Source organism: Miscanthus floridulus, chromosome 19 (assembly GCF_019320115.1).
Source record: "Miscanthus floridulus cultivar M001 chromosome 19, ASM1932011v1, whole genome shotgun sequence".
Lineage (NCBI taxonomy): Eukaryota > Viridiplantae > Streptophyta > Magnoliopsida > Poales > Poaceae > Miscanthus > Miscanthus floridulus.
Window position 1 is genome coordinate 501,579 of NC_089598.1, and position 144,179 is coordinate 645,757.

Sequence of the window (144,179 nt, forward strand, 5' to 3'; positions counted from 1 at the left end):
ATTACAATGAGAGTTTTCTCTCTAGTCTCATGCCAGGACTCTTTTAGAATCATAATCGTGTTCATGGCACATTATGATTTAGAAATACATCAGATGGATGTAAGGACAACATTCCTAAACAAGGATTTATATGAAAACGTTTACATGGCATAACCCAAAAGGTTTTTGTCATGGAAGAAAAGAACATATGGGATGCCACCTATAAAAATCCATTTATATAGTAGTATTTGAAGTTGATGAAACAATGATAAGAAAGTTTGGGTTTTAAAGAAAATAAGAAGAGGTCGAGTCGTAGCCCTAGCCGCCGCATCGTACGACGCCAATGAGGAGGAGGTTGAGTAGAACGCGTCCATCTCTCTTCTGACTCCGACGGGTGTGACGTCCCTGGTAGACGCGACGTGAAACATATCGGGGGGAATCGGTCCGCCTCACTGTGGTGGCTTTTGATCTGCGCCCTGCGGTTCCCGGTGGGTGCGAGCACGGAGGGTCCATGCAGTTCCCGACGGAGAACGCGTAGACTCCCGATGGGGCTCGTGCTGGTTCTAGAAGTAGCACGTGCGGAGGCTCGGAGGAGCAGCGAGGTGGGTCTCGGACTTAGTGGAGCTCGTGCTTGGTCTCGGCGGAGCACGCGTAGGTCCCGATGGACGTCGCGCGGAGGCTCCGGCGGAGCACGCACGGGTCTCGGTGGAAGCTCGCGGCGGTGATGAGCACCGGTGGAGCCGCAGCGCGGAAGAGGCGGTGGAGTCGCGCGGGAGACGAGCGTCGATGGGGGTGAATGAATGAACGCGCATGTCTACTAGCCAATCCCTCTGGCGTTTCTAGCAAGCCAGCTCGGAACCCTTCTTTTGGCTTTCTAGAGCCTGGCTTAGCAGTTACATAGGCAACCAAACACCGGGAAGCCTAGCCAGCCCTCGAGCGCGACCCATAGTATTCTGCCATTGTGATGTAGGATCCATCAACATCAGGCAATCCAATCCCCCGAATGCCAAATCCACAGTCCACAACAGCTCCAGCCGCCATGCCATCCCCATCGCCGCTCTGCGTGCTGTCTAGGCGCACCGTCACGTCATCGCCCCGCCCACGCTGCCGAGTCCCGCTCACCACCTGGGACGTCTTCATGCTCTCCGCCAACTACATACAGAAGGGCCTCCTCTACGCCCGACCGCCATTCCCCACCAACCGTCTCCTCGACCACCTCGAGGCCACGCTCGCCTAGGCGCTCATCGCCTACTACCCCATCGTTGGCCGCTTCGCCATGGACCAGCACCACGACGTCGACGGGAACGTCGTCGGCTGCTCCATCTCCATCGACTACGATGGCCAGGGAGCCGACATCATCCACGCCATCGCCGATGGCGTCTCCATCGCCGACGTCATCCCTCCCGACGCCGACGTCATGTGCCTCATGCGTTCTTTCTTCCTCCTCGACGGCGTCGTCAACCATGATGGACACCACCTACCCCTCTTCGTCGTCTAGGTCACCGACCTCACCGACGGTGTCTTCCACGCCTTCATCTACAACCACGTGCTCTTCGATGGCACTACCTTCTAGGACTTCCTCAACGCCTAGGCGGGCACCACATGCGGCAGCCTCTCTGTCTCCCCTCCACCCTTGTTGGAGTGCTAGTCGCCCGATGGGCTGACGCCACCGCCGTCGGTCGTGCTCCCGTACCTAGACCTCACGGGGCTCATCAAGAGGTTGTCCCCACGCCGCTGCACTAGTAGATGCTGCACTTCTTGGCGGAGTCCCCGAAGAAGCTCATGTTATATTTATAGGATCATTAAGAGCATAGATCTAGACGGCAGAATGGTTCTATTCGGGATAAAAGATGTAGTGCATCTTAGTATATATAGAACTATAGAGAGACAGAGAGGGAAGGGTGAGAGGTGAGACGTCATCCGGGCATTGGAGGGTTTGGCGGTGGAGCTAGAGCCGTCCATGGTGATGTCGGTGATGTTGTGAGGGCGGTGAAGTCCAGGCATAGCTGGTGGCGATGCAGAGGCGATGGTGAAGTCAGTGGCGGCTTTCCCGTCGCTGGCAGCACGTTCTCTTTAGATCGAGTTAGGGTTTCTCTATAGGTGGGTTACGGACAGCTCAGGTCAACCTTGTACTTTGTGCCCCAGCCCCCACCTTCCTTTTATCGTGATTGTGCGACGAGGGGCCACCAACCATGGAGCGGTTGGCCGTCCCCCGATCAGGGCATGGATCCAAGCGCCCAAATAGGCTATTGGGCCAATTGGTGGAGATCAAACTAACATTCTCCTACTTGATCTCACCTTATGACTTAAACTTAACTTACTTTATCTTATTCCCATTCCATCACAGATTAGTGCATAGAGCGTGCCTCATCGTCACGGTTAGTTGCCATTAGACTTAACAGCTATAATGCACCTTTTTGTTTTGAAACAAATACTCAACTTAGGCCCTTAGTATCTAGAAATCATAGGCTTTCACATAAACCCTATGTTGAACTAGTGTGTTCTCTGAACGCACTAGGTGGTTAGCCTTTGGTAAGCGGATCCAGCAAGTACTTACTCGGTACTTATGTGCTCAATGCTTTCAAAATGATTCTGGATTTTCTCCTTTACAACATATACCTTAGTAGTCAATGTGTTTGGCAGCACACTTGACTTGTTGTCCTTAGGAGTTAACTTACTTTAAATAGGTTATTACTAGTTGTCTACCATTATTAAATCCGGGTACAAATTCTCTTAACCTCCTTTTGCCTGTTCTTTAAGCCTCATGTCAAGCTATACCATGGTATGCATCACTGATAACACCACAACTGTTTCTTTAGAGCTTTTCTACAATAATACTCTAACTGGCAGTGTTAGCAACTAGCTGTGGATTTCACTACACATCTCGCTAGGACTTAACTTTTGTACCCTCAACTATTTGAGAGTACTTATTCTTTCTTACTCAGCATGAGGCCTATGATACTTTGCAAAATTGCAAGACATTCTCAACTCAATTCCAGTGATCTATATCTAAACTGAACTTCTGCCAAAATATCTCAGATACATAAACTACGTCAGGGTAAGTTCTTACTTGTACTTGTACACTCATCAAGCTTCCAACAGCTGAAGTATATGGAACCATGTTCATTTGATCGATCTCATATTAGTTCCTGGAACACTTAGAGTTCTCAAATCTATTACCCTCGACTATAGGAGCAGGCGTAGGTTTACTCGCATGCATACTTTACTTCTTTAGAATCTTTTCTAAGTATGCCTTTGCGATAGTCCTAATACCCCATTTTTCTTCTATCTCAGGTGAATTTCGATTCCTAGAACCAATGACGCTTCACCAAGATCATTCACATTGAAACTTAGGGACAAAACTTCTTCTCCAATGACATATTAACATCACTACTAGTGAGTAGAATGTCATCTATTCATAGGATGTGAAAAATGAATTTTCCTTTCTTGAACTTCATATGAACGCTATTGTCCTTCTCATTTTCTTTAAAACCCAAACTTTCTTATTCATTGTTTCATCAACTTCAAATACTACTGTATAGAGACTTAGTTTTGACCCATAAATGGATTTCTATAGGCGGCATGCCTATATGTTCTTTTCTTCCATGACAAAAACCTTTTGGGTTATGCCATGTAAATGTTTTCATATAAATCCCCATTTAGGAATGTTGTCCTTACATCCATCTGATGTATTTCTAAATCATAATATGCCATGAACACCATTATGATTCTAAAAGAGTCCTAGCATGAGACTAGAGAGAAAACTTCTCATTGTAATCTTTTCATTCTCTTTGCATAAAGCATATTGCTATAAGTCGTGCTTTATATCTTTCTACATTCCCTTTGGAGTAACAATTTATCTTGTAGACCCTATTAACAACCTACTGTTTTGGCTCCATTAGGAATTACTTCTAAGCTCTCAAACATCGTTGGTACTCATCGAATACATTTCAACTTCATATCTTTCTACATTCCCTTTGGAGTCACATCGAATACATTTTAGCTTCCATAGCTTCTTGCTATTTAAACGAGTAAACGCTTCTCATGGCTTCTTCAAATGAGGTGGGATCATCCTCCTATCTGAATTTCTTTACTAACATAAACTTCATAGTCATCAGAAAACTGGTTTACTAATTCTTTGAGACCTTCTAGGGCCTCAGCTACTGGCACTTTCATATGGGGCTGTTGTTGCCCTTCATTGCCAAGAGGCAATTGGTTCTACAGGCTCATGTATCACAAGATCCTTGTTTATATTATTCATCTTCTACGAAGAGCCAACAACAGGTGTTGTATAAGTCATACAACATCAATAGGTATTAAGAAATTCATTGTTTGAAATCACTGAAGTGGACATGTAGTCCCGCTTCTCTTCAAGTCTTAGGTCTCTACAAACCTCTACATACCATGTTCCTCCAGATCTTTCCATCTTTTCTAAAGATAATGTATCTTCAAATATCTTATTTTGGGTTTAATCCGTTAAACTCTCATATGGCGCTTTAAGCATCACCTTAACATCTTTGAGACTGACTACGTTATTTTCCTGTCGGAACTTTAAAAGTTCCTAGGAATTTAGCTATTTCTCTGCTTAGGGGTATCATTGTTGTAACCGTTGTACTCCTTCGAATGGTCACATTCATCTTAATTAATCTTTATCTCACTCTTAATGAAGAGTATCTTTCTTAGATTGATCTTCATATTCTCCCCCTCAAAATAGGGCATGAACTTTACTGCCATAATTTCGATAACTATTCAGAAAGCCTATAAACGAGGAGACACTTATAACTTACTTCATTCACATGATTGTGTCATGTAAATAAAGTTATTTCTTGATCGATTTAGGAGTACACTTTCCTTAATTCACTTTAAAAACTCAACAAGGTCTTTCATTAGTAGTACTTTTGCAATCACGCTTGCATCTTTTCTTATCCTTTGGTTAGTATTGACCATGACGATGCATTTCTATTATGCCATGGTCAATACTAGGATAGCCTAAGAGCTATCCAAACTTCTCTCGCTATGCGGGATACAAAACATGTGAATCATCACAAAACTTGTCCCAACATGTAGGATTGACTAGCATAAGTACTATGTCAAAACTTCTTTCCATACGGGATACATCTATACGAAAACTTAGTCATAACGACTAAAACATTCACTTATGCTTCATTTTCCGAATTAAATCTTTCCGTTGATTTTAATTTAATCAGAAAATTAGTAAACTAACAAAAAATTAGTCCTGAACTGGCTTGACTCAAGCCTTTTCATTCACATACCCCAGCATTGCAGCCCATTGGCATGCAGCCGAGTGATCTAGTCTGTTAAAAATAAAACATACAATATGCTTCTGCATCAATTCTACATCACCGTTGGGCAGAAAATAGAATTAATGCATAAAACTCAAAAATTAAATGAAATGCATATAACTACTCTTCAAAATTAAATTCTTCACATTGGTTCGAATTTAATTAGGAAGATTATCAACTTCATTGCAATGGAAACATGTTAATAAAATACATTATATTAGTTTCAGGAGCATTTCTTGGTCCTTATCTACTCTCTAAAAAATTGACCATGTTGGTGTGAAATCTATCAGAGATTTAAACCTCAAACTTAAAATTTATTATAATATTGTCATCATCAACGTTGATCAGAAAATAACAATACCATAATCTTACATAAACAAAAATGGACTACTCTAATTAGATTTTCCTGTTTGTTCCAATTTAATTAGAGGATCAACATAATTATAATTTTCTAAATATAACCCCTCTTTAAATTAAATTCTTCCGTTGGTTCGAATTTAATTGGAAGATAATAAACATTAAACTTTGCAGTGGAAATATGAGAAATTCTTTATCTACTTTTTAGAAGCATTTTACTTTACTCATCTACTCTCTGAAAAAATTATCCAGATGGTTCAAATTTTGACTAGAGATTTAAAACTTGACAAAATTCATCAAATTTTGCTTCTGAAAATTGTCAAAACTGCTTCTGAAAATAAATAAAAACTTAAAACATTAGCAACTGTTTATTTGGCCCGGCCTATGGAAAAACAGCACGCGGCCCAGCATCATAGCGCCTGGGCCAACTGCCGGTCCAGCGAGCAACCTGGGCCTAGGCCAGGAATTCGGCCCATCACGCACGCCCCGCACCACTCCGCCTGGGCCAGCTGCCGGTCCAGCGAGCGTTGGCCGTTGATCTCGAATCCGACGGCGGGGCGTTGATCACGGCGGAACAAAACCCCGCGGCGCCGACGTCTCCCGAAACCCTAATCGCATTTCTTCCTCTCCCTTCTCTCTCTCTCACGTCGTGTCCTCTCTCTTGCACCGCACAGGCGTCAGCAACGGCGGCCATGGTGGCCGTCAATGTCGGTGAGGAAGGCAGCCACCGGAGCAAGTCCGGCTCCCTTCCTCCTCTTCCTTTCTCTTCCCTTTCCCCTTCTCTTCCTCAGCGCCGCAGTCAAAAACGACCATGATGCGATGGCAGCCCATGGCAGCTAGAGAAAAGGAAGGTGGCGGCGTCGTTGTGGGGGCCCTCACCGGTGCCCGCGCTCGCCCGAGGCTGAGCGCGTCGCCGTCGAGCGGCCTTGTGGCTGCGCCCTGGATTCTGAGCCCGCACGTCGGTGGCTCGGCTACCCGTGCGGCGTCGGGTTTTCTTCCTGCGCAGCAGCGGTGCGATGGTGGTGGAGAAGCCCTGGTAGGTCCTCCCCTTTTCGTCCTTGGTTTTCTAGGGTTAGGGTTTCGTATGCGGGGATTCTTAGGGTTCATCTTAATCACCTCCTTCTAAAAGCTTCTTGCTTTCTACCCTAAAGACTAGATCTATACTTAAACATTTCTCTGGTACCATTGTTATATTTATAGGATCATTAAGAGCATAGATTTAGCCAAGAGAATGGTTCTATTCGGGATAAAAGATGTAGTGCATCTTAGTACATATAGAACTATAGAGAGACAGAGAGGGAAGGATGAGAGGTGAACTGTCACCGGGCATCGGAGGGTTTGGGGGTGGGGCTGGAGCCGTCCATGGCGATGTCGGTGATGCTGTGAGGACGGTGAAGTCCGACGCAGCGGTGGTGATGTAGAGGCGACGGTGAAGTCGGTGGCGGCTTCCCGTCGCTGGCAGCACGTTCTCTTTAGATCGGGTTAGGGTTTCTCTGTAGGTGGGTTATGGCGGCTCAGGTCAACCTCGTACTTTGTGCCTCGGCCCCCACCTCCCTTTTTATCATGCTATGAGACAAGGGCCCATCAACCATGAAGCGGTTAGGACGCCCCGATCAGGGCGAGGATCTAAGGGCCCAATTGACCGTTGGGCAAGGATCGGGCGTGGTGGGAGCTCCCGGCGGCTGGTGATGCAACCGGCGCGACCGTCGAAACCTGTTCGGCTGGTATTAAAGCCAGCTAAAAAGCCGATTGAAACTGTTTTTTTTTAGAGAAAAATACCTGTAGATTAACCGATAAGGCCGGCCTGATGAGTTTAAGCGAACTTGCCCAAGGCGCTGTCCCTCCTGGTGTGGCGCTGCTTCACCCGCGCGCGGCGCATGGCGCCGGACCAGTCCACCGTATGCCGCGCCGCCATGAACAACCGCACGCGCCTTCGCCCGCAGCTGCCGGCCGAGTACTTCGGCAACACCATCTACGCCATCTCCACGGAGGCGGTGACCGCGGGGGATGTGCTGGCGCGCGGCCACGGATGGGCGACGGCGGCCGTGGGGCGCGCGGTGGCGGCGCACACGGACGCCGACATCCGGGCGCGCGTGGCAGGCGTGGATGACCAAGCCCGTCGTGTACACGCTCAGGTACTTCGACCCCAACGGCGTCATGATGGGCAGCTCGCCGCGGTTCGACATGTACGGCTGCGACTTCGGCTGGGAGCCGCCGCTGGCGCCGCGCAGCGGCAGGGCCAACAAGTTCGACGGGAAGGCGTCGCTGTACCCGGGCCGGGAGGGCGGCGGCAGCATCGACGCCGAGGTGGTGCTGACGCCGGAGCACATGGCGCTGCTGGAGCAGGACGACGAGTTCTGGGCGGCCGTTTCGCCGGACAAACCTTGTCCGCCGGCGGTGGCGGTGGTGGTGGTGGCGGCGGTGGGGAAGAATTGACTGCCCATGGCCGATCAATGTCAGGCAGACAGCAAAAGGAGTCGATTTGCCTTTAAGAATCACTTGTTCTGTTCTTTCCAGTTTTTGCGTTTGGTTAAGGATTAATCCTCTGGCAAACGAATCGAAATAAATGAGAGGGTATTCTTTCCAGAGATGTGTTGTTTTCTTCTTTTGATGAGGAAATGAATGAAATGGATGTTCATGCGCACAGCAGAAAGATTTGCATCGCGCGGCAAGCTTGATGGTGCCTTCTGAAGATTTTTGCATTCAGAGGGTCCTTTTCCTTCTTCTGATCTGAAGATGCTGCCCCTGGTGTTTGAAACTGAATGCAACCAACCAGATGTGTATGTAGTGTAGGTAAACCATGCAAAACCTGAATTGCATTGCATTGCGGTCAGAGATTAAGAATGCTAGCTTATCATCGGCGTCGTACAACCGTGGAATATCAATGGATGAGCCTGCCAAAGTCAATCAGTCCAGTGCTACTGCTACTGCTATCACTACCAACAGTGGGAGGGAGGAGGCAGGAGAGGAGATACCACTACCAACAACGGGACATGGGAGGGAGGAGACAGGAGAGGAGGTGGACAGACACTGACAGTGACGGGTGATCTTCTGCTGAGTGCCTCATTGACAGGTATAGGATCATGGCTTGGAGCCACACACTCACTCAGACACACTGACTAGGCACACCTGCTTGAGATCAAAGGAGACCGAGCTAGATGGCCAAAATATGGAATGCCGCCTGTCCATTACCTCATCAATTCTGAAAGTAGCCCAACAATGCACATGCTGGCCTTCAGACTAATTGTTTTAGCAGAGAGGATTGCCGGTATAAGATTTACACACTCAAAATAATTGTTTTTACTTAGCAAGTAACCTTTTTAAGCTCATAAAAATGAAGATGTGTTTGGCAAAAACTCATCAGAAGTACTGTTTTTAATTTTAGCTTAAAGGGATGAAAAATAGTACAGATTCAATGAAAACTGAGATTTTCACAACGCTATGAATGTCAAGATCAATGCCTGGGGCTAAGAACTTTTATTCCAAAAAAAATATAGTGGCTCTCAAATTCTCTGAAGAGCAGGTGGGTTGGGTCGACAGTCGACACCACTGAAAGATCAATATCCGTCTCTATTTAACATTACTACACGCAACAATAGCACAAGCAGTGAACTCTAAACCTTAAATTTGTCCTTTGGTTTGGGTATAATTAATTGGATGAAATGAGTTGGTCACCAAAGGCGCAATTGGTGCATCTCAAAGTCCAACCTAGGATCCTTTGGATGTTCCCAGCAAACACAAATTATTTTCAGTACAATTTGATGGATAGGGTTGTACTGAGAAAAAATGTAACAGCCAAAACTTAAACTCCCTCTTTAGACTTAAGCTTTTCCTATGATTTCTGATTGCAAACTCCAACTGCTCACACTTATTTATTTGGAAATTCACTGACCGCACTAGACTCAACTATGTTGAGACTGAGAACCAATACTCATATTTCGATTGGAGCAACTGCTGGCCAAGAACTGTAATTAACTTCGGACTTACATCTCTCTTTTCCTTTTCGACAAAAAGAGAGCACGCAAGCAGCTTTCTGAATTTTGGTCAGATTTCTTCGATGTTGTAAATTACAATTATGCAAAGAACATGTACATCAATTCTTTGCTTGACCAAGATCCCAATTTCACCACTGCACATTAACATACCAGAAGGTAAAATAAGCACAAAAGTTCTAAACTGTACAGTTTGGCTAAATTTCTTCTTCAGTTCAGTTCACCTTTTTACAGCAAGCAAACAAAAGCAAGCACACCTATGAGCAGCAGCGGTTCCTCCCCACATCTTTATCTCTGAAGTGTGAGGGGGTGCGACAAGCAAGCTCCCAGCTCCAGTTCGAAGCTCACTCGCTCGCTTCAGCTTCAACCACTTCCGCTTCCGGGGGCGACATCTGTTGCGACTAAAACCAATAGACGTGCCATGCTACACCAGACCACAAAATTCAGAGCTAACCATCAACCTTCCTCGCTTTTTATACAATTTGGGGGTGGATACTCTCTAGACAGTTAGATTTATATATATGGCCATTCCAATCCTGTTTGCTCTCATCGCTGACGTCACAAACTCCCAGCCATATCGGTGGAGCTCTCTCCTGTCTTCTCATTCTGGTTCTTGTCTTCTTCATTGTCAAGGCAATCATCTTCCAGAGGCATGTGGATGCATATGCCATTGATTGGAAATGCTTCCTGGATTTCATTCATTACGACAATGACATTACTAACACACTAACACTATCTCTTTATTTTTTTTTCATAAAGAACCAGGAGGGGTCCGCAGATTGTTTACCTGATTCGCAGTCTCCTGACCATTGGGATTAAAAAGAATGGGGCGACACCTCTTATCCTCATTCATCAAACTTGAATTTTGAAAATGTGATATCAGTGCAGACCGTCCTTGAATTCTAGCATAAGCCAGCGAGGCTACTTTCTCGCTGTTGAACTTCTCCCATTTCTTACCATTAAAAGCCTGCAGTTTATAGGTGTACGTTCGTAAATACATCTTTCAAGCTGTTCAGAGTAAGTATACTACTCCTATGCTGATTAACTCAGCTGGACAGGGAACAAGTTCTTAACTCTGCAAGTGACTATTGCAAACAGAGGACAAAGGCCAAGAAAGAGAAGTACCAGGTAAAAGGATATAATGTGCACCGGTGATATCATGTTAATGAATGCATATCCAACATTGCATTTGTTCTGCATAAGCACAATAATACAGCATAAGTAAATTAAATAGGTGTGGACTATAAAATACAGGCCCAAAAAATAAAAGAGCAGAACAAATTGGTGTTAAGTCTAGTACCTTGAAATCAATTGGCAGGTAGAAGAAGTCATAAGTTCCTTTGTGAAGCTCATCAATTGCAGCCAGGAGCATCTTAGATGTATATCTGTTAGATTCAGGGAAAAGAAAACCGAATGAACACAACTGACAACTGGCTAGCAAAAGGTTCAAATGAAAACATAATGTGGAAATGCATACTTGTTCGGGATGTTCTTAATCATCAATGTTGTCCGAGTATCATCACCTCTGCGAATCTTCTCCAAATCAAGCTGATACTGCCTCTTGCTATCAGCTTGCAACACACTGCTGTCAACTCGGCGGTTACGGGCTCGGTCAATGGAGCTGTCAAGTCCGAATGTACCAGGCCCATGGTATGGAGGATTAGCGTAAAATGCCTGTCCCAATCTCGGTGACAATATAGGTCTGAAGTTAGTAGAGCTGTTATCTGTCAGACTTCCAATTAGAGACGAACCAGGATTCACAGAAGCACGACTAGCCATGCCCAGCATGAGGCCTCCCCCATTTCGGCCAGGACCAACACTACCCATGTTCCCAAACCTGACTTGCTTCATAAAAGATGTCTCTGGCGATTCAGGTAAGAAGCCAAAATGGCTCTCAAATGGAGCACCTGAAGGGGCAGAACCAACATGATGATGGTGCTGATCTGAAGAACCAAATAATGAAGCCTGACGGCTACTGTACAAGAATCCTTGGCCCTGAGTGCGACTGCTGGATGGCAATGCAAGTCCAATTGCTGGTGGACGCCAAATATGGGATTTTGAATGTTCTGAATATGGCTTTGGACTGCCCCAGAGAAACTGGGGCCCTGATAAAGTCCCAGGACTAGAACTCATGTGTTCACTGTTGTGATCTTGGTATGAGTGGGAGTGCTGAAATGCAGCTCCCAGGGATTGGTTACCATTTGAGAAGACTTGATCATATTTAGACCGATTGATATCCTTGCCGATAGGAGCAATCTTTGGAGCATTTGAAATCAGTGAAGGCATTCCGATAGGACTCATTCCATTTCCAGTTGGAGATCTCGTGAAAGCTTGCAGCATATTGTTATCTGTTGGACTACTATAGTGAGCCTGAGCCCATGCCCCTGCCACAAGGATTAGAAAAAAAGAAATTTTTATATATACAGGGGATTGACTCCAAAATACATGGGGACAGCATTATAAAAAAACTAGTTCCAACAGAAGTACCTGGAGGAGAGTTAGCAACAGGTGAACCAACATGAGGATGTCTGTAGCTTCTGGGCTCCTCTTGGTCCAAATCATAACCAAGCTGCTGCATCAAACTATATCAGAAGAAAACAAGAAGAATACATCAGGTCAGTAAACTACATTAGAAAATTTCAATTATTTAAGTAAAGTACTTCACATGTAGGAAAATTAAGTGAAACAGCATGCTCCCAAAACTCAATTTCAGACATGTAGATAGAGTCACTCACATTGTATCATTCATGCACTAATGAAACATGCATTAAAATGACTCGGGAAGAGGAGTAAAGAAACGGACATCTTAAGTTGCAACTGAATTATTCAAAATGAACCCAGCTGCCAGCCAGCACTGCACTATACATCTATCTTGCAAGCTTATCAGAAGTAGTAACTTTATAAGCCTCTAGAGTATCATCATGAGAATGTGGTATCCAGAACCACAGCAAAATGACAGCTCCAACAAAAAATATTATTCAGAAAATATTGGTGAGAAACTGTAACATGCAAACAAGCAAATAGTCTCGAAAACTAACTCAAAATCATACTTTCTGCGTGTTCCACCAGGACGACTTGGTTCCAACTTGATCCGCTTTCCAGCTATCTCACTTTTATTCAGTGACCGAAGAGCAGCCTCTGCTGCTCTTACATCATAGAACTCTATAAACTTATGATGTTTCTTGTTTGGTGTCTCTCTTATCTGCAGATAGAAACCAAAGCACCGTCAGCACGAATAGGGAAGGAGGATCAAAAGCAGAATGAAGGGAAACAATACTTTGCATGCTAACCTCCTTTACTTCCCCATATGCCCCAAAAATCTGGCGAACCTCTTCATTAGAAACTGATGGATCCAAGTTAAAAATAACAAGAGTTCCCTGGTTTAAATCTTTGTCAGATGGATTCTCCTGCAAAATCAACACAACAATCATTCGAAGAAGTGCTTTTATTGGTGTGTCTGAAAAATAAAAGCAAAACAACAAACGAACCTTTGGGATGGAAAAATGAATGTCCAGCTTTCTCCTCCTCAAAGGTTTGTTCTGCAATGCTCGCATTGCATTCCGTGCAGCTCTGATATCGAAATAAGATATCATTACAAAGCCCCTGTGCTTTGTTGCAGTGTACAGGGTCCGGATATCCCCATATTGCTGAAATAACAATAGACCAGAATGAGGTTCAACTTTTCAGTAGCAGAGACATTGAACTGTGAGAATGGCACGACCGTGAGCTTATATCATATAACATAATACATGAAGATGTTAAAATCATCAATGCTATGCATATATTTACAATCGCTGCAGTTAATACCTCAAACAAAGATTGCAGTTCAGAGTCCTCGACATTGCTATTGATGTTCCTTACAAACAAGGTCCTGGAAGGATGCTCTCCAAATGGATGCTCCCCAGCCACAGTTCCTACAGTGCTTGGGACACCAAAAGGGTTTATGCCATTGCCTCTAGCCCCGTCAACAATACTTGAATTTGCAAAACTAACTGTGATGCTCTCCACAGGGTCAATGTCCAGCTCCATGCCCCCTCCATTGCCAAAGACATCAAACTCCTCCAATTCCTCCGTGGTATTTGTCTGCCCAACGGGCTCAGCATCATCTGTGATCCCCGCGAAAAACTCATCTTCATCAGGCAACAAGTCATCTATCTGTCGAAGATCAAAATCAAACTTGTAGTCCTTCTCATCAGGATCATCAGCAAGCAATTTCATTTTGGCCGAAGTGTCATCCATTGATGGGGTACCATGAGCAGAATCAGAAAAGATCACTGAAAGAAATGGCAGGAGTTGTCATCAGGAACTCATCAAAATGGTAGATTTGAGAGGTTTCTGATGCATCGGATTTGAAGTCACAAAAATAAAGATGCATCGGATTTGAGATAAATTGACAGAAAAAAAAAAAAAAAACATGGAGCATGACTACAGAAGGAATTAATCGCCCTATATCATCTTCTCCCTCTCACGCATTTAATTTGCATAACTAGCATTCACTGGCATCCATTGGTCAATCACCATGAACAAAGATGCTCAATGGAAGTTGTCATGCAGAGCATGTAAGCATATGGCTAGAAACTTAGTATGGTTCAAGTGCATTATTATATTATGAAGATGGGAAGCAGAACACATACACTTTTCGTGAGAAAGAACCTGGCAGTGAGGTTGAGAAGAGGCTTGTATCGCCAAAACCAGCACGAGCATTGAGCAGCTGGTGGCAGAGGGCCCCTCCAAGGGTTGTTATTTGCGGCCATCTGTCGTGACTTTGAGGCGGCAGGCACCGCAAGACCTGATACAATCTTACAAAGTTAAAGCAATTGCATTGAGAAATACACACGAAGAAGACATCAAGCAGGAAGGTGGAATGTGTGATAGTCGCGGAATATGACCTGGTGGATTAAAATGATCTGACGATCGATCCATTACAGCATTCGCATTGGCAGGAAGATACCTGCAGGAGCAAACAAAAAGGGTTGAGCATATCTCATCGTCTGTCATATACTCATTTGGGTTGGGTCATGCGCAGAAGAGTGAAGTTTATGGCAAAAACCGATTTTTTTTAGGGGCAGGGTGGGCCACGGAGTTGATTGTGCAACTGGTGGGCACGGCAATCTGAGAACAATAAGGTGGGTAGTTGCAATCTGTTGATTAGAACGAAGTTTGATCTAAGGTGAAGGGGGGAAAAAGGCTTTTTTTATTATTATATTATTTTGTTTGGCACACGGGATAGTCAAACATGCAAGGTCTTGAAAGAAAGGAATTGGATAGACGCAAACGCAACAAAGTTTTACCCAGAAATAGCGATGAGGAAGACGGAAGCAATCCAATCTAATCCAATCGCATCTCCGTGCAAGGTCCGGTGGGGTGCGATGAATCTAGACGCGACGCGGGCAGGCAGGCGTACGGAAGTGAAAGGATGAATGGAGTAGTGGCAAGGGAGTGAAGGATTACGAGCGTGAGGGAGGGGGGGAGGATTGGGAGTAGAACCGAGGAGGACGAACAGTGGTACAGGTAGGTGGAGTAGTCACTGAAACTGGCAAGGAAGGATTTGCGTCTGTTGTCCCTTGGGGGTTGACGGAAAGAAGCGAAGTCCCCGAGGATTGGGAATCGGCAGCAATCTCTCTCGAGGCCATCATCGGTCACTGGGTCATCATCAGAAAGGAAAAAGAGAAGAGATGGAACCAAAGAGGGATGGAAGACAACTCACCAGAGAAGAGCAGGCGGAGGCGGAACCCTAACACTGGAAGTGGGAGAAATCGAAATCTTTCCCTCTTGTCGGCGGCGGCGATAGCGGCGGACTGGACTGCGAGAGGCGGCGGCGGCGGACGAGGGCGAGGAGAGGCGCGGCGGCGGGCCGAAATCAATCGCTCTTGCGGCCGATTGTGTCTCTCCTTTCCTTTCCTTCCCTCCACTAGTCGTAGTCCCCCACTAGCTTTGTGCTAACACAAGGACTCCGACTAGGGAGTTTTATAAAGAAGACGACGACCGACGAGACACAGCCAACACAAGCAAGGAAAGGGGCCGAAATTTCTCTCGCCTCTCGCCCTGCTGCCTGCTCTTCCTCTTCCTCTTCCTCTCCTCTCCCTCCACGGCACCTGCTACAAGCAATTGCAGCAGTCCAGTTTCTAATAATCTAGTTTATTTATGGTCTATGTTATTTATATATATATATATATGTACATGATAATAATATGATGATGAGTACACAAGTGAGAGAGACGACAGATCAGATGAGGCCAAGAAATAAGATATTTTAAAATAAATAAATAATATAGCAATATTATACATCGATCGACTGATTATCCCTGAGTGAAACCACCAAAAAGGGAAGAGAAAAAGAATGAAAGCAAAGAAAGAAATCCATCGGAGTCCAGTGGTAGACAGCGACATCCAGCAGATGATTGGTGTGAGCCTGGACCGGGAGCGGGAGGGGGCGCCCGCGTGTTCATCTCTTCTTCTCATTCTCACGTGCGCCTTCCACCTCCTCTGGTGTTCAATGAGCATGACACGTGGGTCCCGCGTCAGACGGAGCCTCACGTGTCAGTGGGGGTACGGGTGCCCGGCTCCGTCGGACGGACTTTGTGGACAAGTGGCGGGCCCATGCGCGCAGCCAAAGACAAGTGGGTCACACCTGTCAGTGACGTCATCTAATCTAATCTGTCCTCCTACTCCTGTCTGGATTGGAGTGGCGGCTGGCGTCCGCGCCTCGTTCCTCGACTCGGTGTCAGGGGAGTGCTGCCGCTGCCGGAGCGGTGGGGGATGCGAAGCCTACTACCAATGCATATGCATTTCAAATTAAATAAATTAATGGATTTGATAGAGATAACATCTCCAATAAATACCACTCCCTATGTTTTAAATTATAATAACTATATGTACTTACAAAAGCCAAAACAACTTATAATTTGGAACAGATCGAGTATCATGTAGGTATTGTTGTTGTTGTTTTTATTACAACTTCTCTAGAGAACAAATATGGCCCAGGGGCTCCTGATTCCGAATAAAAAACATTACGTGATTCTCAAAAAGAAGCATTATGTCCTCCTTTATAACGGTTTTTTTTTGTTTTCTCTGTTTTTCCTATACACTTTTTGTATGTTTTCGGTTAAATTTCTATATTTTAGATGGGCTTTATTTATATTTTCTACATAATACGAGATATCTTGCCAACGGTAAATATTGTACTCCCTCATTCCAAATTATAGAACATTTTGGTTTTGTACATACATACATTTTGCTATGCACTTAGATATACACTAGTGTCCACATACATAGTAAAAGCCAGAGCCAAGCCATTTTTGTGCTGTCACATGACTGCAATGATGTTTTGGTTTTCTTTTGCAAAGTAGTGTTTATAGGTGAAGATTTTTCGTGGTTTAGTGAAGTTTACATCAATGAGTTTTGAACCCATATCCGACACTGGTAAAAGCAATATATTAGAAAAAAATTAAAACATCTTATAATTTAGAATGGAGAGAGTGCAAGGATCTTTCTTACATTTTTGTTGGTATATATATGAACAAAAAGAGATTAATAGGAGCTGTCCAAGAGCTCACTAGAACAACTCCCTAACTCTTTTTTTTTTTGCAAAAGAAAAAAAGAAACAGTCCTCCAGCAGTTTTGTAGCTAAACTCCATAAAGATAAGCACTTGACAAATCTCCTCTTCAATTCACACGTATGCATATGTTTCGAGTTGCTATCCATCCATGCGCAAGCTCTGCCACGGTATTCGCGCACTTTTCGTCCTCTCTTGCCCAATGTTTCCTCCTACTCAGTTTTAAGTTTTAGGAAGCTAATTGTTCAAAACAAATAGAGAAGTACTAAAATAGAGCTCGTTGTTTATTTTGTTCATCTAGCATAATCATTAGTTTACCAAGTAATTTTTAAGGATGTAAGAAAAATGGACGATAGACCCATTTACTTTGAATTTTGGTGTTTGATGACCAACACAACCAAATTGGACTAATGAATTTGCAAGTGATTGTTTTGTAGTTCAATAGGGTGCAAGACGTGACTTGGACGAAGGCGACGTGATGATCCGATGATCAACACCTTAAGCAAGACCCTAGAAGCATAAGAGAGGATCCAAGATATCAAGCAAAATCCAAGCACGAAGATATGAACCAAGCCGGACGCAAGATCATGAAGAAACGAGCTTCACAGAGTGACTGGACGCCGGCCTTATAGTGACCGGACGCGTCTGATCAAGAGGCTCGGCAACAGCAGGCGTCAGCAGCAGCGACCGGATGCTGAGGACTGAAAGTGACCGGACGCACCGATGGCACTGTTCATCATCCCGGCAACACATTCAGCACTAACAGGACGCTGGCGGCAAAACGACCGGACGCAGGAACTGCAGCGTCCGATCGAGTACAGAGAGGTTCTAGAGCGGCGAAGTTGCGACCAGACGCGTCCGGTGGCATGTGACCGAACGCCATCAGCGTTCGATCAGTTGATCGCGCTGAAGATCAAGTGACCGTTGTGAGTGACCTAACATGTCAGTTCAGGACGACAGCAGCGTCCGGTCAGTAGCAGAAAAGCGGGTTTCGTCCTCAACGGCTACTTTCTCAATGAGACTTATAAATAGACCCCCAACCGGCCATTTGAGGATAGTGGAGCTGTCGGTGTTTCGAGTAAACATCAACGAGTAAATTTCTAATATTGTGCGTCTAGCCCAGATGGTGTGCTAAGAGGACACGAGGTTTATACTGGTTTGGGCAGAATGTCCCTACGTCCAATTCATTACTGTTGCTCGTGTTACTAGCACTGAAAGTTAGTAGTAGGGGTTACAAACAGTCGAGAGAGGGACAGGTCCCAAGTCTCTGGTGGAAAGAATGAATGGGTGCCGAGAGCTCGGTTGCTGCTCGGCTATGTGTTCAAGGTTCGATGTTAGTGGTTTTGATCTGATGCGATGCGATGCCTTTAGTGGGGTGCACTGCTTTCCCTTTTATAGGCCAAAAAAGCACGGGTTACAACAGGAGAAAAGAGGAGAACGAGAAGGAGAGAAAGTCCTTCAGGATTGTCGGGCCTTTCTTTTCCTTTGTGCAGGCCTCGCTGACACGGCAGGTGGTGACAGGGATAGCTCCACGCCAAGCACCTGTCCACCGATGATGCCATGCCCTAGAGTTGCCAGCGGGTCATAACGTCCCACTCCACCCCGACGGGTGACGCGGCGAACCAGCATGCTGATCAGCGGCCATACAAGGAGTAGGCAACATAGTGACCACACGCCCATCACTGTGGGCGATGTGAGTTCTCTGGAATGACATGTCATAGGGATGGGTCATGTTGAGATGTGACCGCTCCCTGCACGATGCCAGAAGTTTGACCTTGGGTTATACTTTGTGGCCCGTAGTGGTTGGCGGCGGCGTGAGCTTCCATTAGGAGCCATGCCTGAGGGATTAGGAGAGGCGGAGCCCGTCCTCAAACTTTGGGTGAGACAAAGCCTGCCCTTAGACGTTGGGCGAGACAAAGTCCGCCCTCGAGGGTCGGGCGAGGCAGAGCCAGCGGCCTCGGTGTCGGATGAGGTAGAGCCCATCCCCAGAGGTCGGGCGAGGTGGATCACATGACCTTGGGGTCGGGCAAGGCGAAGCTTGCCCTTAGAGGTCGGGCGAGGCGGAGCCCCCCTTAGAGGTTGGGCAAGATGGAGCCTGTGGCCTCGATGTCGGGCAAGGCGGAGCCCGTTCCCAGAGGTCGGGTGAGACGGATCGCATGACCTTAGGGTCAGTCGAGGCAAAGCCCGCCTTTAGTGGTTGGGCGAGGCGAAGCCCATGGCCTCATTGTCGGATGAGGTGGAGCCCGCCCCCCAGAGGTTAGGCGAGGTGGATCACATGACCTTGGGGTTAGGCGAGGCTGAGCCCACGGCTAGAGGTCAGTCAAGGTAGAACCCATGGCCTCGTTGTCGGTTGGAGCTGTAGTCGTACCTTTGACTGCCTGGATGGATTAACGTATAACGACCATTAGCCCCTCCTCTTTGGGTACCCTAGTATTGATCCCTAACAGTCGCCCCCGAGCTTTTGGAGGAGTAGAATACTCCTTTGGAGGCTTTTCTGAATGGGAGGACTCTGAGGGCTTTGGCCTTCTTCTATTGCCCATGACATAACCTAGGAACGGTGGTTCCCTTTTGTCGAGACCAGACCCTTCGCAGGTATGGCCATGAGATTTGGTGGTTTGGAAAATGCCTTTCCTGATTGGGGCCCTAATATCCCATTTATGGGGATCCGGCTAGGGCCAGCTGGTGGCTGACTCTAGATTCTCAATGGTAAATCCATATAGTTCTCGGGTCCGTTCGACCGGTCCCAAGAGCTCTCTGCCTTCCTTAGGAAAAAAACCATGGATCATACCCCGCTGAGACTTGAATATGTGCTAGGATGCCCATAGTGCTTGTGCGCTTGGGTGCTGGCGGGTAGCGGACCCACCACTTTCTACTTCCTTACCTTGAAGGTACCTAGAGCGGTTGTCGAAACCATCGATGGGCCAACCTTTGAGCTCCTAGGCCTAGACAGGTCGTAGAGGTGTTTTTAGATCTATATTCCTTGTACTTGTGATGAGTCATGACCCATTTGGAGAGGCAAAACATCTGGCGAGTTTTCCGAGGGAATTGATAGAGATTGCGTGCGCATATCCCACGGCATGACGTTGTGGCAGATCATGGCAGGCACAGAGATCTAGGTAGGCGGTTGGTTTCCTCGCACCCATCGCCCCTATAAAGCCAAAGGGTTCGCCCCCCATGTTTCATACCTTGCCTTCTTGCCTTCGCATCTGCAACCGCCACCGCCATTCCCCTAGGCTTCCTGCGCATGGAGGGCCTCGTCTGTCGTGGCCTTCTCCATGCGCAGACCTTGGCCGAGGAGTGGCTGCTGCCTGGTGAGGAGGATCTACCATCGTCACCCAATGGCTATGTGGTGTCATTCACACACTTCCATGAGCACGGGTTCGCTACCACCGCCCATAAATTTCTTCAGGGGCTGCTGCATTACTACAAGATTGAGTTATAACACCTTAATCCCAATAGGATCTAGCACATGGCAGTGTTTGTCGCCCTATGCGAGGGATTCCTAGGGATCAACCCCCACTTCGATCTCTAGAGGTATTTCTTTGCCATCACCCTCTAGAAGAAGAGGGAGAAAAGCGATAGGTAGGAGCTGCACATGTCGATGGGGTGCACCAGCATCTAGCTCTAAAACAATTGGGTTGGTGAGTACCCACCGATGCGGCTATCGACATCCAACAAGGGGTGACACTCGCAGTGGTTATACCTCAAGAACGATGCCGCCGCTGCCCTGCCAGAGTTCACCGGGCATCTGATCGAAGAGGCCCTAGAGTCATGGAGGAAGTGGGGTGTCCCAGAGAAGGACAAAATGGAAATCTAGGACCATGTCACCGCCATCTAGATCATCAAGGAGAAAGGCTTGAAGGGGTTAGGCGTCATTGGGGCCTACCATGCAAGGAGGGTGGTGCCATTGATGATGCACGTGCTCCCGCTTTATGCGATGGTGACCAAGGCGTCGTTTGACAGAACAACGCTTGCCGAGGGGGCACTTCCTAACTCCGAGATCATGCAACAGATCAAGGAGGCGATGGAGCCCTCATGGGAAGACATGGGTGCCCCCTCGATTTTGTCTTTCTGATGCTAGGGCATCCTCCGATGCGGTCGAAACTAGGCCACATCGTCTTCGTAAGTCCCCCCTCCTCATACCTCCTTTTTAATTGATTTCCCAACCTCTTGATACTAACTTTGAGGAGGACGGGACCAGCTAAGGGACCTCATCTTTATGAATCACCCAGCTCCATTGCCGAGGGATTCGTCTATGAGGGTGGTGAATCGCATCGAGGGCGAGCGGCTGAGGAAGGCGAAGGAGGACAAGAAAAGGAAAAGGCAGTGGAAGCTGCAAGCGCAGGAATGGGGGGAGGACACTGACAGCGATGATGATGATGATGATGGCGACGACAATGAGGTACCCGACGATGTCGAGTGGGGCATCCTAGAGAATGAAGATGCACTGATAAGTAGTGGTTCGCCCTTGCAGGAGTCAGGACCCTTTCCGTTCCACGGAGGGGAGGGCACATCTGGGGAGCCGGTGGAGGTGGGACATACCGTCGGCCTCCCTTAGGAGTCAATAGGGGGGTGGCGCTGTCGCCGTGCCTAAGATGCCAGTGGAGGCGGGTGGCTTCGTTGCCGTGCCCCGAGAGTCAAGGGGATTTCATTGTGACTTATGTTTTTTGTTTCTTGCAGCATCAGGAGACAACGTAATCCATTGGTGCTAGCACCAAAGAAGAGCGTTGCCCTTCAAGTGAGGCGGTAGCCATCGACTGGTGCCACACCTATTTCGAGCGGGAGCGATGCCAGTGTGACCGTGCCTCTGGCCGGACAGGAGCTGCCCACGGTGGCGCTCATGCCCTCGATGGGATGGGCAAACATGGGGGCCCAAGGGGCACCTTCAGAGGTTGCCAAGCAGCCAGCGATGGCGGCGACACCGCTGCCAATGACTAGGCAGATGGGGCTACCGACCATGCTCAAGACGCCGACCTCGATGGGTGCGACATAGCTGATCGTGACCCTACCAATGCAGGTAGAGGTGGCGGCAGCTGTGATAGTCGGGTTATAGCCAGATGCTATCATGGTGGTGCCTGAGGTATCGGTGTGACCCATGCCATTCGTAGCCTAGGCGACGGAGTCTGGTGTGGGCTGGACGTAGGGGGATGTGGCCGAGGGGTCCCCAGACATTGTGGTGCTGGGAGAGATGTCGTCGCCCATACCGCTAACCCCTTCCATTGCTAGAGGGGGCATCCTAGCAGGAACGTTGCGGCGAGAGGGCTCGGTGGTGCTTGAAGCCTGTAGGGAGTCATCTCTAGCCCTGACGTCGGTGGGCAATGACTCGCCTGCACGGGGCGAGCCCCCGCTCGAGTGGACAAATCCATAGGACCCAACGTCGACGCTCTTCACCCTCGACGACGACGCTGAGAGCATGGAGCGGGCGAGCCTCAATGTGGGAGTCACATCCATGCTTGAAACCCTGGACCATGCCCGGGGTGCCTTGGCCAATGTTGTCGTTCCCGCTGGCTGGGTATTTGCTTGATCCTGCTTCTCACCCTTTCCTTTCTCCACATATTTTTGTATTCTAACCATCTTCTTTTTTCAGTCCCTCATCGCTCGTAGCCAAGAGAAGTCTAGGTTCCTTTGTGAGTAGAAGGAAACCTAGGACCGCCTCATCGAGGAGGCACGGCTACGCAGGGAGGTGACCGCTTAGCTTGTTGCCGCCCAGCAAAGGGTGGCCGAGCTGACTCCCCTTACCGAGGAGGTGAACAGTCTTCAGTCATGGGTGGCCAAGGCCCGTCGACACGCTGACGAGGTCGAGAGGGCGTTCAAGGCCCTATCGACAAAAACGTAGAGGGACAACGAGGAGGCCGCCAAGGTGAAGAAGGAGCGGGACGAGCTGCTCTAGAAGGATGTAACACCCTCGGTGTTACACTATACGATTTTTGCTAAAACACTGTATGAGCATCAAACTTGTGTGTAAATGTGTGTAATATAGGGTATACATCGATATTCAGAACTTGAAACGTTCATTTGAAACAAGAAACAAATATTACATTTCATGTCTCTTTATATCGTTTAGGGTTCTAAGTGAAATTTTATCGAACAAAAATGCTATAGAACGTTTATGCGAACTTTGATAAAGTTTATAGTATGAACTTCATAGGCAACGATGAAATACGTGCGGTCGAGGATGAAGTTTGCTAGCTACTATATCAAGTAGCTCGAAAATGGAATTCGACGTGAAACCGTTTGAAGTTTAGTCATTTCGTGTAAGTTTGTAAATGGGTCGATGAAGCCATGTTCGATAATTTTTGTAGAGCGATTGGGTTAAGAGGTGGCATGCTACTTTGGTTTTGTTCCATAGCCCTAGGTACCATCTTGAGTGTAGAATAGCTGGTTTGATTCTTGAATCATTGGGTTTGAGTTTTTGAATGGCTTTAAAAAGCATGCAAGCCATGGGTCGAACCATGCTAGCGCTTGGGGCGTTGTCACTGCGTGGCTCTCAGCACTACCGCATCGGCCACCATCATGCCTGCGTGCACACACCCATGCGTGGCTCTATGCTACCAGCCAAGGCTCTTGCTGTCATGCTTTGGCACACGGCACGCACGCGCGCTGGGCCTGGCCATGCCTAGTTGCTCTGCCCCTCCTCTAGTGCGTCCGCCCGAAGCTGTTGCTCACCATCATGTCGTGTCGCTCGCACTATGCACCGTCCGACGCTTTCGTCCTGCTACTGCTCTTGTTGACGTCGGTTGTGCGTGCATGTGGGCTTGCCCTGCTTGCCACGTTCTCATGCTTGTGCGCGAGGCCATGCCAAAGGTGCTAGTCATGTCGCCTAGAAGGTCATCGACCGGCCGAGCCATGCCAAAGCCAAATTGATGTGCTGGCCCCTTTCTTTGTATCGATCACGTTTGGTGGTCGAGTGGAAGGACAACGTCGTGCCTAACCGGCCACTATTGTGGTGGTACAAGGGAGGGGAGTCAATTTGAAATTTTGTCATCGCCGGCCGCCATAAGTCCATAGGTGTCACCCCTACAATTGGCCTCGCACACTCCACCGTTTTCTAATTAACTATGCACACTACAAGTTCAGATAGTTAGCTTTTGAGTGAAGTCACCCCGACGTTCGTTCGGCCTACAGTGAGGTGAGGCGAGGAGTTCCCCTCATGGTGGTCCACCATGGTCGCCGGAGCGGGCGCACAGCCAGGGCGTCATGTCGTGCTTCATTGTTTCAATTAGGCTATGCATTGCTTAGTGATTGACTTGGTGATCGCGCTCGTGCAGTGGTTTTACTGGTGGAGCCGCGGGTCACCAGGAACGTCGTGGCCACTCTCGCCGAAAACCAGAGTGACCCCACGTACATGGCCAGTTGCCTTGCCATGCCCCGTGACCTCATCCAAGCCGTCCTACGCGTCGTTGGTAAGGCCCTCCTACTCCTAGGATAGCTGGGTGAGTCAATTGGGGCCAAGGCTCACCGGAGTGCGTGGCCACCGCCGGCGGCCGCCGTGTCATCACTGTATCCGTGGCCAGTTGGATTGGGAGAAGGATGGTTGTATCTAGAACCTTTAGGGGGTTATCGGTACTCTAGGGATGGAGGCCAGGAGTAGTGGTAGAGCTTGGTTGGATGTTTAGCCAACGTCGGCATCACCACGGCCAAACCCCACTGTGGTGCTCAGTCGTGCCTCTGTACGCCACCAATCGCGGTGCTAGATACCTCATTCAACTATGGTTGAGTCGAGGAGCGTCTCGGTGGCAAGTAGTGCGGGCAAGAGGGTCGATGCTCATCGGCGTTGGCCGGAAACACCATGGCCTTTGTTAAATCCGGCCAGGGGTGTTAGGACATAAATTCGAGATGAGTTAGGGGGATCAATGCGAGCGTCAGTGAGAGAGTAGAATAGTAGGAGGGACAGTGGAGTCATTTAGCGGTAATCCGGAGTTTCTTTTGCATATTCGCCGGCGTGTGCGGGTCCTCCCCGTCGTAGGCCATCAGCGTGCTGGGCTAGGCTGCACCATGTGGGCTGCACCACGCATCGCGCCGGTTTGGGCCGAGCCGGCGCTCGTGGGCCACGCGGTAGAATCCTTTTTCAATTCTCCAGTGAATTACAAACGTTTATTCAATATAATTTCTAGCTGAACTTTGATAAATTATAGTAAATTGTGTAGTTGTCCAAAAATAGTGAAACCAATTTTGTTAGGATCATAAAAATACCATCTACTTGTTAGTATAGTTAGATTACAGTTAGCTATGACAATGGTGGGGTCATAAATTCAAACTAGAGAGCTTAGTATTATGTAGATTAATAATTGTAGGAATTTTTGTGATAAATTGGTGATAGCTATAGCTATAAAAATTTTACAGTAGGCTCACTAAATTATTATATACCTGCTGTAAATTTTGTAGCCCTAGAGTAAGTTGATAAATAGAGTAGCTATTATACTTGCTTTATCATATATAGCGTAAATTAGCATTATGGGTAAGAATACCTGTAGTTGCTCTAATAATATATGACATACTTCATACTTGTTATTGGTAATAATAGATAATTTAGTACCATGGCCGGTAGCACTAGCTTAGTAGTTAAACAGATATACTTTTATTTTAAGAGTTGCTATTGCTATATTACTAAACATTGCATCATCATTTCATGCATGTAGATGACGAGCTGGTAGAATTCGTGCCCGTCGATGAACAAGAGTATGATGAAGTCATTGAGGAGTATGAGGAGGAGATCCTCGTGCAGCAGGGAGCCCCGGAGCCTTTTGGTGCTGACCTTACTGACCCGTCGCCTATCCAAGGCAAGCCCCAGTGCATAACCCCTATTTTTTATCACTGAATATATATATATATATATATATATATATATATATATATATATATATATATATATATATATATATGATGTGCATTTAAGTTACATGCATCTTATGAAAACTATGTGCATAAATATATCCACCCATGAGTCCTACTAGTATAGGTTGAGTAGCTGCTATGCTCAGGATGTCGGTAGCATGGGTAATCTTTCGTTACTCATAAATAGGTGATAAATATGATCACTCCTGATAAAATGGTGGAAAGGAAAATGGTGACTGGGTAGGAATATGGTTGGGTTCTGGTGGGTGTAAAGGGTTGTGTCCTGTGGCCAACAGGGCATAGCTCGGCTATACCTTTTCCCTGTCTGTGTTAATTAAGGACCAATCATTGCAATGGACGCGAGGCAAGTCACAGATCTATTGTCCCAAGCACATACTTAGGTATGGGCGCAGAAAAGACTTGTTGCTCTCTTGTCATGAATCCAGCTCTTTTCAGACCAACTGATTGGAGGCGGAGATGGTGAGGTCCTTGCACCGCACTGAGTCCAGGACTCAGGAGTGGGGGCTTAGAGTCCAAGTTTGGATGGGGACCTAGACACCCTGGACAGGAGGGTGATGGGTTAGTCCTACTTGTGCCTGGGGTACAAGCAAGGTGTGTGTTTTGGGGGCACCCAGCTGGGCACATTGGTTTGTGAATCGCCGTCGGGTCAGTACAACTTATCTTACCTCTAGCATCGTAGTAAGAACTGAAAGTTGAAAGAAGAAGAAATAGAACTGATTGCTCAACTCTTGCTTGAAAGTAGAACATGTGCTTATATAGACCGGATAGATAATAACTTAATATGGCTGATAATAATAACATAAATAAGGACTCACTTTTAATATTGTTTTCTGCTAAAAGAAAACCAGCAAACCATAAAGCTTATCATATTCCTTAGAGTCACAAAATTATTCCCACTAGTTGGATAAGTCTTGTGAGTATATTGTGTACTCAGGGTTTATTTACTCCTGTTGCAGGTGATGCATGAGAAGTACCTTAGTGTAGAGGATTTTTCTGGTGGGCTTAGACGGATTCCTCGTTCTTATCGCTAGATGTTTATTTTAAATTTTGTTGTTTATCATTCCGCACTCTAACATTTGGTAATATAATAATATAATTTTTAAGAAACTCTGATGTATGAAATGGACCTGTATTGTCACTCATTCTCATTCTTGGATCATTGGAAAAAATATGGATCTTTCAGGTTCTCCCATGGGGTGTGCCCAATGGATACCGCCCGCTGTAACTTGCTTTTGGGGTGCATAGTGTCTAGTGGAAGGTGAGCACCTCCATAAGCATGTTATTTCAGATGGTTCTACCACAAAGGACGCCGAGACCCACCAGTGGATCCTCGACCTTCTGGCCAAGGTTGAGAAAGAGAGGGAGCTGAAGCTGGAGGCCGAGGAGAAGCTCATGGCCCTAGAGAAGAGGGCGAGCCTGGGTGCCATGGCGGTTGCCTGGTCGCACAAGGAGCCCGATGAGCTGCTCCAAACCTTAGAGAGGCTCTACGCCGAACATGGCGTGGCTCACGAGGAGCGGGACTAGGCCTTCCAAGAGTGGGACTAGGCCTACCAAGAGCGCGATGATGCGCAATAAAAGGTCGGCTCCCACTAGGCCGAGCTCAAAACGGTGGTGTCATAGAAGCTAGAGGCCGAGAGCGTTTTAGCCAAGCTAGCCATGGACCTCATCGAGGCGAGGAGGAATCTTTAGGCAGAGAGCGGCAAGCTTGGTATCCTGAGCGTCGCCCTCGGAGTGGTCCGCAACAACCTTGAGGTAGTGCGGTTAGAGGGGACTAGCTCGCTCATGGCTCATGCTGTTGAGATCACAGCTCAAGTGCGCCAGCTCGAGAGGAATGCCCTTTGCACCAGGGTGAATCAATCCTTCATGATTGCTCATTCTCATTATGGGGACAACATTGACTTGGAGGCAATGAGCCATGGCTTTGCGCCTGGCTATGAAGTCCACGAGCTGGAGGAGATGAAAGCGGTGGTGGCTTCCCTTTCGTAGGACCTGGCGGATAGGATAGAAGGCATAGTTCTCCCCTAGAGGGGCTAGTTAGTCAGATAGGTCAGATGATCATTATTGTAATCAGCGGACAAGTACCGTCCCTTATGTATTGTAAAAAACAAACTCGTCATTTCATTTTGTTTGATTGAATTTGTTTTTCCTCCTTTTTATGTGAAAAGGGGTTAATGCATTCTGACCCTTTCATTTGTTAAGAACGTATAGCTTGAGGTATTAGGACAGAAACTCTGATCATGCTGGTGAGCAAAGATGCCTTAGTTGTCGAGGTGTAGGTCTCTCGCAGTCCAACCAGCCTTGCTTAGTCGTTCATTTCTGTAGACCTTTCCACTAGGTTTAATGTGAGGAAAAGGTTGGGTGCGACGACTGTTTTAGAAAGGGTGTATTTATATCCATATCAGCCCCCGAGTGAGACCCGACCCCTTGCCATTGCTAGGGTCAGGTGTCACTAAAGATCAAGGAGAGGATAGCGAAATTAGCAAGAGAAAGTGTCTCTTGTTTTCGTGCATATCCCCTCCCTAGGATCTGAGCCATCGTTCTGTGACCGAGCGTTTGGTCTCCTTGTGAGTCCAATCTTTCCTTGATCCCCTGCACGTAGCAGGGGTCCAGTTGAGGGTCGGCTTGTCTTTTGTGGTCATCGCCCCGTCCGTAGTTTCCGCAACTGGAGGGGTTGAGCTAACATCACTTGCCTTGATGGCTCGAGTGACGCGCTCGGTGAGCTTGCTAATAAGCATGTTTGAGTGGAATCTAGGTCCATCATTTATGACGGGGTCAGCATAGCCCTCATATGGCATTCTACTGCTCCTTAGCTCGCCTCCCGGTAGATGCCCGTGTTGCTCCAGAGAGCGACTCGGGTGCCCCGATGGCCTCCCTACAATGGGGATTCTATAGGGTCGGCTCGAGGTTAGGATCGAATAAGAAGGTTGAGATGACCCTGTCCGCTTCTAAGTGGGTCAGGTGATGGCCGCTGGGGCTCATCTACATTTTCTCCCCTGGCTCTGTTCGATGCGAGGCGGCCTTAGGCCCTTTGCGGGCGGCCTTCGAACCTCGATCTCTCGAGTTTGGATCAGGCGGCTTGAGCCCCCAAGCCCCACGAGGCTCGGTAGGGGTCGGCCATTTTTCATGCATCACCCCATCCTTGGTTTTTGCAACCAAAGGGGCTGAGCTAACGACACTTGCCTCGATGGCTCGAGTGTCGTGCTTAGTAAGCTTGCTAATGGGCACGTCTGAGTGGAATCCGAGTCCGTCATCCACTGACAGGGTTGGCATAGCCCTCATGTGGCATTCCACTACTCCTTAACCTGCCTCCCGATAGATGCCCGTGTTGCTTTGGAGCGATTCAGGTGGCCCGCTGACCTCTCCTCGATGGAAATTCTATGGGCTTGGCTCGAGGTTAGGATCGAACGAGAAAGGTCTAGATGTCCATATCCGCTCCTAAGTGGGGTCGAGCAAGGCTGCTAGGGCTCATCTAAGTTTTTCTCCCCTAGCTCTATTTGACACAAGGCGGCCTCGAGCCCTTCATGAGCCGTCCTTTGAACCTTGGTCGGTCACCGCTCATGTCGAATGAGACAACTACCGCTTCGTGACGCGATACGAAGCGTTGTGGTGCAATAATTGCATATGCAATGCTTGGATGTATTAGATGAATGTATGAATAAATGTATGAAAGAACATATGAATGAATGTATGAATGCATATGCAATGCTTGGATGTATGAATGAACGTATGAATGAATGTATGAATGCGTATGCAATGCTTGGATGTATGAAATGAATGTATGAATAAATGTATGAATGAATGTATGAATAAATGTATGAATGCATGCATGAGAATGGATGAATGAATGCTCATGTACTTGAAAAGTAAAGTGGGGGTTGGTAAAGTTACATCGATGGCTCGAGTGACGGGTTTGGGGAGCTTTTACTAGATATATCTGTGTGGGGTCTGGGTCCATCGTTCATAACGGAGTTGGCATAACTTGCATGGAGCATCCTATTTTTCCCTACCCATCTCTCGGTAATGACTTGAGCCGTTCGATCGACTTGGGCAGCCTACGGGCCTCTCCTTGATGGAGATTCCGCAGGGGGGCTCCTCCGAACCCTTCTTGAGAAGGCGGAGGCTAAAGCTCGAGGTGCGGGGATAAAAACTCTGATCATGTTGGAGAGCAGAAACGTCGTATCCGCAGGGGTGTAGGTTTCTAGCGGTCCAACTAGTTTTTCTTAGAGTTTGTTTCCGCACACCTTGCCTTAAGGTTTTAGCATGAGAGAGGGATCGAACATCCAGAATATCTACCAAATAGACACCCTTGCCAGCCCCTAGGCATGACCCGACCCCTTGCTGTTGCTGGGGTTGGGGGCTCGATAGCAAAATTGATAAGAGAAAACATGCGTAAATAAAGGGCGACCTGCTGGCGTAGGACCTACCTTGATGGCATGAGTAACGGGTTCGGGAAGCTCTTACCGGACATGTTCGAGCAGAAACTAGGTCTGATATTCGTGATGGGGTCGACATAACCTACGTGGTGCATCCTCCTGCTTCCTACCCGTCCCTCGGCAGTGGCTAAGCCATCTGGTCGATTTGTATGATCCACTAGGATAGGACTTACCTGCGGAGACAGGGGATGAGAACATCCCATGCAAGTTAGTTAGGTAGATAAGCAAGGCTATGAGCTTGTAATAAATGGACAAGCTCTTGAATTACGTTATAGCCTAATAGATTTTTAGCCCTTCTCCCCTTTCCATATAAAAAGGTTAGCGCGTTCCAACCCTTTCTGTCATCAAGGCCATAAAGCTCGGGGTGCGAGTGAGCAAACTCTGATCATGCTGGTGAGCAAAGGCGCCGTAGCCACCAAGGCGTAGGTTTCTCGCAGTCTGACCAGTTTTACTCAGAGTTTGTTTCTATATCCCAAGCTTCTAGGTCTCAACGTGAAAGGGAGTCGGGCATGAAAAATGTTTGCCAGGTGGATATACTCTTAGACGCGCACCGACCTCTTTAGTAGCTAAGGCCAAAAAGCCCGAGGTGCGGAAAGAAACTCTGATCACGCTGGTGAGCAAAGGCCCCATAGCCACCAAGGCGTAGGTTTCCCATAGTTCGACCAGTTTTACTCAACGTTTATTTCCATAAACCTCGCTTCTAGGTCTTAACGTGAGAGAAGATCGGGCATAGAGAATGTCTACCGGATAGGTACACTCTTATTAGCCCCTGAGTGAGGCCCGACCCCCCGCCATTGCTGGGGGCCGACATCACCGAAAGATCAGGGCATTGATAGCAAAACTGATAAGAGAAAGTATGCGTATATTAAGGGTAGAAAGTGATGTAGCTGCTTGATGTTACAGGCATTGACAAAAACTTCGCCGTCGATGGCCTTGTGCTTGTAGATGAGAAGAAACACAACCATGTTTACAAGTTGAGAAAGGCTTACCTAGAGCATGGTATGAGAGATTGAGAGATTTCCTACTCTCTAAGGGATTCAAGATGGGAAAGGTTAACACCACTCTCTTCACCAAGAAGCTTGGAAATGACTCGTTCGTAATGCAAATCTATGTTGATGATATCATTTTTAGGTCAACAAATCAAGATTTTTGTGAGGAGTTTGGCAAGATGATGGCAGGTGAGTTTGAGATGTCCATGATTGGAGAGCTTAGCTACTTCCTTGGTCTTTAAATCAAGCAAATGAAGAATGGCACATTTGTGAGTCAACGCAAGTATATCAAGGACATGCTCAAGAATTTGGAATGGATGATAGTGAAGCTATTAGTACACCAATGGGGACAAGTGGAAGCTTGGATAATGATGCTAGTGGCAACATGGTGGATCAAAAGATGTATCGGTCTATGATTGGAAGCCTACTTTATGTGACCGCATCAAGGCCGGATGTGATGTTTAGTGTATGCATGTGTGCTAGATTCCAAGCCTCACCAAGAGAAAGCCATTCGAAAGCAACAAAGAGAATATTGAGGTACTTGAAGCATACACAAAATGTTGGATTGTGGTATCCCAAAGGAGCAAGATTTGAGTTGATTGGATATTTGGATTCCGATTATGCGGGATGCAAAGTTGAGAGAAAGAGCACATCGGGCACATGTCAACTATTGGGAAGATCACTTGTGTCTTGGTCATCAAAGAAGCAAAATAGTGTAGCACTTTCAACCACCGAAGCAGAGCATATTTTGGTTGGTAGTTGTTGTGCTCAATTACTTTGGATGAAGGCTACTTTGAGTGACTTTAGAATTAAATTCAAGCAAGTGCCATTGCTATGTGACAATGAGAGTGCCGTAAAGCTCACCAACAACCCGGTTCAACATTCAAGAACAAAGCATATTGATGTCTACCATCATTTCATAAGAGATCACCAACAAAAAGGGGACATTTGCATTGAGAGTGTGGGCACCAAAGATCAACTTGCCGATATCTTAGCCACTTGATGAAAAGAGGTTTTGTAAGCTAAGGAATGAATTGAACATACTTGAATCCTCCAATATGTGTTGATGCACCCCCATTATATGACATGCCTCTCATTTGAGCAAAGCAAGGTAAAGTTGATTGACATGTCATCTATCCATTGCTAAGGACTTTTTTAGTACATCTAGTCATTCCTATCATGTCCTAGGCTCATTCATTAAAATCAAATGAATTTGATGCTTGTATGGTACCACTATTGCTTGTATGTTTGAAATAATCTAGTGGTAGCATATGACATGTTTGTGGGCTTGTAAACCTAGTGTTTGATCTAGAAAATAAGCTACAAATGTTTAACTCAACATGGTACAAGATAACCCTTATTTGGAGGTGTGAAGAAGCTTGTCCTTAGATCAAACCGAGTTAAATATCTTTTGCAAGTAATATAGATTGAACCAAATTGGGAAAATGATCCTCATTTCACATGGTTTCACCTCAACCTATCTATAATCTGAGCTCACCTTTTGTGCTAATTGTTGATAAAGGGGGAGAAAAATTCACAAAGATAGTAAGATAGGAGGAGCAAACAAATGAAAACAAATGAAATGACATAAGGGGAGCAAGCTCATAAACCTTGTATGTTGTATTTGAATGTGCATTTCATATATTTGCTTACATGGCACAAGTTTTAAATTTCAATATCCATGCTTGTGTGGTGTATGCTAGTTACAGCTTGAATGATGAAATGAAAAACTAGCATGCATAGGCTAAAGTAACTAGACTTATGTTTATTTTATGGAAACTAGACCCTTGCTTGTAATGTTGATCTCATGGGGTATTCTAGTTTTTGTGTATGTATAGTTACTAATGGTGCTAAGGATGGTATATTGGTGCACTCCGATTGGTATCACGCTTCAAAGGTCCATCTCTTATACCTTAGCATCATACGGTAGAAATTGTCTCCTATATTTCCTATCTAAACATATGTGCAAGCTACAATCCAAACTCTTAGCACATATATAGGGGGAGCAATTGCTACCATTTGGAGTTTATGAAACTTGTCCATATTCTTTTACACATGGTAAATATGCTTGGGCAAGCAACGTGGATTCAATTAAATCTCAATTCATATCTTTGTGTAAGGGTTGTCATCGATTACCAAAAAGAGGGAGATTGAAAGCTCTAGTTTGGTTTTGGTTAATTGATGAAACCCAAAGTGCTAACCTAGTTTATCAAAGTGATTATGAGATAAGTAGCACTACTCCAAGTGATGAAGCAATGGCGAAGATCATGATGATGGTGATGGTATGGTGATGATCAAATGCTTGAACTTGAAAAGAAGAAAGAGAAAAACAAAAGGCTCAAGGCAAAGGTATAAATAGTAGGAGCCATTTTATTTCGGTGATCAAGACACTTAGCGAGTGTGATCACATTTAGGTTAGATAGCCATACTATTAAGAGGGGTAAAACTCGTATTGAAATGAAGTTATCAAAGTGCCACTAGATGCTCTAACTCATTGCATATACATTTAGGATCTAGTGGAGTGCTAACACCCTTGAAAATGCGTGTGAAAATATGCTAACACATATGCACAAGGTGATACACTTGGTGGTTGGCATATTTGAGCAAGGGTTAGAAACTTCACTAGTGGAGTGTCCGCCCATAGAGTGCGGACAGTCCGATGGTGCCAGCGCCCTATACAGAAAAGACAGGGGTTCACAGAGTGATCGGACGCTGGTGGAGCAGTGACCAGACGCTGGGTTTAGAGTTTGGTCAGTAGCAACAGTGAGCACGCGTCTCTATCTTGTGACTAGACGTTGGCACAAAGAGTGACCGGACGCTGGCTGGGTGCGTCCAGTCAGTGCTGACGTATGTGGACGTGAGGCGCACAGAGGAAACGTTGAGTGACTAGACGTCAGGTGAGTCCGGTCGAGCATGACCGGACACGTCCGGTCATCGATTTCCGCGAATGGATGCTTACTGGAAACGATCGGACGCTAGGGGTCCAGCATCCGGTCACTTCGCAGCAGTGCGTCTGGTCATCACTTAACAGTTGGGATCGGGCGCTCAGTATTTGAAGAGAGGGGACACGTGGCACACATCACATGACCGGACGCTGGGGTTAAGTGTCTAGTCGATATGATCGGAGCGTCCGGTCGCCCCATGTTCAGTGCAGTGAGTAGCCCAATGGCTCTTCGTGGGGGCTTCTATTTAAGCCCCATGGCTGGCTCAAGCTCACTCTCTTAGCCATTTGCATTGACATAGCAACCTTGTGAGCTTAGTCAAAGCCCTCTCACTCATCTCCATCATTGATCCATCATCATTGTGAGATTGGGAGAGAATCCAAGTGCATTGCTTGAGTGATTGCATCTAGAGGCACTTGGTATTCGTATTTCACTGCAGGATTCACTTGTTTCTCTTAGTGGTTGCCACCACCTAGATGGCTTGGAGCAGCGAGGATCGTTGAGCGGAGGCTGGTGATTATCTCCGGCTCCGATCGTGGTGACTATAAGGGGTCTTATGCCTTCCTCGGCAGAGCGCTAAAAGATAACTCTAGTGGATTGCTCATGTCATTGAGTTACCTCACTTGTGGGTAGGTTCTTGCGGTGTCCAATTGTGTGGACGAGGTTCGTGCAACACCTCTTAGCCGTTGAACCACCAAGTGTTGGTCGACACAACGGGGACTAGCGTGCCGGCAAGCACATGAACCTCGGGAGAAAAATTGGTTGTCTCTTGTCGTTTGGTATTCTCCCAATGATTGATTTAGTATTCATATTATGGTTGGTTCACTCCTCTACACGGTAGTACTACTCACTCATTTATATTCTTGCAAACTAGTTATAGCAAGCTCTTTAGTGTAATTAGAATTGAGAGCTTGCTTTGTTGTTTTAAGTTCATTTAGTGGAGCTCTTTAGTGTAGCAAGTGTGAGAGCTCTTAGTGAGTAGTAACAAAGTAAATTGTTGTCGATGTTTCACCACCAAAAGCCTACCATGAGGATACCTAGGGTAGTTTATTTGGGCTTCAGCGTATGTAGAACTCGACGGTAAACGCAAGAGACAGTCGATTTATCCTGGTTCGGACCCTCGATCGTGATCGAGTAATAGCCCTACGTCCAGTTGGCGTTAGCCTTTACGTTGGATTGATTATAAAGTGTTGTCTCTAACTCTTCCAGGAACCCCGCCCTACTTTATATAGTCAGGAGGTCAGAGTCCTAGTCAGTTTATAATGAGAGTTCCTAGTAGGATTACAGAATAATACTACTACTAAGATTACATGGAAAGAATCTTAGTTAGACTAGATCTTCTCCCTTCCTTGTGGGGTATCCCATGGGTCCCGTATCGACAAGCCCCCGAGCACTTCATGGTTGAGCTCTGGAAGCCTCGTCTTGTTCCTTTAGGTCTTGTCGAGCAGGAACAAGCGTCGTCCGAGTGCTTTCTTAAGTGAAACCGTGTAGCGCTTCTTGGGATCTTCGAGTGGTGTGTGCTTTTTTGAAGAAAAAGTACTCCTATCTGGGTGTAGCCCCCGAGCCTCTTGCTATTTGAAACAAGGAGCTAGAGGGTCTTGTCTTGAAATTGCTCTGATTCTTCGTCGAAGGGCTCCCGAGCATATACCCGGGTTCTTTATCAAAAAGAACTCGGATATAGCTCGGTCTGGGTTCTTTTTGTCTTGAGGCCTTGAAGTGGTCTATCTTGAAGAAGTCTTCTTGGTGACGTGTGCTTTTTCGAAGAAAAAAGTGCACTCACTGAGTGTAGCCCCCGAGCCTCTTGCTATTTGAAACAAAAAGTTGGAGGGTCTTAAATCTTATGCTTTTTGAAAACTCCTGTCTTGAAGAGTTCTTCTGAGTGATGTGCGCTTTTTTGAAGAAAAAATGCACTCACTAAGTGTAGCCCCCGAGCCTCTTGCTATTTAGAATAAAGAGTTGGAGGGTCTTGAATCTGAGTTGTTCAAAGAACTGAAAACCTCTCCTGTTGTAGCCCCCGAGCATATATCTGGGTTCTTTTATTCAAAAAGAACTGGATCTTGGCATATTCTTTGGTGGTCTGCTGTTTCATCTGTTGTAGGATCGCTCCTTGATAGGTCAAGCATTTGTATGGCTTTTATCTACGCCGTGTAATCAACTCGGTATATGCAGATCGTTGTCTTGTCAAATCTTCTTGATTTTGTCAAGTGCTTGTCAGGCTTTCGTCTGCGTCATGTAAACAAATCGGTATATGTAGATCATTGTCTTGACAAACTTTCTTGATTTGTCGAGTGCTTGTCTGGCTGTCGTGTAAACAACTCGAGTTAAGTAGATCTTTGTCTTGACAACCTTTTTGTTCTTGTTAGTACTGAAGAGACTTAGGACCAGCGATCTCAAGTATCTTCAGCTTCTTCTTTTTAGCTTTTTTGCTTAACTCGAGATGTGGCCAACATCTTGCTCTTTCCCTGGTTGTAAAAACATCTTAGGATCGGTTTGGGTGTTAGCTTATTAGCTACCCTTATCGGCGGGCTCAAGCATCTTTTCAACTCTTTTGCTCTTGGCTGGTATGCTCAGGCATAATTTCAGCTATTTTGCTTTTTTGGTTCGGGTGTTAGCTTATTAGCTACCCTCATCGATGGGCTCAAGTATCTTTTTAGCTCTTTTGCTCTTGGTCGGTATGCTTATTGAAAACAACTAGGGGAAAGCCATAATAAGACATATGTTGTCGAGAAACACCATCTTTATTGATCTTGAATGTTGATCTGCTTAGTGAAAACAACTAGGGGAAAGCCATATTAAGACATATGTTGTCACGGAACACCATCTTTATTGATCTTGAACGTTGATCTCTTGTGGCTTGTATATATATTCTTCCTTGAGTTGTTTTCATGCGTAGAATCTTCTTAGTTGGCTGATGTGCCATGTATTGTTGACTTCTTTTCCATCTTTAGTTATCAATTTATACGTGCCTGGTCCAGTGACTTTTGTGACAATAAAAGGACCTTCCCATAGACTAAGTAGTTTATGGCGTTCGTCAGTTTTTTGTATTCTTCTTAGTACTAGGTCTCTGATTTGAAGTGATCGAGGCTAGGTATTCTTGTTGTAGTGGCGTCTTAAACCTTGGAGGTATCTGGCTGATTGAAGGGTAGCATTTACTCTAACTTCTTCTGTACTGTCGAGTTCTAATCTTTGGGTGTGTTCTGCTTCTCCTTCATCATATTGTTCTATCCTTGGTGACGTCCAGATCAAGTCAGCAGGTAGTACGGCTTCTGATCTATAAACTAGGAAGAAATGTGAGTATCCGGTGGCTCTGCTTATTTGAGTTCATAGCCCCTATACTACTTTGGGTAATTCTTCAATCCATTTGGATCCATAGTCCACTAGTTCTTCATATAATCTTAGTTTTAATCCGGCTAGTATGAGTCCGTTAGCCCTTTCTACCTGTCTGTTGGCTTCTAGATGTGCAACTGATGCGTAATCTATGCCGAAGCCGCAATCCTATGCCCAACTTTGGAATTCTGTAGCTGTGAAGGGGGAACCCAAATCTATGATGATTCGATTGGGCATGCCAAAGCGATGCATAATGTCTTGGATGAACTCGACTACTTTGGCTGCGCTGTATTTTGCGAGTGGTTTGTATTCAATCCACTTGGTGAACTTGTCAATTACTATAAAGATGTACTCGAAACTGCCCTTTGCTTTCTTGAGAGGTCCTACTTGATCTAGCCCCCAGCAGGAGAAAGGCCAAGCAGGAGGGATGCAGATGAGATTGTGAGCTAGTACATGAGCTTGTCTTGTGAACATTTGACAACCTTTGCATTTTCTGATGAGTTCTTCTACGTCTTTCAAAGCGGTTGGCCAGTAGAATCCAGTGTGGAATGCTTTGCCGACTAGTGTTCTTGAAGCGGCATGATTTCCATAGTAACCTGAGTGTATTTCATCTAAGATCTCTTCGCCTTTTTCAAATGAGACATATTTTAGGAGTACTCCTGATGATACGGCTCTTCTGTATAGCTTGTCCCCTACTAGGATGTAGTTCTTGCTTCTATGAACAACTTGGGTAGCCTCCTCTTTATCTACTGGCAACTTATTCTCTTTGATATAATCAATAAAAACCTAGGTCCATGAGGTGGTGATTACCAAAATCTGGGTGCCTTTAGCTAGGAGTTTAGGGGTTATCTCATCGGGTTGTTTGATAGAGAGAGTTGATAATTCCTCTATGAATACGCCAGGTGGGACCTTCGCCCTGTTTGATCCGAGCTTGGCGAGGACATCTGCTGCAATATTAGAATCGCGCAGGACATGTAGAATTTCCCATCCTTAAAAATGTTTTTTGAGTTTTCGTATTTCAGCACAGTAAGCACCCATGTTTTCTTTGGTGTAGTCCCAATCTTTGTTGACTTGGTTGATGACTACTGCCGAATCTCCATATATGAGTAATCGCTTGATTCCGAGGGTAATTGGTACTCGTAGCCCATGGATGAGGGCTTTGTATTCTGCTTCATTGTTTGTAGCTTGCCATAATATCTAAAGGACATACTTGAGTTGTTTTCCATCTGGAGAAATGAAGAGAACGCCTGCACTGGCTCTACCTAGCTTGAGCGATCCATCAAAGTACATCTTCTAATGGTCAAGGATGGTATTTGACATAGGTTGTTGAATTTCTGTCCACTCGGCAACAAAATCGGCAAGGGCTTGAGATTTAATTGCCTTCCATAGGGTGAAATCGATATTGAGAGCACCAAGTTCAACTGCCCACTTAGATATGCACCTTGTTGCATCTCTATTGTGTAGGATGTCTCTGAGTGGGAAATCTGACACCACGATAATCTTGTGGCTTTTAAAATAGTGACAAAGCTTGCGTGAAGTGATCAGGAGGGCGTAGAGTAGTTTTTGCACATGTGGGTACCAGATTTTTGATTCTGACAGTACTTCGCTGATGTAGTATACGGGGCGTTGTACTTTATATATGCGCCCTTCTTCTTCTCTTTCTACAACTATCATTGTGCTGATCACAGTCGAAGTTGCCACAATGTACAGCATCATGTCTTCGTATTTCTTTGGAGGTGTGAGAACGGGCAAGGAGGTGAGGTATGCCTTAAGTCTTTTGAAAGCTTCGTTAGCTTCTTCTATCCACTCGAACTTGTATGTCTTCCTTAGTAGTTTAAAGAAAGGTAACCCTTTTTTGCCGAGTCTTGATATGAAATGATTGAGGGCCGCCATGTAGTCTGTTAGTTTTTGGATATCTTTGACACTTTGAGGAGGGTCCATCTCTATTATGGCTCGAATTTGCTTGGCGCTGGCTTTGATTCCACGATGACTAACCAAGAATTCGAGTAGTTGTCCTGAAGGAACTCCGAATGCACACTTGTTTGGGTACAATTTCCACCTCCATCTTTTTAGATTTTCGAAGGTTTGCTTTAAGTCTTCAATTAGTGTGTCCGGGTTCTTTGTTTTTACTACTAAGTCATCCACGTATGCCTCTACATTTTCGCCGATCTGTTCACCAAGGCACGTTTGGATAGCTCTTTGGTAAGTGGCTCCAGCATTCTTGAGTCCAAACGACATGGTCTTGTAGCAGTAGGCACTGAACAGAGTGATGAAAGATGTCTTGCTTTGGTCTTATTCCTTTAATGCGATCTAGTGATATCCTGAATAGCAATCAAGAAAGGATAATAGAGCAGATCCTGCTGTTGAATCAACTATCTGATCAATGTGTGGTAGCCTGAATGGATCTTTCGGGCAGTGTTTATTGAGATATATGTAGTCGACGCACATACGCCACTCGTCCATATTCTTTTTTTATACTAGAACTGGGTTTGCTAGCTAATCTAAATGAAAGATTTCTCTGATGAATCTGGCTGCCATTAGCTTTGTAATTTCTTTTTTAATTGTTGCCTTCTTGTCGGGTGAGAATTGTCATAGTCATTGCTTCACAGGCTTGGAGCCTTCATTGATATCGATTCTATGCTCAGCCAACTCTCTTGGGACACCTGGCATGTCGGCCGGCTTCCAAGCGAAGATGTCTTTATTGTCCCAAAGAAAGTTGGTGAGCACGAGTTCCTATTTTGCCGAGAGGTGGGCGATGATGGTTGCCGTTTTGGAGGGATCACCGGTGCCCAGGTCGATTTGCTTGATGTCAACTTCTTTTGGTGGTGTGAGGATGCTGGGCTTTTTAGCTGGTATCTCTAGTTCTTCTGGGCTCATTTCTGCGGCAATAGTGGCTATTTCTTTTCTACCATTGGCGGCTTGTGCTTTGGCTGCAATTTGAATTGCTTGAACGTCGTAGTTAAAAGCGTGCTTCAAATCACTTCGAAGGGAAAGGACACCGTTAGGCCCTGGCATCTTAAGCAACAGGTACGGGTAATGCGGTATCGCTATGAATTTTGCTAGTGCTGGGCGCCTGAGGATTGCATGATATGATGAATCAAAGTCTGCAACTTCAAACTTGATGAACTCTATATGGTAGTTTGAGGGAGTTCCAAAAGTAACTGGTAGAGTGATTTGTCCAAGTGGCATGGCTGCCTTGCCAGGTACTATCCCATAAAAAGGGGTGCTCATTGGTGTAATCATCCCGGCGAGTTGTAGTCCCATCTTCCTTAGCGTTTCTAAAAAAATAATATTGAGTCTGGCTCCCCCATCGATTAGTACTTTTATGATAGTCATACCGGCGATAGTTGGATCTAGAACCAGTGGATAATGGCCTATGTTTCCTACGCTAGTCCATTAGTCTTCTCTTGAAAATTGGATTGGATACTGTGACCAATTGAGATATCTTAGAGTAGCCAGTTCTACTGCCATGATGGTTCGTAGAGCTAGCTTTTCTTGATGTTTGTTTTTGGAATCTGGGGCCCCAGCGAAGATCACTGCTACTGTCCCCCTAGATTTTTGGAATCCCTTGTCTTCGTGGTTTTCTTCATCTTTTTCTGATTGTCTTCTTTAGTGCTTACCTTATTATATTTTCTTGTGTATCGATCATTGAAGGTGTAGCAATTTCTAATGGTGTGATTTCCTTTAGGGTGCCAGATGCAATGCATGTTTTCAATGTCATCATACCTTCTGGGTTTGGAAAACTTCCTTGGTTTGTTAGCCACTGCTATGGTGTTGTCTGGTCCATGTTTTCTTTCCTGATGTCAGATGTTTCGATGATTTTGCTTATCTGGGTTGTCTTGGTTGTTTCTATCCGGGAACCTTTCTCGTGTCTTCTCCTCTACAGTAATCATCTTTTCTACTATGCATCTGAATTCTTCATTGTTTCTCGGGTTTTCTTTGCAGAAGTCCTGAAATTGCCACCTAGCCATGATTCCGTGAGAGAAAGCTTCGATTACTTCTCGTTCGGTGATGTCATGTACTTGAGCACGTAGTTCACCAAATCATTGATAGTAATTTCTGAGACTGTCGCCTCCTTTCTACTTGAGTCCTTTTAATTCTGTGTGGGTGATGGGGGTGCGTAATGATACCCGTGAAATTTTCACAGAAAACTCTTTGCAAGTCCTCCCAATTTCTGATTGACCCTGGATTTAATTTGTCGAACCATTGGAGGGCCATGGTTTCTAGGGCCATGGGAAACAAGATCTTGATATCGTCGTCTCCTCTGGATAGTTCAATCGTCTGTGAGTAAATCCTGAGCCACTGCCTTGGTTTGGTCTTGCCATCATATTTAGAGTGGTTGGACGGCTTGAACTTATGAGGTAGTCGTATTGAAGCAAGTTGGTTTTCAAAACAGGGGAATCTATCATGCGTTCTGGCTTCTTTGTATTCTGATTCAGCACCTCCTTCTAGCCAACTGTTGTTTTGGTGAGAGTAGTTCTACGGGGCTGTCTGAATAGGTGCTTTGCTTCTGATCTTTCTTGGTTGTTTGACTCAATAGTTTTGACTATGGTCCCTTCTACTTTCTGTGTTGTGACTTCCACTTGGTCCAAGTCTCTCGAAAGTGGATTTCCTTTGATTTTGATCTTACTTCCAATGAGATGTTGACCTGGCAGGTAGTCTTGAGCGAGTCCTTCCGTCGTGCGTCCTTAGGGCTACTGACCGGAGAAAGTCTCGGAGTTGTTCCTATTTTTCACTAGGATGTGACGTCGCTCTGAGTTCTTCTAGTGCTTCTCGGATCCCATCATAGGGTGTATTCGCCGCGCATCTTTCTTCATCTTCTTGCTCTAATTTTCTTCTATTGTACTCGGCTAGGTCTGACTCATATCTGGTCCAAGCTTCCATGCGCTGCCTAGCACGGCATTAGCGTCCTTGTTTCAATTTGTTTCTTCTTTCTCTGGCTTGCTTCTAATTCTCGATCTCACCATCATGCCCCTAGATAAAGGATAATATGTTGGACTCAGATTCATCCAATGACCTGATGTCGGGTGCTTCTGAGGGGACCAATGGTGATCGGGGATGTCGAACCATGAATACTTCTCGTGCGTGAATTGTTCCGTTATCGACATCGGTTTCCATACTGTCGTAGTTGTTGATAACTTTAGTAGAGGCTTCAAGGTCATAGATCGAGTCTCCTTCTTGGTAGGGTAGAATTGTTGTTGTCGTCGTGTCAACTAGTCGGGTACCGCTATCCTCAGGAACAGAACCTGACTAGTGGATGATGCAGTCTTGAGATGTTACAGTTAGTACGAGACCTTTCTGAGCTCCTTTTAGTGTCATTCTAAGCACCGGATCAAGGGATCCTTCAGGCAATGTCTGATAAGATTTTGCCATGTTGTGGAGTCCGAACGAAAAAGGACCCGACTTCTTGAAAGGACTCTGAGTGTACTCCGAGTTATATTCTTGATAGACCGAGGCCGCGTTCTAGAGCCCCACCAGAAAAGAACTTGGTTTCTCGAAAGAACTCGGGTAAGACTCCATCTCAGATGCGGAGCCTGAGTTTGAGTCAGATGCGCAAAGCCGCGAAATCTGAGTTGGATCGGACATCACGAGCAGCGCGAATGTTCCAACGAGTTGATCTATTATCGTCGCCAAAATAGAAAGGTCTTCATGGTGATCTGAATCTTTGAGGAGATGGCTTTGGAGCTTGCCATCATCGCCTGCCTCGTAGATCCATGAATCAAAGATGAAGGTTGATCCCGTTGAGAAGATCATGTTGTCGAGGTCCGTCGAGCTCTCGGATGCAAATTCACCGAAAGCCCCTACCTGGCGCGTCAGCTATTGATGTTTCACCACCGATAGCCTGCCACGGGGGTATCCGGGGCAGTTTGTTCGGGCTTCAGCGTATGCAGAACTCAACGGTAAGGGCAAGAGACAATCGATTTATCCTGGCTCGGACCCTCGATCGTGATCGAGTAATAGCCCTACGTCTAGTCGGCGTTAGCCTTTGTGTTGGATTGATTGTAAAGTGTTGTGTTGTTTTTGTCCCAGGAACCCCACCCTCCTTTATATAGTCAGGAGGTCAGAGTCCTAGTTAGTTTATAATAAGAGTTCCTAGTATGATTACAGAATACTACTACTACTAAGATTATATGGAAAGAATCCTAGTTAGACTAGATCTTCTCCCTTCCTTGTAAGGTATCCCGTGGGTCCCGTATCGACAATTATGTATCTAGTGATCATAGCAACTAGAGTTGTTGGATAGGTGGCTTGCAACCCTTGTAGAGCTAGAGTAAGTTTGCATTTCGCTATTTGTCATACTAATCAAATTGCTTTAGTTGGTTTGTAGATTTTTAATAGGCTATTCACCCCCCTCTAGCCATATTAGGACCTTTCACTCATCTCGCTTTGCCTTGCCCTTGAGGATTTGTCGGCCAAAGGCCTGAGGTCCTGGCAAGCTAGGGCTTAGGCTTCGGTCCTTGCCACTATCGTAGTGTCTGCCACGATGTGGGTGGTAGCCACGGCTAGCCCCCTCACTCACATCGCCACAGGTATGCCCACGGGCATCGAGAATGTCTCGTGCGTCATGGTGGAGGCCTAGACACTCATGCACCAGAACCACAGTGCATGGTCTGTCACCCTCGCTGCACTTGGTAGACCGACACATCCTCATCAGGTTGTTCTGAGGGCGTGTTACGCCTACGGGCATTGAGGGTGTCGCGTGCGCCATGGTGGGGGCTAAGACGTTCACGCACCAAAACCGCGGTGTGCAGCCTGCATGGGAGCACTATCGGGGCGCTCCGAACAAGGTATTCTAGAGAGAGCGGCTCTCCTCTAGCAAGCCACGTCATGATGTTGGCGAACGGAAAAGTGAGGTGGCATAGGTCCTCCTGGGACTTTCGAGGTCCCAGGAAGGCGCTGAGCTAGCACTCTAGCCTCCCGTAGTTGAAGTTTAGGAGCTGGTCGCTTCCGGTGCCACGGGCCTCTGGTGTGTGCAGCTGCAGCTCCTCCAGCGCCTAGACGATTGCACCGAGGTCGTTGGAGTGGAGAGGTTGGACAGCGGCGGGAGCCTGTGCCAACTCTCCTTCTGTTGTGGCGATGAAGTCTAGGTCCCTAAAGCGCACATGCATGCCCGGGACCTAGCTGACGTTGCGATTAGCCATCCGAGTCCTGGTGTGGATGTCAAGACGCTCAAAAGGCCCCTACCTGGCACGCCAACTGTTGGTGTTTTGAGTAAACATCAATGAATAAATTTCTAATATTACGCGTCTAGACTAGATGGTATACTAAGAGGACATGAGGTTTATACTGGTTTGGGCAGAATGTCCCTACATCTAGTTCGTTGCTGTTGCTCGTGTTACTAGTACTGAAAGTTTATAGTAGGGGTTACAAATGGTCGAGAGAGGGACAGGTCCCAAGTCTCTGGTGGAAAGAACAAATGGGTGCCGAGAGTTCGGTCGCTGCTCGGCTATGTGTTCAAGGTTTGATGTTAGTGGTTCTGATCTGATACGGTGCGATGCCCTCAGTGGGGTGCCCTGCTTTCCCTTTTATAGGCCAAAGGAAAGCATGGGTTACAATAGGAGAAAAGAGGAGAACGAGAGGGAGAGGAAGTCCTTCAGGGTCGTCGGGCCTTTATTTTCCTTTGTGCGGGCCCCGCTGACATGGCGGGTGGTGATAGGGACAGCTCCACGCCGAGCGCCTGTCCGCCGATGATGCCATGCCCTGGCGTTGTCAGCGGGTTGTAACGTCCCACTTCGCCCTGGTGGGCGGCGCGGCGAACCAGTATGCTGATCAACGGCAGTATAGGGAGTAGGCAGCATAGTGACCTCATGTTCGTCCCTGTGGGCGATGTGAGTTCCCTGGAATGACATGTCACGGGGATAGGTTGTGTTGAGATGTGACCGCTCCCTGCACGATGCCAAAAGTTTAACCTTGGGTTGTACTTTCTGGCCCGTAGTGGTTGACGGCGTTGTGAGCTTCCGTTAGGAGCTATGCCCGAGGGGTCGGGCGAGGTGGAGCCCGCCCTCAGACGTCGGGCGAGGCGGAGCCCATGTCCTTGGTGTCGGGTGAGACAGAGCCTGTTCCTAGAGGTCGGACGAGGCGGATCGCACGACCTTGGGGTCAGGTGAGGCAGAGCCCCCCTTAGAGGTCGGGTGAGGCGGAGACCACGGCCTCGGTGTCGGGCGAGGCAGAGCTCGTCCCTAGAGGTCGGGCGAGGCAGATCGCATGACCATGGGGTCGGGCGAGGCGGAGCCTACCCTTAGTGGTCGGGCGAGGCGGAGCCCGCCCTTAGAGGTCGGGCGAGGCGAAGCCCACGACCTAGGTGTCGAGCGAGGCGAAGCCCGCCCTCAGAGGTTGGGCGAGGTGGATCGCATGACCTTGGGTCGAGTGAGGCGGAGCCCGTGGCCAGAGGTCGGTCGAGGCGGAGCCTGCGGCCTCGATGTCGGTTGGAGCTATAGTTGCACCTTTGACTGCCTGGATGGATTAACGTATAACGACCATTAACCCCTCCTCTTTGGGTACCCTAGTATTGATCCTCGACAGGAGCTGAGGAAACATACCAAGGGTGTTGATACATCATTTTAGTGATCTTCACTTGCATAGTGCTTAGTGATTCATTAGATGATTAGCGTAGGTGTTTTGTGAAGTGCTTATGTTGATTAGACCACCGCTTATGCGCTTGCTCTAGGTTTAGGCCTAGTGTTTAGTGAGGTTTGCATACCTCTTATCACTCGATGCTTGCGCGCACCATTGTTGTACATCAGAGGGGCTTGTAGTCTTGCGAGATCACACCAACCGCGTTTGTGGTGTGGCCGCCACCGTGTACCGAAGGGAATAAGACCCGCAGTGGTTCAGCCGGAAGCTTGATAGTGAAGACGGTCCGGCAGAGGCTTGCCGGAAGACCCGGGGCTATCCACGGATTTACCTGACCGGGAGCTTGGCCCCTGTGAGGGGCTCCAACGAGGACTAGGGAGAAGCTTGCGCGCTTCTCGATACCTCGGTAAAAATACCGGAGTCGTCGATGGGAGTTTGCATATCTCTACCTTACTCTTTAACTTTCGCATTTACATTATTTGCATAACTCTTTTTGCGGTAGAGATAGCAACACACTAGCAAAACCGTAGTTGCATATTTAGATAATTTATTTTTTGCATAGGTTTTGCTAAGAATAGAAAAAGATACCATAGTTTAGAGTTAGACTTTTAAGTTGTCTAATTCACCCCCTCTTAGGCGTCACTGTCCCATTTCAAATGAGTTTTTGGAGATGCTCTAAAATAACTTGAATATCATCTATTGAGAAAAACAGTATTATTCTATCCTCTTTTATACACGTGTCTCAAAAAAAATCTAGTTGCTTGATTTAGAGCACACATATCATCTCCATTCTTACCCCATACGGGGAGTTAAGGTCTTGTTTGTCTCCGGTAGTGATTGCTAATTTGAGCTTTCATAATCTCTTGTATAAATAAAGAACTTCTAAATTATAAGTCACTTTGATTTTTTTTCATTCATTTTACTATGTATCTAGATATATTATTATATTTAGATACATAGCAAAACGGATGTATTAAAAAAGTCAAAGCGACTTATAATTTGAAACGGATGGAGTAACTTTCATCTCAGATTCCATAATTAGGTTGTTTACATTCTACAATATTCCAACAACCTACTAACCATAGGTTTTTTTTTTTGCACTATGGCATACAAACTTACCTACGATGCCATTATAGACATAATGTGTTGCTTCTTTTTTTCCCCTCCCACCAAGCTCATCTTTGTTCGTCGTGTCTTTGCAACTGTCTTTGGCAGAGTTAGAGCAAATCCGACGAGTTCGCCTGTCTTGTGGGTGCAAGAATTTGTGACCCATGAAAACTCAAACCACATGTAATTATGTTTTAAAATGGAGGAATTACTATAATGATACATAAATTGTAATTACTCGTATTAAGCAATGCAAGCACAATAAAAAAAAACTGATTTGATTTAGTAGCCATTGCATGACGATTACATATAGATCTATCCCCAGGAAAGAGGAAGCCAATATTAATCTCTGATGTGACTTGTTGCACTTGGCTCTCTACATCTTGTACCTAGTTCATTTCTACATCTGACTGTCTAGCAAGATAGATTGCTTAACTAATTGACTAACTCACTAATTTTTTTCTCGCTATCCAATCCAAGCACTCCCTGATACGTCACAACACTGACTTGCATTGGGTTGCTCGAACCGTGCCAACTCTGATCACTCATATCGTATCTTGCTTTGCAAGCATCTATAAATCACATTGCACTGTGTGCATACTACTACTAGCATATATACTGTATGTACAACTCTCTTCTTCGGTCTGGTTTAGTTCAAAAAATTTTCACCCCAAATTATCATATCGAATGCATGGAGTATTAAATATAGACGAAAAAAAACTAATTGCACAGTTTGGTTGAAAATCGCGAGACGAATGTTTTAAGACTAATTAGTCCATGATTAGCCATAAGTGCTACAGTAACTAACATGCGCTAATGATGGATTAATTAGGCTTAATAAATTCGTCTCGCAGTTTCCAGGCGAGCTATGTAATTAGTTTTTTTTATTAGTATCTGAAAACCCCTTCCGACATCACGAAACATCCGACGTGACATCCAAAAATTTTCATTCTGTGAACTAAACACACCCTTAGTTATGACTCAATAGGGCTTATAAATTACTCCTGTGTTTTGAATGCCAAATAGGAGGAAGCTAAATACGGGGTAACATAATAGCTAATGAGAACAATTGGTGGTTAGAGCCCATTAACTCTTATTAGCTTATTATTATGATTAACCTATGTTTAACCCATTATCATTGTTCGTCCTAACTACTAGTGATCAGAGTTGGCAAGCAACCAAATGCAAGTTAGCTCATTATGATTAACCTATGTAAGTTTAACCCTTCCGTATTCTTCTTCCTCCTGGAAAATGGATTTGGAAACGTTGCTAGGTCTCTCTCCCTCTCCTAACATTTGCCGGCGCTGCTGAATGATTCTCAAAGTCAACTCATCAAACAGCGGTCTGTCTGTGCCACAGTTCCAGACTTTCAATATATCTTCGGTCTGTTCGCTTGGCTGTGGCTTGTCGTAAACGATCGTAAATTTTTAATTAGAACAGTATTTTTCTCTCATACAAACTAGCTAGAAGTACTTTTTCACAGACCAGCAATGATATAAACCAGCCAAGAACAGGCTCTTAGCATTCGCTACATGACGATTTCTATCCATCGATGCGACAATTTGCTCGCCTCACAAATCTGTCCCTACTACTTTATTTATTTATATATTAGTATTATATCAGTCCAGTCAAGTTTATTTATATGTGCTATATATCAGTCTGTTTGTTTGGCTGTGGCTTGTCGTAAATGATCGTAAACTTTCAGCCGGAACAGTATTTTTCTCTCACACAAACCAGCCAGCAGTACTTCTTCACGAACCAGCAACAATACGAACCAGCCAACCGAACAGGCTGTATATTTATATAGTTTGCTTAGTAGTATGACCTAATCGTACAGTACATGACAGGGTTGCCAATCAGCAATCCAATCAGAAGATAAATCCCCCAACAACCAACACTTGTCCCACACCACTAGCGTACCACAATCAGCCGCCTGTCTCTGCCTGCTAAAAGCTTCAGAAACCGACAGCCGGAGACACTGAAGCAAAGCTCCAGAAACCAACAGCCATGCATTTGTGATTTGCCTGCCTGCCCCCATTAATCAAGCTGCTAAATATCACACATATATCAGGAATTCAGGATGAGGATGATGCAGTTACATATCACATTCCATCCATCCCCTTTCCGGCCTGTCCCTTCCTTTCCTGACGTGTCATATTGACTCCACATTGCATCATCAACATCACTGCATCTAGGAGCCAAAGCATGTATGTAACTAACACATCAGTTAGTCCTTTATACACATGTATGTAACCTGTCATTTATTCCCATGCTATTGCTTGCTTCTGTACGTTATGGTTATGCACACTAGTGACTAGTACATTCTACAGACTGCAGAGCTAGCATTACAGCTGAGTACCCAAGAGCCAGCAGAGTCTGTAATGTATGATTCATTCTGCCTTTCTCTTTCGAAAGAAGATTTATTCTGCCTTCTACTTCTACACAACACAGCTTATAAACTAGTGGAGTACATAGTATACACACGCGAGGAGGATCGGAGGCTGCTGCAGTAAGCCAGCTAGCTACTCTTTCTCATCCGCCCCAGCAGCAGGCTCGTTGCTGGTCGCCACTCCACCATTGTCATGTGAAAAATGGGACTTCAATCCAATCCAGCACTGGTAGTAATCGAGGTCTCGACACGGGGAATCCAGAGCCCATCGGCACACGCGAGGGATAAGCGAAGACTCGAACATGAACGCCAACGTACCACTGAGCCTGAATGGCTCGTTGGCACCAGCACGGCTGATCGTTGCCTCATATGTCTTGGTGTCTGGCCCATGTGGTGTCATGCAGCTATGAAGGCTGCCGCCTCCAGGAAGAAAACCATCGGCCTTAGCCTGCAGGTTCACAAACACAAACCACTATCTAGTTATGCATCGTCCTTGAGAAACCTGCTCTTCATGACTGCTGTAGTGCATTGAAAACATGCCAGAGACACAAAGACAGCCTTTCATCTGGTTCGTCTTACCTCATATATCCCATAAATGAGGCCCATGAATTCACTCATGCAGTTGCGGTGGTAGTACGGAGGGCGGAATGTATTTTCAGCAACCAGCCATCTAGGTGGGAATATTACGAAATCAAGCAACGCGACGCCAGGCTTATCAGTTGGCGCAGTTAGAACTACAAATCAATTGAGCAAAGCATACGAGGCACAGAATTGTTAGTGGTAGGCCTGAAGATGCAGCGGATTCCACAGAAACCGAATCCTACCGTGAAAATGAGTTACCTGTGTTTACTGATGGGTCACCATGGTCAAAGAGGACGGTATTGAATGGACAAAACTTACTCAGGTCATACTGAAAGGAAACACAATGGAGTCACCAAAAAAGAGCAGACACATTTTAATGACAAGTGCAAAGGACACAAGAGGTACTAGCTTAGAATTTGAGCTACAGTGGATACCTTGTAAGGGACATAATTCCCATGCCATGCGACCACATTGAATGGAGAAAAATCCTGCGTGGCAGTGAACAGCTCACCGCCATACTTCTGCACTATTGTGTATCCAGGGTGGTGGTCCTGCTGAAACCATGCTGTGGGGGAAAGGAAATCCCTCGGTGAAGCCAAGCCATTGGCACCTGCACACACAGTCAAGAGTTAGGTATACTCTTTTGGATTCTCTGTGTGACAAAATTGGAAAAGGGAAGCCATAAAAAAAGAAAGGCATGGGCACTATTACCAATTGGGCCAAGATCAGGGAGCTGAAAATGGGTGCCGAATATCTCAGAGACATAGCCACGCGAGGGGCCATCCGGCAAGTCAACAGCAAAGCGGAGACCTTGAGGAATCACGACGATCTCGCCGGGTGAAACGAGCAGCCTTCCGCACTCGGTTGTGATGAATAACCCTGGGCTTGTGTGATGGCAAAAGAACATGACAGATAGTGAACATGTGCTTTATTATCATTTCCACACAGAAAGAGAAGGTAAGCGCTGCTGAATAGACATCGCACCAAATATGCTTAGGACCCTCCCTGCAACAGCGATGGGGCAACCATTTGCTTTTGGCTTTGAAATCGTGGAGATAATAAAGGCAGGGTGGAAGGACATGGAGTGGCACAGGTGGAACACTGAAAGCGACGCCAACAGCATTTAATTTGTTTTTGGGGGGGAGCAACAGAAGAATGTGATGTGATTACTAGTCTAGTGATGTAGTGGTAGTTGAATTGTCCGGTGACAAAAGTCTAGTATATATGTCAAATTTGAAGCAAAAGAATATGTAGTTCAAGTGTTAGCTGACAGACAGACACTAGAGGAGAAGAGGTTCAGAAGAATGTAATAACGGGAATGAAATCCTTACAGGTGATCAATTAGGTGATAGAAGAACTTACTTCCTTGCTGGGGAACAATGAGGAAGTCACCGTCGGCATTGCAAAAGGCGCATCCATCCATGGACTTGTTAGCAGCATACCTACGTTACGTTACGCACATGAGGATGGATCCAAGGATTCAGTCAACTTCTAGTTGCTTGTAAGATAAGAAGCAGCGGCAGGGGAGGGGAGAGGAGAGGAAGCACGACATGTGGATGGCGTATCCGTGTCGGAGGCAAGAGCTGCCGGCGCCGCAGACGGTGTAGAGCCCGTCGATGAAGTCGAGGCCCGGGTGGAGGGGCACGTCGGCGGGCCTCCAGCGCAGCTGCGTGGGCGTGGCGACGGTGGTGGCGCGGTCAAACTCGCTGACGAGGCGCTCGTTGGTGGGCTTCCGCGGGTAGAAGGGCTCGTGGGTCACCGACGGCTTGATCCGGTACAGCCACCTGCAGCGGAAGCAAGAGGAGGAGCAAAATGAATCCGATCCCCATCCCTTCTCATCCCCATCCCTTCCCCACGGGGAGCTTGTGTGATTGATTGCCTAATTGGAATGGAACGGCAGAGACAGAGAGAGAGAGAGAGAGACGTACGTGCGGAGGTTCCGGGCGCGCGGGGTGGTGAAGGAGGTGCCGGACAGCTGCTCGGCGTAGAGTCCCAGCGGGCACACCAGCGGGCTGTTCTGCCCCACGGGGAGCGACCCCGGCACCGCCTCCGACGAGAAGCTGTTGCCCAGCCCCGAGAGGTAGCGCAGGTCGGGCGGCGCAGGAGCAGGAGGTGGCTGCTGCTCCTCCATGGCCATTGCTGATAGCAGCGCAGAGCCGACTGCCGGGGCTGCTTGCTGGTTGCGACCACGACGCCCAGGCCAGGCCAACAGCACGTCAGCAGAGCAGAGTACTCGGAGACGGCACGGCAGAGCGGAGTGCATGCATGTTTATCCTCTTCCGGACCGTCCGACATTACCCTTTCCTCGGCAGCAGCTGCTGTTGCTTTTTTACTTCTCCTTCGTTCCTTTCGCCGCTATCAGACAAACTAGGCAGGCATGTGAAGTCTGAAGTGATACTCTTGCATCTCTACGGCAAGGTAAACAGCAGCGACGGGATAGTATTCATTAATTTAATTTACATATGTAAAGCAGAGTGAAGAACTGGTCTATAGAGACTCAAATATACATTAGTTATTCATTATCGCTACATAAATGTACATGCTTTCAGGAAAACAGAAAACAGTATGCAAACATTCGAAATCGTTACAAAAAGTACAGATGCTTGACATGTTGTGGATTGTAGGAAAACAATAGATGCTGGACCCTCGTCTCCAAATTAGTTCATCAAGAATGAAACCACTGTTGCTGCATGACCTTTGTGCTCTCAGAATGTTCTCCCTGCAATCTCTTTGTGCAACTGTATCCTTTAGATACACCTGTGAATAGGCTTGTAAACTAATTAAAATTGTTGGTCAATAAAAATTTGGGATGAGCATGTCAAGCTCATTAGAAATAATTCCAACATCAGTAAGGTTGTCATTGACAACAGAGAATCTCAACAGCAGTGGGGATGATCAAAGGTTACATGAAACTTTTAGAAAAAAGAATAAATCAATTTTATATCGCCTAATGGAGGAGATGAACTATCTGGTTATTGGGTGTATTTCTGATGGGAGTTCATATTGCCCACACCAAAAAAAACTACATAATAATAAGATTGATCTTGGCAACAATTTATTTCTTAGGGTTAGGGATAATGACTAAATGCATTGAATTTGTGTGAGAACTGTCATATGATATTCTTCAGCAAAGAAGAATAAATCAACTTATCACCCCAAAGGAGGAGATGAACTATCTCTGCTCATCGTGTGCATTTCGTATGGGATTTCATATTGTCCAGACAAATAATATCTTATCAGAACCGAAATTAGAGAATCAATAATGCCATTCCTGTGAAATTTGCTTTCAATTTTCATTCCATTTTCTGCTCATCTAACTCAATTAAATCAGTACCCAAATATGCACAAAGTGAATGGTACAGAAGCTACCATGGTTCAATGTATAGTAAGGAGTCTAACAACCGTGGATACATTAGATGCTAACCTCAGCCTCATCGCATTTCAATTAAACTCTTCGGATGAAGCAGGTGTTGCCTAATTATAAGTGATGTAAAGAAATCTGCAAACTCTTCATTGTCATGTGCTCGAGTTAAGGGAGTAGGGTCCAAACTTGTCTGACACTTTTATAAGTTATTTTGTTGGCAAGACAAAATCACGCCAAATTTGGGATGTATCGGCTATAGGCTATTATTGAGAATCTAGGTGCTGAGCAGGGCTGCCAAAAAATTTGGGATAAGTAAAAATAGGGCATAACAATCTTTGAACTGAATGATAGAACCAAGAGTGATGCCTTGTGCAAATTAGAGGCATTTCATTCTTTCTCCTATAACTAATTGGTAAATACAGACGGACTGAGGCTCAACGGTATGTATTAAAGTACATACCATGACTCACCTGCTAGTATTCAGAGTTGATCTCATTGCTACTGAATATGAATCTCTGTTGAACATGGAGAGGTCGTAGTTAGGAGGGAAGCAACATAGGGACCAACACGGACTCACCACTTCTGCTCATATAGAAGAATATAATAGCATTAACCAACAAAAACATGCAGTACCTTGAGAAGGAAATTTTCTTGTTGAAAGAGACTTATCAAGTCTGTTGTGCCATGGTGCAAAAAAACTGAACTGCAAAAAAATGAAGGTCAGAACAAAGCTAATAAGAATATATATGGTGTTGTGAAAGTAGCGCTACGCCCGCATATTTGGTGTGTGAAAGTACACGTAAAGGTATCGTGACACGGTATTTGAAAACAAAAATGAACTTTTACCGTACAGTAGTCATTTCCATGGAAGAAAAATCAATCAAGATACATTCGGGCAAGAAAATGAATGTAAGGGCCTGTTTGGATCCTATCAATTGAAACCAATGTCTAAAAAATGTTTTCCATTTCATTATTAGATTCCTAATTTTTCTCAATTCCTGGGAAGCAAACAGACCTTAAGCAGTAATATTTGAGAACATCTCTCTCCTTGGCATCCAATCTCTGTTGGGCGGAATACGAATTGAAGACATGCAGGAAACATAATCAAGGATGCATAGAATATTGATCCAATTAACATCCTAAGGTAACTGGTAGGCAATTCCAGAGCTAAACTCAAAGGGTGCACTAAAAATCCATTCACTCAAAGGTATGAGGTATGACAGTGAGCAATACAACGAATTGAATCGTAGCAGCGTACGTGTTGTCCAGAATGGCAGGTCAGTGTCATGTGCGATCAACACGCATTACAACACCCTTTCCACAATCTGAAAAGGAAATGGCCTGAAATCAAAGGAAAAAAACATCTTAGTTGAGACTGGATCAGTCATGAAATAGCAATTGTATGAAAACATGAGACTAATATACAAAGCAGGTTGTTTGTCCCAACTTCACAGGTGAATGCAAATAATATTGCTTTGCACTATAACTTTTTATAAACATGGAGGCTGGCATATGAAACATTAAGAACCAAAGGTAACACTGAGTCTGTTTTATATAAATTGTAATCTGCACAAAGAAAGGAAAAGACAATAAATGTTATTGGAGTTTTCAGTTAATAGAAGCAAACTTATAAGACCTAGCTTCAGTGTTACCTAATAAGAGGCTGGCAAGTGGCAACAACAAAGAATGGTTCATTGCCCTCACCAATTAGTTTGTATGAACACTGCAAAAACCTATCTATCATATTTTGGCAATAGGATTTAGCTAGTTAGTGCCCAATGTACATGAAAGGAAAAATGATGTGAAGTCATCAAGGCAATACTCAATAGAAACTGAACACTGTTTACAAACTCAACCTCTAAACATTTATCACTAAAAATCTCACAGCCAGAATCTAAAAACGTCAGGCATCAACAGAGAGCAAGACGACAGATGCGAGATCTCTGAATACTTTGTAAATTATGGGGGGGGGGGGGGGGGGGGGGGAGAGAATCAAATAGGAAGAGGAATACATCTGAAAGAGTAGTTCCTATAGATTTATCTTAGGCAAGTTTCATCTAAATACACTACACTGCTACACTGGTGCAAATGAAATTTAGATTATATACAAAATAGCTAAATATATAGAATACCTTAACATGTTAAAGAAATCACATATGCTTTCACTTGTCAGCGCGTAATAGGATATTTCTCTGTCAATCAACAGACAGGGTATCCTAGGTGCAGCAAAACACCATAGTAGATCAGAGAAAGCAGAAAAACTGATGAGGCATAAAACTTTGATATGGTAAAGCAAATATATGAACCTGTTGTGGTGGGCGACCTTATCCCAATCCTGTTGCTATGGGCGACCTCATTGAGAAGAAAACTGCTAGGAAACGAACAGAGAAGCCGAAGAACCGAAATTACTCACTTCGTGGAGAGCAGAAGCCCGCGGATCGGTTGCGAATCCTCCCTTGCTGGCATGGATCCGGGCCCTTGGCCAGCTAGCCAAAACCGCACCTCCGAGCGTGGTCAGCCCCTTAGCCACGGATCTAGCCGCCGAGCGTGGAGCAGCCAAGCGTAGTGGTGAGGCGGGAGGAGTTGTGGTGACTAGGGCCCTTGCACCGCCTGAGGGGAAGAACGCGAGCAGGCGGCGATGGCGAGGCGGCCGGCCGCGGCATCTGCGCAGACTGCGGCTAGGGGAGAGGCGGCAACGGCGAGCCGGCCGGCGCGACATCTGCGCACTGCGGCTGGGGCAGAGGAAGAAACGGAGGGAGCCGGATTCGGAGCCGGATTCAGTAACTTGACGAAGCAACTTTACGACGTAACGTTATCTCAATCTCCACCCTCCAGCTGCCATCTGACGGCTACAGGGGTTCCCAATCCATCCAGCACTACCTTTTCAGCCCACGCCAACAAAACGAGGACGGAAACCCACGGAGGCGGGAACGGCGCCGCATTGAGCCGCGACTCCCGCCAACGCGCTCCGCGCCGCCGGCTCTTCGTCGCGGCGAAATCCTCGCTGCCGCGCGCAACCTTCCTCGCTGCTGCTGTGTTGCGCTCTCCTCCTCGCCGCCGCACAGTTCTTCAGTTGCCTGGCCGCGCTGTGCTGCCGCCCGTCGTCTGGTGCCCAGCCGCGCTGTCCTCCGCGCCTCTCCGGGGAGGTGGAGGCTGCGCCGGCCGGGAGGAGACCCGCCCCAACTGTGGGAGTTCTCTCGCTTCGTGCTATATCCAGGTACGAGGTTCATACCCCCTGCAATGGAGATGTCCGCGATTACAGTAGATTTCCTTTTGTTTTAGTGCCCTAGCATCCATGAATGCTTATCAATCTATCTCGTGTATCTACCAAAATGCAAAATGGAATGTAACCACGTGTTTGAATGCCATTGAATTTGAGAATCCATGAACCACAAACAATTATTTTGTTGAATTTCATGTAAAGGATTATTAGGTGCTCTAGCTTATTTCATATGTACTGTTGTGTCTATTATATTATATTATTTGAAGTTTCTACAAGAATTTTATATATTCTGGTTTGTCAATTATTTGGGTTACAGAACCAGTTGATGTGTGGGTTGGAGAACAAATTTGCGCAATTGTGAGTGCTGTCCAAGGCCATGGCAGAATTAAATAAGGGGGCTCCTGAAGTTGGTTTAAGGTTTAAAAGTGCAGATGAGGCTTGACAATTTTGGGTGGCATATGGGGGTCACACAGGCTTTGATGTGAGAAAAAGATATACAAATGTAAGCACCTTTGATGGTAAGGTGACCTCATGCAGATTTGTTTGTTCCAACGAGGGCCTCCGAAGGAAAGGGCAAACAAATCATGTGAGAAAGTGCTTTAGAGCTGAAACAAGAACTGATTGCAAAGCTCGAATGAGCCTTATGTTGGATCGAGGTGCAGGAAATTATGAAGTCACTGAGGTTATGCGAACACAATCACCTTCTTCACTTGCCAGAAACTCGACACTTGATGGCATCGTAGAGAAAAATTTCAGAATTGAAAGCTTTTGAAATAGAGACTGCGGATGATTCTGGAATTAGACCAAAAGCTGCACATGAGTTGGTTAGTCGTCAAGTTGGTGGACCACTTAACCTTAACTACACTTGTCGTGATCGCAAAAATTACCTGCAAAGCAAACGGCAGAGGGATTTGTCTTAATGATCATGGTCTGTTCTAGTATGAACATGTTAGTTAGATAGTCTTTTGGATAGGGCTGACTATAGTCTTTTGTGGCCTAATTGTATAAGTGAAATGGCCTAACTGTAGTCTTTTGTGGCCTAATTGTATAAGTGAAATGGCCTAACTGTCTTTTGTGGCCTAGCTAAGTAGGCATGTATTTGTGCTTTGAACCTAGAACTTCCAAAGTGAAAAATGCTAAGTTCTACTAATGATTATAGTATGGATGTCACTTGAATTATTTATTTCTGCACTCTTGAGAGTGAACTGGTGGTGGAAATTTTTTCTGGAATCTATATATTAGTTTGGCTATGATTTTGTTTGCTGAAAATTTTTGCTCGGCTGTGATTTTTAGTTTTGCTTGGGTTGCAGTAGCTACACCACTGCCTACACCACAGCCGATCAGGCTCAGAAGCCTTTGCTGGGAGTCATTGGTTGCAGGATGGAGACTGAAGTAAAGTTACGTTTAAACTTTGCTGAGCAAAGTTACTGAATCTGGGTCTGAAACGGAGACGGTGCCCTCCTCTATCTTGTATGTCTCTGTCTTCTGGATTTCTCCTTCCTTCATGATGCAGGATGACTTAATTCACCTAGGATACAGGGACCTATGCGTCAGACACTTAAAAAACTGATACATACGTACAACCAAACACAATCTTATCTCATACTAGACCAACAACAAAGACAATCAAATACGACCACTTGCATAAGCAACCTAGCTTCTTTGGTCCTACGCCCTAAATCGATGCTCACACACGCACCATGCCACGTGGCTGCATCAGATTTGCGCGGAAGCTAGGCGCTATATGGAGTTTAATCCTGATCATCAGACAGCATCTGACCCAATCGCATTGCTGCATCTGACCACGCTTGAAATGCAGGTAGCTCTATCCATCTAGAAAAACAAACAGTACCTTCACAACTGATTTGTTTACACAGCACAGTCTCTCTGCTCTTTTTTTTTAGATCGTGCGTTGGCACGTTTTTTATTAAGCAGGAGTAAAAAATTTGTTACAAAAGTAATGGGTGTGGTAAACTAAAGATTACCAAAACCCGTTGCCCACGCCTCTTGCCAAACTCGCACACAGTTGTGATTACGTAGCACTAATTTCGTGACAACGGACAACGAAGAGCTCAGTTTGATCGACGCCGCGAGTCAACGATACTTCCTGCTCAATGGACTCAAGCAGCCTCTCCGGCGACGCGGCTGAAGGTTCTCGTGTTCCTCTCTTCCCATAGAAGCCAGACGATCAGAAGGAAGAGGGAGTCGAAACCTAACTCCCGCGGTTACACCACCTCATGTTACTTCTGTAAATGAACTGATCCTCACCAAACTCAGCTGCAGTGAGTGGCTTCGTTGACTCTTCTATATCATGTCTGACTGTGCTACATTGGCAACTTGACATGATCATTCACATCAACTTCAGCCTCCGCCAAGTACTTTCAAGATTTGAGTGCCACCAAAAAGTTCAGGGGAAACAAATTAAGAATACACCTCCAAATACTTGCCACTGCAGGTGAGCAATTTTAGCCAACTTTTAACTTCTATCCAAGAATCTTCTTTCTTCAGCTCAAACAGGGAACAACAACAGCCACTGGGAGCACTGACTCATCATCTGCATTCCGCCTCCCTCTCTCGAATGAAAGCTCACACAAAGCAGCCCAGAGTAACCAAACCAGCCCCCACCTAACATGCACCAAATCGTCTTTGGAAGGGATTCATGGATTTCACAGGGCACCGCATTTTGCTCATACACTTTGCATATATACATGGGATTTCATGTCGCACTTAAGAGTGCTACATAGCCATACATGCATCCGTGGCTCTTGTCACCCCAAAGCCTGGATTTCTCCTCTCATCCTCATACAAGTATACAACAACACAAGCCATGAGGGGGTTCCAGCTGCTACTCATACTGGCATTGCTTGCCGGAGAGTTGCACTGCGCAAGAACAGCAGCACCACCAGCAGATGCACCGGAGACTGCACCAGAGTCTCCCGAACCACCACCAGCAGATCAGCAAACGCCACCGCAGGCGCCTGGGCCAACACCTCCTCTTCCACCTCCACCTCCACCTCCACGACGGCGGGGATCACCACATCGACGACCACCGGCACCACCAAAGCAGGATCCAGGACCAACGGCAGCACCAAACCAGGATCCAGCACCACCGGATCAGGAGGATCCGGCACCGCCAAGGTTGGTTGTGCCACCACAGGACCCTGCTGGGGTGGCAGCGCCGGCACCACCTGGAATGATCAACCGCACTACGGGCTGTACTACACTCCTTGTACTTGGAGACTCAACCGTGGACCCTGGAAACAACAACCATCTGCCAACCACAGCCAGGGCAAATTTCTTGCCCTACGGCTTGAACTTCTACGGACGCAGGCCGACTGGCCGATTCACCAATGGCCGGTTAGCCACCGATATGTTAGGTAACAAGAGCCATCCCCTTCACCTCTTGCTTATGATACTACCACTACTCTGTTTTTACAGCATGTACAGATAGATGTTGCGTGATGCTAGAACAAGATCAAGCGCATGCATGAATCCATGAAAACACTGCATTCCCCTTTCAAGGTGACTAATGTTTACTGAGAGCTTTGATGTTATGCAGCTGAGAAACTAGGCATATCGAGGATTATTCCAGGATTCTTTGACCCGAATCTGAGGTTGGCCCAGCTCAGGAGGGGTGTGAGCTTTGCATCAGGCGGCTCCGGATATGACGACAGCACTGCCAACAGAATAGTATGTCATCATAACATGAATTCACCTGCAATAAGATCCATCTCAACTGAACTGTAAATATCAAAGCTACATGGTTAAAACAAAAAATAGTTGTTTCATTGTTTTAACTGGTAATAAAGCTATAATAGAATTGATGAAGATCGAAATCAGATTTGAGCTATTCAAGCATTATACAGTAGATGGGGTAATAGAGCAAATTTCTCTCTTATATTATAGGTGTTTAGGTTACGCACACTAGTGCGAGCAATTTCACTTTGAGTTTCTGAACTACTAACCAGCTAAGCTTCCTACTTATAGAATGTGATGTCATTCTCTGCACAACTGCGCAACCTTTTCCGTTACAAGCTACTCATCCGAACACTGCTTGGACCAAGAAGAGCAGAGCGACTTGTTAACAGGGCTGCCTTTGTGATAAGCTCTGGTACAAATGATTTGCTTTCAGTCTATCTTGCAACAAATCGGTCAAATGCAATTAGTATGGAACTGTATGAGAATCACCTGATAGTACACGTCGCTAATTATACCCAGGTACACATTTCCATTGTCAAACTAGCATTTGGCATATCTGTTATTATCTGTAATAATTTGTAGCCCATACCATATGTCTCAGGCCATGATAATGCTTGGAGGAAGGAGATTTATTTTTGTCGGACTGCCCCCGATGGGTTGCTTGCCAATTGCCCGAACTTTGGTGGGCACAGGATCAGACAGATGCGACGAGACATTGAATCAGCTCGCAACTTCATTCAACTCAAAGCTGATTCAACTGTTGAATTTCATAAATTTTCAGCACCAGATAAGAACTTCATACATAGACACCTATACTACTATACATTCCGCGACGGTGGATCCTAATGCCTTTGGTATGCACCAGTTCTCTTTCTTGTATGTACCACACGCACAAGAAGTATATATTTTTATGGTCTGGCTAATCGATTGCTTGTGTTTCGGGAATGGTATAGGCCTAACAGAAGTGTCAAGAGGGTGCTGCGGATCGGGGGTGATTGAAGTTGGGCAAACATGCAGAGGGCGAAGAACATGTGGAGACCCTAGCAAGTACCTATACTGGGATGCTGTCCATCCAACGGAGACGACGAACCAAGTCATCGCAAATGCGATGATGGATTCCATTAGAGAACTCTACAGCTAGGCTAAAGTGAAGATGGCCGTGATTTGGAGTCTGGATTTGACATCTTCATCAAAGATGAAGGGAAGGCTAGTTTAATCAGAGTCATGTGTATCCAAATGTACTAGAGCTAATATACATATATATAGTCTAGTTTGAACTGGAAGAGAGGTAAGTTATAGTGATTTGTGTCGAAGGAATGAGAGAGGTCAGAGATTACCAGCAGTGTCAAATTGCTGAGCGGTGTTGAGCTTAGTTGGGTGAGTGATGTCAATCTTGTTAGAAATGCGCATTGGTATGGTAATATACAGAATTGAACCAGATGCCACCTCTTGATTTCCTGAAATGAGCTCCTCAGCAAAGCAGTAAGACTGTAAGAGGAATGCATATCGATGAGGTGAGTGTAGATTGAGGCCAGTATGCAGTTGGGGTTCTTTCATGACGTAAAGGGGGGGGGGGGGGGGGGGGAAGATGAAAAAAATGAAAATGAAAATGAAAACAAACCACTACTGCACTTACTATCATCCATTCCATGATAGGGATCACAGGATGTCACCTAGACTTGGAGGGCATTGCGCACGAGGCAGGGCAACTGGCAACACGGGCTAGAATCCATACCATACGGATAGAGATCGACGGGGTCGCCGTGCGGCGGCAGAGGTCATCGGTTGGCAGCGGCCGGCCGGCAGCAGCGGCACAGGTTGAAGTGAACAGCTGCTGGGGGGCCGGACCTGACGAACGGCTTGGCTTGTATCCGTTTCTGTTTCCTCGCTACCCTCACCCAGAGCTGTTCCTGGACCCAGAGACGCCACAGGTCAGTCAGTCCTAGCCAGTCAAGTAGATGCAGTGTAAATTTTATGACAATTGCTGAACAGCACCGTCAATCTATGGATCACAAATTTGCAAACCAAACCACCCATTCGATTCAGCTCACAGGAACAGAGCCGACCACAACCATAAGTATATTACTGATACTACTATAGCAAGAATTTGCCTCAACGAAAAAGGCATCGCCACCATACCACGAAACTTAAACAGGCACTGCCAGCTCAAATGGATTCACAAACACACCCAACGTGAGAGAAAAAAAAAAGTAGTAGCATTAAGAGAGACTAGGCGTCACGGAACGGAAAGCATCAGTCAGACAGAACACCTGCTGCTGCTGTACATAATTCGACATGCTTCTTCAAGATAATCTTAAAACTAACAAGTCCCAATCGCCAGCCTTCCAGGATAATAATAACTAGATAGGATCATAGGAGCCTAACGCTACCGCCTCCTTAACGGAAATATATGTCCACAGCCCGACTTCGCCCAACAGATGGTAATATCGCTTCTGCTCATTCCTCTTCATCGACATCCACCAGCTCGTACTCCACCAGCGACATGTTGTTGTCTTGGTTCACCTTGAAATCAGCAGGCTGAGTCACCTCAATCCGGCCCCACTTGTCCACTGCCAGCCTCATGGTGCCCTTGAACATGTCAATCTTGGCATTGCGGAAGATCACTGTTGTATCTGGCTTCAGAAGGTCAACTGTCCACAATCACCCCCAAAAAAGGAAAGCACGGTTAGATTGTAACCAACTAACCAACAATGATAGATATCACAAACCTACTAATAATAAGCACATAACCGTAGAGCAATCTTTCATAGATTCCATGCAGGTATATGATAGAGAAAACACCAGGATTAGTGCAATCTGTAATAAATTAATCTAAACGACAATGTCATCTGGACACCAGAAACGCAGGAGAAAACCGACGGTTTTCCATATAGCAGAAGCAACCACAAGCAGTTTTCAAATGATTCAATGCCACATGGACATCAGCAAGAATCATCACAATGACAATTGTTTCTAAAAGCAAGAACGATCAGTTATGAACAGCACAATATCATGAGTCATCACGCAGGGGCAAACTGGCAACGTCTAAAACAAAAGCAACATCCAGCGGTTTCAAATGACACGATATCATGAGTCATCATGCAGGGGGGGCAACCAACGACGTTTCTATCTCTACTAACTCCGTCCAACAGTTTCTGCATGGCATCACGTCCGAGTTTATGTTACCACCATGTGACAGACAACAGAGGTCACCCAGAGTTTCACATATTGATTGAAGGCTCACAAAGCACAAAGCACGTATGGTCAATCAGCATCCCCAAAATAGCAACTTTAAGTGAAACTCTCACCAAGCACTAGAGCTATTTGACACAGCAGGAACCAATCTGGCAGGATATTTGACACCCAATCCCTCCATCCCTAGCAAGCAATAGGTAACAGTAGGAGCACACACAACATAATGGGCCATAGTAAGCAGATGGATCTAATCAAAACAGGGCAGAAACTATGATGTAGATGTACTCTATATGCAATGTAGGCGCCAGGTAGATGATGTTCATTGTGTATTAACTAATTATGAAAAAAAAACACAGATGTACTCTATATGCAACGTAGGGGCCAGGTAGATGATGTTCATTGTGTATTAACTATGAAAAAAAAAACACAGGCACTAATCAGTAGCAGTTATGCACATGAAGAAGCATGAGAAAAAGCATTCGCATCCGGGTCGTAAGGCTAGCGCCAGATCTGCAATCGTACTACATGTGTGATCTAATCCGACTAGCAGACTAGCAGATCAGTTGGTCGATGGATCGATGGAATCTGAAGCGCGAGTGGTCCATGAGCGAGAGAGAAAAGAGCACGCGGGGGAGGAGGGGGGAAGCGGATCGCAGGCAGCATACCCTGCTCGTTGCGGGCCGTGACGAGGACGGTGCCGGTGCTGTCTCCGACGAGGCACTCGGCGACGCGGGTGCGGCCGAGGTGCGTGGAGGGCTTGTCGAGGACGGTGCGGGCGGAGATGACGCGGGCGGTGAGGGTGTGGCCGTGCGTCTGGGGGCGCAGCTGGTCGATGGTAGTGAAGACGGGCTTGCGCAGGGTCTTGGCGCCGTCGGCGGGGCCTGGGGCCGCCGGGGCAGGGGCTGGGCTGGGCCGCGGCGGACGTAGCCGGTGCCGGGAGGCGGGGCGCCGCGGCCTCGGAAGGAGGGGCGCCTGGGAGCCGTCGACATCGGCGATCCTCCCTCCAAAACCCTAGAGTGGGCGGCGGCGGCGGTGTGGTGGGGTTGCAGTTGGAGTTGGTGGCGGACGATTCGAGAAGACAAGTTGTTGTTGCGACTTGCGAGAGGGCAACTGCCAGGTGGGGTGGGGGTACGCCCCGAATTTAACACTGCTCCACCAAGACAGACACGTGGGCCCCGGGAGAGTCAGAGTCAGGGACCCGCACGCACGACGCATTGGATGGAGAGAGAAAGGGTCACGCACCCATAACTTCATTTTCCTACGGCCGATGAAAACGAGAAGCCCGCAACGTCGCCCAGCCGAGCGTCGGGCCGCTCCCCGCCGGCCACGCGCTGCCGCGGACCCGCCTCACCGTGCTGGCCGCGCGCCGTCGCAGACCCACCTCGCCGCGACGACGACCTCCTCCTCCTCCACCTGGTGCTGCCTGCTCCTCTGTCTTCATCTTCCCCACGGCCGGTCACCGAGCTGCGAGCTCCGGCGTGAGATCCGGCGAGGCGCGGCGCCCCTTCGCGCGAACGAGCTCCGGCAGGGTCCCTGGCGCGGGCCCCTTCGCGGCGCGACCCCTTCATCCGTCGCCTCGCAAGCGCGGCCGCGGGCGAGCACCACCGCGGGTGAGAGCCGCTGCGCGCGAGCCGCCTCCGTCGCGCCTCCGTCCCCACCGCGAGCGGCACCTGCGACCACCTTCCTCAACACGAGATCCGGCCGCCCTCTCCTCCCCTCGCCGACGGAGCGGCACTGGCGGTGTGCCCCTGCGGTCCGCCGGAGCGGCACCTACGACCCCCTTCCTCAGCTCCGATCCGCGTTGAGCCGGCTTCGGTGCTGCGACCACGAGGCGTTGCTCTCGTCGGGTCGGGCTCCGGTCGTTCCCTTCCCTCGTGGTGGTGGGACTGGCGCCTGCGTGGAAACGCAGAAGGACGAAGAGAGGACGTTGCTTCCACCCAAAATGGGTCACTCATTTGCCTGTATGTTGGAGCTTGTTTTGTGGCTTTTTGAGAGAACTTCGTAGGCACGTAAAAATTTTGATCACCAGAAGAACTTACTCCTTTACAACTGACACCTTAATAACAGTATGGGACTCAGTGCCTTGACGTGATTGATAGAGTGTACGTTGTAGGGCTTCATCTTAGCCTAGTTTGGTACTGTTGTTGCTGCATAAACCATCTATTGAAGTTGCACCTACCTAACATATATCCACAATTCATTTCAATTCTGGAAGACTTTGTGCCTTTTTGAGAGAGAAGAAATATCATCTTTGTTGACTATACATCATGATTTTAGCTATTCTTGTCGTACCTATCGCCATGTATATGAACCTGTAATCCTACGCAAGAAAAAATGATATTAGATAGTGGTATTTCCATCCTGTAGTTTAGCACAGATCATTATCAAATGAAATAAGATATAAATAGAGATATACATTGTATTTCTGAATTCATATCATGTAATTCAGGTCTTGCTGCATTTTATTTTGGAAGAATCAGAAGACACAAATAGAAAAAGAGAGCCATTTTTGTGTTTAAGTGCCAATCATTCATTTTCAGTTGAGGGCATAGGTGCAAAGGTTGTCTGTCTATGATAACACACATGATACTTACCTTGGGGCGATAATTATATCCAGTTCATGTGTAGCCTACATAACATCTAAGATATGATCCATGTCCACAGACCATTATGCAGTTGAAGTGCCAAGGTTATCTGTGCTAGCTATTTTGCTTCACTGTCCCTACGTGACACAGGGAGAAAAATCTTTCAAAATTTTATTTGTTGATTGTAGGCTAAGTGGCTAGGCTAGCTAACTTAAGTCATACAGAAAGAAGGAAATAATTGACACACAACAGATATTGGTACAAAATGAACAAAGAATCTATCCCCTCAAGCTTAAATGCACGTGGTCTTCGACAATGAACTTTTGACTCACCAATTTGATCGAAATAATGGAGGTCTACATCGATGTGGTACCCGTTTAGTTCAAATAAGCTAAGTAAAACAACACTTGAAAATGGGCATAACTTATGAGATGCACCACACATAAGGAACGATTTTACTTTTGTGTGCGTAGGATTACAACCATGTCCACAGCATGTCAAATCTTGACGGGTAATCAGAAACATGAACTATGGCCCATGCTGATGGCATATATCCTAATGCTGAACATCGAAAAACACGACTCAGAGGTATGAGAAAAAACGGAGGTCCACCTCTGCAAAAGAGCAGTTTTAGTTTTCTGCTCAACAAATAGATAACCAAAGAAAAGTTTCAATGCTGATTGCAATTCACACAATGCACTCATAGATGTCTCACGGAACCAAATAAGGTGAATGTAATAGAGGAATCCTGGAGCCAAATAATTACTTGTAGATCAATTGTGTACTATATTGTTTATGCTAAAACACAATGAGAACCATACATACAGAGGGTAAAACGGAGAACATGAAACAATCTCACAGGAAAAAGAGATGGAGAAGTGTAAATTTGCAGTGCTGACTGTACTCTAGCAATGTACAAAATGGGCTCATTGAGATGTTTCACAGGATGACAGAATCAAATAAAGAGAAGTCATAGTAGAGCCAAATAATTACTCCACACAAAATTCAGAGAAATCGTAGAGCGAAATAGTTACCTATAGATGTTTGACAGAGTACATGTAAATCAATTTTGCACAAAATTATTTACACTAAAAAACAATCAGAATCATACACTCATCAGTCAGAACACAGAGAGGCAGATAAGCTGATCTGGGCAGTGACTCGTGTAATGTTTTTTTTTTGAGGGATCAGTAGGAGTTTCTCCCTGCTGCTTAAATATATATATTATAAATAGATAAAAGAGTAGTACACGAGTAGGATGTTGCACCTCGAGAACTCGTGCATCTGTCGGACATGGAAAATTGGAAATCACGTGGAGGCAAGTAGCCAAGACCTAACCAAACATAGTTTCTGTCCAAGAAGATCAAGATCGGACAGGGAAGGAGGAGGGGGCGTGAACCTTAGTGCTAGGAAGACGGCGAGGTAGAGTTGGGGAGCCCATGCTTACTGGAGGAGATGACGATGAGGGCGGGCTCCTATCGTCGCCTGTGCCCCATGGTTGCCGACGACCCAAGCGCCGTCGCCGTCACTGCCTCTCCGTCCTGGTTCCGCGGGGAACCGTAGGCAAGGCCTGCAGCCGCCGCCGAGCGTGAGAAAGCGCTGCAGCTGGGGGAGAGGAGGAGGAGGAGGAGGAGGAAGAAGTGCGGACGGTGGCGGCGTAGGCAAGGCTGGCCAGCGCCGCCGGGGGAGAGGAAGCGCCTCAGCTGGGGGAGAGGAGGAGGACGCAATACGGACGGAGATGGCGAGGCGCAGTGCCGTGTGATTTCTTTTCTTTTTTCTTTTTTGGCGGAGAGAGCGAGAGGTAACCGGCGCAAGGCCGTAATTAATCGGGAGAGGCCAAATCGATGCTCACACACGCACGAGCCCACGTGGATGTTCAGGATTCTTGAACAGTAACTAAACAGGAACCAAATCGACGCTCACACACGCACGAGCCACGTGGATGGTCAGGATTCGTGAACAGCAACTAAACAGGAACCAAAACGCTCTGGTTACGCGGAATCTAGGAGCTATATGGAGAGAGAGAGAGTGTATATATATATTCTCGGACAACTGTATGTATTTGTGCATTAAGTGGCGCTGAATAGGCTAATACTAATACGTATTAGAACAAATAGCGTGATTATTATTTAAATCTCTGAACTACAAGTTATCTAATGACATTAGTGTGCGTGCGTGTTGAGCATCTGTATTTGTGTAATAATTAAAAATAGGTATACCTTCTATCGGGTTCATAAACCCGGGGTCTCTAATGGGCCCGCTTTCCAGCAAAAGCTCGGCCCAGCAGACGGCATTACGAACGACGCGTAACTCCTGGGCCGGCCCAGAAACCTAACGACAGGCCGGAAGAGCGATCCAGTATCCGACCAGAAGGCTTGGCCAAGGAGGGGACGACGCTCGCTTCCGACTCCGACCCACTTCTCCGACCGGAAGGCCTGGCTAAGGAGAGGACGACGCTCGCTTCCGACTCCGACCCGCTTCTCCGACCGGGAATACACCAAACCTCTGCTTACGGCTCTTCTCCGACCGACGTGGTCGGAGTCAACTGGGAACGACCGACCGGGGACGCCCGCTCGGTGAGGACCTAAGAAATCAGGCGAAGCAGAGAAAGTAAGGCGCTCAAGTCAACCGCAATACCGAGGACCGTACCCTGCACACCAGCCTTCCAGAAGGGTACTTTGCAGCCTTCCAGATATGTCAGAACACAAACAGTGTTGTAGGCGTTGATATTTGTCCTACAGTATGGTAGGCGCCGACATTTGTCATACCAGAAGAACACGATGGAGCCTGCCACATGTATCTGGGCGTCAACAGTATTGTGGGTGTCGACAAACTATCTTGTACCCGACGGCGTGGGCAACAAGACAGTGGACACTCTCTCTCTCTCTAAACTTGTAAGACCATCCCCTTCACCTATAAAAGGGGATGCGCTCTCTCCCAACAAAGGATCATTCCGACTCTCTCTCTCTGCTAGGTTTAGACATTCTGAGCACTCGAACAGCTTCACGGATCTAGAATTCTAAAATTACACAGATCATACGTTCCAATACTTAGCGCACGTAGAAGTCCCCGTCACTCTTGGCCCTTCAGTACAGAGTCCGACCGGACCTCTAACACCTCCATCTTATTTCCACTCGTTTGTAACCCCACTGCAAACTTCGAGCACCTGGGCTCAGGAATAAAGTCACCGACCGACTAAAACTGGACGTAGGGCGCGTTGTCTGAACCAGTATAAACCATGTGTCATTGAGTGCTAGGCCACATTCGATCACAACGTACGGCAAAACTACAAATATTTATGTGTTGGTCACTTTTCACACCGACACCTTCTGTTGCAGACAAATTTTTCTCTCAGAATAAAATAGCATCGGCCAACTTATCCATCGTAGAAACCATAAGCCAACAGCTCGATTCGAACCAGCTAACGTCCTTGAGATAGATTCCTGTAGATCTCTCTCTACCAAACGGCACGACAGTACACACGCGGGAACGGGAAGCGGTGGGTCAAAATACACATGTGATGTGATGTGAGTGAAAAGGAAAACACAATACACATGCATGCAAATGTAAAAAGGAAAGGAATCCTTCTCTGTCTGAAACCACACATCCAAATCCGCGGCACATACTCCTGTGTCCTGTCTGAACATATTCGGTAGCAGCCGTGTCTACCTTCGTCTTCCAGAATCAGGAGAATTCGGAGTATAACAATAACAATAACAACAATAATAACAACAACAATAATAATAACAACAATAATATAGGAACTCGTCGCTGGCTCGCGGCGCCACCGCCCGCCTATTATATCTCTCCAACTAAAACATGTATAGCGATTCCGTCCACCCGGCTACGCGAAGTCGCCCCATAGCACGATAACCCGCCCGACACTTCCTCGCGCTCTCGCGCGCGCAGTGGCCCCGGCCTTCGCGTCGCTCCCCTGATATCGCGCCCATCCGGTCCGTAAAAGTGGAAACAAAATCAATCACCAATTATTTACTGCTCAGTCATAGGCATCTCGTCCTCAATCAACGCGTGCATGGCTGCATGCGATCTGCGTTCGCCTCCTCCTATTCGGGCAAATCGCCAACGCCTTTCCAGTCAACTTCCCAGCCAGAGCCATTGTGTCCAATCCAGCAGCCCTTGTGTTTGTCTACGCCGTCGACCCATGCGCGATCGGCACATCCATCGTCGCTGCACGAAGACGATCGTCATGCGCCCACGACCTGCACGATCGAGCTGTGTGGACGATCCTCCTCGCCGCGATAGTGAAGAGGTAGCAACAACAGATCATGAAATCTAGGATTTCCCTCTCTCCCTACTGTTCATGATCCGGCAATGGCCTACTGGCTTGAGCCACCTGGACCGGCTGGACGTCGGCGAACTCGTGTTTTTCGCGCAGGCGACGTCACGTTTGTCGTCTCGCCGATCCTAGTAGCCCCGTTGCTGAACTCGGTCATCACGGCAACTGCCCCGCTACGCCTGAACGTGTTCATGAATGGTCAAATGCTGTTGTTGATCAGGTCCTTGCAACCGAGGATGCAACTGATTAACAATCTGACTCCTACGGCCTTGGTCCTACAATCGTTGAACACGTGATGATTGAGTCCTGGTGATTGAGTTAGTTTCGGTTTAGAAAAAATCAGGGGAGGCGAGGGGTGCTTGCGAATGGAGACGCATAGCCTAGGGCTACTAGCTTGGATCTGGTTGAGCGGAGTGTTCAGGTAAAAAGGAGCACATAACCTTATTAGTTAGTGTCTAAATATATATTAATCTCTCAGTCAAGGGCCTACCATCTGGATTGTTTCACTTTGCATGTCCTCCACAAAGCCAAGCACAAAGGATCCAGCACTTGTGGCCTCTGTATTGAGACATAAGTAATAGGACTGAGTCTGTTCAAAGTCAAGAGTTACTGTAGTTATGCAAAGAATGGTTCACAGAGTTACTCCTTTTGCATGTGACAGTTTACTTCCAGTGTGGGGTTCCTTGCAAAACTGAGTAGGATATTTGTATGGAGCTTTGTGACAGGTCATGTCAGCCTGAACATAAAATATTTTCTGCAGCCTGAACATATAAAATATTTGTATGATTTTGCATATTCTCAAATAGCCTGAAATATTTGTATCATTTTGTCGTCAGTTGCTGAATCTGTAAAATGAAATAGCGATTAGCTGCATTAGGATGGTTTCACACTATTATTTTACATAACCATATTCAAGCAAGTGTGTACAGAGGCTAAAACACATAGTTCTCAAGGTGTCCCTTGCACTAGAGCCCACCAACTTGGAATAACACAGTCCAACACAAGATATCTGAATTCAGTTTATTGAAACACATAGTTCTCAAGGTCTACATTTTACCATTGAAATCTGAGGTGGTAGTCATTTTATTGAAATTGAATTCAGTGACCTTCCTGAAAATTCAGCTTCATGTTCTTGTTCCTGTTCCTGTTCAGTTTCTAGTTCCTGTTCCTGTTCCTGAAAAAATCAATGAGCCTACATAAGCATACAAATGTTCCTGAAAAATCAATGAGCCTACATAAACTCTCACGGTTTACCAAGTTATGTTAATTTTGTCATCATTTATTTCTTCCGTGTCAATAAATTGCTAACTAAAGCCAATAATGTTTAGGCAATGTACGCAATGACTGCATTGCATTGTTTCATATCATCTTCTTATCTGCACATAGCAGAAATTATGACTCCTTATCTATGTGCATTGTTTCCCAACATTTTCTTCTATCACTAATAGTTTACTGATTGAAAAAATTAGCACTTCAATGCAGGAAGTACAAGACACTGTTTTGGCAAAATAAAAGTTTCGCATGCTCATCTGGAACTGTTAAAGCATACAGATGTTTTGAATGATGCATTCTATATTTCACAACATGGAGTGTTTGGAACAATAAATAACCTCTGTCTTGGACACTCTCATGAGGTAGGCTACTGTTGTTTCCTATACATTAAAATGTGATTTTGTTTCATCCCCTTAGAGTCTTACCTCATTAAAGGTTTAATGGGAGGGCAACGCGTGGCATGAAGTTGTTGCATCAAGTTTGGTTTTGTAACTGATTTTGTCAAATAGTTTGAGCTGCAGTTTTTCCTCGGCACCTCGAGTGAAGATGAGATTCTGGTTTCATGTCAATTGGAATTGGGTTTGGTTTTGCACATGATTTTGTAAAATAGGCCGAACTGCAATTTTCTCTGTTTAGTGTACAGAAGCAGCTCGTGCTCTCTTTTTTGTTTTTCAGATCAGATTGTCAGTCCAGCAGCAGATTGTCAGGGCAAAGGGATCAATAAGGTCCGCTGGTCTACTCATAATTGCCATTGCCACATATTTCTTGGTAAATTTCTCATCTTGTTTGGTTTGGAGCTTTGGAAAGCTGATAGATCTTAGCAGTGATTAATAAATTAAATAAACATGTCCTGAAGTGAAGTATTTGTTCTATTAGAAACAACCACCGTTACTCTGTACCCAGCGGGATGAGCATGAGTACTATTGCAACAGATTTTTGTCAGGCCAGAGCACATATAAATATTGGATAAGCTGCTCAACAATATTGAATGTGGATAGCCAAAAGGCAAAGTTCTTTTTTTTTCTTTTTTCAATAACCAAGATGAGCCAGTACAAAAGGTTATGTTCTCTATCGTCACTCATTCAGCAGCGAGCTTCATCTTGTTTAGAACATTATATTAGTTTCTACTTCCTTTGTTTCATTTTGCTTGTAAGATAATCCATTTTCTTTCTTCTTGTAGTCACATTATTGTAATACATGATGATATGATAGCTCCTTCGATTAATTGGTTCAAAGCCTTTTGAAACAAATTTTTTCTGATAGTCTGCTACTTTTCCTTTTTTATCATTTTTGACTGACCCTTCTCCCTTTAAAAGACGATGCAGGATGAAAACAGGACAAATTAAAAGGTGCCAATGCAGAAAAAAGCACAAGATGATTGTTTACAAGTTCACAACCTGCTTGATGCCTCATTTGTAGTAAGGAATGTTTCTTTTCAATGTATAGTGTAGATACTAAGTTCAGAAAATTCAGTCTCATGTGATGCTTGAACTTAGTCACCATATTGTCCACATAGGGCTAATGAAATTGTTGTTTTTTCAATGTAATGACCATATGCTAACTCAGACAGAAAGAGCTGAAAATCTTGAAACTATTCCCACTAGAAAATGATTTGGAAGTGTCATTATATATGTTGAGTTGAGAAAACATCATATATATATACATGGTAGCTTTTGAAGCTTTTTTTGTTACAATAAAATCTCAATCCAACGAACTTACATGTATGAGTATTCTTTTTATAGCATGTTCTTACTAGAAACAATTTTTTCGGTATGTTGCATTTTGACATTTAATAACAGTGAAGCTTTCCTGTTTTTGTCAGAAACAACAATCTTGATGCTTTAGCAATAATGAATGTCCAGATTCAACGGAGGATGATCACTATACCTGCGTAACTTTTGTAGCCACTCCTATTTTGTTAAGTTTTAGTTCATAGCTGCGATGGGAAAGATTATTATGGCTACTGGCTCTCGTTCTTCGTACCTATGTATAGATGTAGTTATATGCACAAAATTTTTCAATATGAACCTGTTGTCTGATGTTGATACTGATTTATGAATGCATGCTTCCTGTGTGGTTGGATGGAGTATTTGTTGAAATTAGGATGATTTAATGATTTAACTGGTCTTGGTTTCTATGATTAAGTGAAATGCTTTTTTTGACGAAATCTCTTGGAACAAACCTTTGCTTGAGATTTTAAGACTTGTTTTATTGTTTTGATGAACCAGTTTTCCAGGACATAGAATCTTAACGCTTTAGTGGACAGAGTGTTGGCACGTGCGCGTTCCAACGATCCTAGTAAATATATATATGTATCTCTACGCCATCGTCGTCACCGGGACCCGGGAAACCGAACAACCGAATATACTGAGGGCGTGCTGTGCTCGCAAGGTTGTTGAGGTCTTTATTAAGGAGGTGCTGTGGCAGCACAGCTGCGAAGCCAGCGCCGCAAAAGCCAAGAGAGAGAGAGAGATGGCCATGGCGGAAGTTGACCACCTCGCCGCCGAGAGGGCCACCGCGGGCTTCGACGTCGAGGAGAGTCGCGTGGGCCGGCTCACGCCACGCCGTCCACGTCGCCGACCGCATGGCACGCCTCGTCGCATCCGACCCTGTAAGCCGCGGCCAATCCCACCCGTTCTGGGTCTCGCTCCCCTACCTCATCCCCTGCAACGCGCGTGCGCCAAATTCCGCCTCCTCACCTCACCTCATCGGACGCGCAGATTGGAGGACAAGCGGGAGCCCTCCCGCCAGATTCCTGCATCTACCTCTTGTAGCTGTAGCTCGCACACGTGCTTCGCTACTTCACTTCCATATATGCAGTAGCCAGTAGTACAATCCAATCCATGCTTGGCCTTTTCCGGATACATACATTCACCATCTGTTCCCTTCTGATTGATTCATTTGCTCCGCTGACTTTTTTTTCCTACTATATTACTGTACTTTACTACTCCATGTCTTCTTCTTCTTTTCTTCCTAAAAAAGCAACAGCTCTTTTGCATCTGATTCCGTACATTCGCTCCCTCAGTACCAAACGGAGAAAACAAAGGAAGCGATCAAACGGTCGGATGACCCGCTTGATTCAGCTTTGGTCACATCGTTAAGATTTTACGAATATCCTTAGCTCCACTGTTGACTGCCTGCTTTTTTATTGTTTCCCTCCCTGCCATGGTCACCTCACCTCACGATGTTGACTCCAGCCACAATCTTTTATTTATTTGTACTCAAACAGTAATCACATGTTACAGTAACCTTGGTCTCCACTTTCAAACTGGACACTCAAACCACTGTAGAACATTGCCCTTTTGTTCAAAAAGGCAACATTAAGATTGTAACGGTCATGGTTTTCTTTTCCCATACAAAAATCTTTTTTTTTTTCATGCTAAAGAGGCTAATATCGACATACCCACCCTCTGCTTTGTGTGCCCAGCTCAATACAGCCCATTACAGGCATCAAGATATATATCTGATTGACATTACAATCTGTTGAATCCCCCTTCCCCTTACATCTTTGCGCTCTCGATATGTGTAGGTCTTCCGCAAGGATAACAGGACCATGCTCTCTAGGAAGGAATTGTTCAAGGTCACTCTGAGAAAAGCAGCCCATGCGTGGAAGTGGATCGTCGAGCTACGTCTTACAGGTCCCAATCAACCCCCATCTGTTTCCATTAACAACCAAAGATCCGTTGATCAACTGTGCTACATACAGCACTCTAAACTAATGTAATGTCTCGTTTGATGTCGATTAACAGAAGAGGAAGCAAATTTGTTGAGACAATATGTCGACCAGCCTGGTTACGTTGATCTGCATTGGGTATGTCTATCCATTCCTTTTTCCGTTAGTAATAATATGTTCTTATTCATACCTCAGTCAAGCCTTTATTGTGTGTGTCAATCTTCATATGGTTCTTGGGTTTCTGTAAAAACTAGGGCCTTACCTTTGATAGCAATCACAGAAAATTCATGCCATGGAAGGAACAACAAATAGTTGCTTTGTACAAGCTTCTTCTTCTTTTGTTAACTTACGGACACAATACGATCTTGCAGGGCATGTTCGTGCCAGCTATAAAAGGGCAAGGAACTGAGGAGCAGCAGCAGAAGTGGTTACCGCTGGCTTACAAGTTCCAAATAATTGGGTGCTATGCTCAGACGGAACTTGGTCACGGCTCAAACGTTCAGGGCCTTGAAACAACTGCTACATTCGATCCAAAGACTGATGAGTTTGTCATCCACAGTCTAACTCTCACGTCCAGCAAAGTAAAGTTCTATGAATCAACTGCCACCTTATTGATTTGTTTAAAACATTTGCTCTTTTCCCTTCTTAAAAATTACTTTAGCGGTTTAGCCATTTGTAATTAAATTGATATAAAGACGCTGCCCCGCAATTCATTACATGTTTCTTGTTGGCAGTGGTGGCCTGGTGGCTTGGGGAAAGCTTCCACCCATGCAGTGGTGTACGCTCGGTTGATAACTAAAGGAAATGACTATGGCATACATGGTAGTGTTTTGCTTCTGGGAAGCCTTTATTGATGCACTCTCTTTCTTTGCGACTTATGCATGTCGGTGTTCCAGGTTTCATTGTGCAACTGCGAAGCTTAGAGGATCACTCCCCACTTCCTGGTGTTACCCTCGGTGATATTGGTGGGAAGTTTGGTAGTGGTGCATATAACAGTATGGATAATGGTGTTCTTCGATTTGATCATGTGCGCATCCCAAGGGACCAAATGCTGATGAGGTTTGTCCATTTGGATCATCATACTTCATTCTGTCACTTTATCTCTTTTTTTTTTGTCTTAACCTTCCTTAAACTTGACATGGTTATATTCTTGCTTTCTAGGCTTTCACAAGTTACAAGGGACGGGAAATATGTTCACTCAAATGTTCCAAAGCAGCTGCTGTATGGGACAATGGTTTATGTTCGTCAGTCAATTGTTGCAGATGCTTCTAAGGCTTTGTCCCGTGCTGTTTGCATTGCTGTACGATACAACTCAGTCCGAAAGCAGTTTGGCTCTCAAGATGGTGGCCCTGAGACTCAGGTACTTTCTCTGTTAAATATTTGAATAAATTTCGTATTGTTATTATTTGTTCATTTTTCTGTTAATTGTGAAGAAACTTTGTTAAAAAACTATGCTCTCGACCATAAATTGAGCTGACCATATAAAGTAACTAATAAATGAGATCTATGCACTAGGCGGGCATCAAATACCTATTTGGTTTGATAAATGTCCATACTCTTATCTATAAACTTGATCAAATGTAAGATAGATAGTTTGACCTGGGAGAAAGATAGAAGTAAAGTCTTTTTGGGACGGAGGGAGTACATGTACATGGATATTTCTGCATCTTCTGGCTACCAATGAGAGGTGACTAATGTATACAAACTGATTACAGGTCCTTAATTACAAGACTCAACAGAGCAGACTCTTTCCATTGCTGGCTTCAGCATATGCATTTAGATTTGTGGGTGACTGGCTGAACTGGCTATACACGGATGTCACTCAGAAATTGGAAGCCAAGGACTTCTCAACACTGCAGGAAGCTCGTGCATGCACTGCTGGTTTGAAGGCTGTGACAACATCTGTAACAGCTGTATGTATTGAGTTTAATTTCAGTAACCCTTGTGCTGTTCTACTTGTTATTAATGGTTTATATTTATCAGCCCTCTTTGACTCTCTTATACAATTATGATTGGAGTGGAGTTGAGTTAATATTGATCATTCCCAAGTACTCGTAGTATAAAAGTGGTTTGTAGAAGTTCTGAACTACCAATTGGGCAGTTGTTGTCTTTATCACTAAATCTTTCTTGGGTATTTCAATTGTAGCTCGTAATTCAGGTTTCATAGGCTGTCACTAGATACGATTTTTCTGTCTGACTTGCCTGACTCCATTCCATTTTAAGAGAGTAGGCTCTGGTCTGATGGTCAAGCTTATGCATGTTCTGATGGTCTAGTCACTATATATAACAAAGGACAGTTTTACAATTCATTGTTGTATAAAGGGATATTTCGCTCTGTTACGCAGGATGCAATTGAAGAATGCCGGAAGCTCTGTGGTGGACATGGTTACTTCAGTGGGCTTCCTAAATTGTTTGCCGTCTATGTTCCTGCTTGCACTTACGAAGGAGACAACATTGTTTTACTTTTGCAGGTTTGTATGCTACTCATATTCCTTAGTTGTGATGATGTCAATCATTTGTCATGCTTTTAGCACGTAGTTTATTTGATTGAAGCCCTTTTTTTTCATTGTGTTTTTTGTCAATGGTGTGGTAATAGCCTTTGGTGGTACCTGCAGGTTGCAAGGATTCTAATGAAAACTGTTTCTCAATTGGCATCCGGAAAACAGCCTGTTGGTACAATGGCCTACATGGGCAAAGTACAGTATCTGATGCAATGCAAATCTGCTGTCAATTCAGGTACATAATTATAGGCTGACACATTGTGTGGTCTCCTTGCCCTTGTTTAGTTACCCAAAATTCAAACTTTGGCACTATGCAAAAAGAAGATTCCTCGTCACATCAAACTTAAGGTACATGCATGGAGTACTAAATGTTGACAAAATCAAAAACTAATTGCACAGTTTGGTTGTACTTTGCGAGACGAACGTTTTGAGCCTAATTAGTCAACGATTGGACAATTATTACCAAATACAAACGAAATGCTACAGTACACTACTGTACGCTACAGTGAATCCGGCGGCGCCAGCTTCTGGCAACTAAACGCGGCCCTTGTCTCTTAAGGAGGTGATGTATTCGTGCTGTGATGGTAATAGTCCATGTTTTGATGACTGTCAACAGCCGAACATTGGCTTAACCCTGCTGCCATACAAGAGGCATTTGAAGCAAGAGCGCTCAGGATGGCGGTAAACTGTGCCCAGAACATAATCCAAGCTGCAAGCCAAGAGGAAGGTTAGTATTTATTTTACACCCATTAGTCTGGGAGACAGGCAGAAAAAAAAATATTATATAGCTGGTAAAGTCTGGATGGAAACTAATCAACTTTAGCAATGACGATCTCATTCCCTGCAGGTTTCTACGAGCGGTCCCCAGATTTGCTTGAGGCTGCGGTAGCTCACATCCAAGTGAGTACCAAGTACACAACCATGTGGAGGAAGCATGTGCAATTCTCTTCCATGTCATTTTTCATATTTTTGGAAAAGAAAAGAGCAGAAAAGAAAATGAAAGGAAAACCGATGATTCATTTGCTACTCTTGTTGCTTGTCGCCCAGGTTCATCGAGAAGGTGCAGCAGGACATTCCTGGACACGGAGTGAAGGAACAGCTCCAGACCCTCTGCAACGTGTACCCTCCACAAGCACCTGGGCGACTTCCTGGCGACTGGGTGCATCACGCCCAGGCAGGGAGTGCTGGCAAACGAGCAGCTGGGCAAGCTGTACGCGCAGGTATATTGTATAGGTCGAAGGAGGAAGCACAACGATGAAAACGGAGTGAAATCCAGTGAAAAAGAAGTGGGGCAGCAGGAAGTGAACTGACGGCATATGATGACTTGTTACAGGTGCGGCCGAGCGCTGGTGGATGCGTTCAACTACACGGACCACTACCTGGGGTCCGTGCTGGGGCGGTACGACGGGGACGTGTACCCGGCGCTGTACGAGGAGGCGTGCCACGAGTACCTCCGCCCCCTCATCAGTCTGCAGCAGCTCAAGCTCTCGAGGCTCTGAACGAATTCTCTTCTCTCTGATGTGGTCCGCTGCCATTAGCGCGTGACCCCTCTGAATTCGAGGATCATATCATATCCATTTCATACGTTGGTGCTCAGTTTCATACGGTGTTATTGAGTAATAAGCGAGCGAGAGATTGAGCATATCTCTGCTGCTGGAGTACCTACGTAGTGCAAATTTGTATCGTAGAGAGAAGAACTGCTGTTACTGAGGATTGAATTGGTGCAGGCATGGAATGCTCCAGCACTAGTCTGTTGCTGCTAGTTTTAATATTTCTTGTATGATTAGATCGTTGGTTAGCTTAGCTAACATTCTATAGATGATAGATTGCTGTTGTAGTAGAGCAGAGTTGATGATGATGCACCCCTGTGGTGGTTTCTGCTTTTCTGATCAGTGGTAGCCTGCTACTGCTAGTGCTTGTGCTAGGTGCTCTCCAGTCCAGAGAAAGCGAAGTAGTAGTAGGAGTGCGTCTTCACTAGAGGGAAGACGTATCCAACCTCCTCCTGCCATCTTCTTCTTCTTCCCGCCTGCTGCTGCTGCAGCCTCTAGTCTCTGCCTCTGTCTCCTCCCTCCCTTATCCTCTTCTACCTCCACCTGGCAAGTGGCACCTTGATGATGGCTCCTCCGCCTCCCCTCCTCTCCCCCACCGCCGCCCGCCGGCACACCCCGCTGCTAACGGCGCCCTCCGCTTTGCCTCCTCCATCCTCGGCCAGCTTCTGTCCTCCTCGCCACCGCCCACGCCCACGCCCACGCCGACGCCCTCGCCTCCCTCTATCTTCTGCTGCTCCCGCCGCAGCAGACGGCGACGCTTCCACCTCCTCCTCAGCCGTGTCCGCTGCCAACCAACGGGGCTCTCCCGCTTCCTCCGTCCTCACCTTCCAGCAGGCCATCCAGCGCCTCCAGGTTCGTTTCGCTCGCTGCTCCCTTCCCCTCCCCACTAATCAAATTCAAAACCACCAATCTCCTCTCTCCTCTGAGTGACGTCTGACCCCTCTTCAATTCCAATTCCATTTCCACAGGAGTACTGGGCCTCCGTAGGATGCGCTGTCATGCAGTGCAGCAACACCGAGGTAACCTGCTTTCTTCAGCATTGTTACTTACCCCGACCCTTACTAGTAGGTAATAACGTTGTTTTTTCATCCACATCGAATCCAGGTCGGAGCAGGCACAATGAATCCGCTCACATTTCTTAGAGTCTTAGGTCCTGAGCCATGGAACGTCGCGTAAGCTCGCCCTCTCACCCCTCATCCTGACCACTACTAGTAGTATTTATCAACTCAACTCCCACCCCTTTTGTTTATGCGCCGCCGTCTAATTTCTCCTCATTGCGCTCCACAGATTATGGCTTACAATAATTTCCTTATTATATATAATAATAATTCCTGTAATCTCAAAGCACTGACATGTAAGAAAAGCTTGTCCAACACCGGTTGAGATGGTTTGGACATGTGCAACGGAGACCTCCAGATGCACCGGTGCGTAGCGGAATCCTAAGTCAGGATAGTAACGTGAAGAGAGGCAGAGGAAGACCGAAGTTGACTTGGGTAGAGGCAATAAAAGGAGACTTGAAAGGATGGAATATACCCAAAGACTTAGTCTTAGATAGGAGTGCTTGGAAGACAGCTATTCACGTGCCTGAACCTTGATTGCTCTAATGGGTTTCAACTCTAGCCTACCCCAACTTGTTTGGGACTTAAAGGCTTTGTTGTTGTTGTTGTTGTAATCTCAAAGCACTGACATGTGATGCTCTATATGAACGGCAGTATATACAAAGGCTACAGTGCTAACTCCATCTTCCTTTCCTTTTTTTTTCTTTTTGTTGTACTGTATTTTTCTCCAATTTTGATCCTCAAGTTACGTGGAGCCAAGTATAAGACCAGATGATAGTCGCTATGGGGACAATCCCAACAGGCTTCAGCGCCATACTCAGTTTCAGGTTGACTCAAGTTTTGCTGCTTCTTTTTTTCCCATCTTATTTTATTTGATTGGCCAAACTGTTACCGGTGCCTGATTCAAGGAATTTAATCATTCCTATGAATAGGTAATTCTGAAGCCTGATCCTGGAAATTCGCAAGATCTCTTTCTGCACAGCCTTTCAGCAATAGGTATTGCTAAATAATATTATCTGCCTTCAGTTCTACTAGACGCTTTGTACAACAACCAAGGAACACTAATGTGATAAATGTTTTTACTTTTGGGTATTAATTAATGAAAGTCCCAACTGGTACATTATGATGTTCTATGTTTCGCTCTAATCACATTTTTAATGAATATAAATGGAGTCAGTGAATGGTTGAGTTGTTTTTCTCACAGGTATCAACATCCGTGAACATGACATCCGCTTTGTTGAAGACAACTGGGAGAGTCCGGTGAATTTCTACCTTCTTTCCAGTGTTCTTTTTTTTATGCCAGCACATGTTGTCCTGGCTAAGTAAACTCCAACGAATTTCTTCTTATTCATGATAGGTTCTTGGTGCTTGGGGACTGGGCTGGGAGGTTTGGATGGATGGCATGGAAATCACACAGTTCACATATTTTCAGCAGGTACAACTAATTAAATAGTACTATGTATCACATCATGACTCTTTCTACTGGGACCACACAGCTGTTTCATCTGCATATTTAGGATGTAGACGAGGAATGCAAATCAGACCAAGTGACAGCTGACTTATTAGATTTTTTAAGAAAAGAAAAGAAAACTAGACCATCCAGGAGGAACTATGTGATCTGCACCAAGAATAAAATAGCATCCAAAAACGAAACTTTATTTATTCAGAACTAGATGACCTATGAGAAACTAGATGATTTTGCATCATCACTTCATGTACTAAAAGTTTTCACGTCCTATTCCTGTCTAATCCCTGTACCTTTTTTTGTATCTCAATTGTTGCAGTCAGGAAGCCTTCCATTGCAGCCGGTTTCTGTTGAAATAACATATGGACTTGAGCGTATCCTCATGTCACTTCAGGTAAGCCCAGTGATTATTTTGTACTCGTCTTGTATGAGTCATACATATACAGTGCTTATTAGCATTCTTTTCTTCCTGGATAGAATGGTAAACATAATTCCTTGATTTTGTTGATTATTGATCCTTGACTCCTGTATGTCTATAGCACAACAACTGTGATACTAACTTCTCCATTGAGATCATACTATGCTGGGTAGCATGACCTTTGAAAAAGCTGACCTTACTTTAATTTAGATGCTGTGACAGGGAGTTGATCATTTCAAGAATATACTATACACCGAAGGAATTACATATGGAGAACTGTTCCTTGAGAACGAGTATGCTTTTTTCTTGACTGTTTTTCGATGCTATGCAGATCTTTTCTTTTTCTTTAGATTTTCCCTCCATTTCCTCCTATTATATACCATGGATACTGATTCTGTCATGTGCTTAAGCTTTGGACCTTGTTTCTGGTTTCTTGACTTCAGGAAGGAGATGAGTGCATATTATTTAGAACATGCAGATGTCAGTCACATTCAAAAGCACTTTGACAATTTTGAAGAAGAGGCTCGCTCTTTGTTATCACTGGGGCTGCCAATTCCAGCGTATGCTTGAATGTTTTTATACCGTCTCTTTTGGATTACAAGCAATTAAGTGATAAAATTGACAAGTTGGCTCTTGATTTGCAATGAACTAGGTATGATCAGGTTCTGAAGGCCTCTCATGCTTTTAATATATTAGATTCTAGAGGTTTTGTTGGTGTAACTGAGCGTGCAAGATATTTTGGTCGCATGCGAAGGTGCGGAACTATTTCCCTTGTTTTCTTTCTATCTTACCTCATCAGGTATCATGGAAACTTTCAAGTGCCTCTTTGTTCCTAATTAAATTATATATTTCCATTAGAGCAACAAATATCTCCATATCACCATGTTTTTCTTTTTCTTGGAGGTTTAGCAACCTGCATTTTATTTTAAGCTCTAATATTCCTCACTACCCATATTTTGATTGCTTTTCCAACCTCATTGCTATGGGCTTTGAATTCATAGTTGAAGATTGCTTCATCTAATATTGTTTTCTTATTGAACTGATTTGGTGTTTAACCATTCATTATTATGTTACATTATTTGATGTTCGTTCAATGTTCTTCTTTCATCTAGCTTCTGCATTAAAGTCAAAATAAAATTATGATCTTGCTGACTGCTTTGTGCAGCCTTGCTCGTCAATGTGCTCAGCTTTGGGTGGAAACTCGAGAAAACCTTGGACATCCTTTGGGTGCTTACGAAGAGGATAACCTTATCTATCCTCATGTCTCCGAAAAACCTCGTAGAGAGGTAGTTCATTTACATTGCTATCCGCTGAGTATTTTTTACGAAGAAAATCACATAAGAATGCACATATGATGTTGCAGACTACACAAAACAAAACACATGTTGTGACCTAGAAATTTGGTTTCTGCCATTCAGGAAGTGCCGGTGCAACCACGGGCGTTTGTTCTTGAAATAGGAACAGAAGAGTTGCCACCCCGTGATGTCGTAGAAGCAATTGAACAGGTAAACATGGCTTTCCATTTGTATCTAAAGAACATGATGATCCTTGCTTTGCAAATTTTTCTTTACTAGAATTTGCTGACTTTGTTTCATAGTGGAATGACTTGTGATCTGTTGCTTGTTGATCTTCAGCTTGAGAAATCTCTAGTTAATACATTGGAGAAACGTAGATTGGCCCATGGGAAAGTGCACGCTTACGGGACACCAAGGAGATTAGCGGTATCATCCTGACAATTTTCATCTCACATTTAGTTTCCTGACCAGCCTTCTTGATGTATTTTTCTACACTGTCATATCTGTCAAGCTTCATCAGAAATTGCTGTCATGTAATGTCTAAAATCTCTGCAATATTTGTATTCCTTCTGTGAGTAGAGACCAGGAGCCAGTTTGGTGTGTGTTCAGTTAGAAATGAATGTGATAACCTGCCTGATGACTAAGCCAATTGCATGGTGGAGAACTTTTCTTACTCATTAAAATTTCCTTTGCTTAGTATATTAGGGATGTTTGTGCATTTTAGTCACACGGAAATATTTAAAACGGTGTACATGAACACGAAAACATTTTTGAAAGAAGTGATTTCTTGGTGGGCATCTTTTAGTTATGTTTGTTATATGGAAAACCCTTAATATATTAGACCACTATTTTTTTTACATCTACACTTGTCCAATCTGAAGCAATAAGAAGTCCAGCTTTGTTTTACAGATTGTTGTTGAAAATCTTAGTATGAAGCAAACAGAGGTAGAGGTTGAACTACGTGGTCCACCAGTTGCGAAGGCATTTGACGACGAAGGAAACCCCACTAAGGTTGGCTATCCACAAGAAACTTGGCTATACTCTGCTGTTGTGATATTGCTTATTTTTGTGTCTCTTTTGTAGCCTGTAGCCTGAAACATGAATATGTGCATGTGGAAAATAAAATCTAGTTTGGTTCTTAATTAGGAGGAAGAGAGTAGCATCATTTACAAAAGCTGCATTTTTTACCGTTGCTGATAAGGACCTTATCCTCTTAGAATAATTTTCTTTTGATGGAATTTTTACAGAATAATTTTCTTTGTTCCTATCCAGGCCGCTGAGGGATTTTGTCGAAAGAATAATGTCTCTGTCGATCATCTATATAGAAGAATAGATGGTATACAAAACAAGCTCTTCCCTTTTAAATATTTATAATTGCCACTTCCTTTTAGAGTTGCCAATTTCTCTTTCTAGCTTTTGGGTTTATCTTCATCATTGCACCATTTATATAATTATATTGCTCATTGTGATTGGTTGCCAACTTACCTACCTACAGTCATCACCACTTCTTGTTCGTGCTTGCTGTGTTCGAATCACCATGTGGAATTGATAGCACGGAATTTACTATAGAGCTGATGACCTGTGTAGATCATTCATTGATATTACATTTAGTTATTTTATAGGATAACCTTAGCTTTAGTTTAGTTCTCATCTGCTTATTCTCTATAAACTTATTCAGTGCTAGAAATAGAGGGACTGAATTGATTAGATGAATCCATATTTTATCAAGAGAAAATTGAAGTTTTTTTTTCAGATTTATTATCTGCTTCCTATATCTTATTACCAGATGCCCATGTTGAGGCCTTATGCTTATATATAACACATAATACTGCTTCCCCCTTATAACCCCCTTTTTCTTAATTATCTCTTCTTGTTGTTTAAAGACGCCTAAATTTCATGAAAAAAAATCACACTTTACAGGTAAAACAGAATATATCTATGCTAGAGTCAAAGAGTCTGCTCGTTGTGCTGATGAGGTTATTTCTTATCCTATATATTTGCTTGACAGAAGATTGTATTGGATACCTGAAGTAGGGCCTTAGTTGATCAACAGAGTTTTCAAGAGTTAAAAAGTTCTTCCTCGTATATTCGTGGTGTTTATAAACAATGGACTTTCTGGCACTGGAATGAGAATGATATATGTTGCATTTTGCTAGGCTTTCTTAGAGCAGTTTGCTTGTATTCGGATCAACATACTAATCTAGTCATCCATTTTTTTAATTGTCAGTACCAGATGGCAAACTCTAATGTCTAAACAGATTAAATGCTCCATCCTATTTACCATCAGTCAACCTCCATAAACTAGGTGCTATGTTTTCTTGTGCGAAGTGAAAGCAATAGGATTTCACGGGAAATTAGTAGATTGATTATGAGGCCAAGAGGCAGGGGTACATATAGAGGCAAGGAGGACCCAGGGTTGGTTTATAGAAGTATGACCACCGTCGGATCTCCTTGCCTATTATAAGAGTAATCAATCTATAATAACCATAATGGGCCAACAGCCATGCGTTGCTGGGGCTGCAGCAGAATTTCTGCCGGATGATCTGAGCAGAAGGACAAAGAAGAAGGCAATGCGATCGCTGGACATCCTCGGTGAAAATGAAGGTATTGACCAACAAGCTCAGGATGATTACACCAAGTTGTTTAGACATCCTCTGTCTGATTCACACCTTCGGGCGCTGTCTGCTCTGTTCAAGTGGTCCTTGCCTGTGGACTTTGGCCAAGGGGTTGACAGTGAAATGTTGGGATTGCTTTCTGTTATATGTTTGGTCGGCTTCAAATGTGTTTTTATGGATCCTGCAAAAATTTTAATTTGGAATGTTAGGGGTCTAAATTCTACCTCCAGGCAAGACTCCGTATGCTCTATTGTGGATTCCTCTCGGTCGGACATTGTGTGTATTCAGGAAACCAAAGTCACAGATATGTCTCGCAGAATTATTCTCTCTAGTCTAGGCTCGGATTTCTCTGACTTCATCGCTGCTCCTTCTGTTGGAGCCAGTGGAGGAATCTTGATCGCTTGGAGACAGCATATTGGAGTTTCTCTAGCTCGGCGGGTTGATAACCACAGCGTGACAGTTCAGTTCTCTACAGAAAATGGGCAGTCACGGTGGTTGACCAGTGTGTATGGACCCCAAGGCAATGACAACAAAATTCAGTTTCTGCAGGAGTTAAGGGATATTCGTGCAGCATGTCCGGGACCATGGGTGGTGGCTGGGGATTTTAATCTAATCTACAGAGATGAGGACAAGAATAATGCTAATTATAATACGGCAATGATGGGTCGTTTCAGAAGGTTCATCAATGATTTGGCTCTCAAAGAGATACCCCTGCATGGTCGCAAGTACGCATGGTCAAACCAGCAAAACTCTCCAACCTTGGTAAAATTGGATCGAGTGCTATGCTCAGTCGACTGGGAGGAGAAATTTCCCAACTGCTTGCTTCAGAGTATGGCTTCAGATGATTCTGATCATTTCCCTCTTCTGCTGGGCCTCCAAGATAATAGACCAGGACGACCCAGATTTCACTTTGAGTCCTTTTGGACAAAACTCGATGGGTTCCAGGAGGCTGTCGCTTCAGCGTGGGCTTCAACCCCTGCTGGCCCATGCCCTTTTATAACTCTAAACAAGAAGTTTAAAGCTGTTACCAGGGGCCTGCAGAGTTGGAGTGATAAGGCGGTGGGCCAAGTTAGCTTTCAGCTTGCCTTGGCAAGAGAAATTTTGCATCAGTTCAAGATCGCTCAAGACAACCAACAGCTTTCTCCTGGAGAATTATGGCTCAAGAACAATTTGAAGAAGCACAGCTTGGCCCTAGCATCCCTCAAGCGTACAATGGCTCGCTTACGCTCAAGGATCAGTTGGCTCAAAGATGGTGATGCTAATACAAGACTCTTCCATATGCACGCCCGGCACCGAAAAAGGAAGAATTTTATTGGGAAGCTTATTGCGGGAGAACGGGTTTGCACCAGCCATGAGGACAAGGCTGCAGTCATTGATGACTTTTATGAAAATCTGCTGGGAACCTGTACAGTAAGGGAGCACACGATCAACTTGGCTGATTTGGGAATTAATGCACAAGATATGTCGGAGCTTGAACTTCCCTTCACTGAAGATGAGGTGTGGAGGACAATCCAGCAGCTACCTTCAGATAAAGCCCCTGGGCCGGACGGGTACACAGGTCGTTTCTATAAATCCTGCTGGGCTATTATAAAAGAAGACATTATGGTGTCAATCTCAGCAGTATGGAGCAGGAAGATGGTGAATTTTGGAACTCTCAATTCAGCCTATATCACCCTCCTCCCCAAAAAAGAAGGTGCGGAACAGCCCAAGGATTTCAGGCCCATAAGCTTGGTCCATAGTTTCGCCAAACTAATCACAAAGCTGCTTGCTAATCGCCTTGCACCTAGGCTGCAACAGATTGTTTCTCCTAACCAAAGCGCCTTCATAAAAGGGCGTTTTATACAAGATAATTTCATGTTGGTTCAGCAGACAGCGAGGTTCCTACATCAGCAAAAGCAGCCCTGAATTCTACTCAAGTTGGACATTTCGAAGGCATTTGATTCCGTGTCCTGGCCCTTCCTACCTGAGATCTTGCAGCAGCTCGGTTTTGGACAGATTTGACGGGATGTAATCAGTGGGCTGCTATCCTCTTCGTCAACTCAAGTCTTGCTAAATGGGATCCCGGGTGATCATATTGCTCATCGACGAGGGCTGCGGCAAGGTGACCCCCTCTCTTGTTTATCTTGGTTATGGATGTATTGGGGCACATGATTTCGAAGGCCGAGAATGATGGCTGGTTGCAGCCACTGTCTAGGTGCAGCTTACAGCACAAAATATCTATTTATGCGGATGATGTGGTTTTGTTCCTCCGTCCAGAAGCTGGGGACATTGATGTAACTTTGGGTATCCTCAATTTGTTCGGAGAATCAACGGGGCTCAAGACAAACTTACAAAAGAGCAATGTGTTGCCCATCAGATGTGGTGATGTGGAGCTTGCAACAGTGCAAAACCTGCTGTGCACTCACAGACTTCCCATGCAAATATTTGGGATTGCCTCTCTCTCTGAAGAAGCTCACCAAGGAACAAATTCAGCCCATTATTGACCGCATTGCTGATCAGCTTCCTGGCTGGAAAGCGGATTTGATGACCAAGGTCGGAAGAAAGGTTCAAGTTCAGTTTGTGCTCACTGGTATGCTCATCTATCTAGTTATGGCTTTTGATTTCCCACCTTGGGCTATTAGAGAAGTGGATAAAATTCGGCGTGGGTTCCTTTGGAGAGGCCGCAGAGATGCAAAAGGAGGCACTGTCTCGTTGCTTGGGTTAAGGTATGTCTCCCTGAAGAACTTGGAGGTTTAGGAATTTCAGATCTTAAATCTCTGGGCTGGGCACTGCGAATGAGATGGGTCTGGTTACAAAAAACAGAGCCGCATCACCCATGGGCTAATCTTCCAATCCATGTCCCAGAGCAAGTCAGAGCCTTCTTCAAAGTGGCTGTTTATTCCGAAGTAGGAGATGGAACAAAAACCCTTTTTTGGACAGACCGTTGGCTCCATGGACAATGTATCGCAGCGTCTTTTCGCCATCATTCCTAAAAGGAGGATCAAACAACGAACTGTCCAGGATGCCCTCACCAACCAGTCTTGGATTTCTGACATAGAAGGGGCCACCACAGTAGGTGTAATTATTGATTATCACCACCTATGGGATGTCCTATCTGATTTCTTTTTGCAACCGGATGTTGAAGATAGACATATTTGGCGGTTTTCATCAGATGGGCAATATTCGGCCAAGACTGCATACAAGGGATTTTTTGTGGGGACTACATCTTTTGAGCCTTATGAGAGAATTTGGAAGACTTGGGCGCCGCCCAAATTCCGCTTCTTTGTTTGTTTGGTAGCTCATAATCGATGTTGGACTGCGGATTGCCTTGCACGCCGTGGGCTCCCTCATCCTGAGCGCTGTCCTTTGTGTGACCAGGCTGCTGAAACTATTGATCACCTCTTAGTTCAGTGTGTCTTTGCAAGAGAGTTTTGGTTCCGCTTCTTTTCTCGGATTGGACTCTAAGCCTTTTCCCCGCAACCTGACAGAAACATCCTTCCATTTTTGGTGGGAGAAAGTGAGCAATGCTGCTAGTGATACGTTAAGGAAGGGAACCAACTCTCTCATAATCCTTGGAGCTTGGACCTTGGACCTTATGGACACACCGCAACAAATGTGTCTTGATGGAGCAGCCCCAAATGTTGTAGGCGCACTTGCTGTAGCTGAAGATGAAAGAAGGTCGTGGTCTTTGGCGGGGGCTCGAGGGTTATCCCTCTTGGATGCCCTCGCTCTGGGTGGTTAGAGCCATGTCTACCTTGGTCGTGATCTTTATGTCACGGGCGCGTTAGTTTTCTAGCAGCAGCAGTGTAGTGTGTGTGTGTGTAGAGTTGTGTGTGGTTTTTGTGTGTGTTGTGTTGTATGGGTTCTTATCCCATTTTATTATCTTCTTAATATAATGATGCGCATCTCTCCTGCGTTTTCGAGAAAAAAAAGGCAGCGACTGGCGCCCTAACACGAAGAATTAATAATACAAGAAGCTATCGATGCTTAACAATAATTAATTACTTAATTATTAAGTACTGTGTTCAGAGTCCATGTCTTCCAGTACCTGACTCGACATGTGTGGCTTCGCATATTCTTTTCTATTTCCTGCAGTGTGTATCTCTCTGCTTCTGTCCTTAATTGTAGCATGTCAACTGCAGGTCCTAGCTGAAGATATACCTACTATTGTTTCTGGTATTTCATTTCCCAAGTCGATGCGCTGGAACTCCAATGTATGTGAACCCTGAATGGCCTTTATGCTGCCAATGTGCTATTATGTTCGAGGAATCCTAGTCATCTATCAAATGATCTAATGCCACTATAGTTTCAAATTAAACTGATTACATATGTGTTAACTTGTATCAACAGAACTCATAACTTAGCTGTAGCTAGTTCTCTTCTGTTGTTTCACCTAGGGGGGGACCCTTCCTGAAAATAATACATAGATAAAAGGGTAATATAATGCTTCTTCATAATTATGTACCTTTGTTTCTTCTTGGATAAATTCTCAACAATAGTTACTTCTTTCCTTTTCTGTGGTGAGGACAATAGTTACTTATTTAATTTGGGCAATGAGCTTTACAGATCCCATTACAAGATCAATGTGCATGCCACTCACTCTAGATTATTTCACTCGCAGATTGTTTTAGTCGTCCAATACGCTGGATCCTGGCACTTCATGGCGATTTTGTTGTGCCATTTTATTTGCTGGTATCTCAAGGTACTACATTTTGTATTAGTTCTCGATCTTGTTTTGTCATAAATTTTGAGCATTCTTGTTTCTATCAATTAACAAACAAGGTTTGCATTGGCAGTGGGAATCAGTCATGTGGCCTTCGTAACTCTTCTTTGGCTAATTTTGAGGTACTAATTGGATTGTTGTTTGTATATTTCATCTATTTTGCTTCTTTTGTAACTTCTATTTTGATGGTTGTCTTGAGTAAGAATGTTGCTGCATAAACTAAACTTTTATGATATTATACATTGTATTTCAGCAAAGAATACATAAAAGATTCTTTTCTGACACCTTCCCTTTCTCTTGTATTGTACATAAATAAAATAACTAAAGCAGCATACTACCAGCTCATCATATGTACCATGGAAAGTAATCCGAATTTTTTCTCCAATTTCAGGTGGAAACTGCAGAATCATATTTACGTAGTGTGGAAAAAGCTGGGATCTTGAATTAATATGCAGGTGAGATGAGTGCATATAGGTTGTTCATACACACTTAAGTGATCCACAGACTCATTTTTAATTTTTTTATTAACAAAGTAATGTTTTGTTTGGAGGTTTCTTAACGTCAAATCTCAATCTCACCCAATATTTGTCACTAAAATATGGGTTTGAACTTTTGATCTTTGCAGCTTTAGTAGCCTGCATGAAGCAGGGAAAAGGCTAAATGGATTCATTCATAATTTTTCAAGTGCTCAGCACTCCAGATGTTACTGTAATGAAGTTTCATAAAATATTCTACTGCAGGAGCGGAAGGAAAAAGTCTTGCATGCCTCTACTGTATTGGCTGAAGGTGTCGGTGGCGATTTTGTTGCGCCTGATAGCTTGCTGCAGGAGGTAGATATCCTTTTATTATTCCATTTTTATTTTTTTATCTTAATTTTTATTGTCAAAAAGTGTAATTTCAAACCACATTATGCAGGTTGTCAATCTTGTGGAGGCGCCTGTGCCCATCCTTGGTCGATATGATGATTCCTTCTTAGAACTTCCGAAAGATGTACTGATTACGGTATGTTCAGCCTTTTATTGTGGATGCGTAGAAGCTAACTTTTTTTCTTCAATTCTTGACAATTCAATGACCAAAATTATAAGCCTGCTAACATGTAACCTTGTTTAGAAATATAATGCCTTGTAATGTGCTGCATATTAGAGGAAGGCCAACAGGCTTGTACTACTTGAGATTGATTTACAGGAGAGATTACATATATATAGGGAATACAGGAAAGCCCAAAGGGCCAAGCCAGCCTGGGAGGCTGCGCATACAGCTAGGGGACTAGGGGTAATTAGCACAAGTACCTAGGACTAATAAAAGACCAGCAATGATTAACACAAGAACCAAGGAGATATTCTAACACCCCCCCCGCAGTCGGAACGTCGGTAGAACGAACGTTCAGGCTGGAGCGAAAGTCCATAAAAACAGAAGAGGGAAGCCCCTTGGTGAAGATATCGGCGAACTGCGACGTGGTTGGAACATGAAGAACACGGACGGCTCCAATGGCGACCCGTTCCCGGACGAAGTGGAGGTCGATTTCCACGTGCTTGGTTCGCTGATGCTGAACAGGGTTGGTGGAGAGGTAGACGGCGCTGACGTTGTCGCAGTAGACGAGGCAGGCAGACTCCAGAGGGTGATGAAGTTCCTGGAGAAGCTGCCGTAACCAGGAGGCTTCAGCGACACCGTTGGCAACGGCACGGTATTCCGCCTCGGCGCTGGACCGAGAAACGGTGGGCTGGCGCTTGGACGACCAGGAAACAAGGCTGCCTCCAAGAAAGACAGCGTAGCCTGAGGTGGAGCGGCGGGTGTCGGGGCAGCCGGCCCAATCAGCGTCGGTGTACACGACTAGCTGTGTTGGAGTAGATCTGGGAATAACCAGGCCATGGCTGAGAGTGCCCTGGAGGTAGCGAAGAATGCGCTTGGCAGCCACTAGATGAACGTCCCGAGGATCATGCATGTGGAGGCAAACTTGCTGTACTGCGTATGCAATGTCAGGTCGAGTGAAGCTCAGGTACTGAAGAGCTCCCACAAGGCTGCGGTAGTCTGTAGGGTCGGTAACAGGAGGACCAGCATCTGCAGGCACTTTAGCACATGTGTCAACAGGGGTAGAGCAAGGTTTGCAATCGCTCATGCCATGTCGGGCAAGAATGTCCAGAGTGTACTGTCGTTGTGAGAGAAAGAGAGCATCCCTGTGTCGCTGAACTGCCATGCCGAGGAAGTGGTGCAGGGGACCGAGATCTTTCATGGCAAACTCCTTCTTCAGGGCATCAATCACACGGTTGAGGAGCTGCTCAGAGGAGGCAGTGAGGACAATATCGTCCACATACAGAAGCAAGTAGACAGTCTCGGTGCCACGTCGATATATGAACAGAGATGTGTCTGTCTTGGCTTCAGTGAACCCCAGTGATAGCAGAAATGAAGCAAACCGGCTGTGCCATGCGCGCGGTGCCTGCTTTAAGCCGTATAGGGATTTGTTGAGCTTGCAGACGTGTCCAGAAAGGGCAGGATTAGTAAAGCCAGTGGGCTGAGAGCAGTAAACTTTTTCTGACAAAGTCGCATGGAGGAAGGCGTTCTTCACATCAAGTTGATGGATGGGCCAATCCCGAGAGTGAGCCAAAGTGAGGACAGTACGAACTGTAGCCGGCTTGACGACGGGACTGAAAGTCTCATCGTAATCCACTCCGGGGCGTTGTGTGAACCCACGGAGCACCCAATGAGCCTTGTATCTGTCCAAGGTGCCATCTGCATGAAACTTGTGTTTGAAGATCCATTTCCCGGTGACGACATTAGCCTTGGCAGGCCGAGGTACTAAATCCCAAGTATGGTTGTCCAGGAGAGCGGCAAATTCTTCTTCCATGGCCCGACGCCAATGAGGATTGGCAAGAGCATCCCGACAGGACCGCGGCAGAGGGGACAGAGCCTCGGTGTGTAGAGCAAGGCGAGGCTGTCGATACCCAGACTTCGCGCGGGTCGCCATGCCATGAGAGTTGGCGATGGGCGGGATGGAGACAGCTCCTGTTGGCAGTGCAGGGCCACTCTTGACATAGCGCGGTGTATGGTGCCAGTAGCTCCAGGGAGACCTGCAAGAGGAACAGGGACTGATGGAAAATCGTCATCAGTTAGAAAATCCAGTTCATGTGTAGGTGGCGAGGGCCGGTGAAGGGAGAAAGGAAACGTTGTTTCGTTGAAAACAACGTGGCGAGAAATGATGACCCGGTTGGTAGTGAGGTCGAGGCACCTGTACCCCTTGTGATCAGGAGAGTAGCCAATGAAAGCGCATAAGGAAGAGCGCGGGGCAAGTTTGTGAGGGGCAGTGGCGGTGAGATTGGGGTAGCAGGTGCATCCGAAGGTTCGGAGGTCGTGATAGGATGGATGAGTGCCATAGAGCGCGAAGAAAGGAGTGCTCATGTTCAGCGTTGTGGTGGGGAGGCGATTTATGAGGTAGGTGGCAGTAGCAAGAGCATCAGCCCAGTAAGACGGGGGCATGGAGGCTTGGAAGAGCAGCGTGCGAGTGACATTGTTGGTGGTGCGAAGCATGCGTTCGGCTTTGCCATTTTGCTGCGAGGTGTAGGGGCATGACATGCGGAGAGAAACACCTTTGGCAAGGAAGAAAGCACGAGAGGCGGCGTTGTCAAATTCACGACCGTTATCACATTGCACGGACTTGATGATACAGCCAAACTGAGTGTGCACAGAGGCAAAGAAGTTGGAGAGGACAGTGAAGGTGTCAGACTTTAGGCGAAGAGGAAAAGTCCAAAGAAAATGAGAGCAATCATCGATAATAACGAGATAATATTTAAATCCAGATACACTGATAATAGGTGACGTCCACAAATCACAATGTATCAGATCGAAATTTTTTGATGCTCTAGACAAGGAACTAGTGAAAGGCAAGCGAACATGGCGCCCAAGCTGGCAGGCATGGCAGAGGGAGTCATCTTCAGACTTGCTGCAGATAATTGAAGAGGACTGGGCGAGGTTCTGAAGAACAGCCTTGCCGGGGTGGCCGAGGCGACGATGCCAGGTAGTTGGAGAAGGAGTGGCCACAAGAGCACAAGGGCCAGAAGGCGATGACGGGAGCTGCAAGGTGTAGAGGGGCCCTGAGCTGTTACATCGAAGGAGGGTGTTCCTGGTACGAAGATCCTTCACAGAAACACCCAGAGGGTCAAACTCCACAGAAACAGAATTATCAGTGGTGAATTTGCGAACGGAAAGGAGGTTTTTAATAATGTCAGGAGCTATGAGGACATTGTTGAGATGGAAAGGGCCAGGAAGAGTGGAGTATCCGGTGCCAACAACCGGGAGAGTGGCGCCATTTCCCACAACAATGGAGGAAGGAAAGGAGGAGGATGGAGATGCGGTAATCATACCAGGGTTGGAGGCGATGTGAGACGAAGCACCCGAGTCGATCACCCAGTCCGATGAGTTCGGTGGCGGGGTGAGGGTGACGGTGCTGAAGGCGTTGGCGAGGGACTGAGGGTCCCAAGGGGACCATGCAGGGGGCGTCGGGGGTGCAGCAGGCGTCCAGGCAGGAAGAGGCGCCTGAGGGGGCACCTGGTGGTAGTAGCCTGGAGGCACGCCGGCTGCCAGCGCGTGCTGCTGCATCTGCGCGTGCTGTTGTACCTGCTGTGAGGAGCTAGGGCGAGGTGGAGGACCGCGAGAGCCACCAGGTGTGGACCCGGGCCACATGTGGATGGACCCGGTCCACGGGTTGAAGACGAAAGGCCACTGCGAACCACCAGGTGAGCCGCTGTTCGAGCCGCCTTGGCCACGGCCGCCACGACGACGTCGGCCACGGCCACTGCCACTGCCAGCCGAGCCCCCCCCGGTGTTCTGTGGAGAACGTGGGGGTGCAGGTCCGGAGGCTGGCTGTGATGCAGGCGGCTTGCTGGACGTAGAAGTAACGAGTGCCGATGGAGGTGTAGAAGGCGCCATGTTCAGCTCGGCCAGGCGCAGGTCGGCGCGGACGTCCGCGAAGGAGGGGAACGGCTTTTGGCGCGTGATGAACTGCGCCATGAACTGGAAGCGTTCGTTGAGGCCTCGCAGTATGTTCAGCACCAGAGTACGGTCATGAACAGGCTCGCCCAAATCAGCCAGTGCATCAGCCATGCCCTTCATCTTGCGGCAGTAATCGTCAATGGAGAGAGCGCCCTGGGAGAGGGTGCGAAACTCAGCATCGAGAAGCATGGCGCGGGACTCACGGTTGTTGAGGAACTGCTGTTCAATGCCGAGCCATGCTGCCCGGGCGGAGATGCCGTCGCGCTCGTGGATGACGTCCAGAAGGTCGGGGGAGATGGTGTTGAAGAGCCAGGAGACGACAACACAGTCCATCCTGGACCATGCCGGGTCGTCGAAGCGAGAGACGTCACTGAGGACGTGGTCCTTCAACTCGAATCGGCCGAGGATGAGGAGGACGTAGCCGCGCCACTTGCTGTAGTTGGATGACTGAAGATCAAGAATGATTGGAATCAGGTTCTTGATGTTCTGGATGGCAGCGGCTTGGCTGTGTAGATGAGCAACAGCCGCGGCTTCAGAGATGATGGAGCGGTCGTCGTCGTCGTGGGAGTCATCATCGCGGAGAGACTCAGCACGAAGGCGGTCCCTGAGAGCAGCAGCTTGCTGTTCCAGGGCGTCGGCCTGCGCTCGCTCCTGCTCGAGGGCGGTAGCGGCGACGCGAACGCGCTCCTGGGCGGCAGCGGCGGACTTAAGGAGTTCAGCCTCGGTCTGGAGCTGTGTGCTGCGCTCGGTGTTGGAGGAGCGCAGGGAGGCGGCCTCATCCTCCAGCGTCTTGGCGGCAGCGAGGGCCTCGTCACGGAGCTTGGCCGCGGTGACAACGGCCGAGGCTCCGGAGGAGTTGCCGGAGGGAGCCATGGACGCGAGGGAAGGGCGCGCGCGCGGCCAGGGAGGCGTGCAGTCGCGACGCGAGGAGAAGGGGCGCGCGCGGCCAGGGAGGCGCGCAGCGCGAGAGGTCGGGCGCGGCTCGAGACGAGCACGCACGCCGAGGGGTGCGGAAGCGGGTTTAGAGGTCCAGGATTAAGCTGATACCATATTAGAGGAAGGCCAACAGGCTTGTACTACTTGAGATTGATTTACAGGAGGGATTACATATATATAGGGAATACAGGAAAGCCCAAAGGGCCAAGCCAGCCTGGGAGGCTGCGCATACAGCTAGGGGACTAGGGGTAATTAGCACAAGTACCTAGGACTAATAAAAGACCAGCAATGATTAACACAAGAACCAAGGAGATATTCTAACAGGTAGAATGGTAGCTCATAATCGATGTTGGACTGCGGATTGCCTTGCACGCCGTGGGCTCCCTCATCCTGAGCGCTGTCCTTTGTGTGACCAGGCTGCTGAAACTATTGATCACCTCTTAGTTCAGTGTGTCTTTGCAAGAGAGTTTTGGTTCCGCTTCTTTTCTCGGATTGGACTCTAAGCCTTTTCCCCGCAACTGACAGAAACATCCTTCCATTTTTGGTGGGAGAAAGTGAGCAATGCTGCTAGTGATACGTTAAGGAAGGGAACCAACTCTCTCATAATCCTTGGAGCTTGGACCTTGGACCTTATGGACACACCGCAACAAATGTGTCTTTGATGGAGCAGCCCCAAATGTTGTAGGCGCACTTGCTGTAGCTGAAGATGAAAGAAGGTTGTGGTCTTTGGCGGGGGCTCGAGGGTTATCCCTCTTGGATGCCCTCGCTCCGGGTGGTTAGAGCCATGTCTACCTTGGTCGTGATCTTTATGTCACGGGCGCGTTAGTTTTCTAGCAGCAGCAGTGTAGTGTGTGTGTGTGTAGAGTTGTGTGTGGTTTTTGTGTGTGTTGTGTTGTATGGGTTCTTATCCCATTTTATTATCTTCTTAATATAATGATGCGCATCTCTCCTGCGTTTTCGAGAAAAAAAAGGCAGCGACTGGCGCCCTAACACGAAGAATTAATAATACAAGAAGCTATCTATGCTTAACAATAATTAATTACTTAATTATTAAGTACTGTGTTCAGAGTCCATGTCTTCCAGTACCTGACTCGACATGTGTGGCTTCGCATATTCTTTTCTATTTCCTGCAGTGTGTATCTCTCTGCTTCTGTCCTTTAATTGTAGCATGTCAACTGCAGGTCCTAGCTGAAGATATACCTACTATTGTTCCTGGTATTTCATTTCCCAAGTCGATGCGCTGGAACTCCAATGTATGTGTACCCTGAATGGCCTTTATGCTGCCAATGTGCTATTATGTTCGAGGAATCCTAGTCATCTATCAAATGATCTAATGCCACTATAGTTTCAAATTAAACTGATTACATATGTGTTAACTTGTATCAACAGAACTCATAACTTAGCTGTAGCTAGTTCTCTTCTGTTGTTTCACCTAGGGGGGGACCCTTCCTGAAAATAATACATAGATAAAAGGGTAATATAATGCTTCTTCATAATTATGTACCTTTGGTTAATCTTGGATAAATTCTCAACAATAGTTACTTCTTTCCTTTTCTGTGGTGAGGACAATAGTTACTTATTTAATTTGGGCAATGAGCTTTACAGATCCCATTACAAGATCAATGTGCATGCCACTCACTCTAGATTATTTCACTCGCAGATTGTTTTTAGTCGTCCAATACGCTGGATCCTGGCACTTCATGGCGATTTTGTTGTGCCATTTTATTTTGCTGGTATCTCAAGGTACTACATTTTGTATTAGTTCTCGATCTTGTTTTGTCATAAATTTTGAGCATTCTTGTTTATATCAATTAACAAACAAGGTTTGCATTGGCAGTGGGAATCAGTCATGTGGCCTTCGTAACTCTTCTTTGGCTAATTTTGAGGTACTAATTGGATTGTTTGTTTGTATATTTCATCTATTTTGCTTCTTTTGTAACTTCTATTTTGATGGTTGTCTTGAGTAAGAATGTTGCTGCATAAACTAAACTTTTATGATATTATACATTGTATTTCAGCAAAGAATACATAAAAGATTCTTTTCTGACACCTTCCTTTTCTCTTGTATTGTACATAAATAAAATAACTAAAGCAGCATACTACCAGCTCATCATATGTACCATGGAAGTAATCCGAATTTTTTCTCCAATTTCAGGTGGAAACTGCAGAATCATATTTACGTAGTGTGGAAAAAGCTGGGATCTTGATTAATATGCAGGTGAGATGAGTGCATATAGGTTGTTCATACACACTTAAGTGATCCACAGACTCATTTTTAATTTTTTTATTAACAAAGTAATGTTTTGTTTGGAGGTTTCTTAACGTCAAATCTCAATCTCACCCAATATTTGTCACTAAAATATGGGTTTGAACTTTTGATCTTTGCAGCTTTAGTAGCCTGCATGAAGCAGGGAAAAGGCTAAATGGATTCATTCATAATTTTTCAAGTGCTCAGCACTCCAGATGTTACTGTAATGAAGTTTCATAAAATATTCTACTGCAGGAGCGGAAGGAAAAAGTCTTGCATGCCTCTACTGTATTGGCTGAAGGTGTCGGTGGCGATTTTGTTGCGCCTGATAGCTTGCTGCAGGAGGTAGATATCCTTTTATTCCATTTTTTATTTTTTTATCTTAATTTTTATTGTCAAAAAGTGTAATTTCAAACCACATTATGCAGGTTGTCAATCTTGTGGAGGCGCCTGTGCCCATCCTTGGTCGATATGATGATTCCTTCTTAGAACTTCCGAAAGATGTACTGATTACGGTATGTTCAGCCTTTTATTGTGGATGCGTAGAAGCTAACTTTTTTTCTTCAATTCTTGACAATTCAATGACCAAAATTATAAGCCTGCTAACATGTAACCTTGTTTAGAAATATAATGCCTTGTAATGTGCTGCATTTTTTTAATCAGAATTGCAACTACAGGTTATGCAGAAACACCAGAAGTATTTTGCTGTAATCTCCAAGTCCACAGGCGATCTGCTACCTTATTTTATTGCTGTGAGAGATTTTCCTCCATCATATATTTGACAATTGAGTAATGCCTTTTTACCCTTTTGTTTAACTCACTTTTCCCTTAGGTTGCCAATGGTGCAATTAGCGAGGAAGTTGTCCGCAAAGGGAATGAAGCTGTTCTCAGGTTATTGAAAGGCCCTATGATGATTTTATAAACAAGTTGTGGCATGCATTGCAAAGTCAAGATCTTTGCATGAACAACAATCGCCATAGTCAACTAAACAGCATTATGATTGAAGTGTTCTTTCTGTGCCCTCTGAATTTTTTGTTTGATTAGAGGACTTTACTACTTTAGTCAGCTTTAGATTCTGAATTGTCGTACAATGCAGGGCAAGGTATGAGGACGCCAAATTTTTTTATAAGATGGATACACAAAAGAAATTTTCTGAATTCCGAGGCCAGCTTAGTGGCATTCTTTTTCATGTAAGTATACTGTCCTGAATTCTTACGCTATTTCTTTTGTAATGTTTGTCTTTCATAATAATTACATCCTAATTGAATAGGAAAAACTTGGCACAATGCTCGATAAAATGACACGTGTTGAGAATACTGTTGCTGAATTGGCCCTTATTCTCGGAATAAATGAGAGAATGATCCCAATCATCAAAGATGCAGGCTGCATTGGCTATGTCAGATCTTGCCACTTCTATTGTCACAGAATTTACTTCACTTGCTGGAATTATGGCACGCCATTATGCTTTGAGAGATGGCATCCCTGAAGAGGTTGTGATTCTTTTTTAATGTGGTAAATTTGGTACCAACTTGTCTTAGCATTCTGTCCATTTTGGCTGATTACATATTCATGTCAAAGATTGCAGAAGCACTATTTGAGATAACACTTCCTCGGTCTTCGGGTGATGTGTTTCCAAGAACAGATGCTGGTATAGTCCTTGCGGTTGCTGATAGGTACTTGTGCACACAAATGTAGCCCACTCAGTCTCAACATGAAAAAATAACTTCTGCATTTCATTTGTTAATTCTGTTAGCGCACAGAAATTTTGTGGCAACTTTCCGGGTAGTACTGCATTTCATTTGTGCAAGAATTTATTCAAGCTAGAGAAGCTGCTACCCTTTTCTCATTTGTTTCACAGATTGGATAGCCTAGTTGGATTGTTTGGAGCTGGATGCCAGCCAAGTTCTACCAATGACCCATTTGGACTTCGAAGGGTCTCTTATGGACTGGTAAGGGAGTTAGAAAAAGCCCAATTACCATCACATAAAACTTTCCCAATTATCATCACATGAAACTTTCTCACATGTATTTTATCTAGCTCCAAATATTGGTTGAGAACAAGAAGAGCTTTGACCTCAGGCAAGCTCTCACCTTATTGGCTGGGGTGCAACCCATAGAAATAGAGACTAATGTTATAGATGAGGTCAGTATGCATTTCAGATAATGTTTATGTACTATGTTCATTTAGTATATGGTTCCTGACAGATTTATTTTCAAAATCCTTTTTAGGCAGTACAATTCATCACAAGGAGACTGGAACAACTTCTGGTACATATTATCTTGATCTTTAATGACAATTGAGTTATATACACATATTAGGATTTTTCATTTTGGGTGTTAGCTAGGGATAGAGATACACTGGTACACACTGGTACATTTACCATGGAAAACATTTTTTTTTGGATGGTTATCATTATTTCTCCAACTGCTGTGCTGGTCCTTTATTTGAATAGGATTAACATTTTGAACTGATACATCTGCATTTCATTTAAAACTCATTTTGCTCCATGTAATCAAACTTTTGGTCGATGGAATCCATTGCCTTTTTTCAAAGTGGCATCTATTCTTGTCATTGCCATCAGGTGGATGAGGGAATTAACTGCGAGATAGTCCGGTCAGTGCTTATGGAGCGTGCAAACTGCCCTTATCTAGCAGCACAAACAGCAACTGAAGTAAGATGTTATGTGCCCCTCACCAATCCGCCCCAAAGTTCTACAGTTCTTCCGAGTATTCTATAGTTTTTGTTGTGTGGACACTTGCAGATGGAAGCATTTTCAAGAACGGACACTTTTCCAAAAGTTGTTGAAGCGTATTCAAGGCCAACAAGGATCATCCGTGGAAAAGAAATTGAGTCTGTTTTGGAGGTACTGGCTTAAACATGTATACCATCATAAACTACAAGTTCAGTTCAAATTACAGCGAAGTTTTTACTCGCAACTAGCCCATCACTAGTCAAGAGTACTCATTATTGGTGCAGTATTTCTCTCCTGACTCTGATTTTATGTGTAGGTTGACCCAAGTGTATTCGAGAAAGATGAAGAAAAAGTTTTGTGGAGGGCCTACTTGGAGGTTGCTGATAAGATCCATCCTGGTACACGTTTTTCAGTTTCATTTTTGTCGTGAATGGCTTGCCTCTCTGCATTATGTCTGATTACCTGTGCTGTATCCAACAACCCATCCTGTAGGTGTTGATATTAAGACCTTTGCCGATGCTTCTCTTCTCCTGATTCAACCCCTAGAAGATTTCTTCAATAGTGTCTTTGTCATGGCGGTGAGTTTGAAATGCCCTTGAAAAACTTCTGTTGTTGCTGATGATGACTACCCTTGCTGTGTTCCTTACTGATGGTGTATATCATGTACAGGAAGACGAGAGAGTTCGCAACAACCGGCTAGCGCTGCTGAGAAAGATTGAGAGTTTGCCCAAGGGAATTGCAGACCTGTCAGTTTTACCTGGGTTTTAGCCGGGTGAGCCTGCCTGTAGGCACCAATAATTTCACTGCCGTTCCAGGGGTGAGTGAGTGTAGAGAGTGGGTGCCGATATATGTGAGGAGATTTTGCAAATTAATTATCCTGGAAAGCAAATGTTTTAAAAGCAAGTTTGTTGAAGAAAGAGAAAATTGGCGTCTAGTGGAGAGCAGCGGCACAGCACTGCTTTGCTGTTGCTCCAATAGAGCACACGCAAGTTATGAGTATTTTGCAGCTGTAGCGGGGAGATGATTTTACAAGTACAACAACAGGCAGTCGAGGCCCGATTACAGCAAGGTGCTTATCTCATAATAATGTTGCTCTGAAGAAATTCCAGTACTGAACTTTTGGACCCGATTACAAGCTGTTACTAAACTACCTTTAAAGAAAAACAAAACCTCCTCACAGAAGGGCAATCAGCAATGCACGCTATCCCAGTGAACACTGTAGAAGGAAACATTAATATGTTTGGAAGATCCATCTATAAATTACGCATGGCCAGTCAGGAAGGACATATTAGGGCACCAATCAACAAACGGAATCATATCTCAATCTTGTGTACACATTGATCTAACCACCAGATTGACAAACAATACAGACCTGTTCACAGCGATCTACTATTATATGGATGCTGTTTTTTTTAATGCTGCAAATAATGTCTCTGTAAATCTTTGCAGTATTGGCCCCATTTGCTTCGCTGAAAAAAAAAACTAAAACACTGTTTCGGCTAATTTGTTGTGAGAGAAAAATACCGTTTCGGCTAAAAAAACAAGCTAAAAATACGGATTATAAGAAAGTGAACAGGGCCATTATGTATTTCTACGTGTGTGGACACTTGAGTTTTCCAATTATATCAGACTCAGAATACGAGAGGTGTCAATATTATCAACTCAGAAGTTTTAGTCGAGTTAAATTCAGAAAAAGAAAAGGAAAAGGAAAACAAGTTCTAGTCAGGTTCATTCATGCATGTTTTACAAGATTACTCTCTTTACCCACAAAAAAAAAACCACGTAAAGGTTCAAATTTTGTCCCACAATAAAGCCTTCACAGGTTTCTGCAGCTTCCAATATACAGCCAGCAGTGCAGGAGAAAGAAAAACAACAGCACAAGAGGTAAGCATTCCGAAACCAATAGCTCAATATACAAGGACACGACCAAAAAGAGAGAAGGTTACAGCGGTATTACATTTAATCAAGGGAGAGGTATCGACCTGTTCTGTACAGTTGATTACATCCTCGGCCCAACAAATCAGGGTTATTAAGTACTATCAATGCAAAATCAGGCTACAAAGCTCGTCAATGTGCCCTCACCTACCTACCTTGATACATACACACAGAGACACTTGAATCTGAGCACCATCCAGCCCTAATTTTCCTGTTTAACAGCTACATGACAATTAGTCACCCCTCTAAGTTGTCTCTCCCTTCTCTGCTGGTTGAGATAGATACTTATCAGCGTAGTGTAGAAGCCGCCGCATCCTTAGGACCATGTCACAGTGGAAGGGCAGGGCAGTGCGCCTTTCTGTGTACACCGGGCTTACTGTCAACCAAGAAAGGGAGTGAAGCTCCGCGGCCACAGCTTCCAGCACATTATGCATCTCCATCTCACAGTCTCGAGTTGTTGTTTCCTGAGTGAAGTTCCTTGCCTGTTTGCTCATGTTGCTGCCACCACCGCCTCGGCACATCTTTTCTTGAACAGTGGCAATGCTGCCTCCATAGTGATCAATGATGCTAACTGAGAGAACAGAGGGTTGTTCATCCTTGGTGAGCTGTGCAGAGTCCCTCCTTACAGGTGGGACGGCTTTGGAGACGACATAACACATTGCTAAGGGAATTGCAGTCCCTTTGCTGTGCAATAGATGGGCAAGCGGTGGTGATTCTGATGTGAGGCATGTCGGGAGCTGTAATGTTGCAGGAGAAAGATATCTCATACTCGGTGAAGGAACTAGGAGATATGAGTGTGATGCTGGCATTGACCCAATGGACTTCACTGGAGAGAAACCTTCCAAGTAACTCGAAGGGCCACTGCTGCCTTGATTCCCTTCGCCTGTAAAAAGGGCCACAATTTGACAAGCTTAAATCTTTTACTATTGATTTCCTTGCAAACAAAGGGTTATATGCTCATGTAGTGATAAACTGCTGTAGGTTAAAATGATTTTTAAGTGGTCAATAAGTAACAAGTAATTAATCTGTGTTGGAACAAAATGCATCACTGAATAGATATCCACATCAAATGGGCATAAAGTGGTATCTTCTGGAGTATTTTAGTATATACGGTGGTCTATATACAGGAGGTTCTTACCAGAAGCATGTCTGGTCAACAGATCCGCTTGGCATGTGAGATGCAATGAATGATCTTGTGAAACTGCAACCAAACTGATGCTGCGAACTAGGTGCAGTGATCCCCTTGAAGTGTCCATTCCAGTTTGTTCCACAAGTATCTGCTTTTTGTTGCCAGATTGTCCAAGTGCACCTTTCATGAAGCTTGATTTTGAATGAGGGTACAAAGGGTTTGGTGAGGAAGGCATGTTTCTATCTTGAATTAAGGCCATGTCTTGTTGCTGGAGTGTAGGACCATTTGAACTAGGTGGAATACCCTCAGGTATGGATCGCCGTAACTGCACAGGCCACTTTTTGACTTCATTACCGCCAAAAGTGTATATTGCCTTTTGCCATTCTGCAGACAAAACATATTAGATAATCGCATTAGTCTCAAAACAAAAGGTATCTGAGCGCCTGATAAAATAAGTGAGTACCTTGAATTTCAAGTTCAAGGAAACCTCCAATACGTGTTATTATGACATCTCGTGGTCTCATATTGCTAGCCTCAGGTGAAGACGACATTATTTGACAACCTTGCTGTAGAATTTGGATGAAAAGACTTTGGAGAACTTTAGTGTCTTGGCGGCTACTAATACCACCAAAAGGAAATATTAAGCTGTCCAATAATTCTCCTCTAGCATCTGTCCAAATGCATACTAACCATCGCCAGTCCTCAGTCCAACCATAACAGCAATGAAGACTTGCTGCACTGTCACTCTCAGATACATCAAGTAGAGGGCTCACTCCACTATCAGAGTTACTTCCTGACATTGAGCCATAAACCCTGCTGCCACCTGTATCTGCTCCAGATTTTGACGGTTCCATTAAAGCATTAAGATCAGCAGACCCAGGGTCTGCTAGTATGAAAAGTGGCTCAAAGGCATATTTTCTATCATCCTGAGCACATAAATCTGGCATCTTACTTGGGTCCAGCAGTCCTCCAGAACGAGCAGGCTGCCATGAGTTATCCCATGTTGCCGACCTCATGGATGCATCAAAATCTGTTTCTCGAGAGAGAGTTGACCCAGACATTCGAGGAACTAAACATTCTTTCCAAAGAGTAGGAGCAGGTGATGTAACATGCATCATTGTGGACTGAGATCTACCCAAATAAGTTGGTGACTGAAACATGTCGCTTGTGGAGACAGCCCGTGGGATTCGTCGTGCCTTGTTGTACACTGTGAATGCTATGTCCTTCAAAACAGCAAGCTCCTTGCTTGGCTTATCAATTCTCAGTACAGTTTCAATAGTAACAATCTGCAAGACGAGCTTAGGTATACTGAACCCAGATAGCATAACGACATTTGATGCTGATGCTTCATCTGCAGAGGCACTGCTGTTTAGGGCTTTGGCAACCTGCGAATATAGCGACTTTCTTTCCCTTTCCGGGGATGAAATAACATACCCAAGAGCAACAGAACATTCTACTAACGTCTGCAGAATTGCACAAGGTTCTGGAAATGGGCAAACTACATAAATTACCTGCATGGATAAAGGGCTACTGGTGTTAAAAATAAGGTGAATAATTTACCATGTTATGAATATCATTTGTATCCATTATGAGGGCTCTAGGCCAGAATATATACACAGGCAGGTTTGTGCAAATATATACAAAACCTACAGCTGAGAAATACAAAACATGAATATACTCGAACAAAATTATCATATAGTGACTACGTAAATTATCATCCAAGTGGAATTCAATAATTTCCATGTGGATACTCTAGGTTCTTGGGTCATCCCGGGCCTTCCAAACAAGACCAGAATTGTATTTTTAGTCCACAACACTACCAGGTAAAAGATTTGATATCAAATCAACCAAAGACAAGGCAAGAATTAAATATCATGCAATGTTAAAAAGTTCCTGGCATTGAAAAGAAGTTCTGCAAAAAACAAAGACAGACAAAATTGTGAACAAATTAGAAGGTTAAATCATTTCCATTCCCAGGAAAACGTGATAATTAGGTTGAAATACATGTCATAAGGAATATGATGTGAGCCAGCTTTGCTACAAAGAATGCAAGCATGTTGAAGCAGCAAGCTTGGGCCCCTCCACATCCAACATCTAGGTGCCATGGTTGGCAATTAGACAAGGGTAGTGAGGATAGACAAGAGAAATGAAGACAAGTTCCTGGATAGCAATTCAAAGGAGAGATCGATTTCTTTCTTGTCTGTTCCAATTAAGGGATCTATTAACAACACATGCATATTGTAATTGTATACTACATCAATGCCTTAAGAGGAAGTGAATATTTGAACTATGGATTTATCCATGGTACCATGACAGGAGCCCTGGTTATGGTAGCATCATGAAAGAAGAAAAGTTCTGTTTGCACAGATGAAAGTAACAAAAAACTACAAGGTCAAAGAACAAATCATACCACAAAACAAAAACCTCTGAGAATCATTATATCCTATAGCAAAGATGAAATATATCTCATTAAAGAAACGCCTAGACTAAATATACTCACTTCTCGTTTGCAACAAAAAAAAATTGAAGGGGGGGGGGGGGGGGGGGGGGGGGGGGGTTGTTTGAAAAAAAAAAGCAAAGGAAAAAGACACTGCAGAGTTGCAAAAGATTAAACAATCAAGGTAGATGGAATAGAAAGAAAAAATGAACATAATTATGCAGAGTACCACTACAAAGCATTCCAATGGGAGAGAAGCAGCTATTTTATTGTTAAGTTACATGAATCAGATCAATGGCAAAGGAACAAAAAGGAAAAAGGCCTTACTGTGCAAGGTCCACTACTGCTCTCTTTCTGATTTGTAGAGATGTTTGAAGTCAGCTTTATATCCTTAAGTATCCTTGAAATAGATGTTACAAAGCTTTTCACACTCCAATGTTTTGAAAAAGCTTGAAGATAGTCACTTGTTGAACTGATGGCACTTAAATGGCCACAGCCAACCTTCTTCAACTGTTCAGGACACTCAACTAGAACAAGTCCTGAAGGCAAATATTTTCCAGGAGATAGTTCCATTTGTCCTCCATTGTTTTGTGGTGAATGAGTTCCCAGTTTGCAAACTTCATAAACTACAGGAACACAAAATTAATGATGGCAAATGCTATTAAAAAGTAAAAACACTTTGCATCATAATGAACTGGAACAGAGGTTTGGAGATTAAGAACTTGCTAATGTACATAAATCTGCTGGAGTGACAAAAGAATTTCTTGCCTACATCAATCATTTTGTAATGTTGTCAAAAAGGGAGGAACAAGTGAATCATGTTTATGGTGACATCTGGTTTATGTTAAAAATATAATGTTATGAGTGTCCTCTTTGAGTTTTAAGTACCAAAATTTCTGTCTAAAAAGCATATAAACTTATGTATCTACATGAATTGGCAATTATTTAGGGATGGACTCAACACAGGGAGTAGCTTATATCAGCAATATTATTCACGAGAAATAACTAAAGAAAATATGGAGCAAGAAAAACATGACTTACCTGTTCCAAGCTGCATGAAAAAATCAGCTGCAGCCGAAGTCAACATATCAATGTCAGGGCAAAGTGCATAGTAAGTAACCTAAAAGAGAGAACAGATGAGAAATCAATGAGTCAAATATATTAATCTAGAGTCACCAACTGTATATGAATACAATACAATGTTATGCTGCTGTGCCATTTGCACTATGGTGTCTTTGCTGTTACAAAAATATTCACAATTCCGGCTAAAAGCAGTGCTAAAAAGATAATTTCAAGTAGTTAGGCCCTATTTGGAGACTTTTTTGTTTCCCCAAAAGCAGCATGAAGGGAGAGGAGGGAGAGAAGGTAGTGACAGAACACTGCCAAACTAATCTTACAGGCTTCGGCAAGGCATAAGGTTCAAAAGGAGCTTTCTCCCACGTTTTAAGACTATTCACCGAGGCCTTTAACCAATCATCCTGGTAACTGCAGTTTTAATGCTTGCATCAGTAACTCATTTAGATACATATGCTTACGTAGGATAAAACAATTCATGGAAAAGAAAAGATACACTACCCAACTAGCATAGAAGGTGAAGGGAGGACAGCAATGGTTGGTCTGACACGGTGATATCCCTTTTGGTACTCTAGTTCTGAAATGCCTGCAGTGACACATAAAAATCCCGTGATACAAATCGTCGTCTCTTCCTCCCTTTGGCAATATTATTTTTGTAGCAAAATTATCAAGTTCAGAGTGCAGGTCACAGCAGGTATACCTCGGTTGCTACTGGTCGGCTGGGGTGGGCTCAATGAATCTCCACCAATGGACAGTGAACTTGATGGCTCCAGGATATCACCAGTGGAGTACTGAAAAGAGTATGCATCTCCAGTACCTGCAGACTCAGCTGCATTGCCTCGGCCCCTGCACCAATCAATTACTGATAATGGGCCATCCATGTTTGCAAAGGCAGTTTTAAGAGCTACTCTTACATCTGACTGCAACAAGCTAATCATGGATGACTCTGAAACCTGTACCCAAAGGGGACTGAACATGAATACTGGAATATATGGAGAAACAATGTACGGCACAAGTATCAGTGATAATAAAAAAGAAAAAGGAAGCGAGCACAAGATTTTACCTCAGCAGAAAGTGGATCAACTAAATCAACACCAGCACAATCCTTTGAATGGCATGTTCCTAATAGGCCACCACAGCCAGCATGAACCATAGAAGGATCACAAGAAAATCCACGTCTCTTTTGCTCATCCAGGGAAAGCCAGAAAAAGGAACCATCCCCGTCATCCATATCAAGTGACATATCAACAAATGAAGTAGATTGTTGAACAAGCAGAGCCATGGCACAGAGAAGATCTACAACAGGCTGTCTTTGTATAGACAGACTTGGGCTTGCACCAGCTAATGTGTTAGCAGACAAAGACTCAAGAGATTTTGGCCCTTTAGGCGCAACAGGCCTCCAAACTCCCACATTGTCCGTTAAGGATCTGTCAAACATTTCATGATCAACATCACTTGATAACCTTACAGGCATAATTTCTTTTTTTCTCATGTCATACTTGGGGGTGAGATCTGATTTGTTGCTGACATTTGCCCGCATAAAACTGGATGTTGCAGTGTTAAACTCGGCAGACGCTTTGCTTCTCAGAGACAATAGTGTATGCCTAATTCTGCACATGGCAGCCTGGAACGTGATGCATTCAATTTCAGTTGCCAGAGCAGTCTTCATAGACAGCAGAAAATAGCCGGCATTGAACATGCTGTCACTCTTCTTTTGTGAAACAAGAGAAGAACTAAATGAAGTCACACCAGAAATAGGCGGTGACGTTTCTCCCTTAGAGGGCTGTATGTCAGTACTCTTTAAGCTCTTGTCACTCTCTTTCTTCCCACCTTGGACAAGTGTGTATAAGTTTGATGAACCAACATCATGTAAATGATTACCAGATGTTAGTTTAGAAGGCTTATCAGGCTTGTCTCCTGTGGACTCAATTTGAGAGCTTTGTGCAACATCATATGAATAAACTCTTGAACTAAAACTAGAACTGCCTGGTTTCTTTGATCTGGGGAAGTATGGATTTGTAAACAATGGTGTTGGGGCCTCAGCAATAGAAATTTCAACAGCTGCATATTCTGGAGCAAATGTGAGCTTTGCTTCAGCTTTGGTGAGATAATCAAATCTTCCAGATGATAAAACTAACGAGTGGGACTGTGCAGGTGTTGCAGTATCTTTATGAGGTTCTTGAACTTTAGAAACAACATCCTGAGCAGGGGCCATAATTTGGTGGTCAAATGCATCCAAAGATGTGAAACCAACAGGAGAAAGTCTTTGTTCAGGGATATCCATTGCTGTTGATGGACTATCTGTGAATGTGACATCACCATCTGAAGCAGGAATTACTAGAGCATGTGATTCAGCAGTACCTGGAGGCTATACGAAATGGAATTTTCAGTTACATGAATTAATACTACAGGTAAATCACAAAGATTCCATTCTAAACAGCCATGTCATCATAGGGGGATTATTTCCCATCAAAGGTAGCATGCTAACTCCTTCAATAAAACTTATATGATGATAGTTTCCCCATCATCAAAGGTAGCATGCTAAATCTTTAAATAAATCCAAGGAGTAGATAACTTCAATAGTCATTTCACAACAACTAGCTAAAGTATAGAAGTTAAAAAGGGGATGGGAATGCACATTATAAGAAATTTCTTTCACCTTTTAGTGACATGACAACTAAATGCTTTTCAATCAATGAGTTCAAATTATGATAAACTCTAACAGAGGCCATTGGTTATAACCTAAACAATATAAAAAAGCAGTAGTGAAGTAGTTGGTTAAAATAGAGACAAGGCACCAGTAGTAAATTTCTCTTGTAACATTAGTGTAGCAATACAGCAGTATTAAATGCAACTCAAAGAGTCAATACAGTTTATTACAGTTAGCAGATTGCGACTGATGACATATACAGGTCAATGTACTGGATTTGAAATGTCATATAGACCGTCATTCTATCATAGGCTCATAGCCATTTAAGTTGAGCTCAGCACTATCACAGAGCTCCTCATACTTAATTAAGTCACTATTTGAATGTTATAGTAATGGCTCCGAAGGTAAATAAAATACTACAAGGATATAGAATGCCTACCTCACCAAAGTCTAACTCCTCTTCTTGAAAGAAGTCACTAAAATCTCCAAACTCTGAGAGAAGTATATTGATGTCCATAACGACACCCTCATCATCCCAACCCCAAGAGCGTCCAACCTGACCATTCGCGCCTTGTGTGTTTTCACCAACATCTTTGCCAGTATGAGAAGAAACTTCTGTTACTTCAGAACGAGGCCGCTTGGATACCTAATTACACAAAGCATAGCATCATGATTATACTGATGCCCCTACATTCATGTACAGAGTACCACAATATTGTTTATAAGGCCGGTGCCAAAAAAGAAATGGTTAAAATCTCAACAAGATGTGATTGAATCACACAAACAGAACTTTGTGCACAGCGAGCTCCATTAAGGCAAGAAATTACAAACCACTCTGATGGTTTTAGCATTAAAGGAACAAACACATGGTCAAGGGCCACCATTTTATCTAAGCAGAGGTCCAGGCAGATTTATATTTGCGCACAGATTATAGTCACGCAAAATATTAACGTGCAGGAATCTGGCCTAGTTCAGTCAGAATGTGGGTGTACACCATCATCAACTAAGGTGGTCATGGCTCTTTCTCAAAAGAAATCTATGTGATAAGTGAAATATGTACAACCGTGTATAACCACTCCATTTATGATTTATCTATTACTAACCAGCTTTGTGTTTCATTTTTAACTGCAACCAAAATATAGTACTTAAAAGTATCATATATTTTAAATCAAAATTATGAATATATTCCCTCCGTTCCAAATTGTAAGTTGCTCTGGCTTTTCTAAATACATAGCCTTTACTATGTATCTAGGTGCGTAGCAAAAGCTATGTATCTAGGTGCATAGCAAAAGCTATGTATCTAGAAAAGCTAGAATGACTCAAAATTTGGAATGGAGGGAGTAGGTCACATCCTTTTCACATTTCTCTCTCTCAGGATGACTAAAAAAAAATTCAATGGTATAAATTGCTCCCCACAAATAAAAAATAAGAATATAGTCACTCATACTTAATTATTTATTACTTCAAGCGTTATGCATTTACAAGAAGAGAAAGCTGATGGTATATTAAGCCAGTCTGTCCTCTCTTTTGCCTTTGTACTTCATTCAGGATGGTTGGTAAAAAAATGAAACTCGATATTCACATGGATAATCTTCCATATATCACAAGTATATCACACAATCTCAATAACTTGTCGAGAGAAAAGAACACCATTTTGTGTTTTAAATACAGGAAAAAAAGGTCAACTCAGTATACTGAAATATGTGAGTAAAGAAGGAATAGATTACAGTACCGTCTTACTACCGATATTATCATTGTTGGATGGCATATCAGACTGACGACCGTACACAGAGTCAGCATCAGCTACAAGATCACCTTCAGTAGCAACTGCACACTCACTTCCATCAGAAGTGCTACTCACACTACTAACACTGCTGGCCATGCTGTTGCACTTGTTTTTTTTCCTTCTTAGTCTCAGATAATTAGAATTGACTCCAAGTCCACAAGAAGATCCAAGGAAAGAGCTGTTAACAGAGGACACCAATTAAAGTAGGAGAAATTATGGACACGACAGAGATTATAACCAGTACATATAATAAAAACAACGGAAACGTCATATTGAACAGTTTACTACTATTTCTTGTGTACAATCAAACACAATTGAGTTTTACATGGTAGAAATAAATTCGTTTTTTTTTTGCAGGAATTTTAGTGTGTATGAACCATGGTCCGTCAGCAAAAAGCATATACAGTTCTGAGGAGCTCTCAGATGTACTTGGTAATACTCTCAAAATCTAAATGGAATAACAAGTTCACACCCTGCTGATGGTTCTAGCTCTTGGGAGACTGAGGCCAAGATGGTGATTCACACAGACACGGATCATGTTCTAGCCACCAACTCAAGTTACAGGAAATGAACAGGAAAGTATGGGGTTCAGTTGCCCATCCGTAGTTTAGATTATCAGCAGCACAAAACAGAAGACAGTTAGAAAGAGAGGGTAAAGGTTAGCAAAGGATCATGGGTTGGGAGAATAGAAGTGCTGGAGATCAAAATGCAAGTGTTTTGATTTCTCTTCTAAACAAAAACACCTGTGATTAACTCTTTCAAACAGTGGTTTGAGAGAATACTAATCCAGTCAAACACAAAGTAGCTTAAAGAGGATTTGGAATACGTACAACCAATGATTAGGGGGCAACAAGTGCAAAATTTTCTTTGTAAGTGCTGATTTTCATGGAGCTCCTCAATTTATAGACAACATCGTGAGTCGACAAACATGTTTACAACGAATAATCAATTCTCGCTTTAGTATCATTGATAGAGCATGCCAAAGAAACAAATAACTTGAGACTGACCTGTTCTGAAAGTAAGAAGACGGAGAAAAATTCCAGAACGGCCATTCCTCCCACGATGAACTTCCCAGCGAGCCCTGTAAACACATTCTGCAAAGAACAAAATATAAGCCATGTCCACTACAATCATTGCAAGGAAAAGAGTAAGACTAGTACCTTTTGCTCGAAAAACGAACAAATGCTTGATGGACCATAGGTACCAAAACAGCCTCAGGTGGGTAAATAAATGTCCTCTCAAGAACTGGAAGGCTATCAGGTGATTCTACCTTACGCAGTCCATCAGCACCAACCTGGGCATCCTTCGCTGGATCCAATTCTCTTTTTATCTGAATATGCTCGGACTCAGAAACTTTGTCCGCTGAAGCAGCTGGAAAGCCAGGTGCAACTTCAACATAGTAACTTTGGCCTCTCAGCTGGCATACAGTAGGTTGACTAAAACCTGGTAAATTAGGTGCCGATGATTTGCTGCAATTGTTAAAGGAACTTAACGTGAGACGACACTGTCAAAGTGAACAATCTGTTCATATGGACATCCTTAAAAAATAACTGAATACACAATAATTTCATAAAAAACATCTAATGAAACTAATACAAGTGCTTGCTTGTAGATTACATTGCGACCATCTCATCAGTGGGGATTAATGATTTTTCTTTAGAGAATATTCGCACACATAGATGCAGAATACTAGCTTAACGTAATAATAAATTTCACTTCTTTTGAAATACCTTGAATATACTTGTCTTACAAGATCACTTGGACAGCAACCGACAAGCCTACCCAGCATCCCACTAGGAGCAACAACAACTGCAACATTCAATGTAAGTCATGAAATAAACACATAGCACAACTTATATAAGTGGTGGAAACAACAGAGAAAGGTGAAATTACATATTAATCAAATAAGTCGAGCTCAGAAAATTTAGTAAAAATCAGTAAAATCTTCTTTATTCTTGAGAACAACAACAACAACAACAACAACAACAACAACAAAGCCTTTAAGTCCCAAACAAGTTGGGGTAGGCTAGAGTTGAAACCCAGCAGAAGCAATCAAGGTTCAGGCACGTGGATAGCTGTCTTCCAATCACTCCTATCTAAGGCTAAGTCTTTGGGTATATTCCATCCTTTCAAGTCTCCTTTTATTGCCTCTACCCAAGTCAACTTCGGTCTTCCTCTGCCTCTCTTCACGTTACTATCCTGGCTTAGGATTCCACTACGCACCGGTGCTTCTGGAGGTCTCCGTTGGACATGTCCAAACCATCTCAACCGGTGTTGGACAAGCTTTTCTTTATTCTTGAGAAATGAGAAGTATTTTAGAAGTCTTACTTCAAGAAACGAGTCCAAAGATCACTCTGTCATACTATTCAAGATCACTCTGTCATACTAGTCAAATCACTCTGTCATACTAGTCCTGTTTAAAGAAATCAATACTTCCAATAAAGCTAATTTTTTTATCTCAATGGTACGAACATGAAAGAGACATCCTTGTAAGTTGAGCGGTGAAGAACTAACTAATTACTATCCTCATACTTTTTCTTTGTTGTGTAGCTCAGCAAAAGTGTACTTTTTTGTTTATTGTTATAGGATTTCGAGAAGCGACATACCTGCAGACCCTACCCTATTGAGTGTTTGCTACATTTTTCAATGCCCAATTCCTTTGTTCATTGGTCACTGAAGCCTGAAGGTGGTTGACGAGGCAAGTTAATTTAACACGGTAGCTTTAAAGACATGCTATAGGTTTATCTTAATATCTGTGCACAAAACTACAAACACTAGAATATCGGGAGTACTTCTAAGATATAACATGTCACTGTTTCTAATTGTATTTGATCAAAAAACTGTTTCTAATTGTAAAGGAGACAAAAACTAAAAAACACATTTTGGAATTTTTGGAATTCTATAATTTCGATGACTCACCATTCATGAAGCATTTTTACGAATTGGGTTTTGGGCAATACCGTTTTGGATGGTTTAAGTGTTCCCTATGACCCTATCGTAAACGAAATTCAACACTTTTTCCGCTTAATCCTAACATATAAATCAGCCAAAAAAAGATAAAGGAAGTCTTTGAAAGCACTGCAATGGTACAAAAGAAGCAAGACACGAAACATTGTTGAGGGATGGAACAGTACCTGGAAGACCTTCACCAATGGAGGGAGGAGAATGAGTGAGAACTTTCTCTATGTCATCACTACAAAGGTTCCGAACATACCTTGTAGAATATTATTTCAAGTAAGGTCATCAGTACATATATACACTGAAGAAGATCAGCAATATATCAGGCATTCATAGCATCGAGTACTTACCTAGCAGATATTACAACGTGAACAAATATTGCTTCCTCGGTGGCAGCAAAGACAAACTCAACTGTAGGCTGTGCTCTCCTAAAACAATGATAATGAGAATAAAGAAATCAGGAAAGGTAGAGTCCCTGAATACTACCAGCTGTGGCAATATGCTCCTATACAAGATAAGGTAACCAAACAATCTCTTCAGTTCAGAGCATCTACACACCCGCATATCATATAATAAAGGTTAACAAAATGGCACGAAAATCATTGCCAAAACCTACGGTGAAAGGAAAAACAGCAGACTATAAAGTTATATATAGTTACAGTGCAGTTTGATGATCCAATTAGGACTGTTCAAACAAAGTAGTGTATCAGTATATAAGCAGAAGCCTATCTAAACACAAGACTACAAGAGTAGGATCCATTACATATTTCGTGTCTCGCATAGTATATCGTATATATTTAAGTGCAAGACTTGTGCTGTCATTTGTGATAAAGTGTGCCAACATATCCTCCAAACCCTAGCAAACCAAGCATGGAACTTTAACTGACAGCTTATCATGCATTGATAAGTGGAAAAAGAACGGAATAAGCAAATAAAAGTGTAGGAACCTTTGTTAACAAACCTAAAGCTGTTTTGATTTCTTGTAGGGGGGTTGTATTTTGTAAAAACATCACCAAACCTTGCATACGAAAGCCCTTTTAGTGATCTGCACGCAAAAAAAACAGGAATATTCATGTCCAACTAGCAAAAATATCGATGGTTTCTTACTGCAACAATTATTTAAAAAAATACAAGAATACCTTTCTAAAGAATTTCTTAAAGCCTGAGACAGTGCAGCTGCTACCTCTTCTGAGTTGCCTGGGGCTACCCATAAACCATTTGAAGCAACTACAGAGCAAAATAATAAGCAGTAGGAAGATGCAAATACATAAGCACTGGAACATTGGATTAAGACATCATAATAAAAAGAAATATCAGCCAGAATCAACCTCTTAATTTGTTTACAGCAGGTTGGGCGTTTTCAGATACCGATGAGTGGCAGCCAGGAAGAAACAACCAGAGCTTGATCTTCTCATCTGTAAGCATAGCAAAGTCATGTGGTATGCATCATCCAAGACCAAACTTAAGGTGAAAGAAAAATAGATAGACATTTAGAAGCCAATACATATGATCATTACCAGGGTTATGCTCTCCTTGAGATGGATCCCATGGACCAACAAAGGAATTAGTCCAAGTACTTAGGAAACCTTCACTTTGTAAGTGAAGATATGCCGAAAGCACAATGGTATTAAGAGCATCTTTCTGCTCAGCCTTTGAACTGAAATAAGAACGTGTGGTACACAAAACAAGCAAATGAGTCCAAACATAAATAACGAATGCCCAAAGACAACTAAGATAAAGCACAAAAGGCCATCAAAGGAGCATATACAGCACCTCTTCTCAGACGCTGCACTTGCATCGGGTTCGATAGGAAGAAACTGAAACCACGAAACTGTTTGGAGCTCCCCCTGTTAGGGCAAAACATAACCATAAGAATAAGAAAGAAGTATGTCAGTCATGATATGAAAGCACGGGTAGTCAAATTTGCTGAATGGTCCAAACAAAATATGAGTTGCAACTTCTGGGTTTGACAATGTAAAATGTGTTGGCCTGAGTTGTAAAATGCTCTGCTCACAGATTCATGGCATTTCTTGCTCTTCGAGGTCTCAAGATGCATCTTTAGAGATAGAAATGCATTATGTTGCTCAAAAGTATTTTTTGAAAAGAAAATCAACTTAAAATGACTGACAACCAGATGATTTAGCAAGAAGCTACAATTAAATAAAAAAACTGGAAAGCAAGCATATTCCAGGATGGAACAAATTGCCAAGTTTTGGTGCTGCACAAATGGAACTGCATCAGATAGTGGAGTAAGGTCTGGCTTACTATTTTGAAAATGTTGGTCCACATAGTTATTGCAGAGGCAATGGTACTGCTCTATAAAATCACCACAGAGCCAGCCTGGAGATAACAAGATGATGAAACCCAAAACATGTCCTGCCACAAGTGATGTAAAAAGCTCTAAAGTCAATCGTATATGCACATCCAAAAAGAATGAAATAAACGCAAGAAAGAATGGGATAGTTCGCACTCCCTCCGTTCAGAATTGTAGGTCGTTTTACTCAAACTCGTCTAACTTTGACCAAGTTCAAAGGAAAATAGATTATAACATCTATAATATCAAATGAATCCACTATAGCAATATATTTAGTGAGTATGTAATGAACAGGGGCGGATCCAGTAAACTTTTGCAAAAACTTCTAAGTTAGGAGGCTTGTCAATCAAATAGCTAAATAGCTTTAGGTTAGGGTTTCGGTGCTCAGCTTCGCACAGCATGAAGGGAAGAGGAGTACCTGGTGGCCGTGGTGGGTGCTCGTCGCCGGCTAAGAGACCAACGAAAGCCTCAGCACCTGGCTTAGAGCGGCGGCGGCCCACCTGTCGTCGGAGAGCGTGAGGGGGGGCCCACCTGTCGTCGGAGAGCAAGAGAGGGGCGAGAGAGACAGACAGAACGCACGCGGAGGAACGCAACGGAGCGGAGAGCGGGCGGAAGGAAGGGGATGCAGCGACGGTCGGCCCAGCGAGAGCGCACCCGCACGGCTGCGCGGGCCTTCTTCTTCTGGGCCCTTTTTTCACACATTTCTTTACAAAAGATTTCTTTCCTATTATTATTATTACTGCTACTATGCACAAATATTTATTATGGATTTTATAATTTATTAGAAAAAACTGCCGCGCCTTATCTTGAGTGTGTGACCAGACGAATCGTCGTGCCACACCTTAATCAGGTGCTCGTATTTTCTTAGATTTATTCTAGGATTTAACGACGCTATGCTTTCAGTGGTAGGTGATTCTTGTCGATAGCGAGGCGTTCGTGGTGACTTCATGAATCTCGAGATCTGTCAGCTCAGTCCTTCGAAAGTGCTCATAGGGATAGAGGTTTGTATACGTGTGTTCATGGTGAGTATGCGTGCGTATTGAGTGGCTACGTTGTACTGTGTAATTCTTAAAAAAATGTATGCTAATGCACCCTATCAAAAAAAAAAGTATGCTAATGCCCCAATCACGTTTTGTTGCGCTACTGTACCTTCACTTTGTATCTCAGCGATGTTATTTTGTAAGTATTGACCAAACCTTGTATATAGAGTAATAATTAATTCCCTTTCCCATTATCATGTCCATTTAAATTATTTCTTGAGTTTAGTTTGTGTTTTGCTGCTTTTTTCTTCATTGTAATATGAGCATCATTTTTTTTTCTTTGCGCAGTTAGCGTAACACCCAAGTGTTGAACACTATAGACACATGACATTTCATTCCATAACCCTAACATGAGCATTCTTAATTTTTAAAAGGAAAATAATTTGCTATCACGGTGAAGATAGTCATGAAGGGTTAAAGCTGTGTTAAAGAAGGTCAAACTCAGTTTTAAAGAAAGCTACAAAAATAAACTCAGCTTTTAAGAGAAAAAATAATTAAATAGTTGTTAAATAACATTTTATGTTAGAAACTGCCAAAACAATTCAGGAGTGATGATCATGAACTATATATAATAGCAATTCATCATCATGGATGAAAAGAGCCAAAACTAGAAAAAAGATGGAAAGCTCGTCTCTTCGGCCTGTTTGCTGGTTGGTTTCTGGGCTGGTTTGGACTGGCTGGTGCTGGTTTATTGTGAGAAAAAAATACTGTTGGCTGGCTGTTTAGGCTGACTGAAACCAACAAGCGAACAGGCCGCTTATCTTTAACACGGATTTGGAGGAGAACTAGCACCGAAATGGATGACGTAGGCCATTTTGTTTTCCGACCGTGAAGAGAGAGAGAGGAGGCGCACAGCCCAGGGCAGAGCCCCTAGAAGAAACGCGTCCTGTCTGTTTGTGTCTCCTGAGCAGCGTGTGCTGTTATAAAATATGTTGCTAGCGGCTAACATATTTCTCTCTTCATCTCTCATGATTAATATAATATATGAAAGTAGAACATACAGACATAAGAGATAGGAAGACTATTATTTGTTTCTCTGAATATCGATGATTACAACATAGAGCTCATGCGTATATATAGTCCTGCCAAGGCTTAAGAGTTTGGTAAGAGCCTACATACAAACAGATTAAGTTAGGGTTCCTCCTTCTCCTTTCCTTCTATAAAAGAGTCTGGATGTTTTACGACACTCCCCCTTGGCTGATTACCACAATATGCACATGCCTTATTAAAAACTCCATCCGAGAATCCAGTGGGAAAGACGGTTCTTGAAGAAAAGAGTACATCACATTCGTTAATTGCATTGCACATGTTATCTCATTAAAAACCTTACGTGAGAAACCTTAAGTAAGAACTCACATAGGAAAAAAGAGTACAACATTTAACCTTTTTGGTCATGTATTCTTTAGGATATTCTATTCTTCATGAATAGATATTTATCTTCATGATCTATACATAAACTTCAATGATTTAGCAAATATTATCTACATGATCTTTATAATTCTAGCGGTTTTAATTATCTTCAAGGTAGATTTACTTAAATTGCTCCCCCTCGTAAAACCATCCTTTGAACTTCATTGTTCAATCCACACTTTTTTATAAATGTGTGCTTAATAATGGTATGCAGTAACATAATACCAAAATATTGGCTTACCATTCTTCAATAAATTATAATATAAGGAAACAAGAGCAATATGCATCATGCATAAATAACCACTTATTAGTTGTGCAAAATAAATAAAATTTATCCTTCAGGATAATAAATTCTTTCAAAAGATTAGGGGATAAATAAATTACAATATTCAATATCTTCTAGATAATGTATCAAACTTATACTAGAGTTTGAATACTTATAATCCTTCCTTAGCGGATTTCAAATTATATGTTCTTCAAATCTTTAAGATTTTAATTGTACCACTAAATAATAAATCCAGTCTTATATTTGACATTTAGGGGATAATTCAATTGCCAAAATCACCATTATTATTATACCTGCTATGGTACTTAGAGGATATCAATACTTCGTTGCTAGCTTTACAATATACACTTTCTGAGTGTTTGTATGACACCTTAATGGTGTTTAGGATTCCTCATTTTGTTTCTCTTGGGTCTATATTCACTTCTACGATTAATGATGTTCATTTAAGAATCGACTGGTAAATCTTTCGTGGATTAACTCCTTCAAGAATGTTCTCATTTTCGGTGAATAGCATTTCTCTTCTATGAGATATATTCTCTACTATATGAGAAATTATTATGTGATATACACAATGAGATAGTGTTATTCACTATAAAGTCATTTGATGACTCTATTCCTTTCTAGAACATGCTCTTCTTGATACTTCAATATTCATTCACGAACATATTCTACCTTAGACTTCTTAATACTTATATGAGATTTAATTTTTATATGTTGTGATTTATATTTTTTTAGGAACTATATGGATCTTCATAATCCACTTATTAACTACATATTTTATATTCATTCATTACATTTGCTAGAGATATAGTAGAATATTTATTTCTTCTTAGTAGGAGATTCAACATCAATTGATTTCTTCATTGACCCGATATAATCACTACAGGTGACTTTGCCATGAACTTTTATTTTTTGGATCCGGGTTCTCATAAGAGAAATATTTGCAATTATATAGGTAGCGTTGTCAACAACTATTATTTTCTCCCAATATTCTCACAATGTGAGATTATCCTATCTCTTTGTCATTTCATAGACAAGAGATAATTTATTGTTCTGCATACCCAACACTATGATGTGCGCGCTTAGTGTGTTGGATTTCATCTTCATGATGATCCTCTTCATGATGTGCTTAACCTTCTTCATGAGGTGTTCTCTTTATGAGAATGGAGGAGTTTATTCTTATATTATTTAATAAGTATACACTAAACTAGAACCCACAGGCGTCCCCATAAATTTTAGCTCGAAAGTATACAACATTTAGTTTACTACTAGTAAACACAACTATTGGTTTGTAGCTTCAAGTTACTCCTCTCATTTTTCAAAAATATCTGGCATATGCTCCACTTCATGCTTCACAAGAGCATTAATCAAACTATTGTTTGATGTAGTGTGTGATACTATTCCTGCTTCAAGCTTCAATGAATATTTTACTCTTAAGATTATTTTCCTTCTTTGAAAATAATATTAGGCATTCAAAATAGGTTTTCTTTCCCTCTAATATCAATATTAGATCTTTAATAGCATACTTTAAAAGATAACCCCCTATCATAGGCTTAAAATAATTCAAATTTATATCTCCAACTACAAGCGAAAGCCCATCCATGTCGATGCGGGACCCACGAGATACACCGCAAGGAAGAGAGGAGATCTAGTTTGATTAGGATTCCTCCCACGTAATCCTAGTAGTAATACTAACATGTAATCCTACTAGGACTCTACATTATAAACCGACTAGGACTCTGGCCTCCTGACTATATAAAGGAGGGCGGAGTTCCTAGACTGAGACTAAGGCACCACAATGCAACACTTGACAATCAATCCAACACAAAGGCTAACGCCGACTGGACGTAGGGCTATTACTTGATCACGGTCGAGGGCCCAAACCAGGATAAATCGACTGTCTCTTGCGTTTACCGTTGAGTTCTGCATACGCTGAAGCTCGAACAAACTGCCCCGGGTACCCCCGTGGCAGGCTATCGGTGGTGAAACATCGACAGCTGACGTGCCAGGTAGGGGCTTTCGGCGCAATTGCATTCGAGAGCTTGACGGACCTATTTCTATTTAAGATCAATCTCTCGGTTCGACATGACTCCTGTCGATGAATCGGGGATAACACTCATCTATGACCAAGTCCAAAGCAGAGTCAAGTCTGGATCGGATTGAAACTTCTGTTTTCCGTCTTGGCGAGTCATGAGTCAGAGCCGGTGCTCAAGACTACAAAGCTACGTGTTGTGGAGATACGTCGAGTCTGTCATAGGGCCATCGCTGCATCGCGGCGGAGAAGGAAACTGCTGCACATGATCGAGGCGGAGCTCTGAGATCATCACCGACAAGTCCAACTCTGATGTGCTAACCTCATCCGTCTTGGCTTCGAATCATCCAACACAATGGCGCTGCTGTACAGCTTGGATTAGACATGGTCATTGGTTTTTATGACTACACGCATCAAGTGAAGAAGGTGGCGTGCATGAACATGCAAGACGACTACATTATTGATTGGGCCGGCTAGCAAGGAGTCTATACACCATGCAAGCAAGTCCTGGAAATTAGAAAGTACTCGGCCGGGTGTCCGACTACTCGCCGCAATTTCTGACTACTCGAACCCGACGCACAAGTTGGGACAGGCTCTGAGTACTCGGCCACCAACTACTCGGCCACGAAGGTCAAGATGACGCCCGGGGGCTTATCACTTCACAGCACGCCGACTTCTCCACGCGGCCGTCAATCAAGCTAAGTCATGGTTTAATATTTTTTCAAATATTCTTTAATCATCATATATCTCCGGATATTATCCATATGCCTCCACGGCTCTACTATAGTTGCATCCTCAACTACTAAAGTCTTCTCTTAACGGTTGTTAATTTACCTGGGTTGTTGAGGCCTTAATCCGTGAAGCCTACTCGCCGGAAAGGTGCGATAGGTGTTTAAACGTAATAGGCTACCTACCTAGAGAAATTACATAGCCTAGTAAGAGTAAGATGCGAAAAAATTTAATATGCATTTTATAATGTCTTCTCTTAACAGTTGTTAATTTACCCGGGTTGCTGATGCCTTAATCCGTGAAGCCTATTCGCCAGAAAGGTGCGAGAGGTGTTTAAACGTAACAAGCTACCTACCTAGAGAAATTACATAGCCTAATAAGAGCAAGACGTGAAAATTTTTAATATGCATTTTATAATACTGGGACATATTTCCAACTTGATATCTTGTATATCAATTATTACATACTTTCGTATGATTACTTTGCAGGGAACCATTTTCTGGACCACGTCATCAAATAAGGAGCTCGCCCACCGCTGGCTGCCTTACTTAGCAAGATCCTACATATCCTCAGAAGAGGTTTTTAGTTCTTTGAACAACTCAGATTCATGATCCTCCAACTTTTTATTCCAAATAGCAAGAGGCTCGGGGGCTACACTCAGTGAGTGCGCTTTTTCTTCAAAAAAGCGCACATCACTCTCAAAAAAGCACACACCACCCGAAGATCCCAAGAAGCGCTACATGGTTTCACTCAAGAAAGCACTCGGGCGACGCTTGTTCCTGCTCAGCAAGACCTGGAGGAACCAGACAAGGCTTCCGGAGTTCAACCATGAAGTGCTCGGGGGCTTGTCGATGCGGGACCCACGAGATACACCGCAAGAAAGAGAGGAGATCTAGTTTGATTAGGATTCCTCCCATGTAATCCTAGTAGTAATACTAACATGTAATCCTACTAGTACTCTATATTGTAAACCGAATAGGACTCTGGCCTCCTGACTATATAAAGGAGGGCGGAGTTCCTAGACTGAGACTAAGGCAACACAACGCAACACTTGACAATCAATCCAACGCAAAGGCTAACGTAGACTAGATATAGGGCTATTACTCGATCACGGTCGAGTGCTTGAACCAGGATAAATCGACTGTCTCTTGCGTTTATCGTTGAGTTCTACATACACTGAAGCCTGAACAAACTACCCCGGGTACCCCCGTGGCAGGCTATCGGTGGTGAAACATCGACAATCCATGTATGCTATGATGAAATTTTATGGAAACTATTCACACACGTATTTAAATATGGGGGTTCTTATACATTAAATGCAGTGAGCTAGAATACATAAAGTGCACTTAAGAATGTTCAGCATTCCTACAAACTCAGGGAATGTTCTTCCCCTGATTTGCACATATCATAGTTTAGAAAACTATTTTTGTCTAGCTTCTTTATTGTTTGGCCAAAAAATTGATCAGTTACTCATACATAATAAAAAAATAGATCATATACTTCAAATGTATAAAATACACAATATTCAAAATTACATGGAATTTCTTCTAGAATTTCCTAATTACCATTAATGTGATATCCCCAAATGCCTTTTATTCATAAATCTCAAATCATCTCAGTGTGTTATCCACCATCTTAATTCCACAATTATTCATCCCATCAATTGGGTCATTTCTCCATTTAGCTAATTTCAAATTAACCAACCCCCTGATCTTAGCTACTTGGCCATAGACCAATATATTGCTTATGCATGCAACGCATTGAAAGCAAAATATTTCTTTGTTCAACGAGAACTACATAGACATAGCGTGCTAGCTAGCTAATTTAATTATGAGGAGAAAAGGTAGTAGCTAGAAGCTACGAATATAGATTCTATGTTAATATTCATGCAGGAGTGGAAGTAGTTACAACTCAATGAGAGCACAACATAGTGATACACATTTACGTGTAATGTGGATTATTGATAGTCAGTCCAACATAATAGATAACAATAAAATACAAAGCTACAAGCTTACTTGCAATTAGTGCAATGTAGAGAAAGCTAACTCGGTCAGAAGGGACGTGGCTAGAACTTCAAGTCTAGATACATGCACTTAAGTATAGATTTAGGAAGGCTATGCCTATTAAATATATATTACCCATATTTTCTTATGCCTTTACCCAAAATTCCTCCCGTTTTTATGTTATAGTTATTTCAAGTAGTAATATGCTACATGCATCATCTAGGAATAATCATTTCTAATGTTTCATAGAATCCAATCATACTTCCGGTATTCATTGGTTTTGGCATAAAATTCACATATCAAGTGCATTATTTAGTGTACAACAACATATTCAGGGTAGGACATAGACTTCTAGCTTTTGGGCTATTAAAACTTAGTTTAAGATTATACTATTTCTTAGCAAAAAGTGATCTTTCCAAGATCAGTTAATATGCCAGTATATTTCAATTGTTCATGTACTTCTAGAAATTCAGTTTTCTTTCTACCTACATGGTAGTAGTGCATAAAGAACTATAACTTTCATGGTTAATTGAGGCTTCTTTGTGGATAAAATTAATACAAAATTTATTTAGATAGATGAAAGCTCTAGTTTGGTTTTGGTGAATTAATGAAACCCTAAGTGCTAACCTAGTTTATCAAAGTGATTATGAGATAGGTAGCACTACTCCAAGTGATAAAGTAAATGAAGATCATGACATGATAATCGTGATGCCATGGTAATGATCAAGTGCTTGGACTTGAAAAGAAGAAAGAGAAAAATGAAAGACTCAAGGCAAAGGTATAAGTGGTAGGAGTCATTTCATTTCGGTGATCAAGACACTTAGCGAGTGTGATCACATTTAGGTTTGATAGCCGTACTATTAAGAGGGGTGAAATTTATATTAAAATGCGGTTATCAAAGTGTCACTAGATGCTCTAACTCATTGCATATGCATTTAGGATCTAGTGGAGTGCTAACACCCTTGAAAACATTTGTGAAAATATGTTAACACATATGCACAAGGTAATACACTTGGTGGTTGGCATATTTGAGCAAGGGTAAAGAAGATAGAGTTAAAAATGAGTTAGTCGCGCTGGTCACAGAGTGACCGGACGCGTTCGATATTAATGACCGGACTCTGGCTCAGTGGAGTGACCGGATGCTGAGGAGTTACTGTTCAGCGTCTGATCAATGTGATGTTGCTCGGTACTAGATTTCAGAGAGCGACCGAACGTGTCCGGTTGCCACACCGAACGCATCCGGTGTGAACCGACAAGTATAACCAAACTATGCCCTGTTGGCCACAGGACACAACCTCTTACACCCACCAATACCCAAACCATATTCCTGCCTGGTCTCTAATTTCCTTTCCACCATTTTATCATGAGTGATAATAATCACCTAGTGTGAGTAACGGTAGGTTACTCACGCTACCGAATCCTGAGCAGAGCAACTACTCGACCTATACTAGTAGAACTCATAGGTAAGTATATTTATGCATGTAGTTTTCATGAAATACCTGTAATATAAATGCACATCATATATATATATATTCAATGAGCATTCAAAAATAGGGGTTATGCACCGAGGTTTGTCTTGGGCAGGTGGTGTGTCAATAGAGTCAGCAACGAACGGCTCCGGGGCTCCCTCCTATACGAGAATCTCCTCCTCGTACTCCTCAATGATCTCCTCGAACTCCTGTTCGTCCGCAGGAACAAACTCTACCAACTCGTTATCTACATGTATGAAATGATGATGCAACACTTAGTAATACGGCAACAGCAACTCTTAAAATAAAATACATCTGTCAAGCTACTAAACTAGTTCTACCGACTGAGGTGCCAAGTTACCTATTGCTACCACTAACAAGTATAAAACATGGCATGTACTATCTTAGCAACTAAAGGCATTCTTACTCTTAATACCGATTTACTATATATATACTAAAACAAGGAGTATTAGCTACCCTATATATCAGTCTACTCAAGGGCTATAAAAATTACAGTGAGCACATAATAATCTAATGAACCTACTGTAAAAATTTCATGGCTAAAACTATCACCAATTTGCCACAAAAATTCCTACAAATATTAAGCTAAACAATACTAAGCTTTCCTACATGAATTAATGAATCTATCATTATCATAGATAACTGTAAACTAACTACACCAATAGATAGATAGTATTTTTATGAACCTAACAAATTTTATTTCACTATTTTTGGACATCTACAGGATTTACTATAATTTTTCAAAGTTCAGCTCACAACTAAATTGAATAAACCTTTACTAATTTACTGAAAATGAAAAACCGAAATCCACCACGCGGCCCGCGAGTGAGCAGCGCGGCCCACTCCCGTGCATCGCGCGCATGCATACGCGACCCACTAGCATGGCCGACGCAGCGCGGCTCAACTGCGCGTCGACGACCCGTGATGGGGAGACCTGCGCGCGCCGGTCATTTTGTGAAAACGCCCTCGACCTACCCGGTAATAGCGCGAGCACTAAGCGCACTATTCCATCAGTCTATGATTACGCAAAACGGCCCCTGCAACAACCTATCTTCACATCGAAGAGATCCTTGACCTGGCTGCGCACGCCGGCATGGCGACCAGTGGCACCGACGGCCCCCACCGGGCACCCGGGACCCTCCCCGCCCTATCTAAGGAGCCGGTACTTGCCTAGGCGCGAACGCGAGACGCTGGGCAATGAAAACGTGAGTCGGGACGTCGGAGCAGTGGGGGTAGCGCATGAGCTCATGGTAATCACCATGGACCCAGACGAGGTGGTGGTTCGACCGGAGGCGGCCCGAGCCAAGCTGGCCGCGTGCGCATGGACAGTGCAGTGGTGCATCGCGGTGGCAAGACTTTGTCAGGGGTGACAGGAGGTGATAGCAACCTAGCAAGGGTACACCGAGTGATGAGTAGATGGAGGTAAAGCGGGCGGTGCAACGGATCGAGTGCAAACAGCTCTGGAGTGGGGGCCTTCCGCCGACGCATGTCGATACGGTCTTATCGACCCGGCGGGAAGAAAGCTCCAAATTAGAGCATGGCATGGCAAGAATCACTGCAAGATGGGGTCGGGTGGCTGGCTGACTACACAATGGAGCCATGGGCAAAGTTAATTGGACCACGGTGACTCCACCAAGCTGAATTGAAGGCATGGATCCAGCGACCATGGCAACAGACGAAACAGAGGAAGGGCCGGCATGGCTTGGCTCGATGTTGTCGTGGAGGACGTGGTAGTCAACTCGGAGTTCAAGCGCGCACATGCTATAGGCATTGGGAATCAGCCAAACGCACTCAAGGATGGTTGGCCACATTGCCATAATTAGCAAGCCGACGACGGCTTGGCCCTTTGCGCCGTAGTGACCGGCACCGGTCTGGGGAGAGGCAGCAGCGTAGCATAGCATCGAGCGCTGATGTGATGGCAAAGGCAGGCGAGGAAGCCCACATGCATGCATCCATGAAGGGTTAGCAGCAGCAGTGGCCGCACGGCAGTGGCGGTCAGAGCACAGCATGACCGGGGACGCAACACGACACGACGGCGAGCAACTGTGGCATCGCGCGACAGCAGTCAGGACTGGCCAAGCCACAGGCCAGCCATGGCCAGACCGAGGATGGCCCTAACACTAGCCACGTGGCCATGTGCTCGTGGCATGGACAGGATGACCGCGGCGAACACGGGCACACGGTGACCATGCACCGGAGATAGGCGGCCAAGACATAAGTGTGTGCACGGTTTTTGAAGCACCAATTCCGGCCTAACTAGCCTACCCAAAGCTCATCCACCTCAACGAAGCTAAAGAGGGTTGGTTAAGCTGCTAGTAGGACCTACCCACTCGAACGAAGGTGCAATGGAGAGGGAGATAGGGGACTACCAAGCTAGCAGTGCCGACTAACATCCGGAGCTAAAGCTAGGCTATCAAGTTACTATTTTAAGCTCGCCAATGCAATTAATTAGTGATTAAGCCAAGCCCTAACCAAACTAAGCTCGCCAATGCAATTAATTAGTGATTAAGCCAAGCCCTAACCAAACTAACCTTGCTACCATTAGGAAGTATAGACTTTGATGCTAACCACTGAGCAAAAAATATAGCACAAGCCTTGCGCTAGGTTTTCCAGATTTAATCCACCAATGTCGCATCGTCACACTACTTTCAACTCGAGAATTTTGCTAAGTCTTGATCGTATTCGCATCAAATTCGATTTCCCAGCTACCAACCATGCTAGCTAGGGAATTCATTTCTCGATCGTAGGTAGTTCATCGTCACCTATGAAGTTTGTTCTATAAACTTTATTGAAGTTTCGTCTATGCGTTCTATAGCATTTTCGTTCAATAAAAATTTGTTTAAAACCCTAAGTGATATAACGCGACATTGAAATGTAGCTTTTGTTTTGCATTTCCGACAATCGTTTCGAGTGACAGAAATTGATCTACATACTATATCACATGCATTAATACATAACCATGATGCTCATGACATATTTTAGTAAAAGATTTACAAGGTAACACCGAGGGTGTTACAAATCTACCCTCCTAAAACAAAATCTTGACCCAAGATTTCATGTGCCTACTGTGGAAAAAGGGATAAGAATTACATTTTAATGTAGACAACTACCTCGGTGAACCAAAAAGAAGATGGGGGTAATGCTTCAAGATATAGCTCTCTTGTTCCCACATGGACTCATCCTCCGAGTGGTTTTACCACTGAACCTTGTAGAACTTCACCATATTATTCCTTGTCACTCTTTCCTTTTCATCCAAGATTTTGATAGGATGCTCAATATACGTCAAGTTAGGCTAGAGGGGAAGCCCTTTAGTTTCCATATCTTTATCAGGGACCCGCAAACATTTCTTCAACTGAGATACGTGAAACACATTATGTACCGCTGATAAAATATCTAGGAGCTGGAGACGATAAGCAATTGGGTCACACTGCTCCAAAACCTTATAAGGACCCATATATCGAGGGGCTAGCTTGCCATGGACACCAAATCGATGCACCCCTCTCATAGGAGACACCTTGAGGTAGACATAATCCCTAACTGCAAACTGCAAAGGCCTTCTTCGCTTGTCCACATACATTTTCTGTCGGCTCTGAGCTACCTTCAAATGACTCTGAATAATGCTGACCTGCTCTCGAGCTTCTTTGATGAAATTGGGCCCAAAATATCTACGGTCTCCCACTTCAACCCAGTTAAGTGGTGTCCTACATTTCTTTCCGTACAGAGCTTCAAATGGTGCCATATGGATGCTTTCTTGATAGCGATTATTATAAGAAAACTCAGCTAACCTTAGGCATTCATCCCACTTCTTAGGAAAAGAAATGGCACAAGCTCTCAATATGTCCTCGAGTACCTGGTTCACCCTTTCTGTTTGGCCATCAGTTTATGGATGATATGCTGAGCTTCTAAGGAGACGAGTACCAAGGCATTGCTGCAGTTGCTCCTAGAAACGAGAGACAAAGACTGACCCTCTATTAGAGATGATAGTAAGGGAAACTCCATGTAGGGTCACAACCCGATCAAAATATATATGGGCATTCCTTTTGGCTGTATATCTAGTGTCCACCGGAAGAAAATGAGTAGACTTAGTGAGATGATCCACAATGACCTAAATAGAGTCATAGCCCTTGGATGTGTGGGGTAAACCCACAATGAAATCTATGGAAATATCTTCCCATTTCTAAATAGGAATGGGCAAGGGCTACAAATATCCTAGGGTATGCATATAATCTGTCTTAACTCTTCCACAAGTATCACACTCCGCGACGTACTGGGTGATGTTCTACTTCATGTTGAACCACCAATACAAGTGGCGTAAATCATGGTACATCTTATTACTACCAGGATGGATAGACAACTTAGAATGGTGAGCTTCATTCAAAATCTTCCTTCTAATCTCCTCATTTGATGGAACCACCAATCTATTCTTGTACCTCACTACCCCTTGCTCATCAATGCTAAACTGAGGACCACGCCCTTTGGCAATTAATTTCTAGATGTGCAGAATTTTTGAAGGGTCTTGCCTTTGCTCCCTAATAATTTGCTCCAGCAAATCTGAGACCAAGGCAATGTGAGCCAGTACCTCAGCATGGTTGAGAGACAAAGGTGCTTCGTCAACCTGATGTGACTTTTGGCTCATGGCATCAGCTACCACATTGGCCTTTCTAGGGTGATAATGTACCTCCAAGTTATAATCCTTGATCAATTTCAACCATCTCCTTTGCCTCATATTTAACTCAGACTAAGTGAAGATATATCTGAGGCTCTTGTGATCTATAAAAATGTGCACTTTGTTGCCCAACAAGTAAGGCCTTCAAATTTTTAGAGCGTGGACCACATCAGCCAGCTCTAAATGGCTACCGCATTGAGAGGGTGGTAATCCACACACATCCGAAGAGTGCCATCCTTCTTGTTCACAAAAATGGCTGGACAACCCCATGGTGAAGAGCTAGGACGGATGAATCCCTTTTCCAACAACTCTTCTAACTGCTTCTTCATTTCAGCCAATTTCTTCAGGGCCATGCGGTACGGGCGTCGCGAGATAGGAGCAGTGATAGACTCTAACTCAATGGAGAATTTCACATCTCTGTCCAGTGACAACCCAGGTAGATCTTCAGGGAAAACATCTCAGAACTCATGTACCACAGGAATAGAGGCAAGATCAGGAGAGGCTTCAACCTGAGCAGCAATAGGTAAGACTGGATCTAAGGGCATAAGAAGAGACATCCTATCCCTAGAAGAAGAAAGTCTTAACTCCATAACTCTCTGCTTTAGATCCAAAACTACCCCATATATGCGTAACTAGTTCATTCCTAGAATTACATCAATGCCTTGCCCAGGCAGCACCATGAACTAGAGACGGTAAGTGTGAGTGGCTAATACTAAGCCCACTGTGTTCGTTCGAGTATTAACACACAACTGTGCACCCGGAGTACTGATTCTATAGGCAAAAGGTATAGCCATAAGAGGTATATTGTGCCGGTGTGCAAATCCTATGCTCATGAATGAATGTGATGCATCAGAATCAAACAACACATAAGCTGGATGGGAATCGATGGTGAACATACCAGCCATCACTGATTCATTTTGCAATATTTCCTTGGCCTCCGTGAAATTAACCTGTCTAGATCAGCTCACTGGCACTTTCTTCTTGATAATTGTGCACTTGATTAGCCTGGAGTTAGCTGAAGGCTGAGCAGACTGGGTCGGCTGGTTTTGCGAACACTCCCGGGCATAGTGGCCTTCCTTGCCACACTTAAAACAACCACCAGGCTTGTTCCCCAGTCCTTGACAAGGTGGGAACTGCTGTCCCTGGGGCTACTGATGTTGCACCTGCCGAGTAGGTGCACGATACTGAGTGGAAGGTGCCTGAAAAGTCTGCTAAGGCTATCGAAACGAATGCCCGCCTGAAGATTGATAGGGCACCCGCCTAACAACCTGTACTTTCTTAGCATGGGGGTGACTAGAAGACCTAGTAGCCACCCGCTTGCGCTTCCATTCTGCCTGAGAGTCACGCTGCAAGCCCTCTATGGCAATAGCAGCGTTCATTATCACCCTAAAGGTCTGATAGTTCCTAGTATATAACTCCTTCTACAAGATGCAAGAGTGGCCGCGGTAAAAATGGTCTCTCTTCTTCTCATATGTATCAACATGAGTCCCAGCATACTATGACAAGCGGTTGAACTTGTTGACATAGTCCATCATGGACATTCTTCCTTGCCGAAGGTCTAGAAACTCGGTCAACTTTCTGTTGAGAACACCAGCAGGAATATAATACTCTCTGAAGGCCATAGTGAACTCCTGCCAGGTCACCCGATGATCCACTGGCTGCATGGCATTAAATGTATCTCATCATGCACTCACGGATCCCAACAACTATTGTGCTGCAAAGCGCACTTTCTGCTCATCAGTTACGGTGAGCAGCAGAAACTTTTGCTCCAGAATGCGAAGCCAATGCTCCACATCCAGTGGCTCAACCGTCGATGTGAAAGTAGGTGGGTGCATCTTTAAGAAATCCTGATAAGAGCAGGGTCCCTTAGGACTACGGGCACCACCCCTGTTCCCACCATTGCCCCCATGGCCTCCACGGGCGAAGCCACCGATAGCCTGTGCCAATAGCTCCATGGCACGGGCTGACTCACGATGAGTAGCCATCATCTCTGCATGAGTCATTGAAGGTGGCGGTGGCGGAGGAGGAGGAGCCAGAAGTGGAGCCTCATGGCTCTCCCCGTTGTCGTGCTCATTGCCCCGGCCACTTTCACCTTAGCCTTCGCCAAGACCATGGCCCGCTCCGGCACTGGTGCTCCTGCGATCGAACCTCAGGTTCATTTGTAATAGATAGGAACCAACCACTTAGGACAACCCTCTAGATTAAAAACAAGGGATTAGAGAAATGATAAGACATTTATTAAACCATTCTTTTAATTTATCCTATCAATTTACTAATCTAATTTATACATGTAGGGAGAATTTAGTTTAAGCAAGATTCTATTATCATGATGCATGCATCGGCTTGTACGCTCACTCAAGCCGGAATATAGCGGCATTCACAAAATTTCAGCACATCGCACACTCACTTTCCGTATGCTAAGCGATTTCTTACACAACATAAGTCAGTGTACCTATAGAAAACTGATTAGATAAAATCAGTGCTGCTATCCTAGATAAACCATATTGCTAGGGCTTATACTTATTTAGATAATTTTATCGTATTCTACTTTTCGTAAAACTTTTGTTGGTCAAATTTTAAGTTTTGAAAAAGAGTGATGAAACTCGTAGACTCATTATTGGCTCTGGTACCAACTATGGCAGAACCGCCCGAAATAACACACCTTCGGAGGCGCTCATCTTCCACCAGACACTAAGCACCTCGAAAGCAAGCTACGCCGGGCGGGTTCCGTCGGGCACACCCTAAGGGAAACTCGAATAGTCTACATTTCCCCCCAAGGATCCAATAATGAGAATGAGTTACAATACTTAGTCCATTTCATACATCTATAGTTCTTAAAAATTGTATTATTACATTACCAACTTTAGGGTGCGGAATATTAAACAGCGGAATGAAAATAAACATCAATTAAACATCTATCGATAATAAGCAGGGATCCGTCTGTGCCCACCAGAAAATCCTTCACACAACGGCTACTCCTCAAGTAGTACCTGCAACAAGGGTAAATAAACCCTAAGTACATCATGTACTCGCAAGACTTATCCGACTAGTGGAATAATTTCTTGACTCCAAGGGATATGATAAGCTTTATGGGTTGGGGTTTCTTTTTTACAGAAAGCAATACTAATAGTCGATCCTTATTTATGTTATTATTAGCAGTCACGATTAATTCTTTATTTAGCCATTCTATATAAGCACATATTCTACTTTCAAGCAAGAGTTGAGCAAACAGTTCTATTTCATCACCTTTCATCTTTCAGTTCTTACTACGGTGCTAGACTATAGACAAGTCGTTCCGGATTGCCCGGTGATTCGTGAATCAATGTGCCCAGCTAGGTACCCTGAATCACTCATCCCGCTTGTACCCCAGGCACAAGCTGGACCAACCAATCACTCTTCTGTCACGGGGTCCAGGTCCCCGTCCAAACTTAGACCCCAAGCCCCCGCTCCTAAGTCCCGGATTCAATGCGGTGCTTAGACCTCCACCATCCCCGCCTCCAATTAGTCGGTCCGAAAAAAGCCGGAACCCACGACAAGAGAGCAATGAGTCTTCCCTACGCCCGTACCCAAGTATGTGCTCAGGATAATAAGTCTGTGACTTGCCTAGAACCCAATGCAACGGCCGATTCTTAACCGACATAGACAAGGAAAAAGTGTAACCAAGCTATGCCCTGTTGGCCGCAGGACACAATCTCTTACACCCACCAATACCCAAACCATATCCCTGCCCGATCTCCAATTTCCTTTCCACCATTTTATCATGAGTGATAACAATCACCTAGTGTGAGTAACGACAGGTTACTCATGCTATCGAATCCTGAGCAGAGCATCTACTCGACCTATACTAGTAGGACTCATAGGTAAGTATATTTATGCATGTAGTTTTCATGAAATGCCTGTAACGTAAATGCACATCATATATATATATTCAATGAGCATTCAAAAATAGGGGTTATGCACCGGGGCTTGCCTTGGGCAGGCGGTGTGTCAACAGAGTCAGCAACGAACGGCTCTGGAGCTCCCGCCTGTACGAGAATATCCTCCTCGTACTCCTCAATGATCTCCTCAAACTCCTGTTCGCCCGCAGAAACGAACTCTACCAACTCGTTATCTACATGCATGAAATAATGATGCAATACTTAGTAATACGGCAACAACTCTTAAAATAAAATACATTTGTCAAGCTACTAAACTAGTTCTACCGACTGAGGTGCCAAGTTACCTATTGCTACAACTAACAAGTATGAAACATGGCATGTACTATCTTAGCAACTAAAGGCATTCTTACTCTTAATACCAATTTACTATATATATACTAAAACAAGGAGTATTAGCTACCCTATATATTAGTCTACTCAAGGGCTACAAAAATTACAGTCAGCACATAATAATCTAATGAACCTACTATAAAAAATTCATGGCTAAAACTATCACCAATTTGCCATAAAAATTCATACAAATATTAAGCTAAATAATACTAATCTTTCCTACATGAATTAATGAATCTATCATTATCACCGATAACTGTAAACTAACTACACCAACAGATAGATAACATTTTTGTGAACCTAACAAATTTTCTTTCACTATTTTTGGATATCTATAGAATTTACTATAATTTTCAAAGTTCAGCTCAAAACTAAATTGAATAAACCTTTACTAATTTACTGGAAAATGAAAAATCGAAATCCACTACGTGGCCCGCGAGCGGCGTGGCCCACTCCAGAGCATCGCGCGCGCGCATACGCAACCCACCAGCGCGGCCCACGCATCGCGGCCCGCGACGGGGAGACCCGCGCGCGCCGGTCATTTTGCGAAAACACCCTCGGCCTACCCGGTAATAGCGCGAGCATTAAGTGCACTATTCCATCAGTCTGTGATTATGCTAAACGGCCCCTGCAACAACCTGTCTTCACATCGGGGAGGTCCTTGACCTGGCTGCCCACGCCGACGCGGCGGCCAGTGGCACCGACGGCCCCCGCCGGGCACCCGGGACCCTCCCCGCCCTATCTAAGGAGCCAGTACCTGCCTAGGCATGAACGTGAGATGCTGGGCGATGAAAACGCGAGCCAGGACACCGCAGTAAAGACGGAGCTCCTATAACAAAACGGTGCCGTTTCGGTTAGCCACAACGACGCCGGAGCAATAGGGGTAGCGCTTGAGCTCAAGGCACTCACCACGAACCTAGACGAGGTGGTGGTTCGACCGAAGGTGGCCCGAGCCAAGCTGGCCACGTGCGCTCGGATGGTGCGGTGGTGCACCGCGGTGGCAAGACTGTGTCAGGGGTGGCTAGGAGGTGATAGCAACCTGGCAAGGGTGCGCCGGGTGATGAGTAGGTGGAGGCAAAGCGGGCGGTGCAACGAATCGAGCGCAAGCAGCTCTGGAGTGGGGGCCTTCCACCAACGCATGCCGATACGGTCTTATACGACCCGGTGGGAAGGAAGCTCCAAATTAGAGCATGGCACGGCAAGAATCACTACAAGATGGGGTCAGGTGGCTGGTTGACTACACAACGGAGCCACGGGCAAAGTTAATTGAACCGAGGTGACTCCACCAAGCCGAATTGAAGGCGTGGGTCCGGCGACCATGGCGACAGAGGAAACAGGGGAAGGGCCGGCATGGCTTGGCTCGACGTTGCCGTGGAAGGACGTGGTTGTCAACTCGGAGTTCAAGCGCGCACGTGCTACAGGCCGTTAGGGAATCAGCCAAACGCGCTCAGGGACGGTTGGCCGCATTGCCATAATTAGCAAGCCGATGGCGGCTCGGCCCTTTGCGCCGTAGTGACCGACGCCGGTCTGGGGAGAGGCAGCAGCGTAGCGACGCATTGAGCGCGGATGTGATGGCAAAGGCAGGCGGGGCAATCCCACGCGCGTGCAGCCGTGCAGGGTCAGCAGCAGTAGTGGTCGCATAGCAGCGGTGGTCGGAGCGCAGCATGACCGAGGACGCAGCACGACGTGACGGCGAGCAACTGCGGCACCGCGCGATAGCAGTCAGGACTGGCCAAGCCATAGGCCAGCCGTGGCCAGACCGAGGATGGCCCTAACACCAGCCACGCGGCCACATGCTCGTGGCACGGTCAGGACGACCACGGTGAACACGGGCACACGGGTGACCACGCATTGGAGACAGGCGGTCAAGACATAAGTGCGTGCACGGTTTTTGAAGCACTAATTTCGGCCTAACTAGCCTGCCCAAAGCTCATCCACCTCGACGAAGCTAAAGAGGGTTGGTTAAGCTGCTAATAGGACCTACCCGCTCGAACCAAGGTGCAGTGGAGAGGGAGATAGGGGACTACCAAGCTAGCAATGCCGACTGACATCCGGAGCTAAAGCTAGGCTGTCAAGTTACTATTTTAAGCTCTCCAAATCAATTAATTAGTGATCAAGCCAAGCCCTAACCAAACTAACCTTGCTACCATTAGGAAGTATAGACTTTGATGCTAACCACTGAGCAAAAATATAGCACAAGCCTTGAGCTAGGTTTTCCAGATTTAATCCACCAATGTCGCATCGTCACACTGCTTTCAACTCGAGAATTTTGCTAAGTCTTGATCGTATTCGCATCAAATTCGATTTCCCAGCTACCAACCATGCTAGCTAGGAAATTCATTTCTCGATCGCAGGTATTTCATCGTCACCTACGAAGTTTGTACTACAAACTTTATTAAAGTTTCGTCTATGCATTCTATAGCATTTTGGTTCAATAAAAATTCATTTAAAACCCTAAGTGATATAACGCGACATTGAAATGTAGCTTTCGTTTCGCGTTTCCGACGATCGTTTCGAGTGACAAAAATTGATCTACATACTATATCACATGCATTAACACATAACCATGATGCTCATGACATGTTTTAGCAAAAGATTTACAGTGTAACACCGAGGGTGTTACAATAAAGCTGTCTAAAAATTCTAACTCAATTTCTATTTGAGTAATTTCTGATGATAAATTTAAATACTGCATGTATTGCATTGCTCTTTGATATTCTATACACAAGAGACATTTCTTGGAGAATATACATTGATAAAATCTTATTTACCATATTGTCTTCTAGACATTTAATACAAAGCTTTAAGTTATTGTTTATTGAGCAGCATTATACCTCAATCTATAGGCATACGAGCTTGAAAATTCGACTCTCAATGCAATATGATATTCTCTAATCATAATTTGGGATTTTTCTTGAGCCCCGCAATACATTTGTTATTTTTTTCGGCCATATACTCATTCTAGAGAGTAATTAGGAAATGTATATCCTGAGTTCACTGCACTTTAATGGTAGCAAATATCCTACATGGATTTAATAATGACCGCAACAAATAATTCTTCTGTACAGAGTAATTCCAGGATATTTCTTCTTCTTTTAAGACGTGCATATTAGCATAACTTGGACCATGTGCATATAAGTTTACTACATGTAAACAAGTAGCAAGGTGCAAAAAGGTAGTGGACGGTTATTTAAAATATTCTTAGAAGCATCCTAGCATTTTTTAGGGTCTAATTATGGTACATGTTATTTTTCAGAATTAATACCAACCATTCAGTCATCCCAAAAATTCATTATGCTAGGAAAAACAAATATGAGTCTCTCAAGGGTAATAAGTCTAAGGTCTGCAGGATTTAGAGAGCCTATATACCTTATATCATAACTCTAGCGTAATCATTCAAGATTTTATTCTTGCAAATTTCATGGTAGATTCATAATGGGTGATAAATAAATGCATTCAAAAGAGCATAACACTATCAACAAATGGCAACTATACAGTAATAGAAAATAAATACTGTAAATGCATACAAACATTTGTTAAATTGCCAACCCACACTATTCTGCAGGAATTTCTACTTACATTGTAAATATTTAGAACATGCCACATTTTTCGATTTTTCCAAGGGGCTCTGTTAAAAAATACTCCAAATCTAGAATTTCCAAAAATATAGGATCTATTCTTCAAGAATAGAAGACCTATACATAAAATCTACAGGATTTTAGGAGCTTAAATGTTAAACTTCAAGTAAATATATGCCCTTTCCTTTATCTGGATTTTATTTAATTTTTATCGCACGACCCAATTGAATTCACCGATTGCTCCTCCGTTAGTTAGCTCGTCGCTGCTTTTGTGCCTCTTCTTGAAGGCTGCAACGCCATCAACAGCGGCATGCTGGCCGCAAGGCGAAAGCAAAGACGTGACGACGATATGGTGAGCCCGTAGTGGCGTGCAGTCCACATGTGACGAACCTGGCCGTGTAATGGCTCGAAGTGGTGGCTATAACTCAGCGTACCAGCGGGCTTTCAGGCCATAGCAGATGGTGCCTGGGCATGCGAGCCCGACGGCTACTAGATTCAAGGGTGTGCGACGGCAAGGCCAAACGACGACTCGACTCGTTGATTTGGGTGATGCCATCCAGTGGCTCCCGTACGAAATTCGTTCACGCGAATCAACGATGCTATCAGCAAATACTGAGTATATAGCGACGACGTGCTTCGAGACGTTTATGCGATGTGATGCAAGTCGACAGTTTCTATGGTTAGCTCCTGCGGGAATACATGGATGGTCAGTACGGCGACATGGTGACGTACAAGTCCCACGCTGTAGCATGTTCGTGGTATGTGCATATACACTAAAATTGATGTACCAGCTTCATGCTGGTGTCAAGTACATGCGCAAGCAAGAAAAGAAGCAGCTCACGTGTTCTTTGTGACCAAGTTTCAATAGCAGATTGAAAAACAAAAACACAAACAATTCCGTACTTTGTGCAATGCTAATTCAATCCGGTAATTGCTCGTGCCTCGTAAAAGATGTCAATTTGATCTACCTCACATGCCGCGTAGGGCAGTGGTCAGTAGATACATACCGCGTAGGGTATTTGGCATTGTCGTAGAACTGTCTGCTTGATGACGACGGTGTATATCAATGTAGTATAGATTAGTTCAGATCCGTTCCGCTAACAACGAGCGTCGGCGTCGAAGATCGGCGGCAGTTTCAACGGCGATGTCGACATAGAGCTTGTCATGCTGATAACGTGTTATAAAACATGTTGCCAACGGCTAGGACCTTTCTCTCTCCGTCTCTCATGATCAACATAGTAGATGAAAGTTGATCAACATAGACACAATAGATAGGGAGACTATTCTTTATTTCTACCCCTTTATCGGTGATTACAACATAGAGCTTCCACGTATATATATAGTCCTGTTAAAATCTAAGAGTTTGATAAAAATCCACATATAAATAGACTAGGATTAGAATTTCTCAATCTCCTTTCGTTAAAGAGTCCGAATGTTTTAGGACATGTGCAACGCATCGCGCGCAACACGGCGTGCGGGGGATTAGAGTCACGAGACATGGTCCTAGCTCTCTCTCGTATCCTTCCTCCTCGGCTCCTCCTATATATATATAGGTCCGGACCGTGTCCTCCTATATATAGTAACGGTTAAACCGTAACCGATATATGTATTGTACCGCTGTTAAACTCGGACGTGCTGGAAGTTACCTACCTACTAGCAGTAGCATGGAGCACATGTATTATCCAGTTTAGTGCGCCCGGCATGAATGAACAATAACAGATATCAATTTCAGAGTCGGTGTTTAGTTTTCAGTTCCTATATAGGGCTCGTTCGGCTGGTGCAAAAGCAGCCGGTTTTCACTGTTCACGGCTGAAAAAAAAACTGTTTACGTTCTCACATATTCCTCTAGATTCATCCAGATTTCTCCAGATTCCTCTAGATTCATCCAGATTTCTCCAAATTCCTCCCAGCGAACCGGGCATATAGGCAGGCGCTGCTGCTTTACCCATTTCTTCTTAATTTCCCCCACTTCTATATCGATTTCGATTCGATTAGGATCTCTACTGTTAGTTGGTGTTCCTGACAAGGGAAGGGAGGACATCGATCAGAGCCGGTCGATAATAGTACTCTCTCTGTCAGTCAGGATAATTGGCGGGGGATTGTCGATAGTACATGGTAACGTCGATCTCTGAGCGGGCGAGAAGGAAAGGAAGGAGCTGACAGTCTTGGCGGCTGCGAGCTTTTGCTCGATTCCGGCGTGTTCGGCTGTTAGGTTGCACAGTAGATTTCGGATGATTCAATAATATTTGTGAGAGAGAATGAGCTGAAACAAGCTGAAATAATATGAAACAGCCGTAATAGTAAGGTCACAATCCTGCATACTCCTGCTTCGGCATATTGCCAACTTTTACCCGGCCGCTGTGCCTTTGCCGCTACTGATCTCTCTCTCTATAACGATGGGGAACTCTCACCATGTGTCGTCCCTATGTGTTGGGTGAAATGGCTTCTGTGCTAACAACTAGTGGTTGAGAGCTGCAGGAGCTCTAGGCTAAACATGTGTGGTTGTTCCTCTCGTTAAGCTTAATAATTGTTAAAAGAAAAATCGAAGGCTTAAAAGCATAACTGTCAAGTATAAGGCAATTTATTCCCTCGTTCGGTGGGAGGGAGGAGTAGTATATTTACCCGTTCGCTTGACTAATAAGCCATGACTGAAAGTACTGTTGGCTGATTTGTTGTGAGAGAAAAATGCTATTCGTTTGCTGAAAAAGTACGGTTTATAAGCCAAGCGAACAGGGCGTTAAGCAATAGGAAGAACAATCACAATATATATAGTTCTTTTTTAAAAAAAAACTGAAAGTATTCTCCATTATACGGAATGACTGAAGCCAAATCATTGGCTACCAGGGTCTGAATACAAGGAGGGATGTGATCCCTGACCGACATCACGTCTGAACTTAAACTAGCCCCTAGGGCAGCTAAGCTATGTGCTACCAAATTACATGAGCGAGGATTGTGAGCAACATTACTAGAAACAAAGTTACAGGCAAGTAAATCTTTCAGCTCCCATAATAGTCCGTCCACTCGCTGAACTTGTGTCCATCAGCGCTTGAACAATCGCAGCAGCATCCGTCTCCAAAATTATGTTCTGAATGCCCAATTCCACAGCCCTTTGCGTGGCCTGCAATGACTTCAGCGTGGGCCGGCTCTAAAACCTTCTCCAGTCTAGAATGCAGCCATCATGATCGCGCAGCACAAATCCCCACCCTCCGCTGCGATTCTGTTGTCTGAAAGCGCGGTCACAGTTCAGTTTCACATGATCAGTAGGAGGTCTCTTCCAGGCTGCTTTGGGCAGGACCGAGTCCGGCATTTGGGATGGCCGTTTCAGAGCAGAGAATTCATCCGCATATGATTTGATTAGCTGAGCCAACCGTGCACTGCCTCTGGGAGTCTCACCTTCCCGAACACCGCATCGCTGTGACCACCGTAGGTGATCACTTTGCATTTGACGTCCTGCAACTCTAGGATCTCCTCGACAACCCCTCTAGCACTGACAGTACTGACGCCAACTGAATTCTGGTTTTTCTTTTCTTTCTTTCTTTCTTTTTTTTTCTTTTTTGAGCAAAACTGCAAAAGGTATATACCAATAGTTGACACGCATACATCCGGCCTGTGAAGTAAAGTAACATTTGAGTCCAGTCTGTTAGACCTTAAGCAGGATCTCTAGGCATAGAACTAGTATATCTATTTGCTATTGAATAAAACCATAAGTCCTATAACATCTACTAGTGCAGTAGTAGTAGATAGAACGAGAGAAAGAGAGTGGTGAAGGGCGCAAACCTTCGGCCGCCTTGGATGAAGATGGGCTCGCCATCGCAGTGCTTGGCGATAACCTAGTGGCGGTGTCGAGTCGAAGGGCGGCGGTGCAGTAGCGGTTGCAGGGCAGCCCGGCGACGTAGCAGCCCCTCGGTGTAGATGCAGATGCGGTGGCGGCGCGGCTGGTGGCTTCCCGTCACTGGCTGCGCCCTTCTAGATCGGATTAGGAATTTCGGTGGGAAACTGTAGCTCACGCGAACCTCGTACTCAGAGCCGCCGGTCCCCATCTCTATTTATTGTGCAGTGTGACATGGGTCCTCCAGCCATAGTGGGCTAGGCGCCCCCGATCAAGACGCGGATCAAAGGCCCAATTGGGCCGTTGGGCCCAGTTTGGGATTAGAGATCAGTCTAATAATCTCCCCCTTGATCTCCTACCATCTTTCAATTTCATATTATTTACTTTTGTTCATTCCATTACAGATT

The 144,179-nt window shown here is 44.4% G+C and overlaps 4 protein-coding genes, 1 long non-coding RNA gene and 4 pseudogenes across 16 annotated transcripts; 4 read left to right on the forward strand and 5 right to left on the reverse strand.

Annotated features, from left to right (window-relative positions):
* The first annotated feature begins 1,018 nt into the window (after positions 1–1,018).
* On the forward strand, positions 1,019–8,261 carry LOC136525339 (uncharacterized acetyltransferase At3g50280-like; annotated as a pseudogene).
* Positions 8,262–9,489: 1,228 nt separating this feature from the next.
* Positions 9,490–15,141, reverse strand: LOC136525338 (protein MEI2-like 2). The gene is given in 16 exon segments (XM_066518338.1): positions 9,490–10,318; positions 10,419–10,598; positions 10,757–10,825; positions 10,932–11,016; positions 11,109–12,015; positions 12,119–12,213; positions 12,682–12,833; positions 12,922–13,038; positions 13,120–13,278; positions 13,439–13,905; positions 14,266–14,284; positions 14,286–14,336; positions 14,338–14,420; positions 14,521–14,582; positions 14,923–15,006; positions 15,133–15,141. Coding segments are annotated over 14 exon segments (2,547 nt in total). The 5' UTR covers positions 14,555–14,582; positions 14,923–15,006; positions 15,133–15,141; the 3' UTR covers positions 9,490–10,189.
* A 34,508-nt stretch (positions 15,142–49,649) lies between these two features.
* On the reverse strand, positions 49,650–56,519 carry LOC136527218 (homogentisate 1,2-dioxygenase-like). Of its 11 annotated transcripts, none has more exons than XM_066519851.1 (13): positions 56,057–56,519; positions 55,883–55,966; positions 55,009–55,091; positions 54,384–54,448; positions 54,221–54,265; positions 52,315–53,143; positions 51,937–52,170; positions 51,749–51,828; positions 51,098–51,265; positions 50,821–50,996; positions 50,645–50,714; positions 50,384–50,538; positions 49,650–50,252 (listed from the first exon to the last, which is right to left on the reverse strand). In XM_066519851.1, the coding sequence occupies exons 6-13, from the start codon at positions 52,647–52,649 to the stop codon at positions 49,938–49,940; spliced, it is 1,533 nt and encodes a 510-aa protein (XP_066375948.1). In that variant the 5' UTR covers positions 52,650–53,143; positions 54,221–54,265; positions 54,384–54,448; positions 55,009–55,091; positions 55,883–55,966; positions 56,057–56,519; the 3' UTR covers positions 49,650–49,937. The 11 variants fall into 11 exon arrangements, with proteins under 11 accessions (XP_066375948.1, XP_066375946.1, XP_066375953.1 ...); XM_066519849.1 differs by having other exon boundaries at positions 54,384–54,453; XM_066519856.1 differs by having other exon boundaries at positions 52,315–54,265; positions 54,384–55,091; positions 56,057–56,085; positions 56,164–56,519.
* A 3,197-nt stretch (positions 56,520–59,716) lies between these two features.
* LOC136529591 (GDSL esterase/lipase At5g45950-like) lies at positions 59,717–62,154 on the forward strand. The gene is made up of 5 exons (XM_066522666.1): positions 59,717–60,350; positions 60,533–60,663; positions 60,961–61,191; positions 61,274–61,526; positions 61,626–62,154. The coding sequence occupies exons 1-5, from the start codon at positions 59,801–59,803 to the stop codon at positions 61,811–61,813; spliced, it is 1,353 nt and encodes a 450-aa protein (XP_066378763.1). The 5' UTR covers positions 59,717–59,800; the 3' UTR covers positions 61,814–62,154.
* A 624-nt stretch (positions 62,155–62,778) lies between these two features.
* LOC136527465 (uncharacterized protein At4g28440-like) lies at positions 62,779–64,961 on the reverse strand (annotated as a pseudogene).
* A 1,131-nt stretch (positions 64,962–66,092) lies between these two features.
* Positions 66,093–68,244, reverse strand: LOC136527466 (uncharacterized). 2 transcript variants are annotated; one of them, XR_010776794.1, is made up of 2 exons: positions 67,852–68,244; positions 66,093–66,187 (listed from the first exon to the last, which is right to left on the reverse strand). It is a non-coding gene; the product is annotated as an uncharacterized lncRNA (long non-coding RNA). The 2 variants fall into 2 exon arrangements; XR_010776795.1 differs by having other exon boundaries at positions 66,093–66,589.
* A 6,249-nt stretch (positions 68,245–74,493) lies between these two features.
* LOC136528091 (peroxisomal acyl-coenzyme A oxidase 1-like) lies at positions 74,494–80,112 on the forward strand (annotated as a pseudogene).
* A 116-nt stretch (positions 80,113–80,228) lies between these two features.
* LOC136528090 (glycine--tRNA ligase, chloroplastic/mitochondrial 2-like) lies at positions 80,229–103,061 on the forward strand (annotated as a pseudogene).
* A 1,028-nt stretch (positions 103,062–104,089) lies between these two features.
* LOC136529010 (mediator of RNA polymerase II transcription subunit 13-like) lies at positions 104,090–119,096 on the reverse strand. Its single transcript, XM_066522031.1, has 23 exons — positions 118,860–119,096; positions 118,393–118,503; positions 117,901–117,974; positions 117,645–117,784; positions 117,456–117,542; positions 117,267–117,354; positions 117,089–117,172; positions 116,478–116,555; positions 116,304–116,383; positions 114,900–114,978; positions 114,330–114,638; positions 114,177–114,263; positions 113,116–113,347; positions 111,823–112,029; positions 109,797–111,101; positions 109,434–109,686; positions 109,235–109,319; positions 109,057–109,144; positions 108,701–108,779; positions 107,987–108,285; positions 105,686–106,733; positions 105,232–105,606; positions 104,090–104,976 (listed from the first exon to the last, which is right to left on the reverse strand). Exons 2-23 carry the CDS (start codon positions 118,414–118,416, stop codon positions 104,339–104,341), a joined length of 5,739 nt encoding a protein of 1,912 aa, XP_066378128.1. The 5' UTR covers positions 118,417–118,503; positions 118,860–119,096; the 3' UTR covers positions 104,090–104,338.
* Positions 119,097–144,179: the final 25,083 nt, after the last annotated feature.

Excerpts from the sequence above, each read along its gene's own strand:
- LOC136527218 (XM_066519858.1), bottom strand. The coding sequence starts at position 52,649 with ATGCACTCCGCTCTGCCGTGCCGTCTCCGAGTACTCTGCTCTGCTGAC. Across the intron at positions 52,171-52,314 it reads CGCGCCCGGAACCTCCGCAC|GTGGCTGTACCGGATCAAGC; the intron begins GTACGTCTCTCT and ends CTTCCGCTGCAG. Across the intron at positions 50,997-51,097 it reads CCCTGATCTTGGCCCAATTG|GTGCCAATGGCTTGGCTTCA; the intron begins GTAATAGTGCCC and ends CTGTGTGTGCAG.
- LOC136529591 (XM_066522666.1), top strand. The coding sequence starts at position 59,801 with ATGAGGGGGTTCCAGCTGCTACTCATACTGGCATTGCTTGCCGGAGAG. Across the intron at positions 60,664-60,960 it reads ACAGCACTGCCAACAGAATA|AATGTGATGTCATTCTCTGC; the intron begins GTATGTCATCAT and ends TCCTACTTATAG. Across the intron at positions 61,192-61,273 it reads ACGTCGCTAATTATACCCAG|GCCATGATAATGCTTGGAGG; the intron begins GTACACATTTCC and ends CATATGTCTCAG.
- LOC136529010 (XM_066522031.1), bottom strand. The coding sequence starts at position 118,416 with ATGTGGACCAACATTTTCAAAATA. Across the intron at positions 106,734-107,986 it reads GCAGTAGTGGACCTTGCACA|GTAATTTATGTAGTTTGCCC; the intron begins GTAAGGCCTTTT and ends TTATCCATGCAG. Across the intron at positions 104,977-105,231 it reads GTTGACCAGACATGCTTCTG|GCGAAGGGAATCAAGGCAGC; the intron begins GTAAGAACCTCC and ends CCCTTTTTACAG.